The following is a 135,322-nucleotide window of genomic DNA, read 5'->3' as shown; positions in this document are numbered from 1 at the left end:
TCCTTTTCTTTCCCCTAAACTATCCCTCTTCCCTACCTCCCAAGCAGCAACTCCAACCCCACTGTGTCTCAGATCTACATGATCTGTGTTAACCTCATCTTCTTACTGTCCCTCATCCCACATGTTTAAGCCTTGATTTCTTCCTTCATATCCAAATTATCACCTTAGTTCAAACTTTAATCATCTCTTGGCTAGATTATTGCAACAGCCTCTTATTTGGTTTCCCTGCCTCAACTATTTCAAAAACATTCCAGTCCATTTTACCCACTGTTGACAAGTTAATTTTACATAGACACAAATGCAGTTAAATTACTCAACCAATTCTAGTGACTTTTGTTGTGCCTAGAATAAGATATAATCTCTTCTGTTTAGCTTTTAAAGTCTTACATAATCTGGCTCCAAGCTATTTGGTTATTGCTCCCCCTCCTGCACTCTATGATCCAGTCAAATTAGCCTTATCTGTTCCTCTCACAAGATATTCTATATGTCATCTCTGTACCTGTGAAGGTCATTTCCCCAAAATCTAAAACGCATTCCCTTTGTATCTCTACTTAGAGTACTTTAACATGATCTTCTTCAGGAAGTCTTTCTTGATTCCAATGACTAATTTTGGTTCTCCAGAGATCCTAGAGCTCCTTTGAGAAAGCTGATTGTTAAATTTTCAATGTGAGCATTTACACTTTGGAAATCAGCAAACTGATAGGTATTGATTTATTATTTTGTTGATTGTCAAGACTTAAGTAATGGAGAAAATGTTAGTAATACACATTAAGCTTGAGTATGTCAAATCAAAATTTGGAATTATGTTTACCATGGTTGTACATGTATAACCCATACTGGAGCATTTGTTGCTGGGGAAGATGGGGAGAGAAGGAAGAGAGAGGAGGAAAATATGGAATTTGAAAACTTTCAAGGGGATGAATATTGCAAGTAGTTGAAAAAAATAAATTTATTAACAAAATAAAATAATAAATTGCTTGGTGAACTTTAAAAAAAAGAGTGTGTCAAGTCTGGGCAACACTTTTTCCTGGAAAGTCTGTTGTTAAATACTTAGCAGCATACTCCTACCTCCCTTTCAAAATCCCTTTTATTTAACTACATTGTTTAAATGTGTATATATTTTTCATATATATATGTATAAACTATATTCAATCTTTCTATATATGTGTATGTATATATATATATATATATATATATATATATATATATATATACTTGTCTCACCCATTAGAAGGAAAGTTTGTTGAAAATAAGTATTGTTTCATCTTTGTACATACTTTAATTTATATACTTTACTTTGTACAAGTTCATTTATATCTTCCCATGCTTCTCTTTTTTTTAAAGATTTTACTTATTTTGAGTTTTACAATTTTTCCCCCTAATCTTACTTCCCTCCCCCAACCCTCCACAGACAGCAATTTATCAGTCTTTACATTGTTTCCATAGTATACATTGATCCAAATTGAGTGTGATGAGAGAGAAATCATATCCTTAAGGAAGAAACATAAAGTATAAGAGATAGCAAGATCAGACAATAAGATATCAGGTTTTTTTTCCCCTAAATTTAAGGTAATAGTCCTTGGTCTTTGTTCAAACTCCACAGTTGTTCCTCTAGATACAGATGGCATTCTCCATTGCAGAGAGTCCCAAATTGTCCCTGATTGTTGCACTGATGGAATGAGTAAGTCCTTCAAGGTTGAACATAACCCCCACGTTGCTGTTAGGATGTACAGTGTTTTTCTGGTTCTGTTCATCCCACTCAGCATCAGTTCATGCAAATCCCTCCAGGCTTCCCTGAATTCCCATCCCTCCTGGTTTCTAATAGAACAATAGTGTTCCATGACATACATATACCACAGTTTGTTAAGCCATTTTCCCAGTTGAAGGACTTTTACTTGATTTCCAATTCTTTGCCACCACAAACAGGGCTGCTATGAATATTTTTGTTCAAGTGATGTTTTTACCTTTTTTCATCATCTGTTCAGGGTATAGACCCAGTCGTGGTATTCCCATGCTTCTCTTAATTCTTCATATTCATGATTTCTTGCAGAATAATAATATTCCATTACTTTCACATGCCAAAATTTGCTGAGATATTCCTTAATTATTGAGCATCTACTTTGTTTGCAATTCTTTGTTATTACAAAAAGGACTATTATGAAGATTTTGACATATATGAGAACTTTCTGTTTACTAATAACCATTCTGTATTTCTTCTCTATTCAGCTAAACTCCTTGAAAAACCTATTTTCCTCTCTTCATTCCTCCCCCTTTTTTTTTTGCAAGGTAATAGGTTTAAGTGATTTGCCCAAGGTCACACAGCTAGATAATTATTAAGTGTCTGAGGCTGGATTTGAAAACTCACATCCTCCTGACTCCAGGGCTGGTGCTTTATCTACTGTACCATCTATTTGCTCCACTTTCTTCATTCTCTTTTAGCCCTGTACAATCTGGCTTTCAAGCACAAACAGTGAACTCTTTCCAAAGTTATCAATGACCTCTTAATTACCAAACCTAATGGCTTTTTTCTTAAAACCTCAACTTTGACCTCTTTGAAGTGTTTGACTTGTTGACTATGTTCTTCTATTGGATGCTCTCTTCTCTTTGGGTTTTTGTGATATCCTCTCTAAATTCTCCTCCAACTCATCAAACCAGCCCCAATGTCCTTTGCTAGATTCCCATCTATATCAAATCCACTAATTGTAGGTATACCCGAATACTGTCATTTTCTTTCTTTTTTTAAAAAAATATTATTTTGGGGGGCGGCTAGGAGGTGCAGTGGATAGAGCACCAGCCCTGGAGTCAGGAGTACCTGAGGTCAAATCCAGCCTAAGACATTAAGCAATTACCTAGCTGTGTGGCCCTGGGCAAGTCACTTAACCCCATTTGCCTTGCAAAAACCTAAAAAAGAATGTTATTTTCCCCAATTATATTTTAAAACAATTTTAAATATTTTTTAAAGTTTTGAGCTCCAAATTCTAACTTTCTCACCTTCCCTCTCCCTGAGACTGTAAGCATTTAGATATGGGGTTATACATGAGTAATCATGTAAAACATTTCCATATTAGGCATAAGAATATATATGTATAAGAAGATGAATAAAATGTATAAGAAGACAAACAAAATGTGTAAGAAGAAGAATAAAAAAAGAATGAAAGTGAAAAATGTAAGCTTCAGTCTACTCAGATAATAGTTCTTCCTCTGGAGGTGAGTGATATGCTTCAACATTAGTCTTTTGGAATTATCTTGGATCGATGCATTGCTAAGAATAATTGTCATTCACAATTGTTGCTACTATGATTAAAGTTCTGGTTCTGCCCACTTCCCTTTGTTCCTTTGTTCCTTTAAGTCTTTTTTTCAGGTTTTTTGGTCCTTTTCATTCTACCTTCTTTCATTTGATGATGGCATTGATTTTCATTAGTTCAATTATCTCCCCACAGATAATATCCAGCTCCAGTGTCTCTCCCCTTTTATCACCAGAGATGTGCCAGAGCCCACTCAGCATACAGTCAACTGGTTTGGTTGTTACATTATCAGTGTGAGCGTTTATAACCCTAGAAATCAGCAAATGCTACAAATCAAGGCTTGATTTATTGTTTTGTTGATTTATACCCTCTTCCCTGGAGTCCTGCCTTTTGACTGGATGGCTTCTCCAGAACCTCCATTTGAGGAGGGCACTTGGGCCAGTGACTCTTTATTTCTCACCAGACTATACTTTTTACTTTTCTCTCATATCCCAATCCCCACTTCCACCTCCTCAGCTTCCTTTATGTGTTTGTCTTTCTCATAAGAATGTAAACTCCTTAGGGTGCAGGGGATGTCTCATTGCTTGAATTTTTGTTCCCAGCCCTCTAGCACAGGGCTTGGCACTTCACAAATACTTAATAAATGGTTGTTCATTGACTGACTGTCTAAACTTAAGAACATGATGGAGAAAATGTTAATAAAGCAGATTAAACTTTAAAATATGTCAGTTTTTAGAGAACGGGTTTGTAAACATTTAGCAGTATACTCCTGCCAAACACCAAATTTCCTTTTTTAATGTTGTTTACAAAAGAAAGATTTTATTTATTTTGAATTTTACAATTTTTCCCCCATTCTTGCTTCATTCCCCTCACCCCCCCCCCCCACAGAAGGTAGTCTGTTAGTCTTTACATTGTATCCATGGTATGCATTGATCTAAGTTGAATGCAAACACCAATTTTCTAACAGACATTTCAAACTAGATATTCCATAGGTTCTCTTTTCTATACAAACTATATTTATGTGTATATATAAGTATGTATAAACACAAAAATACACATACAAACAACTATATGTGTATATGTGTATTTGTATATATATGTACACATAATTAAATGCATCTATACTTGAACTTAACAAGTATATATACATTTGTGTATATATACACACACACACACACATATGTGTAGTGAGTGTGTGTGTGTGTGTGTGTGTGTGCGCGCATAGTAAGTATCTGAATCAGGATTTGCACTGATTTCTTTCTGACCTATAGTTCAGTTTTCTCAATTGTGTAATCTAACTTCTAAAAACCAGGGTTTAATAAGACAGACAGATATATTAAATGCTTGATAAATAATTGGTTGAACCTCATCTCCAGGGTCAAGCTTGGGCATTATAATTATATAGTTTTCAATATAGTTTTCTTTCATTTAGAGTTGAGTTTCTTAGAGTATATTACTTTTCCTGTATTTCTATTGTCTAATATTAACTACTCTCATTATTTGTCATCTTTGCCAATTTTCTGGTGGGAAGGTGAAAATTCAGAGTTTTTTTATCTGAATTTCTTTTAATATTATTAGCAACTTGGAACAATTTTCATATGCCTAAAATGAAAAATAAACCAGTGAAACAAATTAGATAAGGAATAATAATAGTTACCATTTATCTAAATGAAAGTTTCTTTCATTTACATTGTTGTAGTTGTTGTTTATATTACTTTCCTGGTTCTGTTTACATTTTTTATTTGTTTGTTTGTTTATTTATTTATTTCCAATTACATGCAAAAACACTTTTCAAGCTTTTGAGTTCAACATTTTTCTGCCACCCTCCCTTCCCTTCTCTCTCCCCATGGCAGTAAACAATCTGATATAGTTTGGACACATACAATCCATACAAGTCATGTTGTGAAAGAAGATTTATAGAAATAAAGGGGGGGGGGCAGAGAAAGAAAGGAACAAATAAAAGAAATTTTTTTAAATGACCATAATGTGCTTTGCTCCACATTCAGACTCTTTTTTTCCTCTTCATGTGGATGGCATTTTCCATAACAGGTCTCTCAGGATTGTCCTTGATCACTGAACTGCTGAGAGGAGCTGCATCCATCATAGTTGATCATCTCAGATTATTGTTATTAATGTCTACGATGTTCTCCTGGTTCTGCTCACTTCACTCAGCATCAGTTCTTGCAAGTCTTTCCAAGCTTTTCTGAAATCCAATTGCTCATGATTTCTTACAGAATATTGAGAATTTGACAAAATTGCTGGGGAAAAATGGAAAATATTATAGCAAAAATTAAGCATAGATCAATATCTTATATCCTATATGAAGATAAGGTCAAAATGGGCACCCATAAGTGATACCGTAAGTTATTCAGGGAAACAAGGAAAAATCTGTGAGATCTAAGAATTTATGACCAAACAAATATAGAGAACATTATAAAATTCAATATGAATAATTTCAATTAAATTGAAATTGTTTGCACAAATAAAACTAATGCGACAAAGATCAAAAGAAATGCAGAAAGCTGTGAAACAATTTTCAATTAGTGTTTCTGAGAAAGGACTTATTTCTAAAACAGAGAACTGAGTCAAATTTACAAGAATAAGAGTCATTTTTCAATTGATAAATAGTCGAAGGATATGAATTGGCAGTTTTCAGATAAAGAAATTAAAGCTAACTGATCACTGGAAAAAAATGGTCCAAATAATTATTAGAGAAATTAAAATTAAAAGAACTTTGAGGTACCACCTATCAAATTGACTAAAATGAAAATAAAATGGAAAATGATCAGTTTTGGAGAGGATGTGAGAAAACTAATGCACTATTGATGGAGTTATAAACTGATCCAACCATTCTGGAGAGCAATTTGAAACTATGCCAAAAGGGCAATAAAACTGTGCAAACCCTTTTATCCACAACCAGGTCAATATCCCAAAGAGATCATAAAAAAGAGGAAAAGATCTACATGTTCAAAAATATTTATAGCAATGCTTTTTTTTAGTGTTAAAGAATTGGAAATTGAACAAATTATGGTATGTGAATATTATGGATTAGTATTGTTCTGAAAGAAATCATAAGTGGTTGGATTTCAGAAAAGTTTGGAAATATTTGCATGAACTGATGTTGTGTGAGGTGAGCAGAATCGGGAGAACAACTGTACACATAAACAGCAATAATGTGAGATGATCAATTATGATGGATGCAGCTCCTCTCAACAGCTCAATGATCAAGGACAGTCCTGAGAGTCCTGTTAAAGAAAATGGCATTGTCTTCCAAAGGAAAAACAATGGAATCTTAATGTAGAGCAAAGCATACAATACTCAATTTTTAAATTTTATTTTATTATTTATTATTGTTTCTTTCTTTCTGTGTTTTCCCCCCTGATTTCTAATTCTCTTTTTACAACATGACTAATGTGGGTTATACATGTCAACCTAGATCAGACTGTTTGCTGCCATGAGGAGGTGGGGGAGGGAAGGGAGAGTGGTAGAAAAATGTGGAACTCAAAAGCTTGCAAAGGAATAAATGTTGAAAACTATTTTTGCTTGTAATTGGAAAAAAATAAAAACAATTATCTCTTAAAAAGAGTATATTATTTTTCCTGTATTTCTATTGTCTAACATTAACTACTCTCATTATTTGTCATCTTTGCCAATTTTTTGGTGGGAAGGTGAAAATGCAGAGTTTTTTGATCTGAATTTCTTTTAATATTATTAGCAACTTGGAACAATTTTCATATGCCTAAAATGAAAAAGAAACCAGTGAAACAAATTAGATAAGGAATAATAATATTTACCATTTATCTAATACTTTATAAATATAATCTCATTTTAATTTCACAACAACCCTGGGAAGCACTTATTATTATCCCCATTTTACAGCTGAGGAAACTGAGGCTGACAAAGGTTAAATGACTTACTAGGGTCACATAACTTAAACAGGATTCTAATACAGTTCTTCTTGATTCCTGGACCAGTTCTCTTTCCATTGTACAATGTAGGTACAAATAACTCAGGTTCAATAAGCATAACTTGGGGAAGAATTCCTTATTAGATGGTAAAAGTTGGATAAAATAGAAAGCTCCTTGGCAGAAATTAGATTTAGATGCACATTTTTATGCCACGTGCCACAAAAATGGATTCTCAAGTGAATTTGTGATTTCCCTGATTAGAACATTCCCTTCAGTGATACAGATGGCAGCCTATTTATGTCTCTCTGTCCTGTGTGTGACTCTTCTCCATGTCTTACCATAAATTCACTATAAGAACCCCCCCCCCGGGGTGGCTAGGTGGCATAGTGGATAAAGCACTGGCCATGGAGTCAGGAGTACCTGGGTTCAAATCTGGTCTTAGACACTTAATAATTACCTAGCTGTGTGGCCTTGGGCAAGCCACTTAACCCAGTTTGTCTTACAAAAACCTAAGCGAAAATAAATCTACCCAATGTTCTGGAGACCTTCCTTGCTTTCTCCTGAGCATTTTCACTGCCCACCCTCTCTACTTAACCAGTCCATCTTCTCTTCCTATTGTCTAATTCCTTGATACCTTCAATTCCTATTCTTCCACAAAATTTCTTAGTATTTCACCCTGCTTATATTTATTTATTTAGTTCATACCTATGTAATCTGATAGTTTTCCTTTCTTTCTTCAATTTAAACCTGAATTTGCTAATAGAAAGCCACACTTAACTCCAGATCTAGTTTTAACTGACTATATAAAACTCCTCCACCCTTGACTACAAATTATAAAATCAATCTGATTTTTGATTTTGCCTTCTGGTAATATCCAGTCACCTTTTGAGTTGCTGAAAAAGAGTGTTTGTTGGGACCAGTGAGTTAACCTGACAAAATTCTATTAGTCTGTGCCTTACTTCATTTTGTATTACAAGATCAAGTTTCCTGTTATTCCAGTTATGTTTTTGATTTCCTACTTTAGCCTTCCAATCCCCCTTTGATGAATATGACATTTTTTTTTTTTTTTGTTGTTTGGTTGTAGGCCTTCAAAGAACTGATCAACTTCAGCCTTTCTGGCATCAGAGATTGAAGCACAGACTTAGGTTTCTGTGATGTTGAGCAGTTTGCCTTGAGTTCAAATGGAAGTAAAGGTAATTTACTAAAATGGAATAGTAAAAGCAGAAAATACAAAGAAATTTTCCCCCTAATGTTGAAGTATGCTTTCCCACTAATGCACATAGCCTCTCTTTGAAGAGTAGGCTCAAACTTTAAGATTGCTGGTAACAAGACATACAAAAAAATATGGCCAAAGCAACTCAGAATTGTAGAGCTACAATATTCCTTTTCTCTTTGGGCAATTCTCACAAAGCTCCCTGTTGCTTGTCATCTGTTCTGGAGAGCTTCTAAACTGTTGAGCTTCAAGAAGCAGGTCATTTCTCAAAAAAATTCAGACTCAGACTTTCTTCAAGTCAAGCAAAGGGTATTTATTTTGGAGATCACACTCCCAAGAGTGGGTTGGTCTCCCAAAGGGAGGACTTATCAAAGGGTATTTAAGGGGTAGAGATTAAGGTAATCAGGGACTTGATGATGATATTTGTCCTTCATTCTTGAAGAAGACCAATGACAGGAAGTTGATACCATGACAAACAAGTGAAGTGGATTTGAGTGAGGGGCTGTTGTACTAAGTCACCAGTCTCACTTTCTCCTTCTGAGTAGAGTCCAGTGGCCAGATATGAATCAGGATGACTGAAGATTGTGAGGCAATCAGGGTTAAGTAACTTGCTCAATCGTCTGAGAACAAATTTGAACTCAGGTCTTCCTGACTCTACTTAGCTGTCTCAATCAGGGACATATAGATGAAGGGAGATAGTTTAGAGACAATCTTTTCAGACTAGGGCAGAGATTTATTGTCTAGTTGATTGGAGGCTTATATTATGCTTGAAGGTAGGGATTTACTGAGTCCTTTTCTAGGGATCAAGGACCTTCACTTGAACTTTTATCTCTCAAGGTGGAGCATTTCTGCCAGAAAGGGTCACTCCATCCTGTATTCCCTGAGTTCTCAGTGAGCTGGTATCATCTCCTTCCTTTTTTGGGGGTGGGGTGGGGAAGGGCAGAGACTTTTAGCTTAGGACTGGCAGAAGTCTTTCCGGTTTTACTTCTTCGGGGCCTTGGCTCTATGACCTGCCATCTCAACAAGTAGGAGCTGAGACTTTCCCTTTAACCTCTCTAGTTGGCCCACTGCTAAAATGCTGCTCAGAGTCTTTACTATCCTTTTCATATGCAAACACATTACACAGAGCCTCACAACCTTTAGGAAGTCATCTATTCACATAAGAGAGGGCCACTCTCAAAAGGTGTCTCCTCACCTAGTCCTTTATGAATTGAAAATTTACTGAAGTCTAGAAGGGGCAAATCTTTCTATAAATTGGACTATGACTTATGAAATCTTTTCTGACACTGAGGTTCTATAATTCTGGGCTATGACTGACTCCTATGAGATTTCAGTTCTTTATAGCAAATTGAATTTATGGTCATTGAGAGGAAAGCTAGGAAATAGTACCAACAGCAACCCTGTGTCAGAGATAGGAAAAGAATCATTGAAGAAGAATAAGGACTGTCTGGTTTAGAAAATGTGTTTAATTCTCTTAGCACTGTAGGTGGTTCAGTCCAGTTTTCCAGTCTTGGGAGATAGAAGAACCAGTCATTTAACTTCTCTGTGCCTTAGTTTCCTCAACAACTATAAAAAAGGGAGTTGAACTATATTACCCCTGAGATTCTTTCTAGCTCTAGATCTATGGCTATAACTCTTCCTATAGCTTATTTTATTTGTCAACAATAAATCTGGTTAATCAAAATAGTATTTTTTTTTTGAGATTTTTGCAAGGCAATGGGCTTAGGTGGCTTGCCCAAGGCCACACAGCTAGATAATAATTGTCTGAGGCTGGATTTGAACTCAGGTACTCCTGACTCCAGGGCCTGTGCTCTATCCACTAAGCCACCTAGCTACCCCTCAAAATAGTATTTTTGAGAGATATTTCTCCCAATAAGCACAGGTTTTAATATATATGTACATAATTTGAGGAGAAACCAGGAAGAACAATGGGGGAGATAATTTGTCACTACTTGGATATTTTGTTGTATGCCAGAGGGTTTGCATTGTTAGGTACAATCCATGTTTATTATCTAAAATGTGCAAAGCACTATATTAGGTGCTAGGGGAAGGATTTAGAGAAAATGGAAGAAGAATCTAACATCTTTATCTTTATTGATGAAAACATCCCCAAAGAATATCTGACTCCTAATTCTCCAATTTTTTACTCTCCAATTAAGTCTCTTGAACTCATGCAAATAGATAGAATAAGATGTCCTGTCAGATACATCAATAACAAACATCCATTATGTTAAAGACAACACCCTAATCAGTGTGAGCCTAGGACTTAAAAAGATCTGGGTTCAGGTCCTGCCCCTCACACACTCTGACTATGAACCTGCTCAAGTCATAATTTCTCAGTATCCAGGGTAAGCAAGTTAGGGAGAAACTGTTGATTTTCATTAGTTGAGGGGGTTTTCTCATCAGGAATTTCTTATATCAATAAAATCAAATGTTCAATTAAAAAAAAAAGAAGGTATGGGACGACTAGGTGGAGCAGTGGATAGAACAAAGGCCCTGGAGTCAGGAGGACCTGACTTCAAATTCAGCCTCAGGCACTTAATAATTACCTAGCTGTGTGGCCTTGGGCAAGCCACTTAACCCCTTTGCCTTGCAAAAAACCTAAAAAAAAAGGTCTTTTTTCAAGAAGAGCTCATACTCTATCCAGTGGGAAGCTACAAATAGAACTGGGATCTCATTGATTTCATATTTGGATGCTCTAGCCAATGATAGAATATTACTTGACAATGCCTGTCCATCCTGCAAGACTCTTCTTATCCATGTTGTACAAGAGGGCTGAACTGGGAGTCAGGAAGGCCCAAGCTCAAATCCAACCTATGACATTTACTAGCTCTGTGATCTATGTACTAACTTTTTTCTGCCTCAGTTTCCCCAAGTATAAAATGAAGATAATAGCACATTCTTCAAAGGATTTTTGTGAGGATTAGATGGGATAATGTTTGTAAAATGCTTTTGCCAATCGTAAACACTCTACCATTTTTCTTATTTCGTAGGTTGAGTAAGGGGGGAGGGGTAAGAGAATGTGATAACATTTCCATAGAAAAGTTGCTTTAAATTTTTTATCTGTAATATGAGGGAGTTGGTTTTGATGCTCAAAATTCCTTCTAACTCTAAATCTAATATCTTTTAGTTATATGCATCTGGGATTTTTCATTTCATAGCAATCATTATGATTTGAATCTAAATTAATGACAAATGGCACAATAGTGAGGTTAGGACCTTGAAGTAAAGAGCCACAAGAACACTGGCTTGGCTGGTGAGTGTTTTCCAGCATCACAAACAGGAAGAAACCATGGGAAGTGGTGGCTTGACATGACTGGGAGGGTGGGGCAGGAATCTTGTATTTAGAGAATGGTAGACTTGGGTTCAGATTCCACTCTAACATTTACTAAATTTGTGGCCATGGGCAAGGTAGCAAATGCTTCTGGTCCTCAGTTTTCTTGTCAGTGTAATATTTGTTGCTTATAAACTAGAGGACCACAGTGAGGAAGACTTGAATTCAAATCTTGTCATAGGCAAAATGCTGACCAGGTGACTTTGGTTAAGCTTTTTCTTTTTTCATTGCCTCAGGCAACTCCCTATGGAGATAGATCGCTTCAAGGGTGCCAATCTGAATTGGCATATAGTCATATGGTTAGTTTGGAAGGGACCTCAGAGACCAGTGTGTCCAAGCCGCTAAAGATGAAATGATTTGACTAGGATCACATAGATAACAAAGGTCTGAGATGGGATTCAAACCCACCTTTAGGTCTCTCTGACTCCGGGTTCAGTCATTAAACAGGAAGAAGCCACGGTGGATAGAGCCCCCTTGCTAGGGTCAGGCACTTGCCACTTGCTGGCTGTGTGGCCCTGGGCAAGTCACTTAGTCCAGGTTGCCTCCAGTCCGGGGCGGTCTCTAATCATCCTGATTCACATCCGGTCCACCGGACCCAGATGGTTCTGGAGGAGAAAATGAGACTGGTGACTCTGCAAGTCGTGACATCACCTCCCTGATGGCTGAAGGGCAGAGCACCCGAGAGCCGCCCAGCCTCCTGCTGAGAGCTCTCTCGGAAGGCACGGGTGACCGTGTACGTGAAGAGTTCTGAAGACCAAGGGCCCCATAAATGCGGGCTAGCACTATGAGATGGTCCAGTGGCCAGGCGGCTAGGTGGATGGAGCACCGGCCCTGGAGTCAGGAGGACCCGAGTTCAAATTTGATCTCAGACCCTTAATAATTACCCAGCTGTGTGGCCTTGGGCAAGCCACTGAACCCCATTGCCTTGCAAAAAAAAAAACCTAAAAAAAGAAAAGATGGTCCAGTGGAAACAGCGCGGAGATTTTAGAGTCTCAAGTTCGAGGTCCTAAACCAGCTCTTCCACGGACTATTTTTGAGTTCTGTCAGGTTGTGAACAACTTCTCTGGAGTCTAAACTCCCTCATGTGCACGAGGGAATCGACGCTTTATTCGGACCAGCAAACCTTAGCAAGGAAACCTATTCAGAGACGGGGCCGGGAGCAGGCAGGTAAAGGCTGAGCCGAGGCTGACCTCGGGCCTGTCTTCGGGGCTTTGCGCAGCTCAGCCGGTCAGGGCTGGGTCAAACACGGCCACCGGAGCAGGCGTGTCCCGGGTGGGGTCCGTGCGTGCCTCGGCCCGGGAGACCGCAGCCTCCAGGGCGGGCCCCGGCGCAGGGGAGGCGGGGACTTGGGCCCCGGGGGCTCGGCTCCGGGCCGAGGGGATGATGAAATCGGCCCGAGACTGCGCCAGACTCCGCAGCGGCCCCGCCCGGCGGAGCATCCCGGCAGGTGTGTCGGGGGCGGGGCGGGGCGGGGTCCACAGGAAACAGCTCGGCGGGGGGAGGGGAGAGGCGGAGGAGGGGAGGGGCCCCTTCCTCCTCTCGGCTTCCCTCCTGGCCCCCCCCCCCGCAGGGAGGACCGGCCTCGTTCTCTCCTTTGCCCCTCGCGCCCCCCCCAGCGCCGAGTTCGACGCGGTGCACGGTGGGAAGTGTAGTTTCCGGGATCTCCCGCACCTGCGCCGCGGAGGGCGCTCCGGGAACTACAACTCCCAGGGAGCGGCGCGGCGCTTCGGAGCCGGCTCCCCGGCTTCTTCTCCGGGTGGGTGTGAGAGAGCCGCGGCTGCGGGAGCCGCGAGCCCGAGGCGGGCCATGCCGCGGGCCATGCCGCGGCCGCCGCCGCCGGTGCCCGGGGCCGGCCCGAGGAGGGCGCGCCGGGCCTAGGCGCGGGGAGGGGAGCACACGGGCATGTGGCGCCCCGCGCCGCCTCCCGGGCCCGCCCCGGGCACCTGGGCGCAGCTGGCGCGGGCGCTGTCAGCCGCTGCCCGGGGCCCGGGCCCGGGGGCGGGGGGCTCGGCGGCGGGGGGGCGGGGCCCGGGGGCGGGCGGGCGGCTGACCGCGCCTCTGTCTCTGCCAGGGTCGGCGGCCGGCGGGCGGAGGAGCGCCGGAGCCATGCAGCGGGCGGCCGGGCTGGGGCTCGGGCTGGGGCTCGGGCTGGGGCCGCGCGCCGGCCGCTGCCCGCGCGCGCCGGGCTGGGGCCGGGGCCGGGGCCGCGCGTGGAGCCGCGCGTGGAGCGGCGCGGCCGCCGAGGCCCCGGCGCTGCTGAAGCTGCGGCCGGAGCGGAGCGGGCGCGAGCGGATCCTGACGCCCGAGTCGCTGAACCCCCTGGTGAAGGCGGTGGAGTACGCGGTGCGGGGGCCCATCCTGCTCAAAGCCGGCGAGATCGAGCTGGAGCTGCAGCGGGTGAGAGGGGGGGCGCGGGCGCGGGTGCGGGGAGGGTGAGGGGCGCGGGCGCGGGTGAGGGTGAGGGGGGGGCGGGTGAGGGTGAGGGTGAGGGGCGCGGGTGCGGGTGAGGGGCGCGGGCGCGGGTGAGGGGCGCGGGCGCGGGTGAGGGTGAGGGGCGCGGGTGAGGGTGAGGGGCGCGGGTGCGGGTGAGGGGCGCGGGCGCGGGTGAGGGTGAGGGGTGCGGATACGGGTGAGGGGTGCGGGTGAGGGTGAGGGGCACGGGCGCGGGTGCGGGTGCGGGTGAGGGGCGCGGGCGCGGGCTCGGGTGAGGGGCGCGGGCGCGGGCGCGGGCTCGGGGCGCGGGGGGAGGGGGTACCGGGCCCAGGGCTGCCCCGCCTCACCTGGCCAGGCTGGTGACCCCCCCAGCCACGGGAGGCCCCGGGGACCAGGATGCCGCTTTATCCCTTTTCCTCCCCAGACTGGACCCCCCCCCCCCCATCTGGCTGCGCTCCCCTCCGAGAGGCTGGAAATTTCAGGGAGGCGAATTCAGGTCAATATAGAGAAAAAGCTGACTAACAATGAGAACCTTCCAGAGACGTCGAGAGCTGCTCCTGAAAACCAGGGACTGACGTCTCCTTGCCGAAGGGGTGCAGTGACCCCCTACCCACCCCACCCTGTGATGTTGGCTGGGCTTGGGGGAAGGCGGGGCTGACAGAAGTACCCTGGAATTCCTTCTTCCCTGCCTGAGCTTGTCATTTTTGGAGCTTCTGGGTTGTCTTCCAAGTTTTTATTGACTCTTCCCCTGCTCTGGGGTTCTAGCCTTTCCATGTTCCTGGGCCGCTCAGCCGCGGTTTCCCTGGCTTTGGTAAAACCAGCCTTGACAGCTCTGCGTTTCAGTTTTTTTCCCTGACCAGGACAAGTTTGGGCTATACTGTTTGAGTTCACTGTAGTTGAAATCCAGAATAGTATCAAAAGCAGCACTGTGGTATAATGACTTTCTGTCTCTAGAGAACAAGGACAGCTAAAGTGAAGCAGGGAGACTAGTGACTTTGTGTTCCTTTCCTTTCCATGCTGGACTTCTCATCCTAAATGTTCTCTTTATTCTTCATCTGAGGTATTAGCAGTCTTAAGCCCCCATAGAAAGGTGCCCTTTTCACTAGTCTGGCCCTATTCTGTATTCTTGACAACGAACCCTTTTCTGGGCAAGTACGGGTTGGCCCCCCAACCCTACCTGCAATTAATCCAAAGATTAATGATGGCAATTCTGGTCAAGATGTGTCAGGACACTCTGTTCTGCTGAGTCAAACTAACACGTCAACTCAAAGTACAACTCTCATCATTGAGTTGTCATCATTGTTGTCTCACTCCTGCTTTCAGGGGAAAAATTGCTTCTCTTTGTTTTTAATTTCCTAAGCCAGGTACATCCTTGGTAGGAAGGGACAGAGGGGAAAATAAGTAGTTGGTATTCTCTTTGTACTTTGTCAAAGATAATCCTCTTTGAATCACATCTTTCAATAAACCAGATAGAGCTGCCATCATTTAACTTTTTTGGTTGTAGTTGTTTGTTAATCCTGTCTTTGTTAAATATGATTTCATAGGTGTGTAGATCACTCCCAGTGAGGAAACTTCCTCCTTGAATTTAGCAACTTTTCTGTCTCTTGAAGGTTGCTTAGGATACTGAGAAATTAAGTAATTTGCTGAGGGTCACATTTAGTGAAGGTAGGACTTGCATCCAGATTTCCCTGACTTCAAGGCTGACCTCTTCTATCTCCATGACACACCAGGCCAGTAATTAAGAGAATCTGGCTCTGTCCCTGGCTCTGACAACAGCTAACCATCACTGTATCACCTTCTGCAACTCACTTGATCACTGGTATCTAGTTTCCTATACATTTAGAGCTAGAAGGACTCCAGAGGCTATCTAGGCTAATATCCATAGTTTACATACAAAGAAGGAAACTGAGGTCAAACACATTTCAACACTATACAGTGATAAATAGGAAAGTGAAGCTTTGACCCTAGGTTTTCTGTCAAATTTTTTCATTTTTTTAAATTTAAGGCAATAGGATAAAGAGTGACTTGCCCACAGCTAGGCAATTATTAAGAGTCTGAGGCACACAGCTAGGCAATTATTAAGAATCTGAGGTCAGATTTGAATTCCCCGCCCTCCTGACTCCACAGTCAATGCTCTATCCTCTGTACCACCTAGCTGTCCCCCTCTTTTTTGACTTCTAAAGTGAGGTGGGGGGGGTTGAGTTAGATGATCTCTATTTTCCTTTTCTCACCAAATTTCCATGAAATGCTTAATCTGTTTAAGACAGATTATTATCTATTCTCTTGAAACATTTTTGGACAGATATATTATAGCTTCTTACTTTACTTTTTGTCCAGTCTTTTGACCCCCATCAATCAAATTCTTCCTGATGTCCAATTTGCCCTGTGTTAAATTTAAACTTATTTCCTTAAACTTATTTAATTTAAACTTAGTTCTTTTATGAAGCTGGAGAAGATTGGTCATTGTTATCCTCATAGTCTTAAAGAAATAATTACATCACTGTTCTCTTGTTTAAACTTAAATGACTCTAGTTCTTTAACCTGTCTCTATAATCCTTATTTGCCATTATTTTTAATAATTTTTGTTGCTCTCTTTAGAGCCTGATTTATTTTCTCTGAATACACAACTGTATTAAGAGACTACACTCTCCTTAACAATGGCTCATTGGAGGCAGATAAATGGAGCTTTCTATGGCAAGTCTCTCTAAGTCTTAGTTTCTCCTCTTATGTAAAATAAGGAGATTTGACTGGATATTCCCTAAGATCAGTTTTAATGTCCTGTATGTCACAATTTACCCAATCTAGAGGTGACAGGAAACATTGGGGGGGTTATCTAACAATTGAGGAAGGTTAAGTGAGTTGTCCCGGTCTCACAGGTGACAGTAAGATCATGGACTTAGGTCTTCTAATTCCAAGTCTATCAGTCTTTTCACTGTACCCTAAAGTATATTTGTGACTCTTCACCAGAGGATGTTCTAGGTCTTACTAAATAGAGAACTTTATACTGCCACCCAGCTTTGAGTTCTTTGCAAACATCTTGCTGAGGGCAGCCTCTCAGTTCTTTAAAACTTGATTTTGGCTTCCAAATTGGACATGGGTGGCTGATTCTCCTTTTCAGAAAGTAGTTGAGTGTAGAATATGTCCAGAGGGTTTAGAGCCCTGAGACTCTGCCTTTTCTGAGACTGATGAGAAAAAATTCCACACTTTGAACTATATCCAAGAGACAGAGTATAAGGAAACAGAGAGGATATGACAAAAATTAACTGAAATCTGAACATGTATTTATGGAAGCTAATACCCTTCCTAACTACTTTGAGCACAACTGTGCTGTGTCTTTAGACCAGATCTCATCTCCACCAGGACTGTTGTAAGGAATGCCTAATAATTCTCTTTTCTACCAGTCTCACCTTCTTCTAATTCATCTTTCATTAATGGTAATTTTTCTAAGGCAGAGCCAATAACCTTTTGACCATGTCACTTCCCCTTCAAAGGCCTTTAGTGGATCCCTATTGCTTGTAGGAATAAATTTCAAACTTTTTAGCTTATCTGAAGGGAGCAGTAGATATTTTATTTCGTTTTTTTAAAAATAGTTTTCAACATTCATCTTTTTGTAAGATTTTGAGTTCCACATTTTTCTTCTACCCTCCCTTCCCTCTTCATTCCACATTACTCCACATTGAGTACTCTGAAATTGTACATTCTATAATTATTTCACATTACTCCTCTTTAAACTCTATGTTTTCCAGCCATACTGACCTGTCTTAGAATCACTATGGAAGGGACATAGAATTTATTTAATTCAACCCTACAACTTATATATGAAGAAGCAAAGGCCCAGAGAAATAAAGTGATTACTTCAAAGTCAAGTGGCAGAACTAGTATTTCAATCCAAATCCTCTCACCACAAAGTCTATCAAGGCACCATGGTGGGTTGGATTTTTTTTTCTTGTTGTTTTTAGCTCTTAGCCAAACTTGACTTTGCATTTCCTCCTTTTACAAATTCACACAGATTACCCTCACCCTACCCTTATACCTTGATAGTCTACCTCTTCATTTTCACCTCTCTTTTCTTCTTTCAAGGATCTGGTTTAGGTTTAAGTTTTCATGATCGCACCCCAGCCAGACCCTCATGTGTCAGTATTCTTTCTTTCTCTTATCAAATGACCTCACATTGCATTACCTGTTTTTCATTTGGATGAATTCTTGGAATCTTTCTTCGCCTCTCTCTCTCTCCCAAAAATATAAGCACCTTGAGAGCTACGTTGCTTTTGTTTTCATGCATATGACTTCGGTATTATTTAGCTCAGTGTTAATATACAGAGCAGGTATTTAGTTGATGTTTGTTGAATATAAACTGGACAAGGCTCTGCATTTACTAAATGCTCAATAAATATTGAATTGATTCCCACACTGACTCCCTACTTCTCCCTGACTTTTTTTGTCTTCTTGAAGCATTTTCAATCCTGACAGATAGGTATGGGAGTTGCAAAATACAAAGAGAATCAACATTTATGAGACACTTTCTCTATGCCAAGCACTCTGCTAGACACTGGGGAAGATAGAGAACTTAGGGAAGACATTTCTGTGCTGAGCTCCCATGTTACATAGAACACTTTGGTGAGAAATCCAGGGTTTGTTATGAGCTGTGCATTAGAGTCTGTGGGAGGAGACCCCATCCTGAGTTGTTCCCATCTTGCCTCATTTTTGCTCAGTGTTTATTTAGCCCATGTTGCTACAAAGACCCTTAAAACTAAGACTAGTATATGTTGATATGCTAGGTTGGGGGGGGCAGGGAAGAAGAGGAGTAAATGCTTTTGTAAAGTTTTCCCCTCCTTTTTAATACCTGAATTTTGGGCCATCTGAAAAATAAAGACCAAGGCCTTAACTTTTGAAAGGGAAGTTGGGAGACCCACTAGAGTCCTTTCTGAATCCACCTTCTGCCAGTGCCTTCCATTCCTGGAAGGCAGATGGATGGTGGATTCCCAGCATCTAGCATAGTGCCTGACAATTAGTAAGTACTTAATAAATCCTTGTGGTCTTGAACAACTGGTGTTTTTGCCCTTAATTTTCTGTGTAATTCTTGGATAGCTCACTTCATAGATATCCTTGATTTCTTTATCTGTAAAATGGGGATAGTAGTACCTGCCTTCTGACCTCAAAGTCATGGTTGGGAAGTTTATATGATACTAAATTTGAAGAGGCTCAGAAAAGCAAAAATCAGTGTATATAAATGTAAAGGATCCTTTACCTTAGTTAAGCTAAGAGTTCCCTTTCTCTTGAACAGTAATAAGGGTTGCTTGTTGGGGAGATTGAGTTCAGGCATTACATATCATGGCTTTCCCTTAATGCTGAAAATGAATGTTCCTCAACCTTTGCCCCCAATCCTCTTCTTTCTCCCCTTTCCATCTTAGGCAAAGTGGACTGACCCCATGGGCTCCTAATAGGCTGCTGAAGTAACAGTTTTTTGAAAACCCTGGCTTGCTAACTTCTTGTTGATCAGATGTACATGTATATTTTCAGTTCCTCTTGGCTCTCTCATTGACTCTTTTGTCCTCAATTAACCTTTTGTGCAGATCTTCCCTTTTCTCAAAGTCCTAGTACTTCTCTCATGAAATTTGAAAGGGAATATAAATAATAAGGGGATGGTTCCCAGTTACATATATTGCTTTATAGTTGCTACACTTTCTTAATGGAAAGCTGGGCCATTGGTCTTTCTGTCCCATCTCCTGAAGAAACAGCTATTACTTACAAAGCACTGCTCTCACAGCAGTAGTAGAAGATAGCTAGTGCAGGAATTAGACCATTTTGCAGAGTAGACTGATTTTCATGGAAGTGAACTACTCAGTGTAATACAGCTAGTACGTATTAGAGCCAGGACTCAAACTCAAGTCTTTTGACAGCTGTGACTGGAGATGTCACCCTTTTGGGAGCAGCTGGACCTTGGGTATCCAGCCATATCAGGTCTTCCCAGTTAGGACTGATTGAATACCCCAGCAACTGGCCAGTTTGAGCAGTCTTCCCCTAGAGACAGGTTGCTGCTAGAATTTGGTGTGTACTAGGCAATTAGATACTTGGAATCCTGATATATAATCTCTTCTTAATAACCTGGTCAGGCTATTTCTGGATTCTGGCTTCCTGGGGAGGGCCGGGTAGAGGACTTATATAATCCAAAGACTTGTTTCTTCCCCTTGATTTTTGTCAGATGTGCTGAGCCTTCCCGCCCAAAGTTTCTGGTGTCCTTCTGGGCTCGATTTGTAGCCCTGAGCCTGGCTACCATGGCGCTCTTTGTGATGAAGTTTTCTCTCTCTGATGACCTTTGGACATTTGTTGGTAGGAGGTTCCCAGGGCCAGAGCTCTTAAGAGGATGTGGGTTTATGAGGTTCCCTTTTGCTGTGACCCTTGGGTTTTAGCAGGAACCTCAAGTTACTTTCTTGCATTCCTCAGTCTGTGATTCTTTTTGGTCAAGAGCAAAGGGCTTTTGAACCAGGGCCTTTGCAGAGATAATCAAGAGAGGAGCCAGAGGGTGAATTCCCTCTTTCTAGTTTCTTGTGGATTCAGATCCCCCTTTTCCTGGGCAGTCTGTCCTAATCCATATTTTTTTTTGTTGATTGTAAACAGCAACAACAGTGTTCACTCAACATTTATTGTGCTCCTATTTTATATCAAATACTCTGGTAGGCCTTGGATACAAAGTCAAAAATGAAATCATCCCTGACCTCATGTACATGAATTCTTTTGGAGGAGACATGTACACCTATAGTCATACACAAAATATATGTGAAATAAGTATTTTGAGGAAGGTTGAATTAGCAACTGGATGGTGTGGCAATCAGTAAAGGCACATGAAATAAATTTCGAGCTGAGCTTTGAAGGAAACAAAGGATTTTAAGAGGTGGAGGTAAGGAATGCATCCTAGGTCTTAGTGACAGTCATTTCAAAATAATATATGAAATAACGTGTGAAAGGTATAGCAAGACCAGAGAGGGAAATAATGTCTAACTAATCTAGAAAGTAGTTTGGAGCCAAGTTGCAAAGATTTGATCCTAGAGGTAAATGGGAGTTTATTGACCAGTCTCAGGTTGAAATCCTGACATCCAGTGTAGAGGATGGATTGAAAAGGAATGAATTGAGGCCATATACTCTGATGATGGTGGTGGTGATAGTAATAATGGTAGTGGTAATAATAGTAATGATAAAAATAAAGATAGTTTTTTTGCCCCTGCTTAGCACTTTGCATTTGTCAAAGCCTGTTCACATCCATCAGCACATAGCCTTGAGATGAAGCATGTAGGGTAGAAATTATTGTCCCCATTTGGCAGAAAAGAAACCTTAAGCATAGAGATGCTAAAAGACTTATTTAAGATCATGCAGTTAGATAATGTTCTTTTTTTTTAGGGTTTTTTTTTTTTTGCTAGGCAATGGGGTTAAGTGGCTTGCCCAAGACTACACAGCTAGGTAATTATTAAGTGTCTGAGGCCAGATTTGAATTTAGGTACTCCTGACTCTAGGGCAGTGCTCTATCCACTGTGCCACCTAGCCACCTCTGATATTGTTCTTATGTTCTTTTGTAAAAGATAAATCCGAATTGTATGAGCTCTGATTGAGATCTTTTGGTTTGCATTGTCTAAATATCTCCCCAGATAATGTTAAATCTGAGACTAGAGCCTCAACCTCCCTAACTACCAAGTCAGGACTTTTACCTTTTCTGCTTGCCCTGAAAAGTTGGTTGTTTTTCTTTCTTTCATTTTTTAAACAAGTAAAAATCTAGAAAAAAATTTGAGGGGGGAATTGATTGAGGGAAATTTTGAGAGTGGGAGGTGGAAGTGGAAGAGAGCTCAACTCAAGTGTCTGAGACTGGATTCGAACCCAGGTACTCCTGACTCCAGGGCCGGTGCTTTAAGGTCTTTTCTTGCTGTCTCTGCTGCTGGATGATCTTGGAGGGACTGGGTGAGAGAGATGAAGTTTTCTCTGTGTTGAGTGCTTTGCCTCCTAACCTGACAGGATATTAATTAAGTAGAGGGAATTTAGATTGGAGAGTGGGGGGGGTGGACTAAATTAGAGCAATGAAGGATCCTCCCAGCCTGGTGAACATCTGTGAGGAAGGGGAGCACTATCTGATGAGTTGGCTTGGGATGGATTCAGACCAGGGCCCTGAGGCTGGGTATGGAGCATTGGAGAAGGGCAATTGTCTGCTGATTATATGGGATAAAGTGTATGTAATCAGGGGTTGTAATTTACTTTTTTGCTTGTTTGTTTTTGGTTTTTGCAAGGCTATGGGGGTTTAAGTGGCTTGTCCTCAGTCACACAGCTAGGTAATTATTAAGTGTTTGAGGTCAGATTTGAACTCAGGTACTCCTGACTCCAGGGCTGGTGCTCTATCCACTGTGCCATCTAGCCGCCCCTTGTAATTTACTCTTGAGGTCTTGATCTTTATGTGCTAGCATAAGGAGACCAAGTGGTTGGGGGTGGGGAGCAGGGGTGCTAATAGACTGTTCCTTACACACAGCCAGATTTCTTAGGAGTTTAGCAGGGAAAGCATCCCTTCCCTTGTTGGAAAAACCAAGCTTCGTGCTTGTATCTCTATGCCTTGGCCATTGCCTCAGTAGCTGGGCAACCTGGTATACCCCCCCCCCCCAATCCCTCAAAAGGGCTCAAATAGTCATGTGAAAGGAATTAACCATGCTTTAGGGAGGGAAGATGTTGGAGGGGAAGAAGGGGTCTGTGGCTGACTTCCCTGCTCCTAAAACCATCTATCACTGGGCTGTCTCAAGGACACACAGAAAAGAGAAATTCAACATTCCCAAGCCCCCTACAAAGCAAGCTTTGAGCTCATTGGATGAAATAGGGAGTGAAGAAGTTGGCTGGGGAAGGAGGTTGGGGGGCAGGGGAGGTTGTTCCCAAGTGTTATTCTTATGCAGGATAATCTGTCTGCAGTGAAGTCCTACAGCTGTGTTTTGGTTGTTTGCTGTCATGTCAGTGACAGGTTTGCTTCCTTCCAGTGAATATATTAATTTGGAGCCATGGAAATTTCATTCAGTTGATCATACCATGGAGTCCATGGGAGTGGGCCAGGCTGACAGAAAGATCTTTGTGCCAGCAAGCCAGGCTGGTTTCCAAGGTACTACAGGCCTGTGGGTATAGGCTTCTTTTTCAGGGCTGGTCCCTTAACCGCTTAGTCCTGGAATAAGTTCCTCTCTGGGAGTCTGCTGATTTGTCCTTTCATCTGTATCTCACCCTCACTTCATTACCCCACCTTTTCTCCTAGAACTCTGTCTTCTGGTTCCTAAACATCTCCTGGAGACTGGACTCAATTCTCTGTCTGGCTGTCTCCCAAGGCTGCCTGCCACCCTTCCCCCACCTCCCACAGACTGGGGTGGGGGAGACGTGACCTGGATTATTAGACATCTCTCCAGCCAATCTCTTCTTCCAGCGCTTGCAAGATAAATGTATTGGCTTCCACATTACTCTGAGATCCCTTAAAAGAAGTCTTTTGTGTGTGTTTAGGGGGAGGGTCTACCCCAAGTGATTTCTGGGGACCCTGAAACAAATTTAATTTTTCATTCTTCTGTGAGCTGACCCAAATCAGCAAGGAGGTTCCAAGTTCATAGCAATCAGGGGACTTGAGAGCTAAGTGGTGACCCTCCTTCTGCCCTGATCTTTATGGAACTTTGGAGGGAAGGAGATTGAAGTGTTACCTTCTTATCAGTCAACTAGCCTATATAAAACACTTGCTATGTAACAGTGATTGTAGTAAACAGTGGGAATACAGTGAAAGGCAAAAACCAGACCCAGTTCTTGAGGAGCTGATAATCTAATAGAAGAGACAATTGCAAAATAGATATAAGCAGGGTAAATTGAGATTCATTTCAGAGGGAGGACACTAAGATTAAGGAGGACTGGGAAAGACTTCTTGCAGAAGTTGGAACTTTATAGCTTTACTTTGAAGGAAAGCCAAGGAAGCTAGGAGACAGAGATGACAGGAGAGTTCCAAGCCCCTGGGGAGACATTCAGTGAAAATGCTTAGAGTCAGGAAATGAAGACTGGAGTGATTGGGGGGTGTCTTGTTTGAGGATCTGCAAAGATGTTGTCATTAGATTATAGGACAGACATGAGAAAGATATGAGAAGATAGGAAGGAGCCAGGTTATGGAGGGCTTTAAAAGCCAAACAGTATTTTATATTTGATCCTCAGGAAAATATAGAACCTCTGGTTTTGATTGACTAGGGGATGACATGGTCACATTTGTTCTTTAGGAAGATCATTTTGATAACTGAGTAGAGGTTGGATTGGGGTGGGGTGATGGGAAGATGAGGATTGATGGGACTTGCAGCAGGTAGATTGTTTCAGTGATCCACCTATGATGTGATGAGGACCTGTAGCTGAGTGGTGGCAATATCAAGGAAGAGATTGTATGAGTTGTTTTAAAAGTAGAAATGATAAGGCTTGACAACTGATTGAGTAATAAGAGATGAGGGAGTGAGGAGTTGGTTGCCAATCTGGGTAATTGGGAGAGACAGTAATAGAAGTTGTCAGAATTTGGGGGCGGTGAATTTAAATGGCAGTAGGACATCCAGCTCAAGATGTCTAATCAGCACCTAAGGGTGTGAACCTGGAGATCAAGAGAGAGGTTAGGGCTGTTCAAAATGCTGCAGTGGGTTTACTAAATGCTTTAATAAACTAAGCCAAGCAAGTGCAGAGCTCACACTAAATTGGCAAATCAAAATATATATTATTTCGATGAAAACTTTTAGAAGTAAGGTTGGATAGCTCTGGTCTAAAGTACAGGCATGATCTCTGAAAACCCTTCTTTATCCCACATTGGGTCATAGGAATGGGACCTTATGGATCATTTACTTCAGAACCTTCATTTTGCAGATGAGAAAACTAAGGAAGATCTGATTAAAAAATAAGTGACTTACTCAAGGTATCTTGGTAGTAAAGTAGCAGTTAGAATTTGAACCCTTTGGTCTTTTGATAGTCAGCACTCTTTCCCCATAGCATCCCACCTTTATTATCTAAGCTATCTTATCTCCTAAGATGATAAAAGACTGTGCCTTGTTCTCAGTGTTGACTTGTCCTGCCCTCAACTCATTATTAATGATAGCATGTATAGCTTTCTGATAATAGAGAGAGGTAATTTGTTAGAGTTAATAACTGACCTGGGTTCCAATTCTGCTTTTGATGTACAGTTATCCCTTTCATGTCTCAACTTTCTCCATCACAACTTCAATATATATATACATATATATATATATATATATATATATATATATATATGTATATAGCTCAAGGGTTGGTATAAGCAATTAAATGGGAATTTTTAAAGAGTTTTGTGAAAGCTGCAGATAAAATGTGAAGGCCAACAGATGACACAGAAAAAGTGTAGAAACTCAGAAATGCATCAAATGTATGTATAGTATTGTGTAATATTAACATTTTATTTCTTAATACCAAAGTAATTTAGACTTCTTCTCTTGTATGAAAGAAGGGCCAAAAAATTTTACATGGGTTTTCCAGAGCACAAGAGTGCCATTTCCCTAACCCCAAGATGTGGAAGGGAAAGTTGTATATGATTTATGTAATACTGTGCTTGAGATGAATCATAACCTTTCAATAAAACCTTTTTTCCCCTTTTCCCCTTCATTTATCTTCATTTGGGCATATCTGCTTTCTGCATGATCACTCCTCCCTCCTTCAATAACCCCCACCCCACCAACACCCTGTCTTCCATGGCAGGGAGAATTGTATTCATGTATTCATTTTCCTTTAGCCAAGTTGTGAACCAAAGCTTTCATTCTTGGTATTCTCTGTGGGACCTGTGTAGTTATGGATGCCTTCCAAAGGGGGGGTGGGGTGGAGTGAAGCAGTCTGAAGAATCCCAGTTATTGGTCCAGAAGGCAAAGATGAAGCTGCCTTCAGATGTTAGTGACCTCAGAGGGCATATGTGACCTGATGTTCATTTTTTTCCCCTGTGTATCCCCTCCTAACTCTGTAGTGAGAGTGATTCTCTGGAGAGAATCAGGAACCTCGGGATCTTTCAAACCAAGTATATCTTGGTTGCTTTTGGATGCTCTGAGAAGTAGTTATATCCCTCAGAAAGCCATTACTGTAGCCTTTCAGGAAGTCTCTTGTGAGAATGCCATTCACATTTCTAAATCTGAACCCTAGGTACCCATCAAATCAATTGGGAAATGACTGAACAAGTTACAGTATATATGTGATGTGATTTGCTGTAAGAAACAATGAAGGGGGTCCTGGTTTCAGAGAAACATGAGAAGGCTTATATTGAATAGATACAGGGTGGAGTGAACTGAATCAGAAGTTTATACAATGACAACAATATAGCAAAGACTAACAACTTTGAAAGAATGAGGAACTCTGATTAGCATAATGGCCATTCCCAATTCCTGAGGACTAATGATAAAACTTGCTCTCCCTGTTGAAGAGATAAAAGTTCTCAAGAGTTCAGAATGAAACATTTTTATGTGAAAATTAGTTTTACTTAACTATACATGCTTGTAACTGGGAACTTGGTTTTCTTTTTTTCTTAATAAGAAGAGGGGCTTAAGCTCTCTTAGGAGCAGATTAAAATCTATAATTTTCTTTAAAATTTGAGCTCTACCTACCTTAGGATCATAGATATTAAGCTAGAAGGGATCTCTGAAACTGTGTAGCCCAGACCCTTCATTTTACAGATGAGAAAGCTGAGGTCCAGGGAAATTAAGTATTTTGCCAAAGACAATAAGCTTTTTGATGGGATTTGAACTCAGGACCTCTGATTCTAGAGTCACTGTTCTTTCTACAGTAAGACACTGCCTCCGTCCTCTAAGTAACCCATTACATTGTGTTCTCTTCTTAGGGTATCAAAAAACCTTTCACAGAAGTAATAAAAGCCAATATTGGTGATGCCCATGCCATGGGCCAACAGCCAATCACCTTCCTCCGACAGGTAAGGCTTCAGGCATAAACTGTTTTGATGGGATAAGAGAAAAAGTATCCTTTAATTTACAAGGGGTTGGGTTTATGCAAAAAACAAATTGTCTCTACTACACTGTGTAGGCTGGGACCATTGAATTCCTTTCTTCCCGGAAGCAGCCGGTCCCAACTGTTGTGATAGAAGTGCTTTTGAACTTGCTTGCATCTTTTCCATCTCTAATTTCCAACATTCTCTCTCTTTTTAACCTCTATGCTCTTCCCTTTGTTTACCACCCAGCCCTGCCTACTCCTCAGCTAGCCCTTTCAAGCTGAACTTTTTGTTGAAATTGGAATAATCCCCCCCTTAGGGTCTTAGGAGGCACAGATCTTTAGATAAGGTTTTGTGGAAGAAGTTTGCTTGATGCTTTTATGGCTTGATTGATTTAGACTGAAGGAGATTGAAGATCATAGATTAGAGAAATATTAAGAAGTCTTGTCATACCACCCTCTCATTTTACAGCCCCAGTAGAGGTTGGGTGACTAGCTGAAGGTCATACATAGAAGAGGCAGTCAGGTTTTGATACCAAATGGTCACCATTCAAATTCAGTACTCTTTCCACCATACTACCCTTGTTTCCCCTGGTGTGGTGGTAACTGGTTGTGGGCAGGATTGTAAACTTCAAGTATTTAAAATGCTTTCAGCCAAAGAGATATTAGACTTTTTGTCTGCCTTGGTTCCAAAGGGTAAAACTAGAAGCCTAGAATTTGTGGAGAGGCATATTTAAGCTCAGAGTGAGGAAAACTTTCCAATAATTAGAATTGTTTAAGTGTGGTATTGGCTGCTTCAATAAGTAATGAGTTGTATCTCTCTGGAAGCCTGGTTGCTGCTTCTCATGGGTCTTGTAGAGAGGATTCCTGAGTACAGGTAGAATTAGTATACCCCTGAGGTTCCTTCTACCTTTCATATTTGGAGATACAGGGTTGGGAACCTGACATTTCCAAGGATTCCTATATAGTGAGAATCCTGAGACTCAGCATTAACAAGGTCATAGAGAAGAGGGACTGGAGGGGGAGAGTCATGGGAGAAAAGGTGATCTTAGGGACATATGGAGACAGTAACTATAACCCTGGGAGGTGACAGAGATGCACAGATAGAGGCAGAGCTCCAGAAGTCTCTGAGGAGGTGGGAGTTCAGAGTCTCTTTGTAGCTCTGCAAGCAGGCATGCACATAATCAGAATACCACGTGGACTAAAAGAGCAAGAGGAAGAAAAGGTCTAGAGGCAGTAAATAGGCATGAGGATTGCTTGTTTTAAATATTTTCTTTCTAAAGGAGTTCCATCCAGGGCTCCATGAGGCCCTGCAGGATTCTGCAGGAGTGCTATCTATGCCTGGCCTGAGGGGCATCTTTATTCCTCACTAGGAATCTTTTTTGTTTTGCCATCAGAGAGGTATAGCTCAAGATCAGTTTCTGTTTAAAATAACAGCATCATCTCTAGGTTTTTTTTTTTAAATGGACAGTTCATGAGACCAAGATAGCTTTGTAAACAAGCACAGAAAATTGACCTGCCCCCACATGCCCTTTTTTCCCCTAGAGCCTGCCTGACTTCCCCCACAGAGGGAGTCCTGGCAATGAGAACAAGTGACTTCACTGTTCTTTTCCTTCTTACTGGGCAGCTGATGTTTTTATTCACCCAGGACTGGTAGGTGAGTGGACGAGCTTGGGCAGGAACAAATAGCAATAATAATAATCATTGAGTTCACATTTCTTTGGTGCTTCGAGGTTTACAACATGCTTTTTCCTACAACCCTGTGAGATGAATTGTACAAATTCATCATTGTCCTCAATGGGAGGACAATGATCACTCAGACTAAACTACTCACCCAGGGTCACTCAGGAAGGGTTAGAACTTTGATTTTAAACCTAGATTTCCTGACTCTGAATCCACTTGCTTGTACATAGCATCACAGAGGCTATAGTGTTACAAGAGAAAATGGTTGTCTTGTCTTAAAAAAGGGAGCTTGACTCTGAAGACTCCCAATCAAATGTGGCCCAGTTGTGCTGAAGTCTCTATGGGATGGGTAAGGGTTGGTCCAAAGATGAAAAACCACTGAGGGATAGAGAAATGTGTATGTGTGTGTCCCCCTGTATCCCCCGTGTCAGTGTCCTCTTCTCTACCCACCAACTCAGCACCACCTCACCCACACTCAATTCCCATGCTTGTCATGGCATCACCTCCCTGATATCATGGTCTTCTTCGAGAATGAAGGACAAACATCATTCTGCTGACCTTTTTAAAACTGGGGACTGGCCTTTTTTTTGCTGGGGCAAGCTGCTGAAATCAGAATAATCTCTGATCTGAGTCCCAGGGCATGGCAAATCATTAAATAAGGTTTCTTGGAAGAAACAGAAAAACAAAGGGAGGCCAGGGAGGGTGAAGATGGGAAGTGCAGGGTAGAAGAAAGTCAAAGGATTCATTAAATGGACTGGAACTTAACTTGAGGGGATGTGAAATAGTTCTGCCTCCAACAGACCTCTCTGTACATCTACCCAGTGTACCCAGGCACCCGGAAAGCTGCAGGACACAGATTGGTGTGGTTTCAGCTTTTTTCATCCTGCAATTTATTGCTGAATGCTATTCCTTTTGGCCATGAGTATTCCAGCTTGGGAAGCTGTGGCTAGGAGGAGAGTGAGCTGAGCAAGACAACAGGAAAAGAGAACCTTACATTATGAAGGCCAACAGCCTTGGTCTACCTCTTTCCAATGCTTGCTTCTTCCTTTGTGAGTGTCCATCAGATGGCTTTTGAATTCATCCTCCACTGAAATTGGCAGTTTGAACCCCTAGTTCAGGCAGCTGAGGTCTGTGGATTTTTTCTTTTTAATATTAAACATTTACCTATTTCAATATAATAGGTTCCTTTTATAAAGCCTGTTTTATGCATTTAAAAGCATTTTCCTGAGGTTTCCATGGGCTTCATCAGATTGTACAAGAAAAGATTAAGAATTCCTTAATCCTTTTCCTTCCCTGTCTCTCCACAGGAAACTCCATGAATGGTTTTCTAGCTCCTCCTCATAGAAAGAACTGCAGGCTTAACCCATGCTCCTTGGTTACCCTTTTGGTGGCCATTCTGCCCATGACCTAGGATGATAAGACAGTGCTATGGAGCTCAGTGGCTGTCTGCATTTTCCTTCTTTCCATTCCTTCTCTGCTAAAAGTATAAGATGGAATAGAAAGAGAATTTGGAACTTGGGGTCAGGAAGCATGGGTTCAGACCCTGACTCTGAGACTTATTTAACTGTGCAACTGTTGGCAAATCACTTAAATGCTCCAAGCCCATTTCCTCAGCTCTAAAAATGGATGATAATTCTGTACTGCCTGTCTCAGAGTTGTGAGAAAAATCGTTTGTAAACCTTAAAATACCTTAGAAGGGAGACATTATACTTTGGTCACCCTCCCCACCAGCTGGACTCTAGCAGGCTGTCCTAGGAAGGGGTGAACTGCTGTAATCTCTGGAACAGATATCAGGTGTATGTGTGTATTGTGTTTTCAGAGAGTTATCTCTCCCTCCACAGTTTGTCTCTTGGGACAGAAGAAGAAAAGATCAGATGTCAAGGAGAATGAGTTGAGGTTCTGGGAAAGAGGCCCATGTACTTTTTTTTCTCTCCTTCTAGGTGGTGGCTCTTTGCACATATCCAAACCTGTTGGACAGCCCTAGCTTCCCAGAGGATGCTAAGAACCGAGCCAGGAGAATCTTAAAGGCATGTGGGGGGAACAGCCTGGGTGAGTTTAAATGGGATGTGCCTGAGATGGGGGGTGGGCTGGGGAGGGGTTACTTGTGCATGTCATACTGGAGGAGATAAAAGACTGTAGGCTAAATTGTGCATGCTAATGACTAAAGTTACCAATTCTGAGTAATGTTCCCAGAGGAGGAAAATTGATGACTACATCTTTGATTATGCTTAGATAACTTTCTATATTCTAGGGTTTTGTTTTTTTTTTTTTTTTGCAAGGCAATGGGGTTAAGTGATTTGCCCAAGGCCACACAGCTAGGTAATTATTAAGTGTTTGAGGTCGAATTTGAACTCAGGCACTCCTGACTCCAGGGCCGGTGCTCTATCCAATGCACCACCTAGCTGCCCCAACTTTCTATATTCTAAGACAATTGTTTTAAGTAGTCTTCCTTAGGTTTCAAAGGTCAGTTTACCTACAAAAGTGTTTGTTTCATAAAGCTTGAATTTTACCACCTGGTTAGGTTCTGTAAATCACTTTCATTTGTCCATAGCTCTAAGGAGATTAAAGGCATTTTGCTATTAGCTTTGGGAATGGGAGAGTAAACAGAAGTTATGATATTGTTTGACTTTTCTAATCATTCTATCACCTCAGGCATTAATTCTAGTGACTTTATACACAGATATATACACATAGTTCTCCTTTTGTCCTTTTCTCTGCCTTGTTTTTAAGGACTGAGTATATCTTGAGCCTCATGTAAATGATCCATTTCACTGAATTTGGAGTTCCTCCCCCTCCAGGGTTACTCACCTGCTTTCTGCTGCATCCTTATTGAGAAAGTCAGGCTGCAAGAGGGCCTGGGAATTCTATATACAATAGTGGGCAAGGAATCTGGCCCCCCTTGAGCTGTTGGGGTGAAAATAATACTCTCTTTTCCCCTTTCCCTACTGGGAAAGAAGTGCATGACCCAGTCAGTTCCTTATTTGAGGCAGATGTCCAGCCTCTAAGGTCTTGGGAATTGGTTGTCTTCTCTCTTTTTTCCTTCTCCTATATCCTTGTCTGCTCAGAGGGGCCCCTCTGCAACTTTTTGCAAAACAAAAGCCTGCCCCATCCTCTCTGCTCAGGTCTTCCTCACCTGCCTGTCTTTTTTTTTTTCCTTGGGTTTTTGCAAGGCAGTGGGAGTTAAGTGACTTGCCTAATGTCACACAGCTAGGTAATTAGAAGTGTCTGAATCCGGATTTGAACTCGGGACCTCCTGACCCCTGGGCCAGTGCTCTATTCACTGTGCCACCTAGCTGCCCCCCCCACCCCTACCCCTAACTGCTTTTTTATAGAATAGAGTAGAAGCAGCAGGGACATGGACCCCAGAGTATAGTTGTTTCTTCACCAGCATGATAACAAGCAGGACATTCAATAAGACAGTTTTCTTGTGTGAATAAGAGCTTCAGTTCCTCTGCCTTCCCCCTTTATATTCTTTTCATAACCGTTTATTACCATCTCTTGCCTTAGCCCTCTGACCCTCAGATTGGATGGTCTTTGTCTTTCACCTTCACTATCTTTCATGAAGTAGCCTGATCCTTCTATTTTCCCTCATTCCCTACCATCCCCTCTAACCCCTCCTGCATTGTCCTGACCTTGAGGCTAGGGGAACTAATACTTCAAGGCCCTGGGGGGTGGAAAAACTTCCTTCTTTTTCTTCAGTGTCCTACTGGCAGCCCTGACTACAAAGGAACTTGGTGAAGGTCAGGTTACCCTGTGGATTTAGAGCTCCCTACAGGTCCCATGGAACTTCTCTGGGTTCCCCTTGAAGAAATGCTGTATTAGATGTTTGTTTGTTTTTTCTTACAGATGTTTGTTCTGGATTTGTAGAGTGGTAGCTCTGCACAGAGATACTTTCCCCAAATAGGAATACATCTGTCCTTCTTTCTGCCTCCTCTTCCATCTGTCACAGCATGTCTTTTTACCACTTCAGGTTTTCTTAAAAGGGATATAGAAGCTTGTCCTTAATTATAGAATTTGGTGACATATTCCTTTTCCCTTCCTTATTTTACAGAAAAGGATCTCAAGCACCCAGAAAAGGTCAAGAAAAGGCCCAAGGTTCTCGGTAGTAAATGACAGAGGCTAGACTTGAACTAAGGTTTTCTGACCACAATCATGCTACTCCCCTAATTCAGGAAATATCAAGTGCTTATTGTGTCATGTACATTGTGGTGGGTATTGAGATGGAAAGAGTATAACAGTTTGTCTGAAATGAGATGGTCCAGAAGACTGAGAAGGGAAGATTAGATTATCACTACACTTGTCATGGGTCTTGAATGCCAGGTTAAGGAGTTTGAACAGTAGGCAATCCAGAGCCATTGCTGAGTTTTGAGTAAAGGGACATGATGCATTTGGAAGATTATTCTTGTCACTGTATTAAGCAAGGATTAGAAGAAAGAGGAAGCAGCCGGGTGATGCAGTGAATGGAGTACTTGCCTTGGAGTCAAGAAGACTTCTCTTCCTTAGTTCAAATCTGACCAAAGACATCAGTTTCCTCATCTGTAAAATGAGCTGGAGCAGGAAATGGCAAACTGCTTTAGTATCTTTGCCAAGAAAATCCCAAATGGGGTCATGAAGAGCCGAACATGACTGAAATGACTGGACAACAAAGAGGAGAGAGAGAGAATTGAGGTGGGAAGACCCTTAAGAAACTATTGCAAGGTTCCAGGTTGAGTGTTTTACTGAGTCAAACTTGTTGGAATAAAGTGATGCTGGTCAGGTTGAACCTCAGCTTTTTGAAGTGCCTTTTCAGATCTCTACCAGTCAGCTAGGTTAGAGGGAGCTGATGAATGGAGAAGTGGATTGTAAAGGATGGTCTGTGTCTCTCATGGCAGAAGAATTTACCCTTCTTGACTACAGAGCTTTAGTCATAGCAGGACAGCTCATTTTCCTCCAAAAATCAGTAAAACATAAGGGAAGAAAGCAATATGAGGTATCAGAAAGAACCCTAGATTTGAGATCAGAAGACTGGGAAGGAAGGAAACAAACATTTATCAAGTGCTTACTAGAAGCCAGTCACTATGCTAAGTAACACTGGCAATGCACGTGAAGCAAAAAGGAAAAAAATAGTCCCTGCCCTCAATGAGGTTGCATTCTAATGGGGGAGGACAACATACCAAAGGAAACTACAAAGTGGGTAGGAAAAGAATGAAATATAAAAAGTCAGAAACTGGTATCAGAGGATGCCAGGCTGACCTGGTCTCTTCATGAAATGCAAGCTCCTAAGAACAACTCACTAATGGGGTAATGAATGAAGGGTTGGCCTTGCAGAGGAGCGGGCCCCAGGAAAGGTAGGATGTTCAGGGGAAGAGGGCTTCAGATGCTGAGGGAAGTTCTAGGATGAGACAACAATAGAGGCATGATTTTGAAGATCAGAAAGTCGGAAACATGGCCAAAAAAAGAGAATAAAGGGAGGCTGACCTGGCTCCTTCACAAAAATAACTGTTCTAGTTACTATGTGGTGTGGCAATGAGCAAATCACTTCTTTCTGATCCTCAATTTCCTCCCTTATAAAATGAGGTTTGGACCAGCTGATCTCTAAAAGTTCCTCTTAGCTCTTCTATCCCATTTTCCTGTGTTATCTGTTTAACTTAGGCTTATCTGTTTAACTTAGGCAAATAGGAAATTGATGAATATCCTCAGCTACTGTCACTCAGAGGTCCCTGAGCTAGGTATCTTGTGCTGATTGAGCCAGACTTGTGACTTTTCTCCCTTGAGTCAAAGGATGTATTTTTATGAAACCTATGTGTAATAACTTTTTCCTTTTTTTTTTGTTTGAAGAACAGTATAATCTTGTATTTGAGCTTCAGTTGGTCCTTGACTCAACACCTGTAGTTAAAGATATAAAGGCAAGCCAGTCTGAGAACTCAGTGTGGTACCATTATAGCTGACACATAAGGCTTTAGGGTACATGCAGTGGTTTCATAGACCTTGATTTTGAACCCCACAACAACTTTGTGAGGTAGGCCAGCATTTTACCAGGTTTCTATAGGAGTCCCATTTTTTCATATGTATATATAAAATTAAATATATATATAATAAAATTTCCTCCCAATTGCGTGTTAAAACAGTTTTTTAGTGTGAGTTCCAAATTCTATCCCTTCCCACCTCTGAAACAGTAAGCAGTCAGATTAAGATTATATGTATACATTCACATAAAACATTTCCAATTAGTCATTTTGTATGAGAGATCTAGAATAAAAGAGAAAGTGAAAAATAGCACCCTTCAGTGTGTATTAAAACAATGACAATTCTTTCTTTGGTGGTGGTTAGTGTTCTTCATCTTTTGTCCTTTGGGATTGCTTTGGATCATTGTATTGCTGACAATAGCTAAGTGATTCACAATTCTTTATCATACAATATTGCTATTACTGTCTATAAAATTCTGGTTCTTTTCACTTCACTTTGCATCAGTTCAAGTAAGGCAGATTTTTCTGAGCTCATCCTGTATGCCATTAATTATATGCATATTAATTACAATCACATACTACAACTCTTTTAGCCATTCCCCAATTGATGGGTAGCCCTTTGATTTCCAATTCTCAGACATCATAAAAAGAGCTGCTATAAATATTTTAAGCATGTGAGTCCTTTTCCCTTTTTTATGATCTCTTTGGGATTCAAACCTAGCAAGGATGTTTCAGGATCAAAGGGTATGCCCATAGGGTTCCCTTTTTTTATTTTGATTGGGGGTTTTACAAGGCATTACGTGGCTTGCCCAGGGTTACACAGCTAAGTAATTATTAAGTGTTTGAAGTCAGATGCTCTATCCCCTGTACCTACCTGCCCCAGGGTCCCCATTTTTAAAATGAGGAAACTGATGCTCGGAAATATTAAATTACCTTCTCCTGCTTATATAGCCAGTAAATATTAGAGGCAGGACTTGAACCTAGGCCTCTTAAGCATACCAGTTTCAGCCTTCTCTCCATTTTTATCAAGTTACCACTCCAAAAAAAGCACTGGCCTTCTAATCTGAAGGCTTGGGTTCCAATCCTGACTGTGGTTCTCACTACCTTTGTGATTGGAAATAAGTCATAGCATCATTGGTTATAGAACTGGAAGAAGCCTTACAGGTGATCAAGTCTCTTCACTCTCTGGGTCTCTTTGATCTTCCTCATTTTTACAAAAAGGGATAGCTATACATCTACCACCTACTTCAGAGAGTAAAGAAGAAAGAACTTCTTAAGCTGAAGGCCCCTAGAAATATGTGATGTTATAATGTTAATAGAATAAGAGCTAGACACACTGGACCTGTGATTTCTTTGATATAGGGAGGGACTCCCAGTTGGTCTAGAGTCTCACCAAGTTCCATAGATTAAGGAACCTCCTCTCCCCTTAGGAGTAGGGGTCACTTGACTTGGATCACTTGGATCAAGGCCTTCCTGGCTCCAAGGCCAATTCTCTCCTTGCTGTGCTGTTGTGTCTTTCCTATATTATGCTGATAAAGTAATATAATATATAACTTATGTGATAGAGTAAAACTTTGGACCACATGAATACTACCTTTTAATACCATAGACACTCTAAACATGACTGGCTATCTAATGGCACTTTGGCCCTTTAGGACAAAGGTTAAAAACAAACTTTCTTGCTTTCCTAATGCTAATAAACAACTGACCCAACCAATCAGTTTCTCCACTGACCACTGAACATTGTCACGCTCTGTTCTAAACTTTGGGGGCTCTAGAAATCAGAGAAGGCGTCTTTGGGGAGCTCACAGATTAGTTGAGGTGATGAGACTAACTGTACTGCCAAAAACAGAATCTGTGATTTCTTTGTTATGGGGGATTTCCCAGGGGAAGGAGCCTTCCTCTCAGTGACTCTGTGCAGATCTGCAAGTGTCCTTCAGTTTATGGTCTCAGAGAGAGTCTTGGAGGGCAATATGAAGCTCTTCGAGCCTGTAGGCTGCTTCTCTGAGACCTACATTGGCAGGTTTGTACTATGCCAGTCCAACACCCCAGGTTAGGCCAAATAAAAACCCAATTCTTTTTTTTTTAAGTTTTTTTGCAAGGCAATGGGGTTAAGCGGCTTCCCCAAGGCCACACAGCTAGGTAATTATTAATTGTCTTGAGTCTGGATTTGAACTCAGGTACTCCTGACTCCAAGGCCAGTACTCTATCCACTGCGCCACCTAGCCGCCCCTAAAAACCCAATTCTTTAGGAAGAATTAAAGTTCCCATTCCCTCCTCTTCCCTCATCCTAATTGAATATAGATTCTTTGTGGATAAAGACTATTTTATTTCTATATTTGTGTCTCTATGCTTAATAAATGCTTGTTCAGTTGATTAGAAAACAATACAAGGTCTTTTTAACCCAGGAGATAAATAGGATAGGTATTATCCCCAAATTTTTGGGGGGAAATAAATATTTACCTGAGGCCACTCAGAATTGATGGGGGGAGGTGATCAAGACTAGAACATGAACTTGCTGGCCTTGTCCAATAGACCTTTGTTTTTTTCCATTCAGTCATTCAGGTCTAGTTGTGGCAGGCCAGACATGCAATACTTTTAGAGTAGTTAAAGTGCTTCTGTAATAGCATTTGGTTGTTGTCTTTTAGGGGCCTATAGTGCAAGCCAAGGTGTCAACTGCATCCGAGAAGATGTGGCTGCGTATATCCAGAGGAGAGACGGTGGTGTGCCTGCAGACCCAGACAACATTTACCTGACTACTGGAGCTAGCGATGGCATTTCTGTAGGTGCTGGCCTTATTTGTAATGTGTGTTGGGAAGAGGGAGAGGGAAAAAGGGAGGCTGGTAGAAGGGGAAAGAAACTATCCACTTATCCACACAACCTGTCCCAGCAGCCTTACAAGACTCTTTAGCTCTTTGAAAAACAGCAAAGTACAGTGATAAAGAAGGCTGACCTTAGAGTCAGGAAGACCTAGTTTCAAATTTACACTCAACACTTAGCAAGATGTGTAACCTGGCTAAGTCCCTTATTTAACTTGTGTGGACTTTAGTTTCCTTATCTGTAAAATAGGAGTGATAATAGAACCTACCTCTCAGTTGTTAGGCTTAAAAGAACTCATAAATCTCAGAAGCTTTTTAGTTCACATCCTCTTTTCACAAATGAATGAGAAAACTGGTTAAGGAGGTACTAGGTTTGGGAAATATTTATTTTCATTTTGCTAACTTTAGAGCTCTATATCAATGTGAGTGATTATTACTTAGACAATAAGTAAGAATGTCTTGATACCATTTCACTTGTCCTGGTCTGATTTTTTTTTTCTGAGTGATTTTTACCTGCATGCAACTTTATTTTTTTATTTTTTATTTTTTTAAGTTTTTGCTAGGCAATGGGGTTAAGTAACTTGCCAAGGCCACACAACTAGGTAATTATTAAGTGTCTGAGGCCATATTTGAACTCAGGTACTGCTGATTCTAGGGCCGGTGCTTTATCCACTGCACCACCTAGCCGCCCCTGCATGCAACTTTAAAGTCCATTTCTGAACCAGGCCCCTCGGGGAGAGAGTAGAGCCACAGAATGTTAGAGTATGGAATGGTTTGAAGTAATAAATCTGAAAACCTTTACCTACCTCCTTGATCCAAGCCCAGGGTTGGGTGCCAAGGATGGACAGACAGAAGTGCCCTGATTTCAAAGAGAATGCCCCTGTACTTCATGGGCTGTGTGACCTTGGCAAGTCACCCAATCTCTCTGGGCCTCACTTTTCTCATCTGTAAAGCAGGTTTGGCCTCCAAAAGACCTTTCTAGCTTTAGGCTCTTGAAGTTCTTGTAACCCTTCTTAGTATTATTGGACAACATAGGCTATATAGGTAGAAAGTGAAAATAAAAGGAAGAAATAGTTTTGGAATTTCAGAGAGATATTGCTTTCTCTTAAGGGGGCTGGACAGGAGGCAGAGTAGAACCTACTCATGAGTTACCACTCTTACAAAAGAAAAACAAAATACCCATGTCTCACCAGTTTCCATCCTTCTTCACCAAACTGCCAATGATTCCCAGACTCATTTGAAGCTGAACATGTTTGACAACCCCCATCCAAGTTTAAACTACTTTTTGTTGTTCAGTCATTTTTCAATTGTGTCTGACTCTTTGTGAGCCCACTTCAGACCACTGGAATAGTTTTGCCATTTGCTTCTGTAACTCATTTTATAGATGAGGAAACTGAGACAAATAGGATTAAGCGTCTTGCCCAGTGTCACAGACAGTAAATGTCTGAGGTCAGATTTAAAAATAGGAAGATGAGTCTTCCTGATTCCAGAACCATCCTTCTCTCCCCAGTTCCATCTAGCTAGCCTAATGTTCTTTGGGATATTTACAGCAACAAAAAAAAATTGTCAAAAAAATTCTCTTGAAGCTCAGAGCCCCCAGTTAAGATTAGAAACCCCTAGCATTTTAGATGAAAGTTCAGACCTCTATCCTGTTTCATTCTGTAGCCCCACCCAGCTGTCTGGAGGCATCCTGGGGTCAGGAAGATCAGAGATCAGTTTTAGCTTCAGATACTCTGTACTGTCAGGAATATCCTATGTCATCCCAGAAGATGTGCCAGTAGGCAGTGACAAGGAAACCGGCTGTCTATAGTCACTCTCTGTCATGCATGGCTCTTTGATAGATTGTGTTCGTAGTTTATTTTTTAAAAGTTCTGACTCTACCCAGCCAGTGTGGGAAGGAACAAAAGAGAACACAAGCCTGTGTACAGAGTGGGAGGTTGTTCCACTAGGAATGTGCTTTTGGCTCCTTAACTGAATGAATTATCTACCCCTTGGAAGACCCTGAATTAGGGATTTTTCTTTCACATGGTTTCAACATGTGTTTTACACCCACATTGCCCACATTGTTCTCTGACTTGAAAAACAGGGTTTACAACTCCCTCTGGTGGATTAGGATGATATTGCTGTGGGGCTGAGGACAGGCTCTCCTTACTATTGATCATAGATTTTTTTAATTGAAATTTTTGAATTTTTTAAATTACATGCAATGGTAGTTTTTCAACCTTCATTCGTTTGAAAATTTATGAGTTCTACATTTTTCTACCACCCTCCCTTCCCTCTTTTCTCCCTTTGGTGGCAAACAGCCTGGTAAAAGTTATACACGTACATTCATGTTTAACATATTTATATATTAGTCTTGTTGTGAAAGAGGAATTAGAACCAAGGAAAAAGGGAAAAAATTGATAAAGAAAAAACATAAAAGAAGTTTTAAAAAATTGAGCAGTGTGCTTTGCTCTGCATTTGGACTGCAATTTTTTCTCTAGATGTGTATGGCATTGTCCATAGCAGGTCTCTCAGGGTTGTCTTTGATGTCTGAACTGCTGAGAGGAGCTGCATCCATCATGCAGTTGAACATCTCAAATACTATTGTTTTTTTAATATATATTATGAATATTTTATTTGTTTTCCAGTTATATAACAATAGTAGTTTCTATCTATCATTTTTTGTAAGGTTTTGAATTTTCTAATTTTTTCCTCACCCTCCCTTCCCTCCTCCCTCTCCCCTCACAGAAGGCAGCCTGATAATCTTTACATTGTTTCCATGCTATGCATTGATCAAAATTGAATATGTTGAGAGAAAAATCATAATCTTGAGGAAAAAATAAAATATTTGACATAGTAAAATTATGTAGTACATAAGACAACTTTTTCTATATATTTTAGAAATGAGTCCATTTTTAGAAATGAGTCCATTCTGACATTTAGAAATGTCAGAAACATTAGTTGTAAAAATTGCTTACCAATTTACATTTCTTTTGTTCTTGTTATAGTGGTTTTGTTTGTGAAAAAAGCTTTTTAATTTAATGTAATCAAAATTATTGTTTGTTTTTATTGATGTTCTCCGTCTCTTCCTTGGTCATAAACTGCTTCCCTTTCTGTAGATCTGACAGGTAAACTATTCATTGATCTCCTACTTTGCTTATAATGTTGTCTTTTATGTCTAAATCCTGTATCCATTTTGATTTTATCTTGGTATAGGATGTGAGATGTTGGTCTAATCTAAGTTTCTTCCATACTAACTTCCAATTTTCCCATCAGTTTTTATCAGAGAGTTCTTATCTCAGAAGATGAGTTCTTTATCAAACAGCAGAATACTATAATCATTTCCTGCTATTGCACCTAGTTTATTCCACTGCTCCACCCCTCTATTTCTTAGCCAATACCAGACAGTTTTTTAATTTTTTGACAGTTTTTTAAGAAAGATATTATTTAGTTTGAGTTTTACAAATTTCCCCCATTCTTGTTCCCCTCCCCCACCCCCACAGAAGACATTCTGTTAGTCTTTACATTAGTTCCATGTTATACATTGGTCTCAGTTGAATGTGATGACAGAGAAATCGTATCCTTAAGGAAGAAAAATAAAGTATGAGATAGTAAAATTACATAATAATATAATGGGTTTTTTTCCCCTAATTTGATGGTAATAGTCTTTGGTCTTTGTTCAGAGTCCATAATTCTTTCTCTGGATACAGATGGTATTCTCCATTGCAGATAGCCCAAAATTGTCCCTGGTTGTTGCACTGATGGAAAGAACAAGTCCATCAAGGTTGATCATCACCCCTATGTTGCTGTTAGGGTGTACAATGTTTTTTTTCTTGTTCTGTTCATCTTGCTCAGCATCAGTTCATGCAAATCCTTTCAGGCTTCCCTGAATTTCCATCCTTCCTGGTTTCTAATAGAACAGTAGTGTTCCATGGCATACATATACCCACAATTTGTTAAACCATTCCTCAATTGAAGGACATTCACTTAATTTCCATTTTTTTGCCACCACAAACAGGGCTGCTATAAATATTTTTGTACAAGTGATGTTTTTACCCTTTTTCATGATCTCTTCAGGGTCTAGACCCAGTAATGGTATTTCTGGGTCAAAAAGTATGCACATTTTTGTTGTCCTTTGGGGCATCATCCCAAATTTCTCTCCAGAAAGGTTGGATCAGTTCACAGCTCCACCAATAATGTATTAGTGTTCCAGATATCCCACATTCCTTCCAACATTAATCATTGTCCTTTCTGCTCATATTGGCCCATCTGAGAGGTGTGAGGTGAATACCAAACAGTTTTGATGACTGATGCTTTATAATATAATTTTAGATCTGCTAAGGCTAAGCCACCTTCTTTTGTACTTTTTTTCATTAAATCCCTTGATATTCTTGACTTTTTGTTTCTCTATATGAATTTAGTTACAACTAATGTTATTTTTATATGTAAAACATTTCTTTAATTCAAGAACATAAGGTTTTAAGTAAGAAGAATCTTTAGAGGTTGTCCAGTTGTGTGCCCTCCCCTCTCATTTTATAGATGGGTTCAGGAAGATAGTGATTTATTGAAAGTCCTATAGATGGCAAACATCATAGGTAGAATTTAAATGCAAATCCTCCAGAACCAGAGTTTGAAGGGACCTAAAAAGCTCCCTGGACCCACCTATCCCTCTTAAAGAATTCCTTCTACAATATAACTAGCAGAGTTAGCAATCCCCTCTACATTCCAAAAGAGTTAATTCCCAAAAGACATAGGTAAGTAGATAGTGGTGGAATCAGGAAGACAATTTCAAATTCTGTTTCAGGAACAAACAGAATAACATAAGTAAAGTATTTTGCAAGCCTTAAAGTATTTTATAAATCATTGCTATTAGTAGGAAGTTTTTCCTTCTACAGGTACTGAATAAGCTGCTTTTGTTCTGAAGCTAAGGCTTTTTTCATTTGTCTTTTCTTGGGTTCTGAAAGGAAAAAAAAAAGATCAAACTATGCCCTAAGAGTTTCCTGGATGGGATTGAATTTTAGATGATTTCCAAAGATCCTTTTACCTCTAATAGTCTAAGCTGTGTACAGTTTCCAGGCATTGTATGGGAGTGTTAGAAGTTTTTCTTACTACCTGAACAAAACTATAGTTTGGTTGGTTGGCCTAAGTTTGTGAAAGGTAAACAGGAATAGGTGAGTATGAAAAAAAAAGACTCTAATTCACTTCCCACTCACTTTCCTCCTTATAGACAGTTCTAAAGCTTCTGGTGTCTGGTGGAGGAAAGTCCCGTACTGGAGTGTTGATCCCCATACCTCAGTATCCCCTTTATTCAGCTGTCATTTCGGAGTTGGCTGCCATCCAGGTGAACTATTACCTGGATGAAGAAAACTGCTGGGCTCTGGATGTAAATGAGCTCCGAAGGGCAGTAACTGAAGCCAAGGAGTACTGTAATCCCAAAGTCCTCTGCATCATCAACCCTGGAAACCCCACAGGTAAATGGTGTTGAAGAAATAAACCAGACAACTATTATTTTCAGCTTAATCAAAACATAGTTTCACCTTTTTTTTACATTTAATAGTATTTTAATTTTTTTCCAATTACATGTAAAGATAGTTTTCAACATTTATTTTTGTAAGGTTTCAAATTCAAAATTTTCTCCCTTTCCCTCTCCCCAATGTGCCAAGGTAGTGAGCAACAATTTGATATAGGTTATACATGTACAATCAAATTAAACATATTTCCACATTAGTCAGGTTATGAAAGAATCAGAACAAAAGAGAAAGCCATGAGAAAGGAAAATCAAAAGCAAATGAAAATAGTTTGATATGATCTGCATTCAGACTCCATAGTTCTATTTTTGGATGTGGATAGCATTTTCCATCATGAGTCTTTTAGAATTGTCTTGTGTCATTGGATTGCTGAGTACAGCTAAGTCTATTATAGTTGATCATCACACAATGCAGCTATTACTGTGTACAGTGTTCTCCTGGTTCTGTTCACTTCATTCAGTAGCTTTACTTCTTATGGCCATAATGGAGCAAGTTTTTAGCTCAGTCTAAGTGCTATATGAGGTTTGACATTTTTATGCTTTCTGAGGGAAGGGGGAAATCAAATGAGGGTCCTAGGATGAATGGAGCTATACAAAACTGAAGAGATAATGGAAGGGTGTGACTCTCTAAGTCCAGCAGCAGAGTTGATAATCTTCCTTGGTCAAGGATATTTCCTCCCACAAATAAAATCATAGATCTATTGCCCTCCCCCACCAAGACTAAATTAATGTCAATTTATAGTTTAAAAAGTAATTTTTAAATTTCTTTTTTGCAAATCTCTTGATTTTTTTCATTTCATTATTTTTTGGTAATTTATTTTAAACTTAAATACAAAAAAAAAACATTTCCATGTACATAGTAGATCAAAAGAGGATTCAATATAAAACAATAAATTTCCATTCCAAGAAAACTATAATAAATATTACACATTGTTTTCAAAGCTGCCCAGCTTTGCTTCTTGTTGGTTTTTCTTTTCTTTCCCTCCCCCCCTTCCCTCTCTACCCTAAAAAAAGCTATGATTAAGCATGGAAATATATGTTTGTATGTATCATGTATGTTTTATATGTGTGTGCACACATACATACATAGATATCTAGGAACACATGTATATAGACATATATGTAAGAATGCACTATACTTATTTTCTCCAGTCATCTGTCTCTCTGAAGGTGGATAGCATCTTTCTTCCTTAGTCAGTTTTTCCATGTTTTTCTAAATCAGCCTCCCCATCATTTTCTATATCACAACAATATTGTAGCACAGTTATCTCCTATCAAAAAAATTGTCTATGAAAGATATGAAAGATAATAGATACTGGTTGATTTTGCAAATGAGGACACTAAAAATGTTTTTAAACATTTATTAAGTGCCTACAATGTGCCACAACTGTTCTGAGCTTTGGGGAAACAAAAAGAAGCATAACACATCCTGTGCCCTCAAGAAGCTTATAGTCTAATGGGAGGAGGACACACAATATACAAGCGAATATATATAAAGCAAGCTTATATACACAGGATGACTAGGAAATAATTAACAGAAGGAAGGCACTAGAATTAAGAGGAGTTGGAGAAGGTATCCTATATAAGACAGGATTTTAGTTGGGACTTAAAATTCACAGAAGCTGAACGACTTCTCCAGGATCAGACAGATTATTGATAGTAGATGTTGGATACCAGCAGGGGGACACCTTTGGGTGCAGCTTCTGTATGTCCCATTAAATCACTAAGAGCAAATCAATAGAGGTGTTTTCAGGTCAGGTCATCTGTCTGCCCCTACAAACAATTGCCTAATTGGAGGCAGTTTAATAAGGAACTTATCAATTAAAACACAATCTGATTGGTTGTTTAAATGATTTATATGCTTTTCCCTTCCATTTTCAAATTCTTACTTGTTTTTTTATGAGCCTGTGTTAACAGTGGGGGGTCTGTTGCCTCCTTGGTCCAGAACCTAGTGTATGCTTTGAGATCTGATGAGAGCAGCCATGTGACTTTGCTCATTTGCAAAGAGGTAGGGGACTACAGGTGCAGAATGTTGCATAATCAGTCTGATGTTTTTGTTGTGTTTGTAGATTTAGTTTAACTTTTTTCATCCTCAGTATTAAGAATGTTTAACTGTATGGGTAAGGGTGGTGGAGTAGGACTCACCAGGAAATGACCTTTTATCAAAGCAATAGCTAACAGTATTTTTTCCTGCTTTTTTTAAAAAAATTAAATTAATTTATTTAAGGCAATGGGGTTAAGTGACTTGCCCAAGGTCACACAGCTGGGCAATTATTATGTGGCCAGATTTGAACTTGAGTCTTCCTGACTCCAGGACTGGTGCTCTATCCACAACACCACCTAGCTGCTCCCAATAATACATTTTTTAAAAGAAATGCCATTTGAAAAAAGTCAGATTTTTCAAGGGTTGAAAGAGTTGTTTTAAATATATATATGTATATAATACTGCCTGAGTCTATTCAGGCTGCTAGCTTCACATTTCTTTTGCTCAGCTTGAAAAATCCATTAAATGAGCAGCACTGTTCCCTTTTTCTTTAGAGATAAAATGTGCAGCAGCTGAAATGTGTCTGAGTTCATTCGGGAATCTTTTTCTCAAGGGCAGAAAATGCTGCTTCACCAAGGTGAAAGCACCAGTTGGATTCTGACGGACTCAGCTATTTTATCATTCTAGATTTTGTTTTTATGGTTTTGGTGGGGGCCATTGTTTTGTCACTAGAGTCTATAACAAAGAAAAGCTGTTAAAACAAGTCCAGTTGATTGTTACAATTAATCTGTTTCATTTTGATTTCATTTACATTATGCTCTTTTTATTTATTGTTCTTTTTCTCCCTGAATCAGGCCATACTAGTTTTCCTGTATTTCTCTGAATTCCTTGCATTGGTCATTTTTTATGGTACAATAAATCCCCTTCCATTCAGTAGAATAGTTTATTCAGTCTTTCGTCTATTAATGGACATCCACTTGATTTTTAATTCTTTACTCCCTTGGAAAGCTATGATACAAATTTTTAATCACTTTACTCCTTATTTACAACTACCTGAAAGAGGCAAAAAAAAAATTTGACATTATAAAGAGATTTTGAGAGTAGTAATAATAATGATAATTAATAATAATGCCTTATATTTACAAAGCGTTTACTTTATGCTGGGCTTAGGGTTAAGCACGTGACAGATATTTGATCTTTATGACATTTTCTCTGTATGTATTAATATTATTATTATCCCCATCTTTCAATCAAGAAAACTGACAGTTTAGATGAAGAAAAGGGCAGTTACTTGATTTATTTTAAAAGTAAGAACAGGGGTGGCTAGGTGGGGTAGTGAATAGAGCACTGGCTCTGGAGTCAGGAGGACCTGAGTTCAAATGTAGCCTCAGACACTTAATAATTACCTAGCTGGGCAAGTCACTTAACCCCATTGCCTTGCAAAAAAAAAAAAAAAAAAAAAAGTAAGATCACCTGTCAGTTAAGAGGAAGGATATGCTAACCATATGTTTCTGTAGCTTTTTTTTTAAAGCAGTGACTCCAAACAAGACCTTTGTATGCCTTTAAGTAGACCTCAAAAACTATGCCCCCCCAAACCCTGTCTGTTGTGGCCCAGTTTTCATAGCCACCACCAACTTGAATTGCCACAAAATAGTGACAGGTTGTAAAAAGCTGAGGCTTTTCAGACTTGAGAAAGTTATACTTGTTAAATAACTTAGGTCTAAGGTGCTAAGTCTAAATATGAAAGACAAACAGAACACTCATGTGACTTCTGAGCACCTTCTTTTAGAGTTGGAACGCTCCCCTGTGGTAATGCTGCACTCAGCACCTTCAGGAGAGTCCCTTGGATGAACACATGTTGATCAGGAGGCAGTAATAATTTGTTTTTGAGTATAGATTGGCTTGTAGTTAAGTAGGAATAAGGGAATCCATATGACTTGACAAGAAGGTAGCTGAGTTAATTCTTTTCCCTCAGTTTTTGCCCTGCCTCTATTTGTAACATTTCTCCTTATTCCTAAAATATATTTTGGTTCTTTTTTTTGATTGGATGGGATCCTTCCAGGTCAGGTCCAAAGCAGAAAGTGCATTGAAGAAGTGATTCACTTTGCTTGGGAAGAGAAACTCTTCCTTTTGGCTGATGAGGTAAGAGAAGCCTGGACACTTTTTTCTTTCAGCCCTGCTGTATCTTAGACTGGTCTTGGGTGTGGAGCTACATAAATAATTATATTGTGGAGCCACATAAATAATTATATGTGTGCAAGACTTCCTAGCTTTCAGAGAGTCTTACATCCATTATTTTGTGTCACTATTATTAGGTTCAGAACTTATGTATCCAATAGCATTCTTAGTAAAGAGTCCTTTTCTTATAACCAGACTTGTCTGTAGCTAGAGGTATAATTCTATCAAGGTTTCTGTCTCAAATGTTAAGTGACTTATCTCTGGTCATGCAATAACTGTTACCATCAAGAATGGAACGCAGGTCTTCTGACCTCCAACTTCAAGTGTCTTTCCAGGACCCTATATACTTCTTAGAAACTTAATGAATTACTGGCTTGTTAGATAAAGTGATTTAGATGCCTGGGCTCCTGTAGTTTTATCAGTGTATGCCCAAAGCCCCTTCCACACTAAAAATGTAGGCATTTCAAGTCTTCTTTCCTTCCCCTCAGGTTTTTCAAGGACTTATTCAATTTAACCCCTAGAAGTACTTCCATCACCTAGGATCTGTTCTTGGCCATAGAGCAGATGGTGGTTGCTCTACTCAAGCTGTCTTTGTTGTATCTTTCTGATACCCTTCAGGACTGGGTGTGAATGCTGACTGGGTGGGTGTCATGTCATGATTGTCTCCCCTGCAGCAGGCCCCACCTCAGGAATGCCTCTCCATACTCCACAGAGCTCATGGTGATCTTGGGCCAGCCCCTTAAGTTTCCTTGGACTCATTTCTCTCATCTGTAAAATGAGGGAGTTGGACTGGAAGGCCTCTGAAGTCCTTTTCAGCTCCAGAGTTATGAACCTGTGGTGTTTCCATCTTTGGATATTTTTAAAAAATTTTTTTTCTTTTTTCAATTAACTTCTCCCTTATTTCTCACCCCTTCTATCTTTCTTTGAAAAAGAAAGAGAAATAAATATGCATAACTAAGCAAAACTAATTCTCAAGTTGGCTATGTCCAAAAGCCATGCCTCAGTCTGTACCCTGAGTCCATCAGCTCTGACAGGAGGTGGGTAGCATTTTTCATCATGGGTCGTCTGAAATCTTTCAAAAGTTGTTTGTTTGTCACTTCTGTTCATTTCAGTCTGCATTGACTGACTGTGTTTCCCCTTGGTTGTTTGATCAGGTGTACCAGGACAATGTATACTCCAAGGACTGCCAATTTCATTCCTTCAAGAAGGTTCTCTATGAGATGGGACCAGAGTATTCAAGTAATGTGGAGCTTGCATCCTTCCACTCCACTTCAAAAGGCTACATGGGCGAGTATGTCAACATTGGCTTTTTTGCTATTTATTCAGGGATATGGAAGGACTTTTCTTCACCTGCACTGCCCTGGAGTTGACCCACTTGAGCACAGGACAAAACAACTAATCTTGTACTCCTGATAATTCAAAAATTCCATCAGAATAAGCCCTCCTTCCATTAATGTGTATTGCAGTACCTCATAGTTTAATATATAGTCTTGCAGAATTTTTGTGACCTGATAATGAGCTTCTCCAAATTTAATTAAGCTTTTCCTCAGACAACAGACCTGTAGTTCTTTGCTGGACTAGTATTCACAGGGTTTCCAGTTTGGTATTAGATAATATGGCAGCTAGGTGGCACAGTGGATATATTGCCAGGCCTGGAGTTAGAAACACCTATCTTCCTGAATTCAAATATGGCCTCAGACACTCAGTAACTGACTCTGGACAAGTCACTTTACCCTGTTTACTTCAGTTTTTCAGCTCTAAAATGAGCTGGAGAGGAAAATAGCAAACCACTTGAGTATCTTTGCCAACAAAGCCCCAACTGGGATCACAAAGAATCAGAGGGTAGGAGCAAGGAGAAATCACAAGGATAGTGAGAGAGTTTTAAAAAACTGACTGACTTATTCTTCTTTGGTGGTGTGGATTTGAGTTCTATTCCCAGAGCAAGAAGTAGAAAGCAGGAAAACTAGGTATGTGCATGATAGCAGGGCAGGAAGACAGCTAGAGTGCATGATGAAAGGCCTGTGGGCCCTGGAGAAGACAAAGCCATGGGGCGTGCATGTGAGATAGAACTGAGGGATAGCGTTAGTAGACTTTGGAGACATGCAAGCAGGAAATGCCTCACCTCGGTTGGTAGGGGGCCTCAGAGAGCTTTAGTCAATAGTATTTTTGTCACAGGCAATAGACAAATTCAACTAAAGAGTTATTAAATATTTGCTCTACACAAGGTACAGTAGATAGAGGCCCAAGCAGGTTTGGTTGACATGAGTTCTCACAGGTTATAGTAGGAACCTATGAACCGGGACTGGAGCAAGGAGCCAGGACCTCAGTCCTGGAAGGACTTGTTTATAGAGCAGTCTAGAACTCAGGACATGGGAAAGGGGGGATGCTGTTACTGGAAACTTGGGGGTCCAGGTCCAGGCAGGACCCAGTCACAAAGGTGAAACCTGAAGAAGAGTGAGCTAGGGAGCCAAGAATTCTTATGTGTCCCTGCTGAAGGGCTCCACTTTCCCATGACAGGGAGGAGGCTGCAGGTGACCCTTGAGTGCCATTGGCTGTGGAAACTGCAGGGCAGCCTTGTCAGGAGGCCAGCCAACCCTAAGTTTACTCCCCAAAGTAGATTGGGCTAAACTGTATTGTATCTTGGAGCAGTCCTGTACAGAAACCTTCATGTCTGAAGCCCCAGCACAATGAAGCTACTCTTAACAGAAGCCAGGCCATGGGAAGCAAACCCCAGCCAGAGCAGTCATGAGTTGTCCTGCCAGGGGAGCTGCTGCTTATCTGAAAGTTCTGAAGCATGGGCAGAGGAGGGTCTCCAAGATAACACATGGACTGCCATCAAGGATGGATTAAAGAAAGTGGAGTGGTTTAGCTTTGGAGAAGAGAAAACTGAGAGAGGACTTTAGCAGAAGCTTCCATTTGATCTGTTTGTCTCCAGAGGACAGAGCAAGGAGTGATGGTGGAATGCTGAAGAGAGGGAGGCTGGGCTACATTTAAAGGCATCTCCACAGAGCTTTCCAAGGATGGAGAAGGATGCCCCAGAAGGGAGTGGATTTGATGGAGGTGGGATGGCCACTTGTCTTGATGTATTAGGATAATAACCCTAATACTACCTAATACTAGATGAATGAATTAACTAGTGTTTAAGAGCCTACCCTGTGCCAGACACAGAGAATTAAATAGTCTGCTCCCAAGGAGCTGGCATTCTAAGGGAGAAACAATAAGCTGCAGAAATGGAAAAACAGCTTAGTGGTCCTCTAGGTTAGAGTGCTGAATTTGAAGTTAGGCAACAGGAGAGAGAAGGTACATCAATAAGTAAATATAGAATAAATACAAGGAGTCATTTTAAGTCAGAGAGAGGCTTAAAACTTCTCTCAGACTTTTGGGATACCCTGTATAAAGAAAATCAATACAAAGTAGTTCAATAGAAAGTTGTGTTCTAGCTACAGGGCTGCCTTAAGTAAGCCCTTGAGGACCCCTTGGAGTCAGAGATAGCTTTGGCTTTTTTTGCAGACTTGTCAATCAGAAATATTGCTGGCTCCTGGTGGGTAGAATATGATGGGGAGGGCCTTATGACTTAAGAGGAGGAGGGAAGAAGGGCTTGTGAAGGTCTGTTCCAACCCTCTGGGCTGCTAGTATTAACAGAACTTGTATCTACACCAGACTTACAGGTGATTTTAAGCTAGCTTCCTTCCTTCCCTCTCAATCTCTTTTGATTTGAATAAATATTAAAACCCAGGTGAATAAAAGATCTACAGTTAGGAACCTCCTCTGAGCTGTTTTATGTAATTTAAAACTAATGAATAGTGACAAATTTAGTGTTGTCATAAGTTGTAGCCTGTTACAGTTAGTTTATTATACTAATAAACTTTAGATAATTAGGATGCTCATGGTATGGGCTGTTCTGGATATTTTCAACTCTTTTTACGTAAAAAAAAGAGTCTTGGATGGCCAAGTTACCTTCTGCTCCAGTTATGTCAATAATGCATTGGAGTAGGGTCTGTCCCTATTCATTCTCGGTCTAAGGGTCTGCCCTCTGCCCATTCGTTGTCATCTTTTAGGACTGAGACTAGAGATAAAGAAGAATTAGGAGACTGGACCGGATGTGGGCTCACTTGGGGTAACTCCTGAAAAATGGTTTTTATAACCTGAAATTACCTATACAGCATCTCTTGCATGTGAACCTTTCTCTGTACTTCAGTAGTCATCCCTTTAGCTTGGGCCCTCATGACTCTTTGCCTATGTTTTTGCAATAACCCTGCCTCTCCTTCCTTCATCCTCCACACTTCTGTTCAAGTGATTTAACTTTAGCTTGATTCTTAGCACATCACATACTTCTACTCAGGGAACTGGGAGTTCCCTTTTGCCTCTGTAATAACTAAGCTCTTTCTTAGCTTTGAAAGCTCTTCACAGTCTGACTCTAACTGATCTTTCAAGTCATACCATGAATTATTTCCCCTCCCACACTCTGCAAACCAGTCACTGACCTTCTCTCAGTTCTTCTCACCCAATGCCGTCTCTGCCCTGGCTGTGCCCATGCTTAGGATGCACTTCCTCCTCAACTCTGCTCTATGAAATCCCTCCATCTTCTGCCGCTTTCTTTCCCAAACTCCTTTGTGTTTATTCTGGGTATACTCATGTATGCACTTGGTATATTCCCAATTTGAATGTAAACTCCATGAAATTATACCCTGTAACTGACATATCTTATAAATGTTTGTTGACTGATTAATTAGAATAATAAATTAAGGGATGGTTAGGGCCATTTTGATTAACTGGATTTCAGTCAATCATGACTTAATCCTAATTTATGCCATCTTTCCCTGGCTAGGTGTGGCTACCGAGGGGGCTATATGGAGGTGATCAATTTACATCCGGAGATTAAGGGGCAACTAGTCAAGATGTTATCTGTCCGTCTCTGCCCTCCAGTGTCTGGACAGGCAGCTATGGATATTGTTGTGAATCCACCTGTGCCTGGAGAGGAGTCTTTTGAGCAATTCAATAGGGTGAGTATTAATGGACCCCCTCATTTCTGGTATCTAGTTATGCCTTTGTAGGCAAACAGGAACCTGGACTGTGGAACTTTTAGTTATCTCAGAGGTCATTGAATCTAACTTCTTGATATAGGAGAGAGTCTATGGTCATGTCTTTGATCTTGGTATAGAAGAGAGTCCATGGTCATGTCTTCCATCTTGGTATTAACAGAAAACAAAAATTCTGTTTGGTGGTAACAGAGCATTGAATCCCAATCCCTGATCAGGCTTCTTGCAGTATGCCTCTTGAGGTTGAACTTACCTTGTGTGTGAAAGACTTAGTGCTCTTCTACATTCTTCCTTTTCCTCATCACACTCCACTACCACTGGTACCCGAACCTAGATTGTTCCCATTACACCGCACAATCATAGGTCATGGTTCCACATTTCCCTAACCTTATACATTCCTACTCTTTTTTTTCCCAGAGAGCTGGAAGTCCCCAGAGGGTGACTTAAATTGAAAAAAAAAATCTCTTCTGTATCCCTACTTCATAGTGTCAGGTGCATAGATGAATAACTTAGGTTTATCTAGAACAGGGGTTCCTACCTTGTTGTAAATCATGGAGTTCTTGGGCAATCTGGTGATGCCTATGGAATCTTTCTCAAAATATTTTTAAATACAGAAAATAACGTACATGGGATTACAAAGGGAATCAATTACAGTAAGAAACAGTTATCAGAACTTTTTTTAAGTCCACAGATTCTGTTTATATCAAGTCATAAAGAAAAAGCACTTTCATAAACTTGTTCTCTTTTAAGCTTCACTGAAACTCTGTGAGCTAGGCAGGCAGAGCCAGTAGTTTGTTTTGCTTTGTTTTTGAATAAGGAAAACATTCCTTATGGAATGCTTTGTCCAAGGCCACGCAGTGATAGAGCTGGAACTCAAACCCAGGTCTTCTGAGGTTTCAGTCTTTCTTCTATATCATCCTTCTTTATCAGCAGAGGGAACTGGGGATGTTTAGTCTGGGTATATTCAGGAGTGACATGTTAACTTGTTCATATTTGAAGGACTGTTATGTGGAGGAAAGTTTAGTTTTGATATTTTTGAGGCAAGAGGCAAATTTAGACTCAGCCATCTAGGGAGAAAAATTTCTAACAATTAGACCAAGTTTCCAGGACACATGAAATCATAAGGCCTTGAGCCAGGAGGAACCTCAGGGATCCTTTAATACAATGTCTCTTCATTTACAGAGAAGGAAACTGAGGCCTAAAGAGGGGAAATGACTTTGTCTCAAAATTAAATAGACCCTGACCAGAGCCAGGGATCAAACCTATCACCAAGCTTCCCAAATATAGTGCCCTTGTCATTGCCACATGTCATGGTTTCTTCATCTCCCAGTTTGTGTTCTCCTCCTCTTTGATTCCTTGAACAGCTGAATGTCTCAGAAAATGGCTTTCTTTAAAAAGTGGTAAATGCATTCTGGTTTGGATTCTCCACTGGGCTTGTTCCAATCAGCTGCTTGGTCGTCCCCCTGCTCAGTTTCCTTCTCTGTAAAATGGGGAGGAGGATACAGCTAGATGGCTTTAAAGGTCCTCTCTAGCTTATAAACCTCAGGTCACCATGTAATAGGATATAACCTTTTGTTCTTGTGAGGAAAAGGCTCTTTCCAGAGTTTTGTTGGTATTATTCCCACAGAAGGAAGCAGTTCTAGAGAGTAGTCATTCTTTTAGTGTCCCAAAGTAACTTCCTCTTTTCTATCCCTTTCTTTCCACAGGAGAAGGAATTTGTCCTGAACAATCTTGCAGAAAAAGCCAAGCTTACAGAAGATTTATTTAACCAGGTCCCAGGAATTCACTGTAATCCCTTACAAGGAGCAATGTATGCCTTTCCTAGGATCTTCATCCCAACTAAGGCAATTGAGACAGCTAAGGTGTGTTGGTCCTTCCCATTCTGACTCTTATCTGAATTCAGATCCTGCCTCAAAAACTACCTGTGTGACCTGGGCAAGTCACCTACCTCCCAGCATTGTGAGGACCAAATGAAATAATGATTGTAAGGGTGGCTAGGTGGTACAGTGGATTGAGTATTGGCCCTGGAGTCAGGAGTACCTGAGTTCAAATCCTGCTTCAGACACTTAATAATTACCTAGCTGTGTGGCCTTGGGCAAGCCGCTTAACCCCATTTGCCTTGCAAAAACCTAAAAAAAAGAAAATTAAAACAAATGATTGTAAAATGCTATGATAGCTAGAACAAGGACTACCACTGGGCAGAAGTGTATGTTTTACCCCCAGAGAAAAGGGGGTACTCTGGGCTGTGAATAGGATGTTTCTGTTTCAGATTTAGCTTGAATTTCTGATCGATGCTCTTACTAGGACTGGAGAAAGTTGATTTTCCTGTTAACTCTTAGAGAGTGATTGCCAAATAAATCTTACTTATATTACTGTAGGGGGTGATGCTTGGCACTGTCGGTGAGCAATATATCCTTGCTGAATTAAATTGATATTGAAGCATCAAACACCTGCTGAGTCTAGAGTACTGGGTTTGGGACTCAAGGGAGTGACAAGATTGCTGCTGTCATGGAACTCACCTTCCAACAGTGAAGGTAAAGCCCAAGGCAGATGGTTATGATGAGCATTATTCTTTTAGGATTTTGCAGGGCAAATGGGGTTGAGTGGCTTGCCCAAGGCCACACAGCTAGGTAATTATTAAGTGTCTGAGACCGGATTTGAACCCAGGTACTCCTGACTCCAGGGCTGGTGCTTTATCCACTGCGCCAGCTAGCCGCCCCTTTATTCTTTTTTTTTTTAAGAGAGATTTAAGTTTTACAATTTTTCCCTCATTCTTGCTTCCCTCCTCCAACCCCCCACAGAAGGCATTCTGTTAGTGTTTACATTGGTTCCATATTATACACTGATCTTAGTTGAATGTGATGAGAGAAATCATATCCTTAAGAAAGAAAAATAAAGTATGAGATAGTAAAATTACATAATAATATAACACTTTTTTTTCTAATTTGACAGTAATAGTCTTTGGTCTTTGTCCAAAGTCCATAATTCTTTCTCTGTATACAGATGGTATTCTCCATTGCAGATAGCTCAAAATTGTCCCTGGTTGTTGCACTGAAGGGATGAGCAAGTTCATCAGAGTTGATCATCACCCCCATGTTGTTGTTAAGGGTGTACAGTGTTTTTCTGGCTCTGCTCATCTCTATCAGCATCAGTTCATGCAAATCTTTCCAGGCTTCCCTGAATTTCCCATCCCGATGAGCAGCATTCTTGACAAGCATATTAGCTTCCAAACAGGTCTGACAGGTCAGGTTGTCTCTAACTAGGGGGGAACAGGCAAAATTTCATGGAGGTGGTATCATTTGTGTCTGACTTTATAAGACAGGAAGTGAAGGGGAAAAAGGACTGATGTACCAGTGGGCCCAAGGTGTGCCCACTGAGGGTGTGCCCGATACTGCTAAGCACTTGGAGATTCAGAGGAAAAAGCAAAACCAACCCCTGCCCTCAAGAAGCTTATATTCTAATGTGGAGTATTAGAATACAGTGTATGTTCAAATCAGAAAATAATTTAGTTTGGCTCGAGTATTGAATCTGTGAATTGAATAATAGAACACAAGCAAAAACTGGAAAGATGAATTTCTAGAGGGCCTTGAACACTGGAATAAAGCAATTTATTATTTTTTTTAGGTTTTTTTTTTTTTTTTTTGCAAGGCAAATGGGGTTAAGTGGCTTGCCCAAGGCCACACAGCTGGGTAATTATTAAGTGTCTGAGACAGGATTTGAACCCAGGTACTCCTGACTCCAGGGCCTGTGCTTTATCCACTGCGCCACCTAGCCACCCAGCCACCCTGAATAAAGCAATTTGAACTTAAGTCATTAGGTAGAAAGGAACCACTGTTTTTGGGCAGAGAAGGGTCTGGTAAAAATCTATGGATAGGAAGGATTATTTTGGTAGCTATTTCAAAGATGTAAAGAAGGCAAGAGTTGGGCCTAGGGCAGTGTGTGGATGAGTACAATGTAAGGAATATGTCAGAGAAGAGTTAAGGAAGCTATAATGAAAACTATTGCAATATAGTCCAAGCTACTGATAATGAGGGCATGTACTAGGATTACAGAAGGGAGAATTTAATGGAGGGTACAGATTTAAGAGATACTGCATTGACAGAATCAACAGGATCATATAAAATGAGAAGAGTGTAAAGGAAAATCAAGTATCACCCCAAAGGATAGTTTCAGAAAAACCTGGGAAGACTTGTATGAACTGTTACAGAGTGATATGAACAGATCCAGAAAAATAGTTTATGCATTGACAACAATATGGTAAAGACAAAACATATTTGAAAGAATTAGGAACTCTTATCATTGCAATTACTAACCAAAATTCTAGAGGACATGTGTGTGTGTGTGTGTGTGTCTGTGTACATAAATATATGAATATATACAAATATACACATACATGCATATATATATATATATATATATATATATATATATATATATATATACATGTACACACACAAAAGTTGAATTGTTTTGATGTCTGGCTCTCTTTGATCCATGTGAGGTTTTCTTGGCAAAGATATTGAAGTGGTTTGCATTTCCTTTTCCAGCTCATTTCACAGATGAGTTAACAGAGTTAAGTGATATGCCCAGGGTCATATAATTTAGTTTGTGTCTGAGGTTGAATTTGAACTCAGGTCCCTACTGACTGCAAGACTGTATCCATTATGTCACATAGCTGCCCCAGTGAATAGACAAACAAGCAAATAAATAAATGGGAAAAGGCATATACACATGCATCTACATACATTCTATATAAATAATATCTTGATAAATATATAAATAATTACCTGATTCGAATGGAGAAATTTGTTTTATTTTTCCTTTTGTTTACAATTGCAGAGGAGGAGGAGGAGGAAAGAGGTTTGTTTGGGGTTTTTTTGCTAATTGGAAAAAATAAATAAGATATAATTAAACAAAACCACAGAGAACCCTAAACTTCTACACATGAGAGAGAATGAAAGGCAGTATTACCATAGTTGTCAGAAATAGTGAAACCTAGAAGGAAGAACAGATACAAAATGGGAAACTGTACTTAAAGCAGTTCATAAGAGTTAAAACCAAGTCTGAAAGAGGTCAAATTACTTGCCCAAGATCACACCCAACAGGGGCGGCTAGGTGGCTCAGTGGATAAAGCACCAGCCCTGGAGTCAGGAGTACCTGGGTTCAAATCCGGTCTCAGACACTTAATAATTACCTAACTGTGTGGTCTTGGGCAAGCCAATTAACCTCATTTGCCTTGCAAAAACCTAAAAAACAAAAAAAGATCATACCCAACAAATGGAGAAACTGAGACTTAGATGAAAAATTACAACAGCATAGATTTAGAGCTGGAAGGAGCCAGAGAGCTGATCTAATCCAGACTTTCTTAACTTTTTTTGGTGTCATGGACCCCTTTTGACAGCTTGGTGAAGACTATAAACAGATCTCTTCTCCGAATAATGCTTTTAAATGTTCAAAGTAAAATGCTTTGGATTACAAGGGAGACTGTTATATTTATGTACAGCTTTTTTTTTTTAAGTTCATGGTTCAATGGCCCATTTTACAGATGAGGAGACTAAGGTCTAGAGAGAAGTGAATTTGCCTCAATGTCACACAAATATTTAATAATAAAGCTATGATTTGAACTTGGGTTTCTTTGCACTCAGTTTGAAGCCTTTTGATCTTTAACTTATAGCATCTCATTGATGCCTTGGGAGACAAGATAGATGTGTCTGTTTTCTTCTGCTCTTTTCACATCCTTGGTTTGAATCTTCCTTCTGCCACTCACTACTCCTGTGACTTGAAGCAAATCACCATCCCTCCCTGCTCCTTACTTTACTCCCCTCCCAAATGATGGGGTTGGATTAGATGAAGGGAATGCTTGAGGTCCTTTACTTCTCTAATTCTGTGATCTAGTAAGAGTAGGGAAGTATCCTTTTGGGTTTAATTATGTATTTGTGTGTATGTAAAAGCAAATAATGACTCATTAACTCTGCTGCATTTCTTTAGGCCCATAAGATGACACCAGACATGTTTTACTGTATGAAACTTCTGGAAGAAACTGGAATCTGTGTGGTACCTGGTAGTGGCTTTGGCCAGAAGGAAGGGACTTACCACTTAAGGTAATGCATGCTCTCCATGCTGAGTGGGATGGTTCTGACTTTGGGGTGCAATTGTGGTTTTTATGTGCAGCCCCAAGATGAGCTGAAGTTATAGTTCAGAAAGGTCTTCTTTGGGAAAAACCTATCTTTCACCTACCATTTTTTTCACATCAGAAGAATTTATGTTTTGTGCCTAGAGATGTCAAAAAAAGTTATTTTCAGTCTCTTCTAGTTGGTGATTTGTTTTATCTTTTTCCTTTGTTAGTAATAATAATGATGGTGATAATAATTGCTAATAACTAATATTTTATATAGCACTTATTCTATCCTAAGTATTATATTAGGTGTTTTATAATTATCTCATTTGATCTTCACAGCCCAGAGAAGTAGGTACTATTAATACACCCATTTTACATATGAGGAAACTGAGGCAAATAGTGGTTAAGTGACTTGCCCAGATAGTATCTGAGTCTATATTTGAACACAGTATTGCTTCCTGGGTGAGCCAAAATGGCAGAGAGAAGTTAGGAATTTTCTTGAGCTTTTCCAAGTATCCCTCTGAAACAACTTTAAATGAAGACTTTAAGCAGACCCTGGAATAACAGAACCCACAAAAGAATGGAGTGAAACAATTTTTTAGCTCAAGATATCTTGGAGATTTCAGGACTTGAGTAAAAAAGGGAATGCAGACCCAGTGCAGGCATAGAAGTAGCCATAGCACAGATCAGTGACTGTGGCCCCTGGGTCCCAGTAGGCAGACCAGCAGTATATCAGGCCAGCAGAGATGGCTCCAACCCCAGAACTGAAGGTATACTGTGAGCCCCTTAGAGCTGGCACAACAGGTGGGACTGGTCAGGTCACCCTAACATAAGGAGCAAGGCCTTAGACCCAGAAAGCCAATAACCAGGAAAAAATGGCAAAAAGAACTCTAATTATAGAAAGGTACTCTGGCAACAGGAAAGGTCAAAATACCATCTCAGATTAAAACAGTGGCAAAATGCCAACATGTGAAGCCTCTATGAATTGATTTCAATTGGAAGAATTCAATTGATCTCTTGAAAGAGCTCAGAAGGGACTATAAAAATCAAGTAAGAGGAATAAAAGAAAAACTAGCAAAAGAAATGAGAGTTTTGCAGAAGAATTATGGAAAAAATAGTTAACAGCTTGGAAAAGAGAGCACAAAAATGAACTGAAGAAAACATTTGTTAAAAATAGAATTGGGGGGCAGCTAGGTGGTGCAGTGGATAGAGAACCAGCCCTGGAGTCAGGAGTACCTGAGTTCAAATCTGGCTTCAGACATTTAATAATTATCTAGCTGTGTGGCCTCGGGCAAGACACTTAACCCCGTTTTCCTTGCCAAAAAAACCCAACAAAACCTTAAAAAAAAAAAGTAGAATTGGACAAATGAAAAAGGAGATACAAAAGCTAACCAAAGAAAATAAATCCTTTTTTCTTTTTTTTCTATTTGTGTGGCAATGGGGTTAAGTGACTTACCCAAGGTCCCATAGCTAATGCGTATCAAGTTTCTGAGACCAGATTTGAAATCAGATTCTTCTGGGCCAGTGCTCTACCACTGCTCTACTTAGCTGCCCCTGAAGAAAATAAATCCTTAAAAAAATAGAATTGGGTAAGTGGAAAATAATGACTCTAAGACATCAAGAAGCCATCAACAAAGTCAATAGATTGGGAAAATAGAAGAAAATGTAAGGTAACTCACAGGAAAAAACAATTGACCTGCAAAATAGATCCAGGAGAAATAATTTAAGAAATATTGGTCTATCTGAAAATCATGATCATAAAAAGAGCCTGTACAATATCTTTCAGAAAACTATCAAGGAGGGGTAGCTAGGTGGCTTAGTGAATAGAGCACCGTCCTTGGAGTCAGGAGTATCTGGGTTCAAATCTGATCTCAGACACTTAATAATTACCTAGCCATGTGGCCTTGGGCAAGCCACTTAACCCCATTGCCTTGAAGAATTAAAAAAAAACAACTATCAAGTAAAACTGCCCTAATAACCTAGGACTAGAGTCCTTGAAAGATTTGAAAGATTCCACTGATCAGCTACCAAAGAGATCCCAAATTAAAAACTTCAAAGAATTTTGGAGCTAAATTCTAGAATTATCAGCGTAAGACAATACTGCAAGCAACCAGAAAGAAACAGTTCAAATACCAAGGAACCATAGTTGAATTATGGAGAATTTAGTAATTATAACAACAAAGGATTAGATGACCTAGAATATGATATTCTAACAGGCAAGAAAAAAGTTATTCAATAAGACTAAACTTTTTATATCCTTACTTAGGAAAATAATAGTGGAACTCTTGAGAACTGAATTTCTATTAGGAGAGTTAGAAGGAATAAACTTAGACTGAGGGTGTGGATATAAATTGATTATGCTGTGAAAATATGAAAAAAAATTGAAGACATGAAAAGGGAGAAGGGGAAGGCAGAAGAGAGTAAATCACATCACTTAAAGAAGCACAAAGAAAATCTTACTCTCAAGGATTTGGTTCAAAAAGGGACTAACAGATACTCCCAGTTTGGGTTAGAAATTTATCTTACTCTACAAGGAAACAGGATAGGAAAGAAAAGGAAAGGAGGGGCTTATAGAAAGAAGGGCAGATTGAGGAAGGTACTGATCAAAAGCAAATACTAGCAAAGAGGAATGGGTAAAGGAGAAAGAAAAGTAGAAAGGGCGAAACACAGAGTAGAGGGAAATACAGTTAGTAATCATAACTACAAGTGTGAATGGGATGAACTCTCCCATAAAATTTAGTAGATAACAGAAGGGATTAAAAGCCAGAATATATTGTTTACAAGAAACACATTTGAAGCAGAGAGATATGCAGAGTTAATGGTAAAACACTGGAGCAAAATATATCATACTTCAGCTGAAGTTAAAAAAGTAGCAAACCTGATCTCAGACAAAGCAAAAACAAAAATAGACCCAATTAAATGAGATGAGGAAGGAAGCTACATCTTGCTAAAAGGCACCATAGACAATGAAACACTATCAAAATTTATTTTTATACATGTATGTATGTATATGCATTAAATGTATAATATCCAGATTCTAAGAGGAGAAATGAAGTGAGTTACAAGAAAACATAGACAGCAACATTATACTAGTAGGATGCCTTAACCTTCTATTCTCAGAATTAAATAAATCTGGGCAGCTACATGGTGCAGTAGAAAAGAGCACTGGCCTTGGAGTCAGGAGTACCTGGGTTCAAATCCTACCTGAGACACTTAATAATTACGGAGCTGTGTAGCCTTGGGCAAGCCACTTAACCCCATTTGCCTTGCAAAAACCTAAAAAAGCAAAACAAAAAAGAATTAGATAAATGTAACCATAAAATAAACAAAAAAGAAGTTAAGGAGGTAAATAGAACTTTAGAAAAATTAAATATGATAGACCGCTGAAGAAAATTGAATGGGGATAGAAAGGAATATGCCTTTTCTCAGCAGTACAAGGCACCTACACAAAAATAGCCATGTACTAGGGGATAAAAAAAAATCTCACAATAAAATGCAGAAAGGTAGAAATATTAAATAAATCTTTCTCAGATCATGAAGTATTAAAAATTACATGTAATCAAGGACCATGGGAAAGATAGGCTATTTCTATTCCAATTAATTTTTAATCTATTTTAAAGAAAGAGTGATTAGGGGAAATTTTCTATCTCTAAATCCTTACATGAATAAAACAGAAAAAGGGGGGACTATCAAATTGGGCATACAACTAAAAAAAACTAGAAAAAGAACAAATTAAAGATCCCAATAAAACATTAAATTAGAAATCATGAGGTGGCTAGGTGCCGCAGTGGATAGAGCATTGGCCCTGGAGTCAGGAGTACCAGAGTTCAAATCCGGCCTCAGACAATAATTACCTAGCTGTGCGGCCTTGGGCAAGCCACTTAACCCCATTACCTTGCAAAAACCTAAAAAAAAATCATGAAATATAAAAGAAGAAATTAATAAAATTGAAAGAAGGAAAATTATTGAACTAGTAAGTACAACTGTGTTGGTTTTATGGAAAAACCCAACAAAATAGAAAAATCTTTGTTAATTTGATTTCAAAAATAGAAGAAAATCAAATTATCATTATCAAAAATGAAAAGGGTGAATTCACCACCATTGAAGAGTAGATTAAAGCAATAGTCTGGAGCTATGTGCCTAACTATATGCCAATAAATCTGACAGTCTAGGTGACGTGAATGAATATTTTAAACAATAAAAATTGCCCAGATTAGTAGAAAATAACTCCATTTCAGAAAAATAAATTGAACATGCTATCAATGAATCTTTCTAAGAAAAAATCTCCAGGGTCAGATGGATTTTTTTTTTTTGTCCTTCATTCTTGAGAAGACTATGACACAGGGAGGTGATGTCATGACAAGCACATGAATGGGATGGGGGGGGGCTTCTAAATTCACCAGCCTCATTTTCTCCTCCAGAGCCATCTGAGTCCAGTGGCAGATATGAATTAAGACAACTAGAGATGACCCTGGATACAAGGCAGGGTTAAGTGACTTACCCACATAGCTAGCAAGAGTCAAATGTCTGAGATCAAATTCAAACTCCCATCCTCCTGACTCCAAGACCAGTGTTCTATCCAGCACCTAGCTGCCCTGAATTTACAAATGAATTCTACCAGTTAAAGAACTATTAAATTTTTTTTTTTAGGTTTTTGCAAGGCAAATGGGGTTAAGTGGCTTGTCCAAGGCCACACAGCTAGGTAATTATTAAGTGTATGAGACCGGATTTGAACCTAGGTACTCCTGATTCCAAGGCTGGTGCTTTATCCACTATGCCACCTAGCCACCCCCAAGAACTATTAATTTCAATATTATTTAAATTATTTCTAAAAATCAGTGAGGAAGTCCTACCAAATTCCTTTTGTGATACAAATATTGAATATCGTGTTGATACCTAAACCAGGAAGAACCACAACCAAAAAAGAATATCTAGACCAATTTCCCTAATGAATATTGATGTAAAAATTTTAAATAAAATATTAGCAAAGAGATTATAGCAATTTTTCACCAAGGTGAGATTAATACTAGGAATGCAGGGCTGATTCAGTATTAGGTAAACAATCTGTATAATCAACCATATCAATAAAAAACTAACAGAAATCATAAGATTAACTCAATGTTAGCTTTAGCAATAAGAGAAAAAAGTGGGGGGTGGAGCCAATATGGCGACAAGAAGGGATCGAGTCTTAGGCACTCTCTGATAAAACTTGAAACTAAGGACTCTAACTAAACTTTGGAGAGACAGAACCCGCAGAGGGACCCAGTGAGGCTGTTCTCCTACTCAAGGTAACCTGGAAAAGAGCAGAAAGGCTCTGCTCCCTGGGGTCAGAGGGGCGGCCGCCAAAGCGAAAGAACTTCAGTCTCCCGGAGGCAGCCCCAGGGCGCTGGGAGCCGCAGTTCACAGCAGTGGGGGAGTCTCCTGAGCTACACCCCGGGGAGCACCGGGCACAAAGTGAGGGAACAGCGGGGGACCTCTACCAGAGCGAGCACATGGAGCCCAGACACACAGCAGGCAGCTTAGTCTTCTGCAGCCCAGATCCCCAGATCCCGAAACAGGCAGCCCCAATCCCGACACAGAAGCAGGTGGAACTGGTAAGCAGGAGGCCCCAGGGCATGAGCCCATTGAGCTGAGGGAGGGGAGTGAAGAGAGAGAGACTGCCGAGCTCTGTCCTCTGCCCCTGGAACAGGACTCTGGGGCTCTGACCACATTCAGATCCTGATCGCATTCTAGGCCCCCTCATAGAACAGCAGGTCCCCCCCACCTCAGCCCCGTGGCAGAGGGGGGCGCTTATGGTCATTCACAGACCAGGAGGGAGGACAGAGCCTCACACACTGAGACCCTTGTGGGAGTGTCCCAGAAGCTCAGGAAGCACTCCAAAACCAGGCCCAGGCTGGGAAAATGACCAAGCAGAGAAATAAGGGGAAGACCATTGAGAAATATTTTGCATATGAGCCCAAGAAGGATCAAAATACTCAGTCTGAAGATGAGGAAGCACAAGCTCCTGTACCTAAAGACTCCAAGAAAAACAGAAATTGGGCTCAGGCTATGAGAGAGCTGAAAAAAGGCTTTGAAAATCAAATGAGGGAGTTGGAAGAAAAACTGGGAAAAGAAAGGAGAGAGATGCAGGAAAAACATGAAAATGAAGTCAGCAGCTTAGTCAAGGAAATCCAAAAAAATGCTGAAGAAAATAGCATGCTAAAACCCAGCTTAGGTCAAATGGATAAAACAGTTCAAAAAGTTATTGAGGAGAAGAATGCCTTAAAAAGCAAAATTGGCCAGATGGAAAAAGAGATAAGAAAACTCTCTGAGGAAAACAAATCCTTCAGACAAAGAATAGAACTCAGGGAGATTGATGAATTTACCAGAAATCAGGAATCAATACTTCAAAACCAAAGAAATGAAAAATTAGAAGAAAATGTGAAATATCTCATTGAAAAAACAACTGATATGGAAAACAGACTTAGGAAAGATAATTTAAAAATTATTGGAATACCTGAAAGTCATGATCAGGAAAAGAGCCTTGACATCATTTTCAAAGAATTACTACAGGAAAATTGCCCTGATATTCTAGAAGCAGAGGGCAAAATAGAAATGGAGAGAATCCACTGAACCCCCCCCCCCCAAAAGAGATCCCAAAAACCAACCCCTAGGAATATTATAGCCAAGCTCCAGAACTCCCAAGTCAAAGAGAAAATATTACAAGCAGCCAGAAGGACACAGTTCAAATATCGTGGAGCTGCAGTCAGGATCACACAGGACTTAGCAGCAACCACATTGGAAGCTCGTAGGGCTTGGAATATAATATACCGGAAGGCAAAAGAGCTTAGAATGCAGCCAAGAATGAACTACCCAGCAAGGCTGAATGTCCTCTTCTAGGGAAAAAGATGGACTTTTCAATGAACCAGGGGAATTTCAAATGTTCTTTTTGGAATGGCCAGAGCTGGACAGAAGGTTTGATCTTCAGATACAGGACTCAGATGAGGCATGGAGATTGGAGGAGAGGGGGGAAATATGAGGGACTTAATGATGATGAACTGCATGTATTCCTGCATAGAAAAATGACACTGATAATACTCATATGAACCCTCCCAGTTAATAGAGCAGGTAGAAGGAGCTTTTATAGTTGAAGCACAGGAGAAAGCTGAATTTGAAGATAAAATATGGTGTAAAAATGGAGTCAATAGAAAAAAGGGAAATGGAATGGGAGAAAGAAAAAAGGAGAGGGAGAATAGACCAAGATATTTCATATAATAAGATTTTTCTTTATTACAATGAGCTATTGCAGTGATATGGAAGGGAGGAGGCAAGGGGGAATGAGGTAACCTTTGCTCTTATCAGAGGTGGCTAGGAGAGGAAACAGCATATATACTCAATGGGGTATAGATATCTGGAGTAAGAAGGAGGGGGGAGCAGGGGGAAGGGGTGGGGATGTGAATAAAGGAGGAGAGGATGGACCATGGGGGGAGAGTGGTCAGATATAACATTTTCTTTTTTACTTCTTGCAAGGGGCTGGGATTGGAAGGCCTGTCTAGGACCATAGGGCCAGGTAGATGCTGGGTATGGGGGCTCAGGGCCTCTTGGCCCCAGGACCAGGGATCTGTCTGCTGTACCACTCAGCTACCTTAAAGCAGAGTCAGAGTGAAAGGAGAGAGAAAATATAGTACATGGTAGTGGAGAAATAAGAAAGGAGGGAGTTGCGATTAGCAATGGCAATGTTGGAAAAATATGGAAGTAACTTTTGTGTTGGACTTATCATAAAGAATGTGATCCACCCATGACAGAGTTGTTGGTGTTGGAACAAAGACTGAAGCACATTTTGTATTATTATTATTTTGGGGAGGGTGCAGGGCAAATGGGGCTGGGTGGCCTGCCTGGGGCCACATAACAGGGTGATCTTTGGGTGTCTGAGGCCGGATTTGGACCCAGGTGCTCCTGGCTCAAGGGCCAATGTTCTGTCTGCCACCCAGCCACCCCTACTATTATTACTATTTTATTTTATTTTGGGTCTTTGTTTTGGTTTTTGCAGGGCAGTGGGGATCAGGTGGCTTGCGTGTCACATGGCTGGGTGATTGTTGGATCTACAGGGCTGGATGTGGGCTTGGGTGCTCGTGGCTCCAGGGCTGGTGCTTCGTCCATTGTGCCACCTGGCCATACCTACAATTATTACTATTATTTTTTTAAATTTTAATTTTTTTCTCTCCCCTTTACTTTATTGCCCAAGCAAGTCTATATTCATGGGGGGGGGTATTTTGTTTACTCTTAAACAAGAATATTTTATTAATGTAAAAAAAACAATTGTACAAAGTGAGAATTAAAATAAAATAAAAAAAGAAAAAGAGAAAAAAATAAGAGAAAGAAGTTAAAGGAATTAGAATAGGCAATGAGGAACCAAAACTCTTACTCTTTGCAGATGATATGATGATACTTAAGAGAATCCTAAAAAAATCAACTTTGAAAACTACTTGAACACAATTATCAACTTTAGGGAAGTTGCAGGATATAAAATAAACCCATTTAAATTACTAGCATTTTCACCAGCCCTGGAGTCAGGAGTACCTGGGTTCAAATCCCACCTCAGACACTTAATTATTACCTAGCTGTGTGGCCTTGGGCAAGCCACTTAGCCCCATTTGCCTTAGAAAAACCTAAAAAAATAAAATAACTGTAGACAATATAAATATTTGGGAGTCTGTCTGCCAAAACAAATTAAAGAAATATGACTACAGTTTCAACGTACTTCTCACACAAATAAAGTCAGTTCTAAACAACAAAATTCTAAACCACAAAAATATCAATTATTCATTGGTAGGTATTTAATATAATAAAAATAGAAACTCTGCCTAAATTAACCTACTTATTCAGTACCATAACAATCAAAACTACCAAAAATAGTTTTATAAAGCTAGAAAAAATGATAACAAAACTGAAGAACAGAAGATCAAGAAATATCAAGGAAATTATGAGAAAAAATACAAAGGAAAGTGACCTGTCTGTACCAATTTTTAAACAATATTATAAAGCAGCACTTATCAAAACTATTTGGTATTGGCTAAGAAATAGAGTGGTGGGGGCAGGCTAGATGGTGCAGTGGATAGAACACTGGCCCTGAGTCAGGAATACCTGAGTTCAAATCCGGCCTCAGACACTTAATAATTACCTATCTGTGTGGCCTTGGGCAAGCCACTTAACTCCATTGCCTTACAAAAAAAAAAAAACAACTCAAAAAATAAAAAATAAATAACTAAAAATAAAATAAAATAAATTTAAGAAAAAGAAATAGTGTAGTGAATCAGTGGAATAAATCAGGTTCACAAGACCCAGTTGTAAATACCTATAATAACCTATTGTTTGGTAAACCCAAGGACTCCAGCTTCTAGGACAAGAATTTACTATTTGAACACAGGTCTTCCAGATTCCAGACTTGTGGGAGCTCTACCACCAACCTGTATGAATCTGTATAAACATAGCACTTTTCTCTACAATCTCCCTATGAGATAATTAGTAGTGGCAGTATTCTTCATTTTGCAGATGAAGAAATTGAGGCCCAGCGTTGAAGTGAATGGCTTAAGGGCCCACAACTACATCATGTTAGTTGAGGGGTCTAACATAAAAACCGAGTGTTCTCTCCCTTCTCCTAAAATATTTCTCTTCCTTTCCTTCTTATAGAAATATAGGATTCTTTTATCATATGTTAATATCATCTTCCATTTGCATGGTTTGTGTTTTTTAAAAATATCTATCTTTTTTCTTTTGATACACAGTTATTCAACTGGGTTCCTGATCTCATCATTCAGGAATTTCTACACTGATGCATATTTCACTCTACCCAGCCCTTCTTATGTGACTTGTTCAAATTCTCACAGTGAGGCGTACCCTTGTTTTGTTGATCATGTCTGCTCTCTTCTTAGGCTGTCACCCGATAGCTTTCTTTCCTCTCTCAACCAAACTCCTAGAAATAGCTGTCTGTCCTCTTCTTCCCTCATTTCTCTGCTTTTCTCTCCCCTATTTACCTTCCAACCTCCTCACTTAACTGAAACTTTTCTCTCCAAGGTTACCAGTGATCTTTGATTTGCCAAATCTGATGTTTTTCTCTTTCCTCATCTTACTTACAAACTGATGACCATATTCTCTTGGCTACTTATTCCTCTGTAAGATTTCATGATTCTTCTCGCTTGAGTCTCCTCTGATCCATATGATCCTTCCTTTTCAGTTCCTATACTTGATCATATTGATCATAATCCACATTATGTCAACTACATGTCAGTGTTCTCCCAGACTTTGTTCTAGACCCTTTTCTCTCTATATATATTTTCTCTTGGTGGCTTTCTCAGTTGCTGCAGTTTGAATTGTTCTCTTCTCAGATAACTCATATATCTATATATCTAGCCCCAGTCACTCTCAAAGCAGACCCTATTATCTTTTATTTTTTTTTTTTTAGGTTTTTGCAAGGTAGATGGGGTTAAGTAGCTTGCCCAAGGCCACACAGCTAGGTAATTATTAAGTGTCTGAGACCAGATTTGAACTCAGGTACTCCTGACTCCAGGGCCGGTGCTTTATCCACTGTGCCACCTAGCCGCCCCACTATTATCCTTCTTAACAAACCCATCCTGTTTTCAAACTCCTGTTTCTCTTGAGGGAACCACCACCTTTACAGTCACTCAAATTTGAAACCTTGGTATGATTCTCACCTCACCATCAGTTGTCAGATCTTACTATTTCTACCTCCATAACATCTTTTATATCCTATCCCTTCTCTCTTCACACAATCCTCAGTTTATTTTGTTGTCACTAGCCTATATTGCAAGAGCCTCCTGATTGGGTTTCCTGACTCATCTCTCCCCAGTCCAGTCTATCTTCACCACAGCTGCTAAAGTTTTTTCCTTAACTGTAGATCAGATCAGATCACTTCCCTATTCCTTAAACTTCCTGGTTTAGAAGAAAAAATATAATTTACTCTGTTAATTCTTCAAAGCTCTTGACCAACCTGATCCCAACCTTTGTCTTTTGGGATTCTTTGGATGTGGTATAATGCTTCCTTTCTTGCATTCCATGATCTGATCAACCAGCCTTTCTGACCCTCTCACTCAGCACTCCATCCTCTATCTCCATCCCTTTGTATTCTTTGTCTACCCCATGCTTTGAATATATTGCCTCTGCAGAATCACAGAATCCCTTTTTTCCTTCAAGATACAGTTCATGTACCATCTTTTAGGAGGAGTTCTTTTCTTGACCACTCCATCTATTAGAATCCTCCCCTCCCAAACAATCTTGTATTTATTATTTTTACATTTATTTTGAATATATTTATATATATGTATTTACTGTTTCTCCATTTGAATGTAAGTTCCTCATAAACTGTATGTTTCCCAAGCACCTAGCTGAATGTCTGGAACATTTGGTTGTTTGGTTGTCTCATTTAATATAAATTGCTTTTTTTGTTAAGGCAATATGGTTAAATGACTTGCCCGAAATCAAACAGCTAGGTAATTATTAAATTTCTGAGGCTGGATTTGAACCCATGCCCTCCTGACTCCAGGGCTAGTGCTCTATCCACTGTGCCACCTAGCTGCCCCTATAAATCACTTTTAAACTATATGCAGAAAAACAAAATTTGGAGGCATATTTCGCATTGTTATTCCTGGATCATGTGAGCCATTTCAAACTTTATTTCTCATTTATATTCCTGTAAGTCATGTGCTCTGCAATTATTTATTTGTTTGTTTGTTTGTGGGGGGGGTTAGGTTTTTTTTTTTTTGCAGGGCAAACAGGGTTAAGTGACTTGCCCGAAATCAAACAGCTAGGTAATTATTAAATTTCTGAGGCTGGATTTAAACCCATGCCCTCCTGACTCCAGGGCCAGTGCTTTATCCACTATGCCACCTAGCCGCCCCTCTGCAATTATTTATTTTCCTTTTCTCTCAAAAACATTGTGAGGTGACTTAATAATGTTCCCTTCCCTGTACAAAAGAAAAAAAAAGAAAATGAGGCACAGGTAATTGAATCCCTTAGTCAAGATCCCATAGCAAGATAGCTCTAGAGCTCATGACTCCCAAATCAGTAGCCTGTTAACCACAGTAAGAATCAAAATTTTAAAATGAAACAAAAGACAACAGTTATCCTTAAGGATATTATAAGATATTATAGCTGTTAGGAAGACAAAACTTCCTCAAAACTCTTGAGCACAATAATAGTACTTTACACTGATACCAATTTTACTTTTTAGAATGCATTCTCATTTAATTTTCATGATAACCCTGTGAAGATGTTCATCAGTTTTAAAGATGAGAAATTTGAGACACACGCAGTTCAATGACTTATACTAATTCTTAGAATATTTCAATACATCTTTGAAAAGTATGGTCACATAGGGGAGGGAAGGGAGGACATTGATTTTTCTTGGTCCCAAAGGGTTACAATCACTAGCAAAGGTAAATGGCCTGTTTGAATCAATAGAAGAAAAAAAATTCCAGATAATTATCACTGCTCATTGTGGCCTGGAGAGCTCCAGGGACTTCTGTACAGGTATGAGTTGGTTAGATAACCATCAAGTTCCCTTCCTACTCATGAGACTGAAATTTTGTGGTAGCTGGGGCTATAACTCAGGTGTTTGGATTTCAAAGTCCAAGGCTTGTTGCCTAAGTATAAACTAGTCATAAACTTTGAGAAAGACAGTGAATATAAAAGTAATCTGGGTGGGATATGTTTGTTTAGAGAGGGCTTCCTAGAGGAAACAGCATTGCTTGTTTGTCAGTAAGCATATATTTTTGAAATAATTGTCTATCAACAAGTGCAAGAAGTTCTGCTGAACTGTTGGCCATAGAGTATGTGTGTTTGATTTTCTAATAGGATGTCTGTAATTTCCTTTTTGATTTGGAGTAAGTCATTTGATTTTCCTACGTTAAAAATGTTGTGTCTAGGCTGAGAAGTCAGAAGACTTGAGCTCAGTATCATTAACATTGTGAGGTATGGGGTAAGCCACTTCCCTTCCCTTTACCTCAGTTTCCTCATCTGTAAAAATGAAAGTGAGACTAGATAATAAAGATTTCTCTAGCACTAAATCCTATACATTTTCTAAACTGGTTTTCTTATCTGTGAAATGGGGATAATAACTTCCTTCTCTCACACTGGGCTGTGGGATCATGGACATAAAACTACTCTTTGGACAGGACATAGACAAAAGAATTTCAGGACTTTTCCTCCTTCACTCTAAGGACTTTCAGGTCCCAGACCTCCCCTAGAAAGTGAGGGGATTGGATTAGATAGCCTCTATAAGGCTGTGGCTAATCAGAGATTGCTTAACCTCCTTCCTTCCCTTTCCTTTCTAGAATGACCATCCTCCCTCCCGTGGAGAAGCTAAAGATTGTACTGAAGAAGATGAAGGACTTCCACATAAAGTTTCTTGAGATATACGCATGAGGCCCAAGGCAGCATTGCCCAAGGAACAGAGACCTGGGGGGTTGTTTCTAATATGACCAGTCCACAGAAGCTTTGGCTCAGGAAGCTGGTTGAACCAGAACCATTCTTCCCCAACAACTCTGCTGAGCATCTCGCCTGGGGAACTTTGTGATGTTCATCTTTGGTGTTGCTGTAGGAGACTTTTTGTGCCTTGATGATAAGAATACTTCTCTTCTGTGTTAATGTTTCCAATCAAGCTGGGAATTGGTCACAAATCAGAAAGTCCCATTGGCCCTGAAATCCACAGAGCTGACACGTGAACTTGATCAGCAGCCGTGGACAACCAGCGCCCTTTGATTTCCTTTTTGAAAATCCCATTTGAGTTTGTAAAGAAAAACAAAAAAATAGTTATGTTGTTCTAAGTGGTTTCAAGTCTAGGGCAAAAAAGCAGATGCCAGAGAATATCTTAACTTCAGTAGGTACTGGGTAGCAGAGGTTTGAGGCTATGCTTGCTAATATCTTTAAAATAAAACACTTATCCGTATAAGAATCTAGTCATTTGAGAGGAGGGATTTTCAGAGACAAGACTGAGGAAGTTGAAAGTATAAAGGCCCAGGTAGAGAATCTTTCCCTTAAGAACATCTTTGGAGTTTGGAAAGTGCGGTGGGTTGAGAGCTCTAGGTCTTAAGTAGCTGGGGGATCAGGTAGACTTGAGGAAAGTGATGGAGACAGGACCTCTAAGTCTCAGCCGGAATGCTCTTGTGAAAAACCAAGATACATATCGTGTCCCCTCGGAGAGCTTCCAGCAACACTAAAATATCCTCTTGGACACAGACTGTTATCCCATTTTAAGGAAGCTGCTTTTAGTAAGAGGACTCTTGGGTTACACCCACTCTGGCACTCCCATGAGAAAGTTCATTAATGGAATATCCATCTGACAACCAGTGATTTTATTGGTCCAAAAGAATTTCCCCTGCATTTCACCTTTACAAATTATCTCAGGATAAGTAAAAGACCAACTTGTCTCTTCTTCTTGGCACAGCTGGAAATGGGCCCCAGAAGAATGCAAGCTTCGTTTGGTAGGCCCTTCAACAGCTCTTTTTTTGGCTAAAGTCTTGAGCATTGAGAGCCCAGTAAGTTTAGTTCCTACCATCCTACCCCTCCAACAAAAAACCCAGACCAATTGATTTCAAGATTTCCCCCCTTTGTCTGACTTCTAAATTAATGAGACTAAGTCTGTTCCCCTTAGAAACTGCTTCATACAATATATCTGTTTTCCCTTACTTTGGGAGATTTCCACTCATTAGGGTGGATGGAGATTTTGAGGAAAGACACAGCTCTGACACCTCCCAGGAGATAGTTGCAGACTATTAGATCCAGACTTAGGGACTGACAGGCAAGAAATCTACCCGCTTTCCTCCTCTGATTTCCAGTCCCCCTCCCCCAATCATGTTGATATGACAGCTAAAAAAGGCTTAATAAGTCAGGAGAGATAGGTAATCTCATTCCCAGTCTTGTTCTCTTATAATACAGCTATCTTTTATTAATCCTGACCCTTGTCAATGTATGGTTTCAGAAATCTGGGGTGGAAGCTCACTTCCCCCCAAGAGGGATTGTTAGGGGATAGACTGAAAAAGAGAGCTCTTAAAGTATTCTTCCTCACCAAAACTTCTCTGTGTCCCCATGGACCAGGACAGCGTGGGAGGACTGGGCAGGAGAGGAGGACCAATAGGAAATGTATTGAGGCTTTTAGTCTGTCATTATTGACAAGCCTCAGCTTCATTCAGAAGGAAGTAGTCAAGTCTTTAGAGATCAAAAGGGAAGGATTGAAGTTGTTTTTCCCCCCTTAAGAATTTTTGCACTTATACATGCTGTATGTATCATAAAATGTCCAAAAGTAGTTGGAGATTTCTGGATGGCTGCTTGGAAAAGGCAGCTAGGACTGAATATGCTCTATTTGAAAGAAAAAAAGGTTTAAAAGTAGAAGTTAGTAGTTTTGTATATTTTTGTAACAATTGCTTTTTCATAGGGGGTAGGGAAGAAGGGTTCATATTTTAGTCTTAACAAGTCCAATAGATTTTTTATATTTCCCTTCAGACAACAGCCCTAAAAACTTTGCAAAGTTTACATGATTTTTAAAGATGCTATACATTTGCTACACTTAAGAACACACAAAATACAGTTAAAAAAACAAACTATTCTAGGAAGATTAACTTCATTTGAAAGAACTGTATACTTAGAAATATGAGTTTTATGCAGCTTTTGTTTGGGTGCCTTAATTTTTCTGGCACCAGTGGAGGTGGGTGGTGGGGAAGGGTATCAAAGCCAGTCATTCATTGTTTTCTTCTGGAGCTTAGAATCAAAAATGTAAGGTTTTTCTACTGTGTCATTCACTATATCTATCTGTAAAATAGCCAGCGGAACCAACCTCATGCATAGAAAATTCACCCTCAGAGTTAAGTCCCAGAGATGCAAGCCCAAGTTGCTGAGTTTCCGTTGTTAATTGTAGCTTGCCACTAAGAACAAATAAAGACTTAATTCTGCATGTTTCCAGCTTGGATACTGACAGGGATCTTCTGATATGATCTTTAATGATGTTAGTTATTATATTGGAAGTTTTAAAACAATAAAACATATAAAATAGGTGGTTGTATTTAACTTTGTCTGTTGCAGAAAGCCCCTGATGCAACAGGCAGGGCTTTGTCTTGATGCTCTTAAAAACTCTGAGATTTTATCCAAATAGAGATGCCAGGCCTGCTGATCTCTTCAGATCTTTTTTTTTTAGGTTTTTGCAAGGCAAATGGAGTTAAGTGGCTTGTCCGAGGCCACACAGCTAGGTAATTATTAAGTGTCTGAGCTGAATTTGAACTCAGGTACTCCTGACCCCAAGGGCCAGTGCTTTATCCACTGTGCCACCTAGTCACCCTGATCTTTTTTTTTTTTTTAATTTACTTTAGCTAGTTATTTTTTCACCCTAGGGTAGTCTCTTAGAAGGAATTTCATCTCTTGAAACACAGCCAATCTATTCTGTTGAAACTATATCAAGGAGGGGAAACCAGGTGGCACAAGGATTAGAGCACTGGCTCTGGAGCCAGGAAGATCCAAGTTAAAATCCTACTTCAAGACTCTGCATGTCCCTGTGTGACCCTGGACAAGTCTCAGTCCTGATTGCCTCCAAACAAAAAAGAAACTATGGGGGGTTTTAACCATATTCTGTGGATAGATCAGGAGGACCATGAACTTGGATGGAGAAAAAACCAGCAACTTATTACATCTTTATTTTCACTAAGCTTTGGTTTCCTTTAATTCTATGTCTCATACTTTCTGCCTTTAAAAATATTATTCTGTGGTGGCTAGTGGCGCAGTGGATAAAGCACCGGCTCTGGAGTACCTGGGTTCAAATCCAGTCTCAGACACTTAATAATTACCTAGCTGTGTGGCCTGGGACAAGCCACTTAACCCCATTTGTCTTGCAAAAAACTAATATATATATACATATATATATAATTATTATTATTCTAAGGAGTTCCTAAACTTCACCAAATTCATGGACAGGGGTCAACAGGCCAAGAAATCGTTAAGAACAGCTCTATGTGAATTTCCATGTAATGGATACTGCATTACGCATACCCTTTCTATCATGTGGGATCCCCTTCTGTCCTACCTATGATTAATAGAAAAATTTGTAGGTAACCTAGTTGCTTGAGGTACAAAGACATTAAGTGACTTGCCCAGTGTCCCATAAGTGTGAGTTGGAATTTGAGCCCTGGCTTTCCTGACCCTCAGCTGAAGCCTCTACTCCTAACCAGGTTCTAGGTCCAGCACTCTCTCGTTTTGGGGGCAGACCTGTGATTTCATCAGCATAAGGAAGTCCCAGTAAATACACTTCCTCATCAATAATAACAGCTAATATTTACATTGCACTTTTAACTTAATGCATTTAATCCTTTTTACAAGGCTGTCAGGCAGGTACTGCTATTCTCATTTTACACAGAAGGAAATGGAAGTGAAGGGACTTTCCCAGGGTCTTACCACCAGTGTCTGGTAGGATTCTGTGACAATATATTTGCTCCACCTTAAAGATGTAGTTGGCTCAGGAAATGGTGAGGTGACTTCCTCAGAATGACACAGCCATTACTTTGAGAGAGAACTTAAGTCTAAATTTTCCTAACTTCAACACCAGCTGTCTCCACCAAGCCAAGCTGCCTCTTGAATACTTGAATTTTCTTGTTGTGTTCAATATTTCAGGTCCCAATTTGGGGTTTTCTTGCAGTGATTTGCAGTTTCCTTCTCCAACTCATTTTACAGATTGGAAACTGGCAAGTAGGGTCAGGTGACTTATCCAGGGTCACACACTACTAAGAGTCTGAGGCCAGATATAAGTATTTTGAATCCAATAGGGAATGGGTGTCTTTGACACCCACATTGACATATCCTGATTTCCCTAGAGTACATGTGTCTTTTGTAGGAGGATGAGGGGGAGGTTGGATGTCTAAAGCAGCTTTACTGAGAACCAGTGAGTAATTCGTGAGAGGTGGGGGAGATAGTTGGAAGGTCAATCACTACTTGTGATAAAACCAAAGAACTAAAGATTGTTTCCACCCCTCATTCCCTCTTCTTCAATGCAAACATTGCATAGATATATGGTAGATATAATCTTAATGATCAACAATCAAGGTTTTCTCTGGTCACTAAGATTTGCTCTGATCAGACAAACAACACAGTGCAGGGGGCCATAGGCCAGGATCAGGAAGCTGCTTGAATCTTTTACTAGATGTGTTTTACCTTATCAGTCTGCCCATAATCCAGATGTAAAAAGATGTGGCAAAGGAGGAGGGTAGGGATGGGTGGGGTTGCTTTAGTGGGAAATGAATTAAAACAAGGCTCTTCACTTTTTGTTGTATCATGGACCCCTTTATTTTTTATTTTATTTATTTATTTATTTAGGTTTTTGCAAGGCAAATGGGGTTAAGTGGCTTGCCCAATGCCACATAGCTAAGTAATTATTGAGTGTCTGAGGCCGGATTTGAACTCAGGTACTCCTGACTCCAGGGCTGGTGCTCTGCCAGGTAACCTCAGGATAATATTTTTGAAGTAAAATACATAAAACTACAAAGGAACCTAACAATAAGCAGTTAACAAAAAAAAAATTTTTTTAAGTTTCTAGACCACAGGTTAAAAATCTCTAACTTAAAAGATTGCTACCTCCATTGGGGAAGGATGTTATAGAGTCAGTCGCTGGGCCTCCCCACCATTTTCTAGTTCTTTCAAAGCTTACCATAAAATCTTGTCTTGTTATCTTCCACTCAGGCCATTAAGTCCTAAGACTCTGGACTCTTTTGTAAATGAAAAATCCACTTTTCTCCCCAATGAAACTTCAAGATTAATTGGATTACTTCTCAAGATTTCAATTTCCCTTGTGGAATGGGGACTAGATTACTTAAATTATGCTGGACTACCTGTAACTCCTTCCAGTTCTGAATTTCATGATTCTATTTATTAATATATTACTATAAACAAGTTGCTGAGTTTAAGTTCTTTCTTAGTTTTAAATTTTTTTAAAGCTGAGGTTGAAGGTAAGCTGGGAGGCTGTACCTTTGGTACTCATCTATAATGACCACATGTCACTTGTTCAGCACATGATTCACATTTGTTGTACATACCCAATGACCTTTGAGGTCAGCAGAGTTAGGGGGGAGAATCTGAGAATCATGAGCATAGAGATAGTAATTAAATCTATGGGTTCTAATGAAGTAGTATATATAGAGAGAAGAGGGCCTAAGGCTGAACCTGAGGGATGCCCATGGGTAGAGGGTATGATCTAGAAGAGGATTCAACAAAAGAGTCAGAGATGTCAAAAATGTGACAGGAGAACCAGGAGAGTAGTGTCCTGAAAACAGAGAGAAGAGAGTATCAAGGAGTGATCAGTAGGGTCAAAAGCTGCAGAGATGGGGTGGCTAGGTGGCGCAGTGGATAAAGCACTGGCCCTGGAGTCAGGAGTACCTGGGTTCAAATCCAGTCCCAGACACTTAATTATTACCTAGCTGTGTGGCCTTGGGCAAGCCACTTAACCCCATTTGCCTTGCAAAAACCTAGAAAAAAAAAAGCTGCAAAGAAATCAAGGAGGATGAGAAACAGTCATTGGAGCTGGCAACTAAGAGATCATTAGGTACTTTGAATAGAGTGTTTCAGTGGACTGAAGTTTGAAAGCTGTGTGGTCAGGGGATAAGAACAGAGTGAGTAGAATATTGTAGATGGCCTTTTCAAGGAGTTTAACTTTAAAGCTACAGAAGAGAAATAGCCCAATAGTTAGTGGGGACTGAGTGTGGGTTTTTCAAGATGGAGGAGATGTGGGCATATTGGTAGGCAGTAGGAAATGAGTTTATAAAGGAGAGATTGAAAATAAGTAAAAGAGTGGGAATGAAGAAAGCAGTCTGTTGGAGGAGATGAGATGGAACAGGATGACTTCAACAAAAAAGAGGAGTTAGACTTTGTAAAGAGTAAGGCCACTTCATCGTGGGAGACAGGAGTGAAGGAGTAGAAAATGGCAGAAGGCACTCAAGTGATAGGAAATGAAGAGGAGAGAAGTGGGAGTTCATGGCAAATGGCTTCATTTTTTTTTCTGTAAATTATGAGTCGAAGTTCTCAGCTGAGAGGGTGGGGAGAGGGGGGCAATATGAAAAGTTTGACAAAGGATGAAAAGATTTGGAAGAGCCACTGTGTTGAGTGGGATAGTGAGTTGATAAGGGAGGCATAGAGTCATTGCTTAGGAGCAGAAGGGCCTAGTGGAAGTTGTAGAATATAGATTTGTAGTAGAATCATTCAGAACTGGTTACGTTATTTTTCCCATCTTTGTTCGACAGCACGTGTGGGAGCGAAGGCAAAGCAGGAGTGATGGAATGTGATTCAAGGCTGAGGCTTGTCTAGGTTTAATTGATGATGTGATGATGATGCCAGGGATTCAAGAGAGGAAGGCAGTGTAGAAATGAATTGGTTAACTAAGGAGTAAATATGGGGAGAAGAGGAGAGAGTGACTGGTGCAGGAGAGGTGGTCTGGAAGAGAACTGAAGGGAACGGAGGTCACTGTGTGAACAGAGAGTAAGGGAAGGCAGAAGGAAAGGTGAAAATTCAATAGATTAAGTTCAGATAAGAACATTCAGAATTCTTGAATATTTGTGGATGATGGCAAGATCATGATTTTGATTGAGTGATGGATATAAATGACATGAATATCAAGGAAAAAAGAGATTATTGAGAGGCAGCTAGGTGGTGCAGTGGATAGAGCACCGTCCCTAGCATGGAAAGCTGACCTTCTAAACTGACCCATCTCTAAGAGAGGAGACTTGTGTAGCAGCTAGGACACTAGCCTTGGAATCACTCTGACCTCAAGAGGTACCTCTAACATTGTTCTTTAGGGACTTCCCAGAAAATTAGCCAGCAGTGGGCATCTCTTTAATTTCATCAAGGAATTCTGTTTTCCTAGTAGGTTGAAGTTGCAGGCATGGAACTTTATTTTCATTTAAGAATTGAGATATTTTTGAATTGTCAGTTTCATACTATTTTGACCTCATTTTTAGAGCTGGTTTGTTCTATCCTCACAGAATCTGAAGAGTTTGGCTGTCTTTTTTTTTTTAACCTGTAATGTTAGAGTAACAAAAATATATGAAATCTATCTTATTTGATTTTGACCATCCTTGTGAGTTCAGATCTGACCTCAAAACTTACTACTTGTGTGACCCTGGACAAATTATTTTATTTATTTATTTATTTAGCTATCTATTTATTTATTTATTTTTGCACAAGGCAATGGGGTTTAGTGGCTTGCCCAAGGCCACACAGCTAGGTAATTATTAAGTGTCTGAGGTCGGATTTGAACTCAGGTACTCCTGACTCCAGGGCTGATGTTCTATCCACTGCTCTATCTAGCTGCTCCATGGACAAATTATTTAACCCTGCTTGCCTCAGTTTCCTCATTTGTAAAATGAATTGGAGAAGGAAATGGTAACCTAACTCCAGTTTCTTTAACAAGAAAATCCCAAATGGGGTCACAAAGAGTTAAACAAGATTGAAAAAATAACTGAACAACAAAAGCATTAATCCCTACTGCTCTTTTTCACATTATATTCCTGCAAAACTGGAGTATTCTATGTCTAACACTCTCCAAACCTTGCTGATTTATTCACAGTGTCCCCCATGTCACATTCTAACAATTGGAATCCTTACAAAATTATAGCATTTAAAATTCAAAACTATCATTCGGTTAATGATAGTAAGTAGTAGAACTGGGATTTGAACCCAGGTTCACATGAAGTGCTCTTTTCACTTATACAATCCTTTCCCTTCCTTTAAGGCTCAGCTCAGGCGTAGATTCCATGAAATCTTCCTTGATTCTCTCCTTCTTGACTGCCTCCTATTCTTGCCACTCTAATCCGTCCCATACACTTATAAAAATCTAGAGGAGGAACAAGACATGCATGAATAACTCTTATCCAAATAAGAACATGATTGGGTGTATGGATTATTTGTATATGCTTTGTGCGGTGCCCTGCCCTGACCTGGAATTATAAACTCAACTAAGGCAGGGACTGACTACTTTTTTCCCGGCATAATATCTTGCAAAATATGGTAGGCACCTAATAGTTTGCTAATTTGTGATGAAATGCTAGACTAATTTGAGTTTGTTCATAATCTAAATCAAATGAGACTTAGCTGAAGGAACTGGAACTGTTCAACACATAGAAAACACGAAGAATCTAATGCATTTAAGCTTTGGAAAGATTGTCACCTGATAGAGGGATGGACTAGTTCTGCTTGGTCTCTAAGAGCAGAATGAGCAATGAGGAGGATCATAAAGATGCAAATTATTTAACCCTGTTTGCCTCAGTTTAGAGGCAAACTGTTGTTTAGAGATATGCACCTTTAATCACTGAATGGCCATTGACTCAGAAAACTGAGACCTGGGAAAGACCTTGGTTAAAAGTTAATGCATGGGGCAGCTAGGTGGCGCAGTGGATAAAGCACTGGTCCTGGAGTCAGGAGTACCTGGGTTCAAATCTGCCTCAGACACTTAAAATTACCTAGCTCTGTGGCCCTGGGCAAGGAGTGGGCTATATAAACATCAGGGCCCAATGAATGGTTTCAGAGGTCTAAAGGAAAATCCTAGAAAAAGTGTAACTGAAGGAAAGTCACTTCCTCATTCTGTGCCTCAGTCTCTTAGTCTGTAAAATATCCCTCTCAGGTCTTTCAGCTCTAAAGCCAGTGTGTACAAATGTGTAGAGAGTACACCCGCTGAGTACAAAGCATTTTCTTCACCAATCTCAAGGTAGAAAGCATGCATAATAAGAAAACCCTGATCAGTTGATCCCTCCACCCCTACTCCATCCACCCGAAGAAAGTCCAAGATGTTGGGAGCTGATAACAGAGACCCTGAGGTGTTAGGGCCTGTTCTTTTCTAGCTCTGGAGTGGTTGCCTTTGAAGGTTGTAAGCTTCTGTCTCTTCAGCCCTTGAACTTTCCATTTGGATATGAAAGGGTCAAGAAAAACAGCTGAGGACTGACAAAGACAATGGGCTGCCCTGGACTGGTTTCTTTGCTCTCTCATGGAGAATGTGAATGAGCTCAAGAGTGGAAGTAACTGAGAGTTTAAAAACAGACCAGTTTCTATTAATATTCAAATTTCAGTGACAAGCTGGGTCTAGAGTCCAGAAGACTTGTGTTCAAATTTGACCTCAGCCACTTATAGATTGTGGTACCCTGGACAAATCATTTAACATCTTCCTGCCCCAGTTTCCTCATCTGTAAAAGGTTGATGATAATAACATCTACCTTTAAGGATGTTTGTGAGGCTCAAATGAGATAGTATTTGTTAAAAAAAAAAACACACACTACAGTGCCCGGCTTTGTTGGGTTCTATAAAATGCCTATGCCCTTCCTTTCTTCAGTCATCAGGTCTGAGAAAATGATTGTTTTCTTCCCTTGTGTCTCTTAGAAAATATGGCATCTGCATAGTTGACAATGGCATCTTCCACCAGGCACATTAGTAGGGGAGACATCTCTGTGGGGGGTGGGATTCAAGGACACTCTTTTCTGCTATGTACAGAGATGGGGATTGGAAAGAGGAGAAAGTGCCCATGGCCCAAGTCAGGATCCTGCTGCTCAAGAAAGGCAGACATACAGACAGACAGACTTCAGAACCAAGTCTCTGCTGAGCCTGAAACTGGAAATAATGGGTCAGTGTCCAGGGTCACAGAACTAGGAAGTGTCTGAGGCCACTCTTGAATTCAGGTATCATTGATTCTAGTCCGAGGACTCTAACCAATGCAGCATCAACTGCCACCAGCATCAGTCCAAGGTGCCCCATAAAGTAGACCCAGTAGGTCATCAGAGCAATGACCAGCAGAACAGCCAGCCAAAGAGACCACAGGAACAAGGTCAATTGGAATAGGTTAGAGATCTGTTGAAGACATGAGTCATACCTCCTAAGAATGTTTCCCACATGTGTTTTTCTCTTCTTATTTTTTTAATATATTTTATTTTTTCCCAATTACATTTTAAAACAATGTTTAACATTTTTAAACAAAGTTTTGAGTTCCAAATTCTGTCCCTTTCTCCTCCTCTCCCCATCCTGAGCCAGTGAGCAATATGATATAGTTTACCATATCTACTTATAATCTCTGTTAGTCTACTTTTTTCTACTGATGCTGTGCTTGTGGAGGATGTGCCCTAGATTTATGAGGAAAATATTTTGCTACTAAGTTATTCCAATAAATGCATTACCTTTGATCTGTGTCCTCTGGCTATTGGAGGTAGATGCATCATTGGGGGGTTCATCAAATATAGTTTTAGAAGCATATAGCTATAAAGTACCTTGAGCCTGGGGTAGCTGTCTTCTGGGGGTGGGGGGGACTCAAACTGCCATATCAGTTGTGGAAGGTTGTACAGAAGAGGAAAGAGACTCAGAGCCAGGAAGTAATACCTTCAATGACTAAATCAGGAAGTTGGGTACCAGAGACTCAAACTCAGGACATCTCATTCTGAGTCCAGTACTCCTTCCATTATACAAAAGCGAGAAAAGATGTAACTTTGGCCAGTCCTAGTTATACTTCATGGGATCATAGAGCTTGAAGGGACCATAAAAAGCTATGGAATCATATCACTGATTTGCATGAAGAATTCCCAAGGTCAATGTCCTATCCCCCTATACATCTCAAAAATGGAACTTTAAAAAAAATGTCAGTTATAGATTAGTGAAAGGAATCAACTGCCCCAGGGCTTCTTATGCTGGAGATCCCTTCACTCTATATGTGATCCATTCCTCCAGTTGGTGAGTTCATTCCGAGAACCTTCATTTGAGGATGGATCCATCCCAATCATGGTTCATTTCTAGCCCAGGTTACCAATTAGTTCTAAACTACTTTTTCATTCTCATGCTCCCATCCCCTCTCCCTCTTTTCTTGTCTTCCCTCATTAGTAAATAGTTCAATTTTTTCAATGTATGCTGATTTTCACTCTTCATTTTTAATTATTAATTTAATTTTATTTATTTTAAAACATTACTGCAATAGAAACCTCAAGAAAAATAAAGTGAAAAAAGTATGCTTCAGTCTGTATTTAGACACCATCAGTTCTGTCTTTGGGATGGATAGCTTCTTTATCATAACTCCTTCAGAGTTCTTTTGGGTCACAGCATTTCTGAGAAAAGATAGGTCATTCACAGCTGACCATCATGAAGTATTGCTACATTTCCCACTGCATCTGCAGCATTTCATCTCAATCACATACCATAAGTTGTTCAGTCATTCCCCAACTGCTGGACATCCCCTCAATCTCCATCTCCCCACCACCAGAAGAGAGATGCTATAAATATTCCTATACATAGATTCTCCCCCCCCCCAATATTTCAAGAGATGGAACATTTTGAAGAGAACCAGTATTTCTGAATGGTCCCCTACATACTCCAACAGGTGGCAGTGATTGTTGACAAACCCTGACAAAATCCACTTAAGGAAATGAATGATGTCCGATTGGAGAGGGTAAGAAATGAGCAATGAGTCCCCCATCTCCTGCAGTGACAGCTGGTAGGCGGTGTAGATGGATGACTTAGATGAATGAAGACCTGAGTTTAAATCCTACTTGGGGACCCTGAGCAATGACAACCAACTCCTCAGTCTCCATTTCCCTACATGTAAAATGAGGATGATGATGATAACAACAGTACATTACTCACAGGGTTCTTGTGAGAATATTAAAACATTTGTAAGGTGATTTTAAAACCACTATGGAAATTCTGAGGTTGATTACTCTTGCCCTGGTTTTCTGAGAAGCACCTGCGTTCCCCCCACCCCTTCAGGATTCCTTTCTCTTGGTCAGTCTTGGGGCCTGGGATGGGTCAGTTTGGGGGAGGGGGCAGAGAGAGACCCCTGTTCCAGTTCTGAGGTTGGAGGCGGAGATTCGGAGCGCTAGAACCCGACCCTGGGCAGTACACGGGGGAGCTGGCCCTGGGTCGCCTCCCAGGCGGCCTCCCCCAGAAAGACTCAGAAAAGGGGGGCTCGGGTGGAAACTGATGGGGGAGCGCTCCCGGGGCCACGGCCGCGGCTGGAACTGGGGCCGGGGACGCCGCGTCCAACAGTCCAGGGGAGCTTCGCGGCACTGACAGCCTGGAGGACCCTGGATCCGCCCCCCGGGGTGGTGGCGGGGCTCGGGGAGCCCCGGGCCCAGCTAGCAGGAGCCGGGAAGTTAGAGGGAGGCGGCCCTAGGAGGGCTGGGGGCTCCTGCGGGGGTGGGGGATGTGGACCTGAAATAGGGACTAGGGGACCGTGAAATGTGCCCAGGTTCTGTATCTGACCCGGTGAATTCAGCCCGAGCTTTCTCAGTTTTCTAGTTCCTCTCCTCCCCCATTAACCCTTGCCTTCCTTCTTCCCCTTCCATATTTTATCCCCTTTCTAACAACTCTGCCTTCTTCCTCTACATCTCCTTTCCCTTTCCTTTCCTTATTCACTCCCATCCCTTCTGAAATGGGAATTTATTAAGTGTTTTGTCCTTTAAAAAATTTCAATCAATAAACTTTTATTAAGCCTTTCCTACTATGCCTAGCCCTGTGCTATTTGCTGGAACTTACAAAGAGAAGCAATTTGTCTTATTTAATTCTCACAACAAGCCTGGGGAGGTCAGCCCTATTATTATCATCATCCCCGGTTTCCATTAAGGATACTGAGGCAGATAACCGTTAAGTGACTTTTGCCCAGAGTTACATAGATAATAAGTATCTGAGGTCATATTTGAACTGAGGCCTTTCTGACCCCAGGCTCACCATTCTATCTGCTGTGGCCAACAAGCTGCTTTGATGGAAGAGATGAAAGGGATCATCTTCCAGATACCTTGGGTCTGAGAAATGGCTCTTCTATTTTTTTCTTCTTTTCTCCCTTCCTTCTCCTTCCCTTGAAATCACAACTTCCACCCACTTTAATAAATCTCTTTGTTTTCATGGTAGGGTCTTTTATTTTTAATTCAACATCTTTGCTTTGATTTGACTGCTTAGAGAAGGGGAGAAGAGAGAAAGAAGGAAAATGGTTAGGGCAGAAGCTCAGGAACCAGTTTTCTTTGACTAAAGATTCAAGAGCTCATTTTGTCCTAGGGATGCAGTGAAAGGCAAAAGATAGTCCCTGCCCTCAAGAAGTCTACAGTCTAATGGAGAACTCCCCGTTCTACTTGAAACACACACACACACACATACATACACACACAAAAACACAAACACAGACATTCACTCAGCATATCCTGTTTTATCAAAACTAGCGGCAAGGAAAGGTGTGATAAGAGGCTTTAAGCCTTAGCAGCTAACACCTAGGGCAAAGTCTTTATTCATTTCTGTGAATAAAGGGGTGGGATAGTGTATATAATAAAAAAGCAATATTGACTGACTGTATATGTAACTTTGGGTAAGTAACTTCCCCCTTTTTTGTACTTCAGTTTCTCCATATTAGAGTGAAAGGTCATATTAGAAATCCTCATCCCTTCCAGAACTTGTATTCTAGAGGTCTGATTCTATGGAATTTTGGGACAATCCTGGGAAGTAGATTCAAAAGTTCATAAAGTTTGCTATCATCTGCTGACATGCCCCCATGATCTTCTAGGGAGAAGTCCTGAGCAGGAAGTGGGAGTAAATTGATGTTAATTGAACTATCCCAACCATTGAAAAAGTTAAGAACCCGTTAAATTAATTGCGCTAGCATAAGATTTTGAAAAGATGAAATGTTTTCAGCAGATGCAGTATTATGTAGTGAGTCCAATCTCTGACAAATATATATATATATATATATGTGTGTGTGTGTGTGTGTGTTATACACACACACAACACACACACACACACACACACACACATACACACACAGAATGACCTTGGACAAGTATCTAAACCTCTCAGCCAGCTTTATTTAGATTGCAGGGCTACTGTTGATGTTCTCTGGCCAAGGGAGTTCCCTGTGGGTGAAGTTTCAGATTTAATCCAAAAACAAAACAAAACAAAACAAAAAAGTTTTTTCACATTCACTTCCTCATTTGGTCTTCAGTTAGGGTGGAACAAGTATTATCTCCATGATATGGATGAGACTATCCAGGTTCAGAAAACTGAACCGACCTGGCAGTTGCTCAGTCAGTGGCAGGGTAGGAACTAGCACCCACGTTTGTTTCTACTAGTTCGGGATTCTTTCCACTGTGTAGCTTCTCTTTGAGCCACAACTCTGAGCAGGCTATGACAGTATCTACAGTTGACCTAGAGCTCCGAGATCATTAAGTCCACTGACTTCATTTGATTGACAGGGAAAATGGGGCCAGATAGATGAAGTGATTCGGTGGTGGTGACCCAACTCACAGTAGCTCCCGTGTCAATACTGACTTGAAGGTAAATACCCATACTTCACTTTTTGGAGCTAAAATTATTGCTCAAGTCCAAATTGCATGTGACCTTTCTGTGGAGGATAGAGGGTGATAGAGTATCTCCCAAATTAGATATCTAGTCCCTGATACTTTAGTCCTGAAAAGAAAAACCTGCTTTGAGGAGGGTAGTGGGGACTCAAGTGAGGAGGAAAGTAGTCCAAAAGGTGTTGAATGATAGTGTAAATTCAAGAGTTCCTGGGGTATATTCTTAACCCCCAGGAATAAACTGTTAGTGACTGTGGATAGAGGATTGGATTGAGTCTGAAGTCAGGAAAGAAAAGCTGAGATTGAATCTGACCTCAGACTGATTAATGATTTGACCCTTGGCAAATCATTTAACCCTGCTTGCCTCAATTTCCTCATCCGTAAATGAGCTGGAGAAGTAAATGGCAAACTACTCCCAGGGTCTTTGCCAAGAAAACCCCAAATTGGGTCATGAAAACTCAGACACTATTGGAGTGACTGAACAACAGTAAAATCTTTGATGCATTAGTGTGTATTCCCTTACCTGTTTTAATCTCATGCAAGTCAAAACTCTGGAAGCTTCTTCCCAGCCAGGGGCTTGTCAGCTGTGGTAGATGGACTCTGACAGTGAATTGAAGGAAGTGAAAGAAGAGACTGAGAGAAAGAATGTGTTTGGGCAGGATGAGAGAGAAACTTAAAGTCTGGGCTCGATTAACAGTAAAAAAATTTTTTTAGGTTCTTTTTTTTTTTGGTAAGGCAATGGGGTTAAGTGACTTGCCAAGGCCACGCTGATAGGTAATTATTAAGTGTCTGGGGTCTGATTTGAACTCAGGTACTCCTGACTCCAGGGCCAGTGCTCTATCCACTGTGCCACCTAACCTCCCTGACAGTAAAAACTTTCAATAATGTTCAGTTTTGTTGACTGTTCCTGGAAAGTTCTGGCTACAAATATGGACATCTTTGGAGGGCTATGTCTTGTTCTTTCTTTTTCTTGTGCTGACCCCTCTGTTTCTTGCCTCCATTGGGAAGTTTGCAAATGAAGTTGAATGTACAAATAATCCCAATTCCAAGAACTGCAGCTAAGACTAACTCTTTGAAGGTGAGTGTCTAGAATCCTCTCAGAATTCACCCAAACAGGATTCATCTCAGAACAAAGGATCTCCTGAAGCCATTTCCTGTCCATACCTGACTGGGTTTTGATCAAATCACCCATTCTGGCATAGTTTCTTAAATTCTCCCTTTGCTGTGATCAAACTATACTATAGTTTGGGACAAATTTCTGTTTGAATTATCAGTTTCTTCAGGGTTGTTAAGGAGTTCAGGGTCATCATATGTTTAATCCATGAGCATATTCTATGGCCATAAACAATACTCCTAAAGTAACACAGTAAGGTTATGGAATGGGGAGAGTCAGTGAGAGAAAGAATTATGAATTTTAGAAGAGAGAGGAAAAAAAGAATGAGTACATATTTCTTCAGATGTGAAACTAAATTAATATAAAAATGTAAACATCTTTGAAATTATTTTAAAAAACTCTCTGTGTTACAAGACACATGGAACATTCATTATTCTTTCCCCTCAAGTTTTATGAGCATAAAAAGTAATCCTGACATTGAGGATGAACTCATTTAATCACATCTCCAGAATAGCTTCTCTAGGAAACTGATGCTAGCTCTTTATCCTCTGTTCCCAGCCTGAACCATGTTATTCTTTGTAAGTTTGAGATTTTTTTTCTCTTAACCAAATCTCCATTTTTTTTCATTGCTTTTTAAAAAGAAGCCAAGATAAAGTCATGCATTTTGTCTTCCAAAGAAGTTCAGAAAAATAGCTTTTTGCCTAGGTAAGAGAAACGACATTTGCATAGGTTTAAAATTGGGATGAAAAATAGATTTGAAATGCTTGCTTATTATAGGATCCAATTCTGTTTCAACTATAGAAATCAGAGAATGAAGCTATATTGATAACTTCTCCAAAAATTATTTCATTTTAGTTACTAATTCAAACTCAGAGCTTTGTTAAAATGATAAGGGGCCAAAACAACCTTGTAACTGGGAGTGTTAGCAATTTACCAGTCCATTTCTTTGTATTCCTTTCCTTCTTATTTCTCTCCTAGTTGGAGACAGAATCTCTAGAACAAAATAATATTAATAATAATGTGTTTATATAGTGCTTTAAAGTTTGTAAAAGGCAATGTATGTTTTAAATAAAATTAGTAGATGTTTATTTTTTTTTACTTGTAATTTGGGACTTTCAAGGCTAAGCTAGCAATTCTTTCCAGAGTTATAAGTTGACTTGTCTAGATTCAATGAATTAGTTTCAGTATTATAATTTGCAGTATAACAAAAGATTATATAATGCCAATAGTTTAAGGACCAGAATATCATCTTACTTTATTGGACTTTCTGTGTCATAGTGAGGGAGATGTATTGTATACTCAAGGGCTGTGTTTTTTTCTGTATTGCAGAGGGGATTCATGAGTCAGGCAGGTTCAGAACTAGGTCATCTTTAAGGTTCTCTTTTGCCTCTTCAGATTTATGATTATAAAACATCATATGACAACCCTAGCTGACAAAGCTGGGGATTATAATAACCTACTTCTCTTGACTTTAGATCTCTCTTCCTTGCTCTAATTCCTTTCCTGTTTCTCAGGGACTGAGTCTGAGATAGCATTTATGGCCTTGAAATTTGTGTGTGTGTGTGGATGATCTTTCTTTTTTTTTTTTTTAGATTATACAGAGTTCCAGACAGCTGACTTAAGGAAAGACAAGTCAAAGCTACCTGCTTGAGTTGTACACTTTGGGTATGCATCCCTTCCAAACTGAGATGAAATTCCCAAGCTGTCTGACCCAGGGAATGACTTGCCAGGTGATACTTTGCTCTCAGGACTGTGTTTACTATGCCAGCCTCCATCTGGGTAAGGGTCAGGTAGCTCTAAGATGACACTCTAACTTCCTTCTCTGGTGACATTCTTTTCTTCTTATGACCTTTTATTTCCCAGTTCTTTTAGGCTTGACTAACTTTTTCATTTCTAAAATTGCTTTGCTTCAATTAGTTAACTAGTCTTCTGTAGATAATTCTTTTGTAGAGAACCGAGTTTTCAGTACTGTTTTCAGCTGCTCAACTGAATGTATTTTCTTCACTTTAATTCTTGATGTTAATTTCCTGTAGCCTCCCTGGTAGCTCATTGTAGCTGGATACACAGGAGGTGATTAATAAATATTTTTTAAAATACTGTTTTATTCCCCTCCCAATTACATGTAAAAATAAGTTTTAACTTTTTTTAAGCTTTGAATTCTAAATTCTCTATTTCTCTCCTTTTCTCCCTGAGATGGCAAGTAATATAGGTTATACATATGCAATCATGTAAAACATATTTTCATATTAGTCATTTTGTATGAGAAAACTCAACTCTCTTCCCATACCAAAAGAGAGAGAAAGAAAATGAAAAATAGTATGCTTCAGTCTGTATTCAGACTCCATTTTTTCTTTCTCTGAAGGCAGATAGTATTTTTCATTATAAATCATGGGATTGTCTTGGATTATTGCATTGCTGAGAATAGCCAAGTCATTCATTTGATCATCCTACAGTATTACTGTTATCCTGGTTCTGCTTACTTCACATAGTATCAGTTCAATGTAAGTCTTTCCAGGTTTTTCTAAAATCATCCTACTCACCTGTGTTTGTTTTTTGAGGGGTGATGGAAGATAAATAATATTTTATTCTTTTCAACTACATATAAAGATAATTTTCAACAGTCATTTTTATAAACTTCATAATCTTTTCTCCCTCCCTTCCATCTCCATTTCCTAAGATAGCCAATAATTTGATATAGGTTATACATGTGCAATCATGTAAAACGTATTTCCACATTTGTCATATTATGAAAGAAGAAACAGAACCAAAGAGAAAAGCTACCAAAAAAAAAAAAAACCCAACAAAAGTGAATATAGTATGCTTCGATTTGCTTTCAGGCTCCATGTTTCTTTCTCTGGATGTAGATGGCATTTTCCTTCATGAATCTTTTGGAATTGTCTTGGATCATTGTATTGATGAGAAGAGGTTATAGGTAATCATAGAACAATGTTGCTATTACTGTCTATAATGTTTTCCTGATTCTGCTCACATCACTTAACATCAGTTCATATAAGTCTTTACAGGGTTTTTTTTTTCAAATCTATCTGCTTCTCATTTCTTGTAGCATAATATTTCATTATATTCATATAACACTTGTTCAGCCATTCAACTGATGGGTATTCCCTCACTAATTCTTTGCTACCACAAAAAGAACCACTGAAAATATTTTTTGTACTTGTAGGTCATTTCCACTTTTTTATGATTTCTTTAGGATACAGACTTAGCGGTATTGGTAGGTAGTATGCATATTTTTATAGCCATTTGGACATAGTTCCAAATTGCTCTTCATAATGGTTGGATCAGTTTATAACTCCACCAACAGTACTTAATGACTTAATGATTGTTGAGAGAAGGCATGAAGTTTTTTGGAGGGCAGTTCCTCCAGGATCCCTTCTAGCAGACCAAAGGGAGCTTTGTTTTTCCCCAGACAACTTTCTAGGCCACATTGAGACTTTCCATTCATTATTATCCCATGTCAATATGTGAAACCTGGGAGGTTGGGACACTCCTATTTCCTGCTTTCCCCCTCCTAGGGTCCCCTGAAATTAGCAATTTATAGTAACTATTTTTTCTAACCTCTTGCTTGTTACTAAGACAGAAATTCCTTGATATGCTTATATGTTATTGTTATTGTACAACTAGCAACTTCTTTCCATTTAAATGAAAAACATGGTACTGATCTAACTTTGACCTTTTATTATTACAATATCTCCTGGAATAGTGGAGTGGGGTTACTTTTCTTCTCATTCTTCATCATGGAGAAATATTCACTGTTGTTATCTAGGGAAATTTTGTGGGGCAGAGGGCAACAGGATAAGGGGACCACTAGACCTGTGATTTCATTGTTGTGGAGTCTTCCTGGAATGGAAAACTCCCTCCACTAAAGCAAATCATTCCACTTATCTGTAACTTTTCTTAAAGTCCTAGACACCTCTTGCTGTATGTACGTTTGTTTTTTTCATATAAGACTATAACACTGATGATTGGCTCACTTCCAACTTTCTCACCCTCACTGAAAATAAGGAAAATCTTTTGTTTGAAAATATTCTCGGGGTGGTTAGGTCGCGTAGTGGATAAAGCACTGGCCCCAGGAGTACCTGGGTTCAAATCCGGTCTCAGACACTTAATAATTACCTAGCTGTGTGGCCTTGGGCAAGCCACTTAACCCCATTTGCCTTGCAAAAAACCTAAAGGACCAATGGGGAGAAATTATGGAGGCAGGTTTCAGCTCAATATTAGGTAGAACTTCTCAACATTTAGAACTATACAAAAGTGGAATGAGTTTGGTCTGTCAGGAAGCAAGTTCCCCATTCACTGGAAGTATTCAAGTGGAGACTGGGTAACTTTGTCAGACAAACAAGAGGGATTTCTATATTAGAGAGAGAGATGTTTATTAAGAGTAATGACCTCCAATTTCCCTTCCAGAGGTTGTGATGTTATACTAAGACATATACCTTTAGTTCAAGTTATAGATGAATTTACATAGAATTGTTAGGAACTAGAGATAATGGTTGAGATCAATGTTTTTGCTAGTTTTTCCATTTAAAAATTTGCTAACAGCAGTCTTTTATAAACGTTTTCACTCTAGACCAATTTAGTTTGTATTTCTGTGACTATATCCCTTAAATTGTGTCATAAATTTGACTCCTCTGATTTAAAAATTGTAACTATCTACAGCAATCAACTTAGCCAGTGAGGGTTTAATTTAGTCTTAGTCCCCTACCAATAGGATACTAATGTTTTTCTGCAATCTTTTTCCCCCATGGGTAAAACATAGTAAATGGTAGAACATGGCAGAGCATCATACTGCATTTTGTATTCTCAAAGATTATGCTAGCAAAGTATAAGACCTCAAGAACAAAGGTTTAAGTGAAGTAGTTCAGTCAGGTGTTGTCAATAGACATTAAAATTGTTATTTTGTATAAAACCAATTAATGAGAAGATTCTTTTAACATTCATAGTCCCTTGCACTAAATATTAATATAAACTAATTAGTTAAGTAAGGGCAGCTAGGTAACATAATGGATATTGCTGGGTCAGAAGTTAGCAAGATGCATCTTCCTGAATTCAAAACTGACTCCAGACACTAACAAGTCATTAACTGCCTGAAAAACGAATCAGAGAAGGAAATGGCAAATGACTCCAGAATCTTTGCCAAAATAGGGGTCATGAAGACATTGAAACACAAAGAAATAAAGCAGGATATGAGGGTGGCTAGGTGGCACAGTGAATAGAGCACCGGCCTTGGAATCAGGAGTACCTGGGTTCAAATCCGACCTCAGACACTTAATAATTACCTAGCCGTGTGGCCTTGGGCAAGCCACTTAACCCCATTGCCTTGAAAAATCTTAAAAATAAAAAATTTCAAAAACAAAAAAAATAAAGCAGTATATTCCCTTAAAGTTCAAGTGCTTTTAATTAGAATGCAGAGGATTTAATTAGGTTGTTTCACTTCCCTAATATGTCTAGAATTAATTCCATTTTTCCAGCCTTCATGGGAAAAAGATGCTTCTGAACCATCCTATTGGAAGTACTAGCCAGTTTGCCTGGATTGCTAATTTTGAATTTGTAATTTTATTTTTTAGAATACCTAGAAAGATCAACAGTCTAACAGGGATTAAATAGCAGTTAGGATTTTAACTCAGATCCTCTAATCCCAAATTATATTATACATAGTAGACTAGGATCTGAGTACCTAGGGAATATTTGAGGGGAAGATGTATTTTAAATAGAATTTAGATTCCTGGAAGGTAGGGATTATTTTATCTTTGTATGATTTATAGAAGTTTATTAACTAATGTTTTCTGAATTGAAAACTGAAAAAATCATTTTTAGTAGGGCCTGGCTGAACAAAGACAAATGAAGTAGCACCTAAACTGGATCTTGTGGTAAAATGAAGATGTCATGAAGCTTGTAACTCTGAAGTGGAGGGTCTATCTGAATGCATTTATGTAGGTGAAGTCTAGGTCATTTGAGGGAACATGAAATTATTCTGAGAAGACTGACCAAAATAATTCATGAAAATCATCCAAGAGGCAGCCACTGTCTATAATATTTGTTCACATCCTGTACAAATTGCAGTTCTTCTAAATAATCTCATAAGGATACCCATACCTCAAATTAGGAAGGTGGTTCTTTGTGTTTCATTAAGTTAGGAGGCTGAAAGAAAGATTACACTGAAACATTGTTTTATAAACCTTTATTGGAAAGGCCACAAACTTTAATGTTAAGTCACTGCATTTCTTTTGTTCAGTGCTTGTGGGGAAGTAACCTTGGATACAAAAATTATTTTGTTGAATTCTAGCCAAGGATGGGTTTTATTTTTTGGTACTGTGGAGGTTGTTCGGTAATAACTTAAGTCTCACAGGCCCTGATTGTAGTCAGGAATATTTCCCTGAAATTTGCACTCCTTCAGATTTTGCTAGACCTTGGAATTAATGAATCCAAAGTCTTGGTTAGCCAGGCTAATGGATGGCTTAACACATAATTCAATAGTTTGGCTTTGTTTCACCTCCTTTCCTATGTGTCCCGTTTACAGAAGCTATTAAATGATGTAATAGATAATTTGACTTCTATCTTTGCCCCCCTCAAATCAGTGTGTTCAATGAACATCTACTTGGGAGTAAAGGAAAAAAAATCAAAGGGTAGAAAGAACAGAAACATAATAACTTCAAAACATTTTTTACACCTTCATGTTATATAGTTTTACCCGATTTCTCTTAAGCCAGTTTAACCCTCTTAACTTTTCTAAAATACTAGTAACAATCATTGCTCCCCCAGTTTCAAATACTCAACTGAAAGTGGAAGACAGATCATTATTAACTTACTTAACACTTATGAATACAGCACTGTAATAGGTTCTATATAGACATGGTTCTACTGATTTGCTGTAACCTTAGTTGAGCCCTATAAAAAGGGAGTATAGAAAGGCATTAGCCTGGCCAGCATTGCTGGGAGGATCAAGACTTAGTGGTTATATAACTTAAGATATCCTTGGCTGACACACACTGCAAAGTCTCATTTTTAACTCAATAAAGCCTGTTTCTACCAAAATCCAACTGTCATTTATGACTACAAAATGGGCAAGTGCTTAGAGCACAAAAACTTTACACCAATGGGTTTTTTTAAAAAGGGCTGTTTAAGAAGCAGAACAAGATATTTCTTTTCTTCTCAATGTGTGTGCATCCCTCTAAAAATGTGACACATGGGAATAATTTCGACCAACTATTTTTATTACTCAGTTCAGAAACTCTCACAAGATGGTAAAAAAAAACAAACCAAATCAAAACAAAAACCTTCCAGAACTTTACAACCAATTCCAATGTAGTTTTTCCATTGTTCCCACTCAGCTCCAAACCCATTGTGTGCAAAAGCCCATTGACCATGCATCTAAATGATAGATACAGGCTATGAAATTCTTTATTCTATTTGTAGCAGCTTATGCAAGTGCAGCCAAATACAAAGCCTCAGGACAAATTGTACACAAACTTTACAATGTAGGAGTTGAATTTAAAATAGGAAACAAAATCTACACAACTGTAAAAATCAAGCACGGATACCAGTACTGAAACTTAGAACCCATGTGAAAGGGAATCTTTTCCTTTCAAGTGCTTTATTCTGCTACAGAACAGTCAAAATGAAGATGTAAAGCTTTGTGGTTAGTTTAAATTATACACTCTGTAGATACTATAACCAATTTAAAAGTTACACATACAGCAATAGATGTCCATCAGTTCATCTGGATTGATTAGACAACCCAGCTAGATCGCTGAAAACAAATCAGGCAAAACTGGAAAGTATTTTCCTCTTGTGCAACTTTTCTTTTTTTTTTTTTCCTTTTTTATTTAAAGCAATGTTTACTGGTGGGCACACTGTACTCCAGGTCCATGATGGCTACTTTCCTCATCAGAGCTGTCATTATAAGCCTCCCTTCTTTGACCACCCGCAGAGCCTCGAGTGCTATCAAACTCCTGAAGATCTACTTCTTCTGTGTCACCAATCACACTAGGAACTTCAGGTCTAGCTGGAAGAAGGTCTTCAAGTTCCTTTCCAAAAAAGGGGGGGGGGGTGACAAGAGAGAAAATTGTTCAGCTTCAATCTTTCTTTGGACATAATATAGATGGAAATGTCTTATTAGTTGGTTAAACACTTACCGAAAGTTTCTCTGGGCTGATCCAGTTGTTTTCAGGAAATTGTACATCAAACTTTATGTAAAGATCACCTTTTTCAAAGGGATTACGATACTGTGGCATTCCTTCTCCTCGAACTACACGGACACAACCTTTATATTTGGGAATCGAAAAAGAAAATGAAAAATTAATGTTACCAAGAAAAAGAATTAGCTTAATAATGCTCCTGTCATATTTGTCTATTTTTTAAAATGATGAAATTACACATTTTTAATACATCAAAACCAGGATTATATCCAGTTATTAAAATCAAATACCTGGTTCAATTACTTTGCCAGGTGGATACTTCACCACAATCTGACGGGCATCTAGGTGCTTAAATGTGAACTGAAATCCACATAGTGCTTCAACAAGTCCTATCTTGTGTGTCATATGCAAATCGTTTCCATCTCTATGAAATACCTGTGGATTGAAAAACAAGAGGGAGAACAACTTGACTGTAAACTGTAGAATCATGGGTTAGCATATATGACTACTAGAAGAAAATATTCTGCAAAACTTTTAAAATGTTTGATTAACAATTAGTTCAGTGTATAAAAAAACCAGTGCCTCCTTGTCTGTTGCCCTCGAGAGACAGAAGGAAGCAGGACCTGAGGCAAATACCTTTATTAGTTAAGCATACAAGGATCCATATAGAACTCATCATTGCTCAATCCATCTTAAGTTCTAACAAGAACTGATTCATTCATGTCTCAAAGAGGAAGTCACAAGTTTGAAGCAAGGAAGTGAAGGTATTTTTGCTATTATTTACTTTGTTTTATATAGGATAGCTATGCAGATTTTTCTGAGGTTGGGAGGACAGGAAGAGACTTGCAAAGTAACTTATTTGTTCAAAAGCCATGTGTCCAGCTTTTTGATCAAGCAACTGTGGGGATTAGTAAGGACTGGTTGTACACAGTGCCCTGCCTTAAAGCAACTCACAATCCTATGTGGGTGTTGGGAAATAAGAAACAAATTGAGAGTTTGAGTATGATTCGACATAAACTGTATGATACAGATTCCAGGTAATTTAATGATGGAAACGAAGGGAGAAAATCTTTAAAAACCAGAGGAAATTCTTAAAAGATCAACAGAATGGAAGTAGAAGACATTTTAGATAAAGTGAAGAAAAGACAAAGCAAGACAGCAATTACGATGTCTCTGGACTAATGCATTGTTGCTAAGTTGTGAACTAATCCAACCACTCTGGAAAGCAATATGGAACTATGCCAAAAGTGCAATAAAACTCTGCATGCCCTGTGATCCAGCAATACACCACTAGGTCTACATCTCAAAGAAATCATAAAAAGGGAAAAGTACATGTAAGCAGCTGTTTTTTTTTTTTTTTTGTAGTGGCAAAGAACTGGAAATTGAGGGGATGTCCATCAATTGGGGAATGGCTAAACAAATTATGGTGTAATGAATGGAGTGCTATTTTTTTGTAAGAAATCATGAGTGGCCTGACTTCAGAAAAGTCTGGGAAGACTTGCACGAACTTACGTTGAATTAAGTGAGTAGAAGAGAACATTGTACACAGTAATAGCAACAATGCGGAAATGATCAACTATTATGGTCTTGACTCCTATCAGCAGATTTCATTGTCCTCAGAAAGATAATTCTAATTCTAAAGGACTTGTAAGAGAAAATACCAGCCACACCAGGAACCATGGAGTCTGAATGAAGAGCAAATCATACTATGTTCACTTTGTAAAAAAATTTTTTTAATTCCTCATGGTTTTCCCCACCTTGATTCTGATTTTTTTCAACATGACTAATTTAAAAATGTATTAAATACAATTGTACAACCTATATCAAATTGTTTATTGCTGTGGTGGGGGGAGGAGAGCAGGGGATGGGAAGGGAGGGTGGTAGATAAACATGGAATGCAAAAGCTTGCAAATGGAGTAATCTCTAGACTATCTTTGCATGTAATTAAAAAAAAGTTTCTGTAGACATTTATCAAGAATAAACTGATTTTAGAAGAGAAAGTGAAGATAACAGAGAAGGTGTGATATAATAGAGACAAAAATTTGCTGGAAGAGTTTAAGTCTTGAAGTGGTGGGAAATATGAAGTCAAAGGTTTCTGAACATAAATGACAATATAAATTTGAATTATGATTCACCTGGTGGCATGACGCAAGACAGACTGAAGGGAGAAAAAAAAAAGGTCAAAAAGGAGGTCATTGCAATAATATAAATGTGAAGAATTAGGGATCTGGTCCAAGGCATGTTGAACTTTCATTTTATCCAAACCCTAGTATATTATCATGATGACTGAAAATTTCAACGTACACAAGCAGCTTGGAGGCACCGTGCATTGAACACAACTTCAAATTAGAAAAATCGCAACTCAAATTCTGCCTCAGACACTAGTTGTGAGACACTGGACAACTCATTTAAACTCTTTCCTTTCTTGCAAAATGAAACTAATAGCACTTACCTCAAAAAACGTTTTAAGGATAAAGAGAAATATGATGCGATTGAAGCACCCTGCAAACCTTAAAGTCATTATTTTTATACAATATATATTTTAATTTTATTTTATGTTTTTGCAAAGCAAAAATGGGGTTAAGTGGCTTGCCCAAGGCCAGTTAGGTAATTATTAAGTATCTGAGGCAAAATTTGAACTCAGGTACTCCTGACTCCAGGGTCTGTGCTCTATCCACTGCGCCACCTAGCGGCCCCACAATATATTTTTTAAAAAGTTAACACCTTGTCCGAAATTCCCAAATGATGCTATCGCTCAAACATATCAAAGTGATCCCAACTTATTTTAATTTTAGACCCCAATTATAAGTAGGCTGCGGTTTGGAATTCTGAACTCATTTTTTCAAAATTACAGTTATAAATGGTCTAATCTATCTCATTAGGGATAGGAACTGGACTTGATAATATTGCTATAGGAACTATAGATAACAAATCTGAATATTGATCAGCTAACCCCTCCTCTTCAAGTCTTACTTGGACTAAAGAGTTATAAGGGGTACTAAAAATTAAACAACTTGATTAGGGCTATAAAGACAGTAAGTGCCATATTGAAGTTGGTAGGTCTTAAAAAATAATCTTGGATGCTATGCTTTGGAAAAAACATTCAAATGAGAGAATAAGGTAGCAAAGGAGATCCAGATATAATAACCAACCTTAGGAGACTATTCCACTATGACTTCTGCTTTCCTACTCAATAAAGAAATTGGACTCAATGATCAATGTTTTATTTTAAAATTTCACAAGAATGTACTTCTCGCTAAGTATCAAGTAGGAGGCTTTTTAATGTATGATGCGAGTCTAGGAAAGAGAGATAAGGAGCAAGTACGATGCTAATCCAGTGAATGTGTAATCTACCTCACTTCATAGATTCCTTTACCTCTTTCATTCTAAAGGAGCTGTTGGTCTGAAGTAGAAAATTTAGCTATGTTAGTATAGTTTGGGTTGATAAATGCTAATGTACAAATCACTTTGAGCTTCTGATGAGTGTGTGGGAGGAATAATATTTGGCACTACAAAAAATATCAACAAAGTTCATATCTGTACAACATACAATATGGGGAGTTCTGGTGTGAGAACTTTATATGGAAGTACATTAAAATACAGAAAGTTCTACAAACCTCCCTTTAAAAAAATTCTATTAATATATGTGTCTTTTAGGGGCGGCTAGGTGGCGCAGTGGATAGAGCACTGGTCCTGGAGTCAGGAGTATCTAGGTTCAAATCTGGCCTCAGACACTTAATAATTACCTAGCTGTGTGGCCTTGGGCAAGCCACTTAACCCCATTTGCCTTGCAAAAAAACAAAAACAAAAACAAACCTAAAATATATCTGTCTTTTGAAAAAGAATTTTGTTTAATTTCAGTTTACCCTAACAAGATAAATTGGAGAAGCATATAGCCTTTCTGAAAAACTTCAAGGAACAAGGGAATCTCCCTTGGCCAAAGCATTAACCCAAGAAAGCTAAATACCTAACACAGCCAGCTCTTGACTCTTTATATTACTATAATTAGATACAACAAAATAGCAGATTGTGAAAACATTTTTTAAATCCCATAGAATATATTACCTGATGTTTTGACACACTTAGTAGGAAATCATGGTAGTACTGCTATAAAAGAGTGGTAAGAAATACTAGCCCATAAATGATAAAACATCTATTCAATGTGCTTTTCCATGGCTACATTTTTTTTTAAAAGCCAAAACATTTTGTGGTCATTTTCCTCTCAATAGGGCATAGGAAAATGAAAGGAAAGTCAAACTTTATGTGCATCAAAAAGTACATTTTTAAAACAGTAAATAACCATTAAAAATATTCAAGTTTGTTTCTGTTGTAACACTTTATTCCAACTTCCGACCTCAGATCATAGGCTAAGCTCTGTCCAAGATTAAGTAGGTCCTTTTCTCTTTTTAGTACTATTTTACTTAGTGATCTCATCAATCCCCATGGGTTCTGTTGTTACCTCTATGCAAATGATTTTCAGATATACCTACTTAGCCATCGCTATCGTCTTCCATCACTACTGCTTTTGGATATCTCAAGCTAGATGCCTATCCTTTATATTTCAAATTCAAAATTTCCAAAACAGAATTCACGTTCTATCACAATTCTCCCCATTTCTGAACTTGAAACCTTAATGTCATCCTTCATATTCTCACATCTAATCCACTGCTAAATATTACTATTCTATCTTCACAAGGATTCTTTTATTTCTCCACCTGCACACTTATAGAACTATCACTCTGGTTGAGGTCTTTATCTCTTCTCATCTGAATTATCACAATAGTTTTTAAAAAAGGTTTTTGCAAGGCAGCAGGGTTAAAAGTGGCTTGCCCAGGGCCACACGGCTAGGTCATTTGAGGATGGATTTGAACTCGGGACTTCCTGACTCCAGGGCTGGTGCTGTGTTCACTGCACCACCTAGTCTCCCTATCTTAAATCTGGTACCACTCCATCCATCTTCCACTCAGTTTCCAAGGTGGTTATGTACAAGTAGGTCTCATCATGCCACTCCCCTGTACTCAAATTTCAGTGGCTCCCTATTACTTCTAGATTCAAATATATAAAGTAAGCGTGGCAGTTAAAGCTCTTTATAACCAGATTCCCTTCTTAGCAGCTTACTTTTCTAGTTTTCTTATACTTTTCCTCTATGCCACTGTATTGGCTGTACCATGTCCACTACACTTCTTCATCTCTGGTCTTAGTTTCCTTGACCTCCTTTCCTTCAAGACTAAACTCAAATTTCACTTTCTTCAGGATGCCTTTCTCCATTCCCCCACTGATAACTGTCTACCACTCTGAGATTAATTTATATTTAGTACATTATTTTATATGTTGTCTTCTCTCCCCCCCTTTGGTTTTCTTTTGCAAGGCAGTGGGGTTAAGTGACTTGTCTAAGATCACACAGCTAGGTGTCTAAGGCCGAATTTGAACCCAGGTCCTCCTGACTCCAGGGCCAATGCTCTATACACTGAGCCACTTACTGCTCTGTCTACCCCTCTTTGGAATAGATGGCTCTTGAAGACAGGGATTATTTTTGCCTTTCTCTGTATTCTCAGCATTCCTGGTACATGCTAAATACTTGCTGACTGTTATGAGTCATAAACCAAAATACTGCCTCAACATCAGACACATTTACAAGACTTTCTAATGTTGGAATGGTCAAAGGACATAAAGCAATAGACAATATAAATTTAATCACATGATGCTCCAATTTGCCTAATAATCTGAAAAATGCAAGTTAAATCCTTAAAATACCATATACTTGAGGGGGCAAAATTAGGATAAAAGGGTAAGACCAAAGTGGACAATCAGGGATAACAAAAGCATGCTAAATTAGTGAGACTAATATATAAACTCTGAACAGCAATATGAAAATCTCAAAGTTGTGCATTCTTTCAACTGAAGTGATTTTACTGCTAAGACTGTTTAAAGAATCATGAAAAAGCCCTATCTGTACGTACACATTTACATTTGTTTGCAATTAGATCAACCCATAGGTCCAACCATTAGGGAATGATTAAATCATAATGGATATATAGTGCTATGAAAAAGAATAACTATGAAGCACACAAGGAATTAGATGAAGTTAAATGAAATGAGTGAAATCAGAACCAGGGTCAAAGGTGGTAAAACTTGTTAGGCCCCCAAAGCCAAAGAACAGAATCAGTTTCTTAGTCTATTCATTAACTTATATTTGTCTTGTTAAAGGATAAGATGTCACTCTTAATTTAAGTGATTTTTGTTGTTGCTATTTAAGTTTATGATAGGAAAAAACCCTGATACTGTATAGAGCATTCTTGTTTCTTTAGAGCAGGACCGTCCAAAATGCAGCTTGTAATGCAATTTTATGCAGCCCCCCGTGGGTTTACTAAATGCTTTAGTAAACAAAGCTGAGATACCAAAAGCTCTCCATAAATGGCAAATTAAAATACATTGTCTATTATTTCAATCAAAAACTTTGAAAAGTAAGGTTGGACAGCCCAGCCTTAGAGGATGAAGCTGAAATAAATACTCCAATTTTGAACAACTGCTCAATTTTCTTTTTTCTGGTTTTGAACAGAAGGTAATAAGATAAAGGCAACTTACTTGTCTCAAACCTGATATGGATCTATGATGTTAGATCAGGGATTCAATTTTGAATGACTAACTTTAAAAAAGGCAAAATGAACATAAAATACACTTATTTAAGCAACCACAATTCAAATTTATAAAACATCTGCTTATTAAATACTAAAGCCAGCCATTAATGAAATAGCTAAACTGAGGTGCTGAGGACATCCAACCATCTCAAACTGAAATAACTCTTTATGCTCACTCCAAGAGAAACCATTTGCCAATTATATTTAAGGTTCAACCAAGGTAATCCCGACTGCTATAACTAACGCCAATTTGTTAGAGAGAAAACTGAAGTGCCCAAAGTCACAAATCTAGTTATTATCAATGAAAGAAATTACCTCATGCTCCTTCTCTTGTAGTAAAAGAACAATGTCTCCTGGTTCCACTCCTGGGGCCTGGTCTGCTTCCCCACTAAATGTAATTTTCTGTCCATGTTTCATGCCTTTATCTACATGGACTTCAAGAATCTTCACTTCTTTTATCACCTTCTTTCCTTCACATTTTTTGCAACGATCTTTCTCATTAATTACTTCTCCTAGAAAGATTGAAAGGGGGAAAAAAATACTAGACTTATGAGGGAGAAATACTGTAGTATTATAAAGTATGTATTCATAAATAAATTATTCATAGTTTTGAAGGTTAAAATACAAACAACCCCCCCATTAACCTTTTGCTTGAACTTTCATTATAACATGTATTCTGTGTTAAAAGAGTACCATTATGGCTATTAGAGAGAAAGAAATGCTCTTTCTTCTCTCTGTTCTTCCATAGTTTTTTTTTGGCAAGGCAATGAGGTTAAGTGACTTGCCCAAGGTCACACAACTAATTATTGTGTCTGAAGCAAAATGTGAACTCAGGATCATTCTGACTCCTATCCCACTGTGCCACCTAGCTACATTTCCTACCACTGAGGACTGAGCTATTACTCACTCTGATATATATATATGAAATAGAACATCCTCAACTCTCAATGACTATCACACACACACACACACACAAAATGATGTACTTTTATGTGATGTTTTTAAAAAAACCAGACAAATCAGTAAAGTATTTTTAAATAAATGTTTTTCAGTGGAATAAAGTTCATTTTATCTACTGACTCCTCCTCCCCTTCCCCCAATCCTGGATGGGGGGGGAGCAATCCTTGTTACAAATTTGAATAGTCAAGTAAAACAAGCAAAATTCTACCTGGTCACATTAAAAAAATTAATGTCTTATTCAAGACTCTCTCAGAAAGTTGGGTAAGCATATTTCAACTTGTAACCCTATTTAGTCATAGATAGAATAGGTTACAGTTCTATCCATTCTTCTTGTTAATACTGAAACTTTGTTTCTTATGTTTACAGGCAAATGGGTGGATAAAACAAAATGATAGCAATGCATTCTATTTGCTTTATTTCCAACCTTTTCAACAAAAGCAAGGAAAATGAAATGTTTACCTTCTCCATTACAGTCAGAACACACAGACTGCATCTGCTGTACCATCCCAGGAGCCAGCTGTCTTATCATAATTCGTACACCTCGACCCCGACATGCACTACATTTCTGAACAGCTCCCGTCTTGCCACCTTGGCTACAGATGAAGCAGATTTCTTAATGAGACTTTTAAAAAACCTCCTATGGCATAGAATTTTGATATGCTATTAAAAGAATGGAAAGAAATCTTCCTAATAAGACAAAAAAAAGATAAACTCACCCACTGCATGCACTACAAAGAACATTTTTGCTAAGTTGCAGTTTGGTGGTCTTGCCATTATAAAGATCTTCTAAAGACACTCTGAAAATATAAAATAAAGTTCAACTTCCAGCAATGCTGAATCAATATAAAACATTAAGATGTCATTTCATAAAATTTTTTATAATAGAATTACTAAGTAATTCTTTTAAAATTAAATTGCTATTTTAATTTTGTGGCTAGAATATGAAACTGATTTTATTATCAGTGGAATATGTTAGGTAGGACTTCCCATATATCAGAGTACAAAGCCCATACTCTGGTTTCTGTTCCTCTAAATGCACTGATTAAGACTGTTGACAGGAACAAAATTCCACTATGGCCAGAGGAAGAGATTGGGGGGGGGGGGGGGGGGGGCTGGCCTTGAAAGACATTTCAAATATGGGAGGCTTAACAGATCTTAGTCTATGGTATAGATGATACAAGGAGTCAACCTTCCAGATCAATGTAAACAAAAAGGTGGCAATTTCCTTTGTTTCCAACCCCTTTCAACAAAAGCACAGTAGAGGGAAAAGATACCTTCTTAAACTGTAATCAGAGCACACTGCAAATGCTATACTATCACTGGAGCTAAAACTGACTCAACTTTAGGACACTCATCCAGTTTTTGTGCTATTCTAACTGATTTATCTATGAGGGCAAACTCAAAACAGTCCACTATAGGTGGCTCCAGACTATGTATGTAGCCTTTCAAATTCACCATTTTTCTTGCTGTATGCATTTGCAACAGCTGTCCCCTCCTTCCTCTGGGAATGGTAATCAAAATAATATTCTCATTGCTTCTGGAAAGAGCAATGGAACCGATCAACTTTTCTCATCTGGTGAAATGGGTTCCCAAACCAAAACACCATTCCTTGGTTACCATTTCTCATTAGAATGTAAATGAAGCCTTTGTTAACTATAGGAGATATAACTTCAACAAAAGAAACCCCAAAGTTCCACACTATTCCAGTCAATTTCAAGCTAGCCTTTATTAATCTAGATACATGAAATATTAAAAAGAATTATAAATAGACATGCATTTAGTAAAAGTAAACATTTAATATAAGAAATGTAACTTTTTTAACCCATTATATACTATTATACTTTACAAATCTTTTGGTGTATTTTCAGTTTTTAAGGATGAAAAATCAGTGCAGTCAAGTTAGTAGTGATGGGATAGGCTAGTTCTCATAATGGAGGATACATCTGAATCCATGCTAGAAAGTTTTCTAGCTTGACATAATCTGTTAAGAGTTGTGCCCTATCTGGACAACCTAGGATGAAACCCTAATGAAAAAGGTAGTACTTTAGTGGAGGAATCATACTGATCCTAAATTTAATCAGTTTAGTTCTACTGGTTTAGAAAGGAGCCCAAAAGTAAACCTGGATAAAAGCTCTCCAAATACAGCATTTGAATTTGAAAATATCTAATGGCTTAAAGGTAAATTTAAATCACTGTAAAGAATTGTATTGTATTCATGTTCTTCTGGCTCCAAATGACTTTAATATTACAATAGGGGAAACTAAACATCTAAGACAGTACAAAGAAATCCTAGTCACAAACTTGGAACTACAGATATAAGATTTGTTCTAAGAAAATGGAAAGGAACTATACAACCAAAAAGTACAGTACCTTCAGTCACTTGGAAAAAAACCCAAAACCCAAACCTCACAATACTTCAAAATGCCTTAATACAATTAACCAAGGTAATATCCAAGAGAGTAAAAAGAAATCCTACTTTTAAACTTGGAAGCTAAATAGATACAAAAGGTTTGATTTAAGAAAACATAAGCTTAAAACCAAGTATTTTCAATGGGGGGGGGGATATCTTGACTGAAATCAAAATGAAGTGATATGATGAACTAAATTTATACCTCAATGGAATAGAACACTAAAAAAAAATTTGGCTTTTCCCAAAGATTAAAAAAAGTCAAGTATATTCTTGAAATCCAAGTATTTTTGAAGATAAAAGAACAAGTTCACTCAGGATTCAATTTTTCCTTCAAATGTAAAAGCTAGCTAACTGTGGAAATATTGAGAGCACCCAATTTTCTGAAACTTAGAATTTCTCAAAAGTTACTGTTAGTTCACATAATAATTGATGAGTAATAAAACCTATGTTACGTAATATAAAACAGCCATCTTAGAGGACTTCTAGGTTCCAAGTGTAAGATCAAGGTCAGAAACTGATCATATGCTGCCAAGATTAGGAGTATAGGCTAAAAGCCAACAACACATTCCACCAGAAACCAATTCAGGAGATCATGCCAAGGATCAAATAATTTATGATTTTACTTGTAAACAAAATTAACCCTCATATGAAAGTCACCCATCTTGATGATTTCTAACCATAGTTAAAGCACCTTCCAACAAAGTGAAAGAAACTAAACACAGATCAAAAATTTGAATTCAAGTCTGCCAGGTAAGTTGTATAATAAAATCAGTTTCATGGAGGGCACACACAAAAAATAATTTTTCTGATACATGCTAAAACATCTATAGACATTATTTTAATATTCAATGACTATTTAAGTTATAAAAATTAGATTTTAAGAAAAATACTCACTTGAGCGGATGCATCATGTCCTCACCTCTTCTTCTACCATTTCGACTTCTATTTTGATTACCCATAAAACTGAACAATCCTCCACCAAAAATGTGAGAAAAAATATCATCCATGCCACTGCCTCCACCACTACCTTCTCGAAGGCCTTGCTCTCCATATCGATCATATAACTCCCGTTTCTCAGGGTTTGATAAAACTTCATATGCAAAACTGATTTCTTTAAACTACAAAAGAAAATAAAAACAAAATGAGTTTTAGTGCTGGAGACCTTAGAGTTCTATTTGAAGAAACAAGACTAGAAGGTGGATCTTCTTTTTCAGAACTTAATACAATTTTTGCTTTCTCAATTTTTTAGATTAAAAAAAATAACCAGTTTAAATATTTTCATTTTGCTTAGGCTGACAATAAAATCTGTTTATATCACTATCTAACCACACATGGACATACGGATATAGCAATCAACCTCTAATTAAAAACATGCTGCAGTGTACCAAATATTGCTAATCAAAATTTATAGCACGCTGAACTAATCTTCTAAACCATCTAATCCAAGCCTGTTATTTTATATGAGGAAAGGTCCAGAAAAATTAAAGTGAGTCACTCAAGGTCACACATCTTTCCATTACACTATGTTTCTTTCTGTACTTTTGCTCATACTGTTTTTCATTTTAGGAAATGTCTTTCCTCACTCACTGAATTACTGACCAACCTTTTAATGTCCAAAGCAATTATTATCCCTTTAAGGCAGACTTTCATAATTCCTTCCCTTCAGTAATTACTTTGACAGCAACTAAACAAAGTTGAAATTTTACTTGCAATTCTTATGTACATATGTATTATTTTATATTAGTCTTTTTTTGTGTGCTTCCCCATATATGTTGTTAAATGCCCTAAAGACAGAAATAATTACTTTATGAAGATGATTTAGAGGGGAAAATTCAAGAATCAATTATGGACATAATAGCCTACATTTTTTAGCAGAAAATATTTATTTTCAAAAGGAGTACAACTAATCTAAGTTTAAAAGCTAAACCCCTTGGAAGATAAAGACAAAATCCAAAATGTTAAATACTTACTTTGTCCCCTGCGTTTGGATTCTTATCAGGATGGTATTCCTTAGCCAATTTTCTATAAGCCTTTAAGAAAAGGACAATAAAGTTATTCACAGGAATAGTTAAGACCATTTTAACTTTGTACTTTTTTGAGGAAGAATTTTAAGTTTTAAAAAATCCACTAAGCTTATATGCACTAGGATACTTACTTGATAATTGAGTTTTCATACCATTTTCTTATGTAACCAAAACATTCCATAGTTACAATTAATGTAGAAGAGCTTAAAAATGAGATACAAAAAGGGTGCAGAAAATAAAACGGAACATTGTTTCATTCTCTCACTAATTCCCCGAGTGTTTTTTTTTTTGAAAAAAAATTAAACAAAGTTCCCAACATTTACCTAAGTGCTAGTAGTTCCTGAATATTCAGAAGGGACAGTAAATAAACTCCAGGGGATGCAAAGAAATTGTAGTGGCCGCAGCCTTCCCTCCCCCCATTCCCTTCTACCAGGAACAGGGCAAACCGAAACTAGGTTCACAACTTATTTTCACACTGGAATATTCTGGCTAATGAAATCATACCGGGATCTTTGGATTGGTGGAACTGGAAACACACGCGAAAGTATATGGTTAAAGCTTAAAAGCTTCACGCAGAAAAATGAATTATATAATACTAAATCACTTCCGGTAGGGTGACAGGAAGTCCATTTTCAGAGATTTCACTCCCAGCAGCCCTCAGCCTCATTGCCTAGGACAATCCCATTCCAGTCGGCTCCCTAATTTTGCGACCCCATCCCGAGGATGCTGCGGGGATTAATGCAGCAGCCTCGGCGCCGCGAAGCCGCCGCCGCACGGGTCTCCCCTGTACCGCATTCTGAGCGAGGGCTTCAAGTTGAAGCCTTCAGACCAAGGTCTGACTCCTTATCAGTAGAGGCAACGATCCGAGCCTCCAAGCTCGGCCCAAGGCAGGAGCCTCGGCCCGGTGGCACATTCCTTTGCCCACCAGCCTTCTCGCCCTCCGACCTGGGGGCGCGCCCCGGGCCGACCTGTTCTTCCAGGGGTGGCGGCCGGGCCGGCCTCGGGAGGCGCAGGGACAGAGGCCCGGGCCGGCCCCGCGGGGAGCCCTCCACTTCCGCTCCCAAGGTCAGCCGGATGAGCGGGAGCCGGGGGGCGGCGGCAGGAAGCCGGGGAGGGGGCCGAGGCCCCGGCCGGGCCCGCGCCGCCCCCGCGCCTGGGCCCCGGACGCCCCCCGGCCCGCGCCGCCCCTGCGCCCGCCCGCCCGCCCGCGCACGCCGCTACCTTCTTCAGTTCGTTCTCGCTGGCGCCCGGAGGGACCCCGAGGATGTCGTAGAGCTTCGTGTCGGCAACGTTCGCCATCGCGGGGCGGAGGGCGGGAGGCGGCGAGAGGCGACGGCGAACGCGGGCCCTCGAGAGGCGGCAGCGGCGGAAGGCTGAGGAGAAGGAGACGCGAGAGGAGGAGGAGGAGGAGGAGGGAAGGAGAGGCGGGGCTGCACTCTGACCCCGCGCACGACGTCGGGGGCGGCCCCGCCCCCCGCGCCCGCACGCCGCGCCGCGGCCGGCCCCGCCCCCCGGGGGACGGTTGGGACCGCGCCGGCTGCGGGGGGCGGGGCGGCCTGGGCCTCCCGCGCCTGCGCGTTCTGCTTTTGGCGCTTGGGGCGCGCGTCGTGCTGCCTCGCTCCCGCGGACGGGGAGCCCGAGGCCCGGAGAAGGGAGCCCCCCGTGGCTTGGGAGAAGCCGCCCGCTTCCGGGGACCCCGAGGCCCGGAGAAGGGAGCCCCCCGTGGCTTGGGAGAAGCCGCCCGCTTCCGGGGAGCCCGAGGCCCGGAGAAGGGAGCCCCCCGGGGCTTGGGAGAAGCCGCCCGCTTCCAGGTCCAGGATCCCGGCCTGGTGGGAGGCGGGGCCGGAGCCGGCGGTGCGACCCGGGGCAGGGCCCAGGTTGTGGGCATCACGGCCGGCCCTGAGCCAAATCTGGTGTCCGGGAGAAGAAAAGGGAGACCGACGCTGCCCTCCCTGAGCTCATAACCTCCCAGATCCAGGACAAATGGCATCAGCCAGGCCCCTTCCCGCCGTCGTGCCTGGCAGATTGCAAAATGCCGGCCTTTGTCCGCGCCCCGCCTCTGGGGCCTTGGAGGTGACCTCCCGCCAAATCTCCTCAGACCCGACGCCTCCCCTCGCTCCCCCACCTTGCACACTTAAGCCTTCCTATCTTCTGGTGGCCTCTCCCCTAACCCAACCTTCCCCTGGATGTCTCGGTCTTTTATTTTTTTTGCAAGACAATGGGGTTAAGTGGCTTGCCCAAGGCCACACGGCTAGGTAATTATTAAGTATCTGAGGTTGCATTTGAACTCAGGTACTCCTGACTCCAAGGCCAGTGCCTTATCCACTGCCACACCTATCCGCCCTACAGCTATCTTTAAAGGACTAGCTCTGCATTTGGTCCACTCTCATCCTGGGTCCACTTCGCAGCTTTTAGGAAAGGATCTTAAAGACTGGGTAATCTCTATCTTAATTTCAGAACTCCACCATGAGAACCCAACCCAATCAAGTGCGGTGTGGAATTTAGAGCTCGAAGGGCGTCTAGAAATCATTCAGGCCAACTACCTCATTTTTATTTTTTTTTAGGTTTTAGCAAGGCAAATGGGGTTAAGTGGCTTACCCAAGGCCACACGGCTAGGTAATTATTAAGTATCTGAGGCTGGATTTGAACTCAGGTACTCCTGACTCCAAGGCTGGTGCTCTATCCACTGCACAACCTAGCCGCCCTTGATGTCTTATTCTCAGAACCTCCTGGCAAAGTGATTTTCTGTCTTCACTGCCCTTCAGATTGAATGGAGATGGATTTTTTCCCCTATTGGACTTAGTTTTACTATTGACTCTTAATGTGTATTAAGAAAAAGTATGAGGAATTTACTCAACTCTTAAATTGTTGATTTACTAATTCTAAAACAACCATTAACCACAGGAAAGTTACTGGTAATATATTTTTATCCTTTGTTTCATTATAGCCAACTTGATTATTTGTGAACAATATGCCAACATAGGAAATTGGGGTGAACTTTGTCTTCTTTTGAATCATAGTTCCTGAATTCCACCTCAGTTAGCTCCATATGGCATGTTGGTTACCGTGTACCAAGTCAAAGCCTTCATGCACTAAGCACTGAATTTTTTCATTTACTTTTTTGTTTTGAGGGTTTCTCATGCTCTTTAGTTCCAAATTTAGCCTGTGTAATTAAAAAGAAAGGCCTTGATCTCACTTTGTTTCTGGCATTGTAAATTGCTGAGTCACAGTGCTGCTGAGCACTGAGATAGTTCTTTAAGTGATTTAAAGTTCAAATTTAGTCATTTCAAATTTCTGCCAGGTTTATTTTGTTGCTTCATTTCTTTATGTATTTAGGGGATGGGAATGGGAAGGAAAAGGAAGGATATTGCAGCATTTGCAAAATGTTATGTTTAGTCCTGAAGCATTTAGTGCTAAAAGTTCATTAAGGGAACTCTATGTACTTACTCCCAATTAGTCCTGGATTGGAAATTTTGCTTTTGTATTTCATTTTTAAGATAAGGACAAGGAAACTGAAGCACTTGCCTCATATTGCACACTAGAACTTGGGTCTTATTGATTCTAGGTCCAAGGACTGTCCACTGTTATGCCTAGCTGTGAGTGCTCTATCTCTTTTTCCCTTTCTCCCTCCCTCTCTCCCTTTATGATCTTATGATAAAGCCACCTATTTACATGGCAGCTAGTTCATCTTTTTTTAATACTAAGCTGGTGGTTCTTGTCCTTCATGATTGAAGACCAAAATATCACTGTGATAAGAGACAGATCACCATGTATCTGACTGTGGCAGATCAGACCAAGACAAGGTGGAATGCTCTACCACAAGTTGGACACAAATAGTTATATGTATACCTGGGTTGGGTTCTTAAAACTTGTGTATGTCATTATTTCCTTTAAGCTGCTTCCATTCTGCCCTACTCATAAAGGATAGCACCTTCTCTGATTAGGGCACACCATCCTGAGCAGTCCTATGCAGTTCCCCATGCTGCACAATCAACTTCCAAGTTCATAATAGACTTTATTTGTTTTTTAGGATTTTGCAAGGAAAACGGGGTTATGTGGCTTGCCCAAGGCCACACAGCTAGGTAATTATTAAGCTCCTGAGACCAGATTTGAACCTGGTACTCCTGACTCCAGGGCCAGTGCTTTATCCACTGCGCCACCTAGCCACCCCTATAATAGACTTTAAAAGTGTCTTGGTAGGAGGGATGGGAATTCAGGGAAGCCTGGAGAGATTTGCTTGAACTGATGCTGAGCAAGATGAGCAGAACCAGATAAACATTGTACACCCTAACAGCAACATGGGGGTGATGATCAACCCTGATGGACTTGCTCATTCCATCTGTGCAACAACCAAAGACAATTTTGAGCTATCTGCAATGGAGAATACCATCTGTATCCAGAAAAAAGAATTATGGACTTTGAACAAAGACCAAAGACTATTACCATCAAATTAGGGGAAAAAACCATTATTATGTAATTTTAGTATCTCATACTTTATTTTTCTTTCTTAAGGATATGATTTCTCTGTCATCACATTCAACTGAGTTCAATGTATAACATGGAACCAATGTGGGGAGTGGGGGGAGGGAAGCAAGAATGGGGGAAAAATTGTAAAACTCTTTAAAAAAAAATTCCTGAGTTAACCACAAACCTTTAACATTTTGGAATGGTTTTCTTAGGCATAGCTGGTTCATTTATTTAAAAAATAGATTTGGGGGCTATTTATATAAAATAAAAGGAACTATAGTTTAAAAAAAATTGTCCTGGTATCATTTTTCTGATCACCCCCCCAGCTCTTAACCTGTGTGAATTTTCCAAAAAAATGACCAACCTAATATAGTTGCACTCAGTAGTAACACTGAATGATGGGCACTGAGAAAGGCCTTAGTCCTTATCTTCTGCCAGGTGATCTTCAGAATCTTCCTAAGACAATTTAAATGGAAGTTATTCAGTTTCCTGGCAGGGCACTGGTAGTTTTCACAGGTGGTCAACACAATGGCTCTGTAGACCTTCCATTTGGTAATCTAAAACCTCTTCTGTCCCACACTTTTTCTTTTGGAGCCCCCCAAACACTGAACTATCTCTGATGATACACATGTCAATGTGTACCTCCCTTGAAAATATACTTCCAAGGTAAGCTTCACAGTATTCAAAACATCTCCATTTGCAGTAACCAATGGTTTCTCATAGGTGATGTGGTGCACAGGTGTGGAACACTTGTGTTTCCTTGGTGTTAATTGTTAGGCCAAGATTAGCACAAGCAGTAGAGAATTGATTCATACTTTGTTGTTTCTCAGCTTCAAAGGCTGCATTGAATGCAGTCATCTCCAAATAGAAAATCATGCACCAATATTCCCTCCACTTTGGTCTTGGCTTCTAGCCTTTTCAAGTTGAAGCTGATACTATGTTAGTATCTAGCTACATGTACTCTTTATATTTTTATCAAATGAGGTTTATAAATCTTTGCAAATAATAAAGTTGAATTTATAAATGTAATTTTCATAATAAATTATCTCAGGGTTTTTTTTTTAAATGCAGTTTAGAATAGGGTTCTAAAGGTGTTTGTCCTGAGTAAGGTGAGACTATTGATCCAAGGCTGTATCTTCTTTCCTTAGTGGGAATCTTTTGTCTTTTGGTCCTACCAATCTAGCTTTGCTACAGAAGTTACTTTAGCAATGCCAACTGAGAAAAAGAATGTGAAAATAATAGGCAATGACAATAATTGAGTTTCTTTGTTTCTGTAGCCGAATTTGACCAGCAATTTAACTGTAAACTAACTTCTTATAGGCATTAGGTTCTAAAAAGCTCTCTTATTTCTAAAGTAAGATATCAGATCTTTTTACCTCTTAAGGCCAATTAATAGTATATATTCTTCAACTCTTTTTTAAAAAGTACTTGATTTATGATCCCAATTTTCTAAATAGAAATGAAACGTTTTGGTTGCATCGAAGATTATATAAGGTTGCTGTTTGAGAATGATTTTTTCCCCTATACAATATTATTAATAAAAATAGGATGAAATTGTTGACCACAAGAAATTCAGACTACTAAAATATGAAAGGTTTTTGATTCGATGCTTGTGATTTGTTGATTGAAGGGAGACCCACACTTAAGAAAATCATGGATCCAAGGAGTCTTGAAATAAGGAAAAAAAAATTTGTCAACTAATTCTATAAAAAGTCTTTGTCAGACAAATTATTTGCAAAGATAATATGACAAGGCAATATCAACTTTGAAGAGATCATACTCTTTCCCCATATTGTTCTGCAAGTTCAAACGTTTATTTTTAATAGTTTGATTTTAAAATAACTTGATTCAATCAATCAACATTTGTTAAGTGCTGGCTATGTGCTAGTAGGGCAGCTAGGTAGCACAGTGCATAGAGCTCTGAACTTGAAATCAGGAACACTAGTCTTTGACTTCAAATCCTGACTCAGACACCTACTAACTTAGGTTTGACCCTGGGCAAGTCACTTAAACCCTATTTGCCTCAGTTCCTCATCTGTAAAATGAGTAGAAGAAGGAAATGGCAAACTATTCCAGTATTTTTTTGCCAAGAGTTGGACACAATTGAAAATAAGTGACCAGGTGCCCAGCTCTATGCTGTGCTAGGATACAAAAAGAATAAAAAAGAATATCCCTGCCCTTAAGAAGCTTACAATCTAAGAAGGGAGTGACATAAAGCGCTATATTCAAGATTAGTAGGAAATAAGAAAGGGAAGGCACTATAATTAAGAGGGGTTGGAAAAAGTTTCTTTTGGGAAGACAGAATGGTAGTAGAGTGGACTTGGGGAAACAGCCAGAGAAAGGTGGTATCTTGTTTGTGAAACAACCTGGAGACCAAGGAATATGGGGGGGGGGGGTGGTACGGTATAAGAAGTCAAGAAAATTAGGAGGGCCCCGAGTTCTAAAGATCTTTGAATGCCAAAAAGAATATTTCCAATTAGGAGTTTACTTTGAAGAATCATTCTGACACCATATTAGAGCCTGACGATAGAATCATTAAGAATCATCAGTCATTTATTGAAAACCTATATAACCAGGTACTGTGCCAGGCTCTGAGGATTTGTTTTATTCAATTGTCTTAGGCATGTCCTGCTCTGTATGACCCTATTGGAAGTTTTTCTTGGCAAAAGATACTGGACTTGGCTTGTCATTTCCTTTTCCAACTCATTTTACAGATAAGGACACCTAGGCAAACAGGGTTAAATGACTTGCCTAGGATCACACAGTAAGTAAACAAGATTTGAAATTGAGGCAGCTAGGTGGCCTAATGGATAAAGCACCAGCCCTGGAGTCAGGAGTACCTGGGTTCAAATCTGTCTCAGACAATAATTACCTAGCTGTGTGGCCTTGGGCAAGCCACTTAACCCCGTTTGCCTTGCAAACCGCCCCCCCCCCCCAATAAGATTTGAACTCAAGTCTTCTTGACTTAAGACTGAGCTTCACCTACTACACTAACTAGTTTCCCAGAGATTTTGAGAAAACAAAGACAAAAATGGATAGACCCTGCTTTCAAGGAGTTTATGAACCTATCAGCAAACAACATGCACATAATGTGGTACATACAAAATAAATATAAAGCAGTTTTTTTTTAGGGGATTACACTTTGAACAAGGAGTATCAAAAAAAGTTTCATGTAGGCATTGCTTGAGCTGAGTCTTTAAGGAAACAAGGTATTCTAAGAGGCAATGGTGAGGAGGGAGTGATTTCCAAAGTGAGGAAGGGGTTATATGCAGAACAAAGAGACAGGAAGCAAAATATTATATGAGGAACATCAAGAAGGCCAAGTTGGCTTTGTTGTTGAGTAGGTAAAGTCATCAGGTTCGAAATGTACATTGGCACCAAGTTGTAGATTGCTTTAAAAGCTAAACAGAGGAGACTATTTGATTCTAAAGGAAATAGGGAACCATTGGAGTTTCTTTACTAGGTTCACGGGAAGCAACAATCTAGAGTGAATATTCCTCAATGTAAATTTTGGCAGTCTGAGATTTAGGTTATGTGCCTTCACTTATGATTTTGAGAAAGATACTTTGCAGATGTAAGAAGAATTTCTAGATTACAGTAATGAGGACTTTAATTCAGTTATGACTTAAGTTAGCAAATTTACTAAAGAAACATGATTCTCAGGTCCCCACTTAAAAAAAAATCAGAGGAATTCAGGAAATTAATTCCCTATGTAGGCATTAGAAGTCTCAGTCTTTCTTCATTAAGAAAGAAAAGAAAGAATATCATCCTATGATACTCAGTCTATGTTCTATGAGTAATACACAGTAAGCTTGTGTCTCTATTGCAAAGAACATTGCACTCTGAAATGTTCTGTTACCAAACTAAGGTGTTTTTTGTGCAGCTCTCAAATCTTACCACTTGCTGAGTAGCACAATAGGAGATGCTTAACATGACTGAAATTTGAATGATTTAAATTTGAGTAGTTTATTTTTTTCCTGACAGATAAACTGGGAGCCAAGACTGAGTTCTGATTGTCTATTTGAACCACTGGAACATATCTTTAATACTGACTTTTATATACCTTGAAATACTCTGATTATTTATTTGAACAATTAGGAAAATTATACATTTACTTGGGGCATAAATTTATAGACAGGACCTTAGAAATCAAAACCCACTCATTGTACAGGTGAGGAATCCAGACCCATTTGTCATAAAAGTGCTAAGTAATGAATGGTGTCAGGATTTGAATCCATGTCCTATGATTTCAAGTATGTTCTTTTATACTTCATTTTTTGCAAGTAGTAGGAATTGCCTTATAATGGGATTAATGAAGTGTTTTTATGAACTGTCTGCCTTTCTCTATACCCCTTAAGAATTAGTCTAAATTAAGTAGCCCTCAGCAAAATTGAGAAAGTAGCTTTTATATAACCTTTTGCACTAATCTGTAGTATCTTTGTTCTTTGTTCTGGCACCTGAGAGCTCCTCTAGAATGGTTCCTTGCCGAAAGCTTTCTACCTTTCCAGACTCTATAATGCCACTATCAAAATTCTCACTTTCCTCCTCTATAAAACAAGAGGGAGGGGCAGCTAGGTGGTGAATGGCAGTGGATAGAGGCATCAGCTCGGAAATCAGGAGGACCCAAGTTCAAATTTGACCTCAGACACATAATAAATACCTAGCTGTGTAACCTTGGGGAAGTCATTTAACCCCTTTGCCTTACAAAAGCCAAAAAAAATAAAATAAAATGAGGGGTATAGATTATCTCTTTTCATCTTTCTAGTTCTCTTGACTTTGATTTTCTCCCCATTCCATTATGGGACTCTGCTTTCTAAGGTCCTCCTTTGATAGACCCATGCTCAAATGTGGATACTAGTACCTTCAACCAATGTAGATTACAATCCATTTATGCCTTTTCATCTTTTGTGGAACATTCATATTTCCATGAATTATTCAGAGGGAGTCTACCCAACATATTTTACTCTCCCAGCATATTTCAGTTGACTCTTACTGCCCCTGCAATGACCTTTTCCCACGGAACCTCCACTTTGAGAAACAGCCCAGACCAGCAGTGCTTCACTTTATAGACATTGTAAGCACGAAGCACCACTTTACCCTCTTTTCAATTACCTTTTATATATCGTCTTCCTCCCATTAGAATGTAGTAAGCTTCTTTAGGGTAGGGGGTGTTTATCTTTTTTGCTTGTATATACATTCTGCAGTTCCTGGAATTTAATAAATGCTTAATATGTCTCTTGAATTCACTAGGGGCTTTTCTCAAGAGAAAGTTTGTCTTGTGTAGAATTAATCTAATTTTTTCCAGCATTTGCTTATCTTCTACCAATGATCTTTTTTTAATATTGAATTCTATTTTCTCAAATGAAGATGTACTTTATATCCCTTCCATTACCTCCCATGCCCAAATGAGAAAACAAGAAACAAAACCACTGTTAACAAAATATGTAGTCAAGCAAATGCAAATCCCTTTATTGACCATGTCTGAAAATAATTGTCTCAATCTGTGCTCTGAATCCATCACTTCTCTTTTAAGAAGTAGAGATACCCTATTAAATCATGAGTCCTCTGGAATTAGAATTAGTCATTGTGATGATCAGAGGGTTCTTAAATCTTCCAAAGTTGATTATCTTTAGAACATTGTTACAATATCAATTGGTCTTTGGTTCTACTCACTTCATTATGCATCAGTTCTTTCAAGTCTTCCTAGTTTCTCAACTCATCTCCATCATTTGTTATATAATAGAATTGCATCTCATTTCAGTATTTTGCTTGTTCAACCATTTCCCATTTGATGGACATTCCCTCAGTTTCTAATTTTTTTTTGCTATCATAAATAGAACTGCTATAGATATTTTTGTACATATAGATCCTTTTCCTCTTTGATTTCTTTGGAGTACAGACCTGGTAGTGATACTGTTGTATCAAAGAATTTGCAGAGTTTGATAGCTTTTTGGAAATAGTTTCAAATTGTTTCCCAGAATGACTGGATCCATTCACCAATGATATAATGATGTACCTGTTTTCCCATAGTTCCTCCAGCATTTGAATTTTTCTTTTTTTTTTGTCAACTTCAGTCTTTTGGTTGTAAGAGTTATTTTAACTTGCTGTTTTCCAATTGTTACTGATTTAAAGCTTTTTAAAATATGGATATTGGTAGTGCTGATTTTTTTCTCCTGAAACTGCTTGTTCCTACCATTTTTACCATTTTATCATTTGGGAATGATTTTTATAAATTTGAATCAGTCCCATATGTGTGTGTTTGTGTGTATGTGTATGTATGTATGTATGTATATGTGTCTGAGGTCAGATTTGAATTCAGGGTCGGTGCTCTATCCACTGAACCACCTAGCTATCCCTCCCCCCTTTATATTTTTGAAATGTCTTAATGGATGTTTCCCTAAGACATCCATTTCTCTAAGACAAAGGTTTTAGAAACCTATACCTCAGAAACTTGTTGCAAAGATTTCTTCTCATTTACCTGCTTTTCTGATTTTAGTTGTATTTATTTTACTTTTTTTAAAGAAAGATTTTATTTATTTTGAGTTTTACAATTTCCCCCCATTCTTGCTTCCCTCCCCCCACCCCCCACAGAAGGCATTCTGTTAGTGTTTACATTGGTTCCATGTTATATACTGATGTCACTTGAATGTGATGACAGAGAAATCATATCCTTAAGGAAGAAAAATAAAGTATGATATAGTAAAATTACATAATAATATAACGCTTTTTTTCTAATTTGACAATAATAGTCTTTGTTCAAAGTCCATAATTCTTTCTCTGTATTATTTTACTTTTTGTCATATTATCTCGTTTGGTCATGAACTCTTTCCTATCCATTGATTTGACAGATAATTTTTTCTATGGTCTAACTTTTTTATGGTTTCACCTTATATGTCCTTAAGTCATGTATTCATTTGGAGTTTATCTTAATAAATAGTATGAGATGTCTTAACAGTTTTTTTTAACCAAATTATTCCAGCAGTTGAGATTTTTGATTTGTTAAACATAAGACTATTGTGTTTGTTTGCTTCCATATATTTTGTATCTAATTTATTTCACTGATCAACTTTTTTTTTTTTTTTTTTAGATTTTTGCAAGGCAAATAGGGTTAAGTGTCTTGCCCAAGGCCACACGGCTAGGTAATTATTAAGTGTCTGAGACCTGATTTGAACTCAGGTACTCCTGACTCCAGGGCCGGTATTCTATCCACTGTGCCACCTAGCTGCCCCTACTGATCAATTTCTTAATCTATTTCTTAGCCAGTACCAAATTATTTCAATGATTACTGCTTTGTAGTGTAGTTTTAAAATCTGACACTTTTAAAAATAATTCCTTTGAGACTCTTGACTTTTTGTTCCACCAGATGAATTTTTGTTGTTTTTTTCTAGCAATATTAAGTAATTCCTTGGTTGTCTCATTGGTAGGATATTGAATAAGTAAACGTATAATTTAGGAATAAATAAAACTAGGTAGTATTATTATTTTTATTATTTTAACTCAAACTTTCAAATGGAATTTCATTTTCTATGTTTAGAATTCTGGACAATTCTTTTTTTGAAATGCTTAGAGTCTTATTAAATATCAATGTTTATGGGTTGGCTAGGTGGTGTAGTGGATAAAGCACCGGCCCTGGAGTCAGGAGTACCTGGGTTCAAATGCTGTCTCAGACACTTAATAATTACCTAGCCGTGTGGCCTTGGGCAAGCCACTTAACCCGGTCTGCCTTGCAAAAAACCTAAAGAAAGAAAGAAACAAACAAAAAAGTATCAATATTTATTGAGAGGGTGCATCAATGAAGTTTTATTGTGTTTAGGTAAATGGAAGGCAATGCTGGTGATGAGATACACAAGTCTTGAGTTCTAAGTGACTTGTTGCTGTTTCCAATTCCATTACTCCCAAGAATTCCCTGCCTTCTTTGGCATTATAGTCATCCAGAATTACAAGCTTTACTCTTTTGACACATTGATGATGAGGGTTTCTGGGTCTTTTCATAAAATTTTTCTTTGTCCTCATTAGGATTTGTCATGGTGAGAGCATACACACTGAATGATGGTGACTTGGTGCTTTCCTGCAAGTGGTAATTGCTTGTCACAAACCCATCATTCATTCTCTTGGAAAAAATATTAGGTTGTTGAGATTAATTTTTATTGCAAAACCTACACTAGCTCCATGGCACTCCACATCACTGCAACCACTTCGGAAAACTGGGTATCAAGATTCAATTTTTTTAAGCTGGCCTTATTTGCCAGCCTTATTTCATTCAGGATTGCTATTTGAATGTGATACCTGCTGGGTTCTTTTGAAATAAGAGTTATTTGTCTTTAAGGTTTACTGGATTTCATATTGTCCATAAGCATTTGCATATTCCATGTACTGAAGATGACAGAAACATCTTCACAATATCTTTGTACCTTTTTTTTGTTGTTTTGACTGCAGGGTAGGATCCCTGCTTCAGTGGCAGCCCAGGGTTAGATTAGGTGAAGCAGAACATTTTTAGAGTACTTTTTCTAGACCCTTCCTTATGCCAGTCATATGATCTTTAAAAAGGTTGCTCAGACACCCAGGGAGCTGTGGAATTCCATTGCTGGTTCTGTCTAGTAAGAAGATAACCCTGTGTCTTGGGGCTGCCAAAGGAGTCCTGAAAAGCCCTCATACCAGAGATACTAGTCTTCCCTTAACATCCCATAGACTTCAAGCATTTCTAGCACTATATTGAAAAGTAATGATGATAATGGACATCCTTGCTTTACCTACTGAGATTAAAGAGTATGTGATCAGGAGTAAAGTGTAAGAAGACTGGAAAGATAGAAGGGGGAATTAAGGTAATGAAAGTCTTTGACAACCAAGTGTATGATTTTTGTATTTGATATTGAAGATGATAGGGAGCCACTGGAGTTTAGCATAAGTACTCTGTGTTTGATGTAATTTACTTCTATTCCTTTGTCCCTTTTCTCTTTCATTCAGAGCACAATAACATGTTTATAGACTTTCTTTTCTTGTAAACTCCTCTTCAGAAGTTAGCCCCCCCCCCCCCCAATTCTCCCTGCTGGTCTAGTTAAGATTTGGCATTTTTAACTGCTGAGGCCTTAGGTTCAATACTCCGTTAGGGAAGCTGGTTGTCTTCATATATTTTGCATGACCTCACATGTATTATTTGCCTTTTTAATGATTGGGGGAGAGACTGGAGGTAGAAAAAGAATTTGAAAGTCAGAATTTTCAGAAGTGACTATTTAAAACAAATAAAAATCTGTTCTCCTTTGATGACCTAACTAGGATGCAGTGTGGTTCATTTTCTATATCTTTGTGGAACTGAAGGAGTTTAGTGCAACTTCATGATATGCCAACATCTTGACTCAATCCATCCCTGTGCTTATATTTCTATATTTTGAGTTTCAAATTGGTCATTCTTTTCTTTTTTAGTTACTCTAGTATCTTGGAAAGACTTTTCATTTTATTTATGCTATTTTGTTGTTTGCCTTCATTACTTTTGCTTTGATTTTTAACCCAGTGTCCATCTTAATACTTTTTATTTTTTTCCAGAAAATTCTGCTTCTCATGGCATGAGAATTTTTTGCAAAGTGAAGGCACAAGTTTCTAGCATTTTAAGAATTTTGAGTTCCAAATTCTTTCTCACCAATCCCTCTTCCACCTGTTTAAAGGCAAACAATCTGATACACATTCTAAATGTGATGTCATGCAAAACATTTCCATACTAGTCATGTTGCAAAAAATAAAATGAAAAATAATATTCATCAGTTCTCTAGAGGTGGATAGCATTTTTTATCATGGATCCTTTGAAATTATTTTGGATCTTTGTATTGATCAGAGCAGCTTAGTTTTTCAGAGTTAAGCATTATTACAAAAGTATGTATATGATGTTCTGGTTCTTTTCTTACTTTTTCTTTTTTTTTTTGTTTTTCTTCTGGTTCTTTTCACTTAATTTTGCATCATTACATATGTCTTCCCAGGTGTTTCTAAAACCATCTTGTTCCTTAATTCTTTTTTTTTAATGATTTTTTTTTAGGTTTTTGCAAGGCAAATGGGGTTAAGTGGCTTGCCCAAGGCCACACAGCTAGGTAATTATTAAGTGTCTGAGACCGGATTTGAACCCAGGTACTCCTGACTCCAAGGCTGGTGCTCTATCCACTACGCCACCTAGCCACCCCTCCTTAATTCTTTATAGCATGATAAGTATTCCATCATAGTTATATGCCATAATTTGTTCAACCATTCCCTAGTTGATGGGCATCCTCTGTTTTCATTTTTTGTTACCACAAAAATAAACTGCTATAGATATTTTAATACATATGATCCTTTTCATTTTTCTGCGATCTCTCTTGGATACAGACTTAGCAGTGATATTGTTGGGTCAAAGAGTATATCCAGTTGGGGCTTTTTTTTGATACATTCAGTTTTATGGCTCTTTGGGCATAGTTTTATATTGTTCTCTAGAAGTTCACAACTTTACCAACATGTACATATTTTTCCACATTTTATCATTTTCTTTTTCTGTCATGTTAATCAATCTGATAGGTTATTTTAATAGTATTTAATTTAATTTAAATTAAATATAATTTAATATTTTAAAAGTTTAATCTTTTGAGCCATTCTGGAGATTATTGTTTTTGACCATGATTTCTAAGAAATCTTTGTAATTCTCTTTTTCAATTGGGGTTTTACTTAATTTGCCTTCCCCAAAATACACAATGAATAGAACCCTGGGAATAATAGCTTCCTCAGAAATGATGGGGGTGGGGTAAAAGTTCTAGAAACAGGTCATATTCATTTTAGGAATGTAGAATAATGATGGGAAGTTGGATTAAGGTGAAGACTCATGATTGGCTCATAACAGAGGATTCTTGTCATACATGACTGCTTCTTTAAAAGATAGCAGAGGGGTGGCTAGGTGGCGCAGTGGATAGAGCACCGGCCTTGGAGTCAGGAGTACCTGAGTTCAAATCTGGTCTCAGACACTTAATAATTACCTGGCTGTATAGCCTTGGGCAAGTCACTTAACCCCATTTCCCTTCAAAAAAAACATAAAAAAAAGATAGCAGAGTAGGAGAAAACAGTACAGCCCAATCTAAATCCAAAACTATTCCTACAAAGATTGTGGAATAGCAGCAGACCAAGTAGTATTTGGAAAATCTAAGGAAAAAAGAGTAATTTTCCCATTCCAAGTCAAAATAGATTGTCAAAAACTTGCAGGCCTTTGGGAGGGATCCCACAAAGGAGAGCCTCCTAGAGTATATCTATATAGGGTCTTGGATTAGGATTATAAATCTCTGTTCCAGGGCAAGGAGTGGAGTGTACCAAGAACAGATGGCATCTAGAAGCTGGGTCACAGAATGTGTTACAGTTACATACCAGGGCAAGTCTAAAATACAGCAGAGACTAGGCCTGAAATGCAAACATGTCCCTCACATTGGAGATCTAGCACACAGACCCTGGCTGTAGACTATAGCCAAGTAACTAGGGCAAGGTCAGACCAAGAATGAACCTGTAACACTTATCACTAGTTGAAAGGGTTTGAAGCAAGCAGCAATCTACTAGATCTCCAACTAGGAGTCAAGTCTGAAGTCTGTTTCATTTAGACACACTAGGGTCAGGTGCTTGAACCTCTTTGAGATCCTTGAACATAGCACTCAGTACCTGAGAAATGTAATGTCATGAGAATGTCAGAGATAAAAACTAAATGAAGCCAAAGTATTCCCTGGAGAAATGTGTAGAACCATATCCTAACACAAAGTGCCAATTTGAGAAATAAGTCTGGAAGAAGCAGCTAACAAAAGATAACCACATTAAAGAATTTTATGCAGCCAGGAATGCCAAAAGAAGAAAACATCCACAAGCAAAGCCTCAAAAAACTATTTATCTATGAGGTCAATTATAATTCCTAGAAGAAATGAAATCAGAATGTAAATCTAAAAATAAAATTTAGGGAAAAATATACTTTGTCCATCTATATGCAAATAAAGTTAACAGCTTAAATGACTTCTTACAAGAAAAAGTATAAATGAAAGAGCCATAAATGAACTTCCAAATTTAAAAGGACCAGATGGATCTACAAAGGAATTTTATCCTTCAAAAAACATTTAATTCCAATAGTGCACAAATTGTTTACAAAAAATAGGTACAGAAGAGATCCTATCAAGTTTTTTTTTTTTCTTGAGACAATTTGGGGTTAAATGACCTTACTTGGGGTCACAGAAGTGTTGAGACTGATTTCATCTGACTCCAGGCTAAGTCCTCTATCCAGTGCACCACCTATTTGCCTCATAAATAGGGTCTTGATAACCTAAATCAAGAGTCAAAATTGTAGATCAATATTACTAATGTACATTAAACACAATTTTAATAGATACTAGCATTGAAGCTAAAACAGATGTTGAGACTTGGATTTATAATAGAAATGCAGATTCAGTATAAACATAATTGACCATGTTAATATCAGAATGAAATTAAGAACAAAATTTGAGAATCAGACAATTCTGTACATAGATCTTAGTATGATAAGTAGCATCTTTGTAAAATGTGGTGTAAATTAGAGGTGTTTCCAATAAAATCAGTTGTGAGACACAGATGCTATTACGACTCTTTGTCTTGCCACTCCTCTCCAAATAAGTTCACTTCTAAATGCAGCTAATTCAATCTGAACACCTCTCTGGCTTTCCTCTGAATGGAGAAGTAGTGAATTTGTCTCAAAACCTTCCTATATTGAGGGCAGAAATTGGACTTCCAGCTCTCTCTGTTTTAGATCTGCAGCTATGGCTGGCTTCAACTCCACAGAACGAGATAACCCTGTTCTGGGTATTCCCTGGTTTCATTGCTGCTTCTTTTTGTACCCTCATGTTCCCCCATTAGGTTGCAAGTTCTTTGAGGGCAGGGACTGTCTCTTATTTGTGTCTCTAGAGTTTAGCATAGTGCCTGGCACATAGTATGCATTTAGTGTTTCTTGAATTGAGAATTTTTAGAAATGCTATAGTAAAAGGAAATTAGGAAAAAAACTTAAACAAATTAAAGTTCTGAAGCAGATGCTTGCTTTAAGAATCCAATACAGTCAACTAAAAATAACTTAGCAAAGTAATGTTACAGTATAAATTCACATAAATCATTACTAACCTCAGCAAGTATTACAAAATACCATTCAAGACACCTATTAACCTACATAAACACAACTACGATATTCTATAAATTCTTTATGAAAATATTTAAATATAGTACTCAATTTGCATGGTGCCAAAACCTAAAAGTACCAAACTTTTAAAAATCACATTCTCTCTTGAAAACTCACTAGTAGAGGCTTAAGTTTTAAATCTACCCTAACATTTCCACACAACAGTTAGCTTGTCCTTCATTGGCTTGTACCCTGGCAACCCTGAACGATGTAAAGCATTTTCTTCCAGAACAAACCAATCTCAATACAGTTAAACACTAGTCTCTACATACTCCCTAAACTCAATGACATAGCTTAAAGCAACTATGAATGCCAGTTCTTTATAACTTTAACAGCAATCATGGATGATTCAATAAACACTTCAGTGCCCTCACCATTTGTTCCATGCTTGTCTTTTAACAGGTTAACATGTAATTGCCTAATGTTTTTTGCAAATTATTGCCTCAGAAATGCTGTCATCTGCTTTTTATTAATCCATATATAAAACAGTTTTTCAACTTAATATTTATCAATGTTGATTTCTAACAGATTTTACACCTTTAGCAATACTTGGTATTTAAGTCACTTATTTCTCAGTATTATTGAGACTGTCATTCTTGGTATCTTGGAAGATAATATCAATCTCACTCCATTCTCATACTTGACTACAATCTCTTTTATTTTCTATCGTGCTTCTTATTAACTGACTTTTAGACTTTTTTGCAACTCATGGCTAGCACATAAAATACCCAAAAGTACAAGGCAGTTTCAACGAATATGTGGGGGTTCTGCACTGTTTATATAAGTTATGTGAGACTGATGAGATGACTTCTGTTTCATCAGGAGAGAGGATCCCTGAGTGACAAGCAGGTGATGAATGATGAAACATTTTGTCTTGCAGGATGGCAATCACATGACTCATATGAGTTCTAGCAAGTATGAAGAGTCTCTGCAATGACAAGTATTGAGTTTGAGGAGTTCTGAAGCTGATGAGTACCAAGGTATGACTATAATTAGAGAAATATTCATTGTTTATGGGAGGCCAAGCCAATATAATTACTGCTTAAATTAGTTTGTTCAGTGACATACTAATCAAAGTACCAAAGGATTAACCTGTACTCTTCATAACTTTCCTACTACTATTTTTTTTTAGCTTTTTTGCAAGGCAGTGGTGTTAAGTGGTTTGCCCAAGGCCACAAAGCTAGGTAATTATTAAGTATCTGAGGCTGGATTTGAACTCAGGTACTCCTGACTCCAGGGTTGGTACTCTATCCATTGCATCACCTAATGGTTCCCACTTTCCTATTACTCTTGAAAATATTTTGTCAAGTTTTTATATATGATTCTTTAATAATTCCATTGGGTTTTTTTTTGTTTTTTGTTTTTTGGTAAAAATACTGGAATGGTTTGCCATTTCCTTCTCCAGCTCATTTTATAGGTGAAGAACTTAGGTAATCAGGGTGAAGTGACTTGCCTAGGGTCACACAGATAGTGTGATTCCAAGTTTGGCACTTTATCCACTGCAGTACTTATCCATTGGACATCTTTGTCATCTTTGATTCCTTACTCTCACTGCCTATATCCACTTAATTGCCGATACTATCATTTCTTCCATTGTAGCATCTCTTGGATTTATCTCCTTTTCTCCTCTGATCCAGCTACCACCCTGCTACAAACTTTCATCACATCTCCTCCAACCCCTCTTCTCTCCCCCTGTTGCCTTTCTCTCATCCCTTTCCTCTCCTATTTTCCTCTAGGATAAGATAGATTTCTATACCCAATTGGTATTCCTCTCTGAGTCATTTCTTTTTTTTTTTTAGGTTTTTTTTTTTTGCAAGGCAAATGGGGTTAAATGACTTGCCCAAGGCCACACAGCTAGGTAATTATTAAGTGTCTGAGACTGGATTTGAACCCAGGTACTCCTGACTCCAGGGCCGGTGCTTTATCCACTATGCCACCTAGCCACCCTCTCTCTGAGTCATTTCTAATGAGATTAAGGCTCACTCACTCCTCATCTCTCTTTCCCCTTTTCCACTCCACTGCAAATGCTTTTTCTTGCCTCTTTTATGTGAAATAAGTTAGCCCATTCTATCTTTTCCTTTCCCTTTCCCCAGTACATTCCTTTCTCCCCCCATTAATTCCATCTTTTTTAATATATCTTTAATTCAGCTCCCTTGTGTGCCTTATCTACATATGCTTCTTTTAACTGTCCTAATAAATGAGAAGGGTCATATAAGTTCTCAATATCATCTTCTCTTGCAGTAATACAAGCAGTTCAATATCATTAAATTCCTCATAATTTGACCTTACCGTCCATTCTCTCTATGCTTCACCTGAGTCTCATACTTGAAGATCAAACTTTCTGTTCAGCTCCGGTCATTTCATCAGGAAAGTTTCAAAGTACCCTATTTCATTGAATGTCCATCTTTTCTCCTGAAAGAGGAAGTTCAGTTTTTCTGGGTAGTTGATTTTTGGTTGTAATCTAAGCTCTTTTGCCTTCTGGAATATCATATTCCAAGCCCTATAAGCCCTTAATGTTGAAGCTGCTGAATCTTGTGTTTTCCTGACTATAGCTCCATGATATTTGAATTGTTTCTTTCTGGCTACTTGTAATATATTCTCCTTGATTTGGGAGCTTTGAATTTTGGCTAGGATATTCCTGGCAGTTTTCATTTTGGAATCTCTTTCAAGAGGTGATTAATGGATTCTTTCGGTTTCTGTTTTATCCTCTGCTTCTAGGATATCAGGGTAGTTTTCCTGGAGAATTTCTTGAAAAATGAGATCAAGGCTCTTTTTTATTTTGGGTCATGACATTCAGGTAGCCCAGTAATTTTTAAATTACTTCTTCTGGATCTGTTTTCCAGGTCAGTTGCTTTTCCAATAAGATATTTCACATTTCCTTTTAGTTTTTATTCTTTTGGTTTTATTGTTTCTTGATTTCTCACAAAGTCATCTGCTTCCCTTAGCTCCATTCTACATTTGAAGGAATTATTTTCTTCAGAGAGCTTTTGTATCTCCCTTTCCATCTGGCCAGTTTTGCTTTTTAAGGCATTTTCTCTTCATTGGCCTTTTGAACTGCTTTTTTCCATTTGACTTACAATGAGGTTTTTTGTTTTTTTTTTTTGCTTTTTGGGTTTTTTTTTTTTAGGTTTTTGCAAGGCAATGGGATTAAGTGGCTTGCCCAAGGCCACACAACTAGGTAATTATTAAATATTTAAGGTCAGATTTGAACTCAGGTTCTCTGACTCCAGGGCCTGTGCTCTATGTACAGTGCCACCTAGCTACCCTATCACAATAGTTTTCAATAGGACTGAGTACTCTGGGAGCAGCTACCAGACCAGGTGGCTCCCCAGGCCTCCTCCTGGTCCCTGGGGGTAATGGGTCTGCGCTGAGGCCTGTGCCGGACTGGGCTCCCCCACTACCACCTCTGGTGCGGCAGAGTTTTCCTGCTGACTTTCCAAGTTGTCCTTGGCAATACCTGGGCTGAGAGGTGTGGAAACCACCACTGCCACCAGGGACCCAAGCATCCGGAAGACTGTTTCCTGAATGACTGGAACTATTTTGCTCTGCACTGCCATGGCTCCTCTGTGGGTCCTTTCTAACCCCAGTGCAACAGACTCCTTCTGCACATCTTCCAAGTGTCTTGGGCTGTAAAATTGTTTTACTCAGTCTTTTTGTGAGTTCCACCACTCTAGAATTTTATTGTTATTTAGAGGTGTTTGGACTGATTTGGTGGAGAGCTCCTTGGAGTCTCTGCTTTTACTCTGCCATCTTGACTCAGCCCATCAAATGATTTTTCTTAAGAACAAGACTTACCATGTGCCCTCTTGATTTAATTTTTTTTCTGGCTAAATAAACAATAGTCTTTGCCTCATCTCTTTCTTATCTAGCTTTAAATACTGAATAGATGTTGCCTTAGTCAAACTGAGACCTGGGAAAGACCTTAAATCCCCTCTGCATCCAGGGCCACCTCCAGTTGCCTTGATCCATCTGGCCACTGGACCTTGATGTCTTTGGAGAGGGAGGGGAAATGAAACTAGTGACTTTGTACAGCACCCCTTCGCTTAAATCCAATTCATATGCATGTCATAGCATCACCTCCCTGATGTCAGGGGTCTTCTTTGATAACAAAGGACAAATATCAACCCCCATTCAATAAACACTAATGCTTCTCTAGGATCAAATAGAAAATCCTCTCTCTTTTAAAGACCTTCAAACCAGCCCCCTCCCCCTTTAATACCTTGCCAGTCATTTTACTCTTTATTCCCCTCCAAGTACTCTGTAATTTCTTGCTGTTTTCTATATAATACCCTCTATTTCCTGAGTCTTTTTTTTTACTAGTTGTCCTCCATGTCTGAAATCCTTACCCTAATCATCTGTCTTGTGACTTCAGGTATTAGCTAAAATCCTACCTACCACAAGAAACCTCTCCCAATCTTCCTGAATCCTAGAGCCTTTCCTCTGAGATTAACTGCAATTCTATATACATTTTGTTTTTATACAGTTTTTGTTTACTTTTTATCTCATTAGATTGAGTTCTTGCAGTTGTGGGACTATGTTTTTTGTTTTTACTTTTCTTTATTTCTTTATTTCTTCAAACAATCTCTGGCACATAGTACATGCTTAATAAATAGTTATTGACTTGTTGACTTGATTTGATGTCCATCAGATTGCTCAAGTTATATAAAGGGAAATGATTAGAGCATGGAACATTATTTATCAGACTTATGGTTAGGCAAACAAATTTTGAACAAACAGGAACTAGAGAGCAAAGCTAGGTGTAAAATGTGTAATTTTGATTGCATTGAATTAAAAAGAATTTGTACAATTAAATCAAATGTAGTCAAGATCAGAAGGAAAGCAGAAAATTTTATAAACAGTTTATCAAATAAAGATCTCATATCTAAAATATATGAATAGCTTTGTCAAATCTATGTCATTCCCCAACAGAGAAATGGTCAAAGTATATGAAAAGACAGTTTTCCAATGAAGAAATCAAATCAATTTATAGTCATATGAATAAATGCTCTAAATCATTATTGATCAGAGAAATGCACATTAAAACAATTTTTTTGCAACTATAAGATTGGCTAAAATAATTGAAGGGGAAAAGTGATAAATGTTGAGGGGAGACATGGAAAAATTGCAACACTAATTCATTATTGATGGAATTGTGAACTGATCCAACCATTTTTGGATAGTAATATGGACTTATGCCCAAAGAGTTATCTAACTACCTATACCCTTGACTTGACCCAGCAACACCACTCACTAGGTCTATTTTTGTTGAGGGCCAGCTCCTGGGAATGATTTACATATATCCTTGGTGACCTTTTCCATCAGAGATGTATTCTTGCTCATCATATGGATTTGTTGGCTCTCCAGTGAACCCTGACCTGGGACAATCTGTGACTCCAGAGGTAGTTGTAAAAGCTTTTCTTTTTTTAGATTTTTGCAAGGCAATAGGGTTAAGTGGCTTGCCCAAGGCCACACAGCTAGGTAATTATTAAGTGTCTGAGGCCAGATTTGAACTCAGGTATTCCTGACTCCAGGGCTGGTGCTCTACCACTGCACTACCTAGCTGCCCTTGTAAGAGCTTTTCTGATAGAGAAGTATGCAGATTTCTAAGAACACATATTGTAAATTTACCCAGGAAATTGTGAAACTGGGTCTCCTTTAACTGGTCATTCCTGAGAGAAGTATTTGTTATAAAAAGTCTGAGTTTCTGAAAATAAAACCAGTAGATTTTTGTATCATGACCTTGTGTGTGTATACGTTTCTACTCAACTTGACTCTCCTTAAATGTCCAGACCTACACCAGAGCTATCTCGGGCAGTATATTTCCAAAGATAATTAAGGAAAAGGAAAATACCTATATATTCTAAAATGTTTATTGTAGCTCTCTGTGGTACAAGAAGTGGAAATTGCTGGGAAGCCCATCATTTGGGAATGACTGATTGCGACAGAATACTACTGTGCTATAAGAAATGATGAGGTATTTTTTTAGTGGCAAAGAACTGAAAACTAAGTGAATGGGCATCAATTGAGGATGACTTATAGTATATGACTATTAATGACATATTAGCAACTATAATGGGCTTCAGAGACATCTGGGAATACTTTTTTGAATTGATACAAAGTGAAGTAAACAGAATAATGAGAATATTTTATACAATAATAGTGTAATGACAACTTTGAAAGATGGGAGAACTCTGATGAAGGCAGCAATCAACCTCAAATCCAGTGGGCCAGTGATGAAAAATGATTCAGAGAAATGATGGAAGCATAAATTTTTGAACCTGGTCAATGTGGAAATTTGTCTTGCATATTATTAAAGTTTTCCTTTCATTTTTCAATTTGGGAATAAGAGGTAAGGGAGAGAAATCAAATATTTAATAGAAAATTTTTTTTTAAAAGGAAATGAAAACTTCCTGGAAAATTATGTTCCAAAATTTACTTACTTAAGCTAAGAATGTTAGGGTTGGGGAAAGGAACGATTTTGAGTTCATATTTATTTGAATGAGGGAATAGGAAGGGCCAAAGAAGAGGCAAACAAATAAAAAATAGAAATATAAATTTAAGGTAATTCTTGGAACCTGAGATAGGGCAGGTAAACAGTGAAGAAGTTCATGAGAAAAGAATAGCACTAAATGAGTTTAAGCAAAATTCATTTCAGGGATAAAATGCTGGTGAAATCAGAAGAAGATAAAAATCAACATGAAATAGAGACAAACAAACCTAATCTTAAATATGAATGATTTAAGCAATCTAATAACATGAAAGAGAATGACAGAGATAAGGAAACCAATTGCTTCATAAAAAAAAAACACCTAAAAGACAATGCAAATTAGAAGCTGGAAGCTGGCAAAGATGACAAATAATGGGAGTGGCTTTGCAAGGAGTTTTTAAAAGGTAGGTATACCTCTTGCTCTTTCTTTGTAGAGTTTGAGGTCTATGAGTATGGAACATTACATGTAATGTCAGATTTTTTTCTATGTTTTCTTGAGAGTTTTTCTCTTCCTCTTTAAAAAAATCTTTGTTATAAGATATCCCATTTCCTGGGATGGGTAAGGTAAGGCCAATTCTTTCTCTATCAACAGATCAGGAACTGCAAATCTAAAAGCAAATCCTTTAATTAGGTCAGAATAACTGAATCAACATAGGAAAGTCCTCTTCATATACAAATGGGTAAAATCTCTAATGGATTCTCATGCTATTAGTTCAGGGGTGGGTAAATTTTTTTCTGCCCATAGTCCATTTGGATATAACAATAGTGGATCATTCAAAATTATCAACTTAAATATTAGCCTGTTATATTTGGTCAAACATTTGACCGCAGAGCTGCTTTTGTCATCTTTTGTAGGTTTCTTTTCCCCTCAACTGTTGATATCTGTATGACTCTTTTTTCGCTCAAAGGGGGTCTCAACTTTTTGTGAGACTTCCTGGCTGACATGGATAGGACTAATCAACATATTTACAGGCCCACGGTTACATGTGAGAGTCCCTTGAATCAAAATCTTTTTTCTTTTCAGCCTCATTCCCCCTCTCATTGGTATGTTTCCCAGTCTCTCCTAATATTTAGGAAACTTCTTAACTCTTGTGTCTCAGTCAGTGCCAAGAATCTGAAAAATACCTTGAATCATTGATCAACTTCAAGGAGGCCTTTTGTTATACAAGAGGATATGAGATGGAACTTTTGACCTTTGCCTTACATTCCTGCCACTATGCCCAGGTATTTCCTGCCCTGCACAAGCTGCTCAATTGTTAGTAGGAACATTTGGAAAGAAGGAGAACTCTGTTTCTTAATGCCATAGAAAATATGAATCATGATTATTAGGCTAGTGCTTAATCTAGTGTTTAATTACTAATAATTCCTTTCTTATTCATCATTGTGTTATGTTGCTTTAATGCATACATGTGTACTGTAAACATATCCAGGTTATATGGAAACATTGTCCATTGGAGAAAGCCAGAAATGTAGATTTATGCCCTGTAAAATGATGTGAAATGCAAAATAATGAACATGCCAAGACAAAGCCTCTTAATCTGTTTTTCTGAGTGTATTGTACTCTTAATCATTTTTCTACATTAATTTTTATTCCCATAGCTTAAAGTGTCAAGAGCAACTGCATTGTGCATCCCTTAGTTAAGAACTGAACAACTTAAGTAATACCAAGCTTATGTCTAGAAGCATCTGCCAGACTTGGGGGGTGGTTTTATATAAAGACCTGGAAATGAGAGATGTAGTGTCTTGTGTGAGTTACAGCACAGTTTGGCTTAACCAAAAGCTGCTAAGTATAATAAGGCTGGAAAGGGAGATTAGGGCCAGGTGGTGAAGGAAATAAAACAGAGGCTTTTATATTTGATTCTAGAGACAATAGAGAATCCACAGAATTTATAGAGTAGGGAGGGACATTTACAGACCTATCCTTAAAAGAGATCAATTTGGCAGCTGTCTGGAGAATAGACTAGAGACTATTTAAGAAGTTGTTAGATAATCATGGGAATTGGTCTATTATTAATAAGGTGGAATTATGCTATTATATGAGTAAAGAGAAGGGTTAAATAAGAGAGACATGTTCCTAAAACTGACAAGATTTGAAAAAAGAATGAATATGTGGGATAAGGGAGAGTTATTAGTCATGAAAAATATTGATTGTAAACTTGGGCCCCTAAGATATTTGGAAGGTGGATGAGTATTGTGGTAAATATAATGAGGATATGTTGAGAGGCATAGTGTGTCATAATGAGCAGGAGCAGCTGGGTTCAAGTTCTGACCCTAATACATACTTGCTATATTTTAACCTTAAGAAGCTCATCTAATATCTCTGCCCTCTTCTTTCTAATTAAGGTAGTAAAGGGTTTATCAAATTTGTATATCTTTTCAAAGAATCAGCTTTTAGTTTTATTGTTTCTGTTGCTTTTTTTGTTCTTACTATATCTATTTCTTTCATTTCCAGTGTCATCTTTTGTGTTTATTTTGGGCTTACTTGTTGGGCTGATCTCTCATTGGGAGTTCCCTAGTTGAGGAAATTATAGGTACAGACCAAACTAGAAGTATATTGAATACATGGCAAGACTTTTATCATAGCCAAACTTTATAAGTAGACAGGGAGAAAGGAGATCATAAAGGAATGTGAATAAATTGTTATTTCAATAAAATCCATACTTAGGCATTAGGTTTTAGTTGGGATTTAAAAATTTGATTATATTAGTTGAGATTATTATTATTAACTTTATTTTTAAGATTATTATGAAGTTCCATTCCTCCTCAGTTCTGTCTTTTTGCTTCTTGCCAGATAAGATAATGTGCTTTCTTCCACAAAAGCCATTATTGATTCTCCAAATTATTTATACTTATTTCCGCAAATTTTCAGAAATATATGTATATATTTGTCTATTTGTTTACTTGCTTACATATTGTAACTCACCTTCCTACCTCTACTTCAAAAGATTATAAGTTACTTGAGAGCACATATCAATTTTTTGTTTTGTCATTCTATTTCTAATACTTTCCATTGATTGTTGAATTAAATTTATATATATGTACACATATCCATATCTATTAAAAATGTTCAATGTTTCAAAATCTCACCCTTTATATTCTGCCTGGAAATAAACTACTCTTGAAAGTCTCCACCAAAGAAAAATTTAAGATTTTAGCAGTAGTCCATTTTCCTTTCAATTATGATAATAGAATATTATAAGTT

The 135,322-nt window shown here is 39.1% G+C and overlaps 2 protein-coding genes across 3 annotated transcripts; one reads left to right on the top strand and one right to left on the bottom strand.

Annotated features, from left to right (window-relative positions):
- Positions 1-13,806: 13,806 nt before the first annotated feature.
- Positions 13,807-74,019, top strand: GPT2 (glutamic--pyruvic transaminase 2). The gene is made up of 11 exons (XM_074211424.1): positions 13,807-14,097; positions 26,993-27,082; positions 30,720-30,828; positions 37,373-37,506; positions 42,753-42,996; positions 47,099-47,178; positions 48,369-48,505; positions 52,043-52,217; positions 53,960-54,115; positions 58,242-58,354; positions 71,700-74,019. Exons 1-11 carry the CDS (start codon positions 13,807-13,809, stop codon positions 71,788-71,790), a joined length of 1,620 nt encoding a protein of 539 aa, XP_074067525.1. The 3' UTR covers positions 71,791-74,019.
- A 19,966-nt stretch (positions 74,020-93,985) lies between these two features.
- On the bottom strand, positions 93,986-109,476 carry DNAJA2 (DnaJ heat shock protein family (Hsp40) member A2). Of its 2 annotated transcripts, none has more exons than XM_074211422.1 (9): positions 109,211-109,476; positions 107,936-107,995; positions 106,860-107,083; positions 104,272-104,352; positions 104,015-104,148; positions 102,911-103,107; positions 96,248-96,392; positions 95,955-96,082; positions 93,986-95,846 (listed from the first exon to the last, which is right to left on the bottom strand). In XM_074211422.1, exons 1-9 carry the CDS (start codon positions 109,286-109,288, stop codon positions 95,658-95,660), a joined length of 1,236 nt encoding a protein of 411 aa, XP_074067523.1. In that variant the 5' UTR covers positions 109,289-109,476; the 3' UTR covers positions 93,986-95,657. The 2 variants fall into 2 exon arrangements, with proteins under 2 accessions (XP_074067523.1, XP_074067524.1); XM_074211423.1 differs by lacking the exon at positions 109,211-109,476 and adding an exon at positions 108,958-109,152.
- Between the last annotated feature and the right edge of the window lie 25,846 nt (positions 109,477-135,322).

The sequence above is a fragment of the Macrotis lagotis genome, chromosome 1, assembly GCF_037893015.1.
Source record: "Macrotis lagotis isolate mMagLag1 chromosome 1, bilby.v1.9.chrom.fasta, whole genome shotgun sequence".
Classification (NCBI taxonomy): domain Eukaryota; kingdom Metazoa; phylum Chordata; class Mammalia; order Peramelemorphia; family Peramelidae; genus Macrotis; species Macrotis lagotis.
Note: the sequence above shows the minus strand (reverse complement) of the source record. Positions and strands in the feature narration are given on the sequence as shown.

Coding starts and splice junctions, on each gene's coding strand:
- GPT2 (XM_074211424.1), top strand. CDS start 13,807: ATGCAGCGGGCGGCCGGGCTGGGGCTCGGGCTGGGGCTCGGGCTGGGG. Junction 52,218..53,959: donor CTTTTGAGCAATTCAATAGG/GTGAGTATTAAT, acceptor TTCTTTCCACAG/GAGAAGGAATTTGTCCTGAA. Junction 58,355..71,699: donor GAAGGGACTTACCACTTAAG/GTAATGCATGCT, acceptor TTTCCTTTCTAG/AATGACCATCCTCCCTCCCG.
- DNAJA2 (XM_074211422.1), bottom strand. CDS start 109,288: ATGGCGAACGTTGCCGACACGAAGCTCTACGACATCCTCGGGGTCCCT. Junction 107,084..107,935: donor ATCCAAACGCAGGGGACAAA/GTAAGTATTTAA, acceptor TTTCTTTTGTAG/TTTAAAGAAATCAGTTTTGC. Junction 95,847..95,954: donor TCAGCCCAGAGAAACTTTCG/GTAAGTGTTTAA, acceptor TTTTTTGGAAAG/GAACTTGAAGACCTTCTTCC.